The sequence below is a fragment of the Diadema antillarum genome, unplaced genomic scaffold (genome assembly GCF_040938485.1).
Source record: "Diadema antillarum isolate AM-2024a unplaced genomic scaffold, OU_Dant_1.0 scf00000063, whole genome shotgun sequence".
NCBI lineage: Eukaryota > Metazoa > Echinodermata > Echinoidea > Diadematoida > Diadematidae > Diadema > Diadema antillarum.
Window position 1 is genome coordinate 3,433,969 of NW_027270952.1, and position 126,634 is coordinate 3,560,602.

At 37.6% G+C, this 126,634-nt stretch overlaps 4 protein-coding genes across 4 annotated transcripts; 3 read left to right on the forward strand and 1 right to left on the reverse strand.

Moving 5' to 3' along the window:
* Positions 1 to 12,283: 12,283 nt before the first annotated feature.
* LOC139716267 (uncharacterized) lies at positions 12,284 to 58,315 on the forward strand. The gene is made up of 15 exons (XM_071627835.1): positions 12,284 to 12,574; positions 17,712 to 17,810; positions 19,100 to 19,170; positions 19,803 to 19,916; positions 42,264 to 42,377; positions 43,345 to 43,467; positions 43,974 to 44,231; positions 44,833 to 44,939; positions 46,492 to 46,732; positions 48,340 to 48,453; positions 54,403 to 54,524; positions 54,984 to 55,139; positions 56,204 to 56,389; positions 56,993 to 57,347; positions 58,272 to 58,315. The coding sequence occupies exons 1-15, from the start codon at positions 12,456 to 12,458 to the stop codon at positions 58,313 to 58,315; spliced, it is 2,223 nt and encodes a 740-aa protein (XP_071483936.1). The 5' UTR covers positions 12,284 to 12,455.
* Positions 56,787 to 65,232, forward strand: LOC139716219 (adhesion G-protein coupled receptor G2-like). The gene is made up of 6 exons (XM_071627781.1): positions 56,787 to 57,400; positions 58,272 to 58,412; positions 60,031 to 60,155; positions 60,691 to 60,965; positions 63,701 to 63,767; positions 64,110 to 65,232. The coding sequence occupies exons 2-6, from the start codon at positions 58,410 to 58,412 to the stop codon at positions 64,678 to 64,680; spliced, it is 1,041 nt and encodes a 346-aa protein (XP_071483882.1). The 5' UTR covers positions 56,787 to 57,400; positions 58,272 to 58,409; the 3' UTR covers positions 64,681 to 65,232.
* A 241-nt stretch (positions 65,233 to 65,473) lies between these two features.
* LOC139716269 (protein SpAN-like) lies at positions 65,474 to 85,463 on the forward strand. The gene is made up of 6 exons (XM_071627836.1): positions 65,474 to 65,697; positions 72,467 to 72,641; positions 79,888 to 80,038; positions 82,741 to 82,940; positions 83,844 to 84,065; positions 85,215 to 85,463. Exons 1-6 carry the CDS (start codon positions 65,474 to 65,476, stop codon positions 85,461 to 85,463), a joined length of 1,221 nt encoding a protein of 406 aa, XP_071483937.1.
* Positions 85,464 to 91,269: 5,806 nt separating this feature from the next.
* LOC139716270 (uncharacterized) lies at positions 91,270 to 107,915 on the reverse strand. Its single transcript, XM_071627837.1, has 3 exons — positions 107,411 to 107,915; positions 92,807 to 92,952; positions 91,270 to 91,749 (listed from the first exon to the last, which is right to left on the reverse strand). The coding sequence occupies exons 1-3, from the start codon at positions 107,913 to 107,915 to the stop codon at positions 91,270 to 91,272; spliced, it is 1,131 nt and encodes a 376-aa protein (XP_071483938.1).
* Between the last annotated feature and the right edge of the window lie 18,719 nt (positions 107,916 to 126,634).

A 126,634-nucleotide genomic window follows, 5' to 3' on the forward strand; every position in this document is an offset into this window, starting at 1 on the left:
GTGTACAACCTATCAAACATCACATTGCGTAACATTGCAGCGACTCTTTTTGCCATTCCGATGTTCTGAGTACACTGCGCACATCCTGCTTATATTCAAAATGCCAACCAGGAATCACGCTGAATCACAATCTTTTGTCGTCTCCGGGCTTTTTGAACAATGTTTCACTATAATACCTCTTTAATTATATGGTTAAAAGAAATCTAAGAAAAATATCTTTTTTCTTGATCATCCTTTCATGTCGATTTCAAAAGCAGTTTACTAACCCTTGAATTACCATTTTGGTAGTTTTTTTTTTGTTTTGTTTTTTTTTTTTACCAGCGGATGGGGGGGGGGGGGGGGGGCACGTGCCCCCCATGCCCCCCGTAGTTACGCCACTGACGCAGGTTGGACATGCCCTATACCCGAACTTCGATTTCGAAACGCATGGACCTGCATGGACCTAGTTTTTGTAAACTTGAAAGCGTGCACATCCAATTACAGCTGCTGGCCCGCAACGAGGCCTTTGTGAGTGTGTGTGTGTGTGTGTGTGTTTTTTTTCTTCTTTTTTAATCGATGCTTGCCAAGAGGAAGGTAAGTGGATAGGTGAGTCGGGCTTAACATGCTTAAAGTCAGTATTATCCATTGTGAAGTGTTCAAGGTGACTTAGAAGAGGCGTTGACGTCATCACTTCACAACTCTCCCATTGGTTTATACACATTATTATTACAAAAATCATATGATCTTTGAAGGAAGAAGTTTGCATGGTGGTTTACATAACATATACTCTGGCTCACTTTCTCGCTTCTTCCTCTCCTATCATCTCATTTCCCCATTCATTCCAACAGTCCTTTTCAGGACTCACACATGATGAACCGCAAACCCAGTATATGTTACAAAAATAATGTTGGTGCAACCCCTTTTTCCCGTAAAAGTCATTGTTGCAGGTTATTTCACGGCTGCAATAGTATGATGCGAAGGATACAACGTAATCTTGTTTGCTTTCATGTCAAAAAGAAAGAAAATCTAAGGAAGATTCTTGTATACTATACTATGATATACAGCCATTCTGTAAGTCTGATATCACTTTTAAAAAATAAGGTATATCGTTGAAAGGACTCGAGAGGACATCACGTTAGCAAATCACTGGACCATGTTCTATTCGAAACCGTAACCTCCAAAGCTCCCATCACCTTTCTTTTCCCTTAGGTAGCAAAAAAAGGATGTCATGTAATTTTTCCAGGCTCTATTCAAAATATCCGAAGATAACATTAGATGACAGACTATGGTGTGAAAATGAAAGTTTCAACCGACGGTTGTAAGATGACGACGAGAATAGGGAAAGTTGAAATTCTCGACTTTCATGCGACGCCATTTACTCAAGACGTCGCCTGGCAACCACGAGATTAACATGATTGAGGGGTTTGCTCACGTGGTGTGTATGTTACATGATGGGCGGTGTTATGTACTCAAGAGGTATTGACAATAGCTCCCCTATGACTCCATTGCCGTATTGTGTGAGACTCTGACGCTATTGGCAAATCAGAGCAAACATACCTCTTGAAGTCAAATAAATTCTGTTTTGCAGTTTAAAAAGATAACAATAGTAATATGAAATATTTATATAGCGCTTTATACAACATGTTTCGAAGCGCTTTACAATTCTGTCAAAACAAACAAACAAACAAACATATAAATCAGCTTCGAATTCAAATAATCAATTATGCATAATCATCAGTTCTGTTCTAGAGATAAATGAGTTTTGAGTTTTTTTGAAAATGTCAATGGAGGTGGAGGACTGAATATGAGTAGGGAGATATCAAATATTAAAAGATAACAAAATGTATGGTATGGAATTGTGTAGCTATATACCTTAATGATTTATACATTGAAATTTGTACTACTAGTATATTGGATGACCTTAACACTAGGTAATCAAGTTAAGAGGAAAAAACCTTGGAATTTGTAACTGAGACAAGTACTCTCTTATAGTGACTTTTTTCTTTTCGGTCTTATTTATAATGACTGTATTATGTTCCATCCTATACATGCGGAATGAGCCTGAAGAAGCAGAACATTGACAAAACGGTATAAGCAGTGGCATCCCGTATAGCGGGTTGTAGCCTGTGACTCAACATTTCTCATCTTTCGATTTTCTATGCCCAAAACTGCGGTACATGAATGAGACGAGTTTCACTTCTCACATATTATCATTATATATTATTATTATTATTATTATTATTATTATTATTATTATCATTATTATTATTATTATTATTATTATTATTATTATTATTATTATCAATGATTCAGGGGATTCATTGTGTAAAGTACCCAAGCTAATTTTAATGGATTGTACAAAATGTTGTGGACTTCCTGTATGGTGTGAAATATGTTCCATGTAGGAAGTGCCGTTTGAAACCTTATCCAGCATATAATGACCAAGTACCGAGCATTGTTTCAAAGAGGAAGAAGAGAGTCGTTAAAATGGATTTTGCATGGACTGGATGTAATATCCTTTGACAAAGCCTCACATCAAAGTTGCTATCTGTTCTCCATGATAAAAATGCAAAGAAGTGTCAAAGAATTATTCGATGAAAATGAAGTCCGTGCATAGGAGTTTTTGTACCTTCATCACTTTTCTTTACAGACTTCATGGCACCATGGCATACATCATTGGATCGTAATATTGATATCATAACACATCCATGGAAGCCCATCAAAACTATTGTCTACATTCCTAGACACAGATTTTTCTTCTTTTTTCAGTTTCTTAACTCGTCTTTAGCATTAAAGTGGAGTACATGAACCCATTAAAAAGGTTTTGCGAACTTTGGTTAAAACCGTTACTCGATGAGAAATTTGGCACGGACATTCTCAATTGTCACGACCTTTCAGAAACTATAAGAAACTAGAAATGTCGCCATGCCGACTGATGCCTCCGCCATAATGCATGATTCTCCCAATAGGTGTACAGTATAATGTCTTCACAATGTGAGATAACAGTTTCACATAACTGGCAAAATATTGAAATGACAGGTTTGTCAGAAATATCTTGAATGTTCACTTTCCTTGAACTACGTTTGCTATAATTGTCTATTAAAGAGTGCAGGTACATGTATTTGGGGAATTGAGGATTTTTACTTGACTTCTGACTGACCCTTTTATAAGTTTATGCATTGAGTAATTTTCAAGGTATAAAGAAAGAGTGTCATTACAGTATAAAATAGATTTTATTTTGCATTTAAACCTGGCCTTGACCCTTAACCTTTGACCTTTGACCTTCTGGCAGGAAATTTTCAAGAGAATCTCCATTAGGTAATACGTGAATATTAAGCATTGCATATACTAGTATATGAGGGAAATAGTAAAATTTTGAGTTGACCTTGACCTTTGACCCATGACCCCTAAAATTCCCTAGATAATCCCTGTCAGCCAGTACATGCGTATGTACCAAGTTCCATGAAGATACATTGAACCATTTGTGAGAGAAGTGAAATTGTAACATTTTCACCTAGTCTTTGACCTTTTTACCTCTGACCTTATGACATGGAACTCTCTCTGGAGAATCTTTATGCAGTAGTACATGTCTACACTAAGTTTCAAGAAAATATCTTTGGGCATTGCATGAATATGGGGAAATAGCAACATTTTTAGCATTTGACCTTGACCTTTTGACCTTTGACCTCTCGCCAATGTCACTAAAATCTACCCAACTAATTGCCGTATCATACATCATCCTTGGACCAAGTTTGGTGATAGCTGCTTCATCCAGTTTTGAGTTATCACATAAAAAGATAAATTCTAGGATTTGACCTTGATCTTTGACCTTTGACATCTGTCTGATTTCACTCAAAAATTAATCAAGTAATTGTCCCACCATGCATTATCCTTGGACAAAGTTTGGTGAAATTTGCTTGATCCAGTCTTGAGTTATCGCGTAAACAGATACAATTTCATGATTTGACCTTGACCTTTGACATTTGACCTTCAGCCGATTTCACCCAAAATGTAATCAAGTAATTGTCCTATCATACTTTATACTTGGACCAAGTTTGGTAAAATTCCAGTCAATATTACTCAAGTAATCGCGTAAACGAATGCGGACGGACGTACGTACGAACGGACGGACAACCCGAAAACATAATGCCTCCGGCACCACTTCGTGGCGGAGGCATAAAAATGTTGCAAGGAATGTTTTATGAGCTAAATGCAGGCTCCATTCGAAGATGTGTGCGCGGGCTGTAATTTGTACAGATCAATAAAGATTTCCAGGTAAATAGCAAAGTTGGAGTGTATGCTTGCATTGCTTCTATTTTTATTTGGGGGGGGGGGGGCGTTTTGTATTTAGGTCCTCCTTTGTACCTTTTTGTGTGTGCGTGCAGTTTGTGATATCATATTTGACGATTACCAAAAATCCCAGTATTGGTACACGTGTATTACCACTAGCCTCTCCCCAAACACTTTATTTAGCTCTTGCCCAAATTGCGCCCACAAAACACACACACACACACACACGCAAACACACACTTACAGTAAGGTTACATAGATCCAAACATAGAGAGGGAGAGAGAGCGACACACACACACACACACACACACGCGCGCGCGCGCGCACACACACACACACACAGACTTCCGACTGGTGCGATATTCATCATTCTAGGCCATTTTGCATTTTTAATATTCATAGTTTCGTCGTGACCTCGGAAGAAATCACTTCCGCCAGGAAAGTTTTCACCAAACAGGCCAATCGCACGCCACCAAACATAGCAACGCCCCAAGTACTCAAGTTGCTCAGGTTGACCTGTACCTCGGGGTAAGAATGTCTGCGACATGATCACAATGTTCAACGCAAATCAAAGCAGTAGGCCATATGTCAACTCCAAACGTGCAATGATATGCGTTCCTGTACTGCGACTAGAGATACATAGTTTTACATTTACACCATACTTGCGAATGAGAACAGGTCGTCGGATTGTTTTTCGGTTTCGTGAATTGGAATGTCCAACAACTGGGGTTCGTTTCATATTAGTATTCATGCTGAAGTTTACGCAGAATTTGATACTTTGATCATCGAATATTTATAGATCGGGTTGCTGATTGTTTGATGAACACTGTCCGCTTCCATTCGTAGCGGACCATTCATTCATGTAAGAAATTACTACGACTTTGGAGGATACGGCACGCTTCGAACTCATCACCGAAGGCATTGTTCATAAGATAGACATTATAAACAATATGGATTGTTGCATATAATTCCGAGATTGCGTGGAACCCCTGCGTGCAATGAGAGCGTTCCATTTGCAACAAAGAAATCACAGCGCTGAAAGGTCCACATCGAGGTTTAATGAACTCTCATTGCTTCGACTACGACAATCTATCGTTCAATAGTAAGTATTCTAGAGTTATCACTTGTGTTTGTGCTTTGCATTTACGTAAAAGGGTGGAATATACATAAGAACTAGAATGTGTACGTTCAAGCAGCTTCAACATGACAAGTTCATACTTATATAGTCCGAAAGAGTTCGCATGTTATGATTCGCTGACGAGTACCCATCCCTGAGAGACAAAAGTGGTTCGTGAAGCGGTGACGGGGTTCAAATACCTAGCAAATCTCACGCCTCGGGTGTCTTTCTCCGCGTTCATACGCCGGAGAAGCTTTTTCTCACGGCTCACCCCCCCCCCCCCCCTCCCCCTTCACTAATGCGACTTCGATTCCAATACTTCCTGGTTATAGCAGTCATTTCTACAACAGTTATTGTTTGTTGTAACATTTACAAACATAACTTACACTGGAGAAAAAAAAATCTCACCAAGTCCTAGTCACTAACTCAGTGGATATGAATATTGCAGAAGTCACTCCGAAATCACCATCAGCAGACTTTCATCATTATTCCATCGTGATGTTGCCATAGCAACTGTCCTATCAGGTATCACCGTATAATGAAAAACATAAATCTACATTTAACAGTAAATTTGGAACTTTGTTGTCTAAGTAATTTGTGTTATGTTTTGACACAGATATAATTTTATGTATTCTATTTGTTTCCTTTAAAAGTCATTTCTACAAAGTCATTGCCATAGCAACCACCATGTCATAGAGAAAATATGACCTGTGACCAAGATTTTGAGGGCAAACAAAGTTGTTTTTTTTTACTGGAAATAAAAATACTCACGCACAAATGGTATATGTTTTTGCATTGATTCATCATAAATGATATGTCAGTTTCGGGAAGCTCAAATGTTACTATGACATCGGCCATTTTGAGCATTCCCATGACCCAGGATGACTAGAATTTAGATTGCAATTGAACAGGTAACTAAAGTTTTCATTACATTTTGATACTGCATCATATACTGTATGACTGATAAATGTGTTATTTTTACGAAAATAATTCGTTACTGTGGCAAAAACATCTCTAGATTGTGCAACAAGTAGATTCGCGTTCCATCTCAAAATTATAACTGTTTAGCACCGTAAATCAGATTCTTTAAAAAATCTTTAAAAGTCACTTGAAAGTCATGACGAAGAGCCGTGTACTCTGTAGTCTCCTCCTCTGTGGAAGGGTGGGGTGTGTTCACAAACCACCTATATACAGGTGTAACACCCATCCCGCGGTGTCAAAAGGGGGGGGGTATATTGCTTAATCTGTAGGCAGAGAAAGATAAAACGTCCAGTCAAGATGGATGCAGGGACGAAAGTGTCTTTATTTTCAGTATAAATCATACTGACTTCTGGTGATCAGATCAATCACAATCATAGTTATCAAACACATATATCTTAAAGGAGTGCTTCATCAACACAATGTAATCGACACATATAAATTGCTGATATGACACCTCCTCATTCTTCTTCAATATTCTTGATAAGCTATCTTGTTCAGTGTCATACTTGATTTACACCTCAAATAATCTAATAACATATAGCATCAAAGATAAATTATAGCACTTGCTAATCACAATCAGTCTTAGCATTTTACTTGCAATAATTTCTCATAATTGTGATAATCAACCATCAAATTATTCTTTAGTAAAAGTCTTATAGCTTAACTTTGACAAATCAGGTAATTACAAATGATATAATAAGTCGATTAAAACACAGCTACATTATATTCGATTAATCTTAGAATATATCCTAATAATACTGATCAATCAAATGGACTTTGATACATTATCCAACATGAATGTGACAAGCATTTCCGTCTTTCATAAATACTTAAAAACAAACTTAAAACTGAATATCCTAATATGCTGCAAAACAACTTTAACTCCTTTAGTTTTACTTTATCTCTCAAAATGTCAGCTTTTCTCTCTCTTTCCTGCTTGGTTCTGTATTTTATTCCTCTTTTATCAGACAAAACATGTCTGTACAATTTTTTGCGATACACTGTACAAACTTTTACAACATGGGAGATGATCCCTGCCGTCAGGCAAAAGCGAAAGTATTTCAAGAATTTCACGACAGTTGCTCTGAAGACTGAACTTTGGGGACGATCCCTGAATAATTTCTCTTTAGTTTCTTTATCAAAAAGTGAGAAACTGGCCAAAAGTGAGGAAACTGCGGGCTGGGAAAGTGAGAGGGGTACTAACTGACCACGACTATAAACACACCGTCCAGAGAGCTGATAGTCAGCGCTCTGGCCGATAAGGTATGTGGAGGTTGCGGTGAGTCATCCAAATTGCGTTCACATTGGACCTCCATCTTTCAACTTTTCAACTTTCAACTTTATTTTCACCTCCATCAAAATGAACAAAGAAATTTATGTACATTGCTTATACACGGGATATTTGTGATACAGAACAAAACTTGAAAGGTACATAAGAAAATTATGAAAATGAAAAGTAGATGTGATTACATCTTTGTTAAAGCGTATAATACAAGTCAACTAAGGATGAGGATGGAAGTGGAGGGTCCCACTAAGAAGCAAAGCTTGTACGATATGGGACCCTCAGAAAAATACACAAAACATCAATATAAAACACAATAAACGAACCGATGTCAACTGACATCAAAATGATTGGGAAAAGGAAAAAGAGAGAAAAGGAAAGGAAAAAGAAGAGGAAAAAAAGAGAGGAAAAAAAGGGAGAAAAAAGAGGGAACTACAGCATGTGCCATCGTGGACGCAAGCAATCTGGATTTCATAATGTAAAATAAGTGATAAAATACAAGCTGGATTGAATGTAATACAAAACATTTATTATACGTAGTTATGTTGGTAAGAATGCAGGAGAAAAAAAAACACATCATTATATTTAGAACACAGAGAGGGACATAGTTTAATAGGAGGACTTATGTAAAAAAGAATGATGACTTGACTGAGATGATAAAGGGAAACTAACTCTGTTGGATGTTGTAAAATTTCAATAAAAATGATTTTAATTTATTCTTAAAGGAATTCAGAGATTGAGCAGTAGTAATGTTACTGGGAAGTGAATTCCAGTACTTTGGCCCGTCGTAAATAAATGTGTTTTGAGCCAACAAAGTTCTCATCTCTACATCTGCACTCTAAATATGTACACTAAATTACTTCTCACTGTTTCTATCTTGTACCATGCTACAATGCAACTCTGTTAACATTATCCACAGTATCCATACATTCACAAACTGCATGCTTGTTCAGGCGTCTGGGTTTTCATTCAGAAAAGCATAATATCAGCTACCTTCCAATCGATCCCAAGAGAGCAGTATCAATAATAAGGTCAGTGGACTCTGGTGGACGCACCGTCTAGGAGAGTGTTTACACTGACCGTTCCACTCTGCTTCCTACATGAGATAGCACAGCCTATGGCTTGTTCACACTCATGCAAGTAGCCCTTAATCCGGAATTAAAGCAGCTTAAGTCGTAATTTCAACTCTTTTTGTAATTTAAACTGCTTAATCAATACACAAATATAATGATAACATAACTGGTAGTATCCATAATCAACAACATATCATAATCACGCCGTCATATCCAGTATCGAATGATAACAAAGGAATATTCGACAGCTTCGCAGAAAACATCGTTTGTAATCTAAATTCCTCTTTTCCTGAAGGAGGAAACATACAATTCAAGTACAGAACACGAAATATCATAAAATTCACTAAATAAACCAGTTAACAATAATGACTTTAAATGATTTAATGGGGGTAGAAGTTAGATTTCTTACCTGTAGGCAGAGAAAGATAAAACGTCCAGTCAAGATGGATGCAGGGATGAAAGTGTGCTCAAAACCACATCCATCTGAATGATGTCATCTTTCTCTGAATTGAGGCAGCTTGGTTAGCTCCACTCAGATTTTTAGGGGTGGATTGGTCAAATTTGTGAGGGGCTTGTTCTCTAATTTATATCCATGCATATACAATGTATGAAGAAACTATCAAAAAAAAGTAGGGGGTCTATTTTCTTGGGGCCTTTACGCCGGTGTATGTGTAAATTTGGAGTATGAAACGCCTACTCTATCGACAGTCACTCGATATAATAGCTCGATCCCTTGTTACGGTCTGCCAAATAACATTTTAACTGTTCAAGGCAATTTTACTTGTACAAACATGATGCAAAGAGTATGTAGGAGACAATTGCTATAACATAGGCTACTGTCATCATTACAAAAAACAACAAGTAATATACAGGTATTGTCATATATAATTCTATTCTGCTCTATGGCAGACTGATCAACGAAGGTGTGTTACAAGAGTAGGCGTCTTAATGTCCGATCCTCGACATACACCTCACAACGTGGAACATAGCTGCCCTACGCTGATGATCACTGTAAATATTGTTCTTTTTTTAATCCACCTATTGTGTTAATTGCAAAATGTTCATTTTTCTTCATATCGTGTCCATATGGTCATGCTGTAGCAATGTAAAATTCAGATCTAATAATGTGATATAGAAGTTCCTACCAGTAGGCTGTTATTAGTGACAATGCTCGGAAGTGCTTGATCACAAACTCATTGCTCTCTCTCCCTCTCCATCTCCTAACTTCTCTTGTGATCAGATCCCGTCGTAACTACAACTTTTATCAAGCAACCTGGAAAATTCCATACGAATTATCGTTTTATTGTGTTGAAATTGTGATTTCCTGAATGTACATCCAACGCATTGTCTAGAAGGAATCTAGCAGCAACTTTGGTTAACATTTCCCACACTGTCTCGGTGTTTGGCTCCTGTCAGTGCCACGTAGTAATGTGTAACATCGTTTGTCTTTGAACAACCACTCTTAAAATACGTTGGTGAGGACACTTTGGACCTTCAAACAGATATCGAGGGTTCGAGTCCTGCAGAGTGATAAGGTCCGTTAGATAGAGATGGTTTTAACAATCCTGTCCTCTCGACACCACAGGTGGACAAAGAGATAGGTATAGGCTACCTTGCAAAGACTAACAACGATGGGGCTATACTAAAATAAGAAAACAATGTTATTGTTATTGGTATTGCATTCAACATCATTGCTGTCATAAATCTTGAGTATTTAGCATAGAAAATAAAACCGACATTGACCGAAGTCAGCACACTGTGATATCGGTCAGTCCACCACTGACAATAGACAACAGATGTTAGCATTGATTGGATCATTAAATTTTTGGGTAAAGGCCTTGCGTAGCACGACAGCATTGTGCAATGCGGTTTGGGGAAAACCCCGCGCTCCACTATAGCATGTGACCAACGTTTCAATGTTTGTTGAGCGCTTAATAGTGCCACGCTGTTCATTGACACGGTCCCGTCGACCTTCTTACCGATAAAGCAACCAATGAGTGAAAGTTCCCGTTATCTGCCCATGGCATCGTTTCACTTCGTGTTCATCCTTTTGTGGAATGTGCTCATAATCCAAACGTCAGCATGTATACATGTACATTTTCCCCCATTGGAATTAGAGCAGCACTAGAAGAATCGTTTGAATAAAATGTTTGTTCATTAAATAACACTGGTCCGTCGAACCTCACATGCCGCTAATTTCCACCCCGTGAAAGTCGACTTTATCCCAACATCATTTGATCTCATGTCCATTCGCTCATGGAGAGTATTGGTAATCCAAACGTAAACACGGTATTTTTTCAAAGGAATCAAAACAGTAACGGACAATCTGATCGACGTATACCCTTCATGGGATTTTTTTTAATTTTTTTATAAGGGCGGTTGTTTTTTAACATGGGCTACAAAACCTTAGAGGGGTGCATCTTCCTATCCAATCCCTTCCCGACGCACACATTGGCAAACTAAACGAACAAAAATAGCTCTAAAGAATACATCTAAAATTGAACATAAATCACGAAAACCGCTACAATCCAGGTTTTTGCAATGGTTCTTGCCTCCCATAGATTTTCTTCATCAAAAAGCGAGTTGTCCATAACATGGGCTCCACAAGGAGTAGTAGGAATAGAACATACTATAGAACCCTAACTCTTGTACTGGTCTGCACCATACTCCTATTTTTTTTTTTTTTTAAGTCAGACCGACCCCCGACCCCTATCTCATGCGTTTTGTGCCGTCTCTTTTCATCTCGGATTTGATCTAGTATTTTCTCTTGCATTGATACTTTCAAGAAAAAAAAAAAATTACTGAAAAAATAAGCATCTTAACAGCACAAAATAAACCCTCTTTCCTGTTTGAGGTGATTTAATAGGGAGAATTTCTTGTTCTGTCATTGGCCAACGAAAGATGAAAACGAGATATTTCCAAACAAGAAATTGGTCACGTGTGTCCCTCATACTTAGGAAATTTACATAACTTGGGGTCCGTTGGGGCCGTGTGATGATTAGTCTTTTAACGAGGCTTCGAGTCTGAGCATAAATAGACGACTTGAACAACAACAACAAAACTCACAAAAAATATCAGCTGAGACCAACAGTATCTGCCACTGAACTCCGCTTATATAACCTTACACCTCCTCCTTCTTCTTCTTCTTCTTATTGTTATTATTATTGTAATTATTGTTATTATTATTATTATTATTATTATTATTATCATCATCATTATTATTATCATCATCATCATCATCATCATCATCATTATTATCATCATTATTTCGAAACTGTCGGCCTGGATTGGCAAAACTCTCATATAATGATCCTTGACATAATTTCGAGAATTTGGAGGCTCGTTGGGGGACAGATCTATAGCGGAGATAATTTCTTACTACGTGTATTCACAACCATGCACCTTTCAGTTTCAGTTTCAGTAGATTTGATTGTTTGATTCTACACCTCACAGCATCGTTCATATGAACAGCTCCTGGGCTTCCCCTTCTGTTTCCAATCCTCGTTCTCCTCATCCTCAATTCAATTCAGTTCGAATTTTATTTCCCTTCTTCGACAAAACATAGCGAAACATCCTCATCATCCTGAAAATAACTTCAACCATCACCTGTGTATACTTATTACCGCTACCGATGCCCCGACGTCTACCCGCACCACCACCACCATCCAAACTATCGCCTATTTTGCTAGTTCTGTCATAGAGACCATTGATTGGGCCACCCAACCATCACATCATGACGCATTCGACCCTGGCACTCGGGCTGGCAGTCGGAGCCGTCATCCTCGCGACAATTTTCTCGGTGACGGCCGCGCAGTCCACTCCAGTTCCAGAGAACTGCACCCAAGGTGCACTGTGAGTAATCGAAAGCACTTTCATTTTCAGAATGTACCCGTCTAGCAATACATGCAAATGCTATATCAATGTCTTTCAAAGAAAACTCTTGCCCTGATAAAACTCCCTTCAATTGGAGCTGTAGTCCAGCGGATATAGAGCACATATAGGGTGAATCATGCACATTATGGTAAAAGCACCATACTTGGTACACATGCACATGATGCCAATACAAGTCATTTCTGATATGGAAGCCACTCTGATTCTGCCTGTTGCGGCCGTGGCGGCCATTTTTCAAAATGGCGGCCATGTGACATAGCAATGATGTGTATTTTGGAAACTTCAAGTCCGATTGTCATAATTCTTGTACCAATGTATAGGTTTTGAGGGTCAAGGATTCCAATAAAATAATTTTTGAGAGGATAAAACCATGGTAACCTACTTATTAGCGGCCATTTTGAAAAAAGGCATGGCTGCTGCTCTACATTCTATTCATATATCTTTAAAACCAATGGATGCATCTTCATGATTCTGGTACAAAAATATGTTTTTGAGGTTCAATTATTTATATGGATACATCTTTTCGTGTATACAACCATCACATCCTATATGTTTTGGCTGCCATTTTAAAACATGGCCACCGCAATACTATACTGTACGTCTTTGAAACTAATTGGGTCAATGATTTTAAACAAGCATTTGCTGATGAATAGAACTAACACATCTCGTTTTCAGGTCCATTTTGATAAATATGACTGCCGCACTACATAGAGTATACACACACACACACACACACACACACACACACGCACACACACATTATATACAGTGTGGCATAGAATTAATGGAAACGCGAGTTTTCGCAAATAATTTGCACATTTGCATTACTTTATGCAAAAATGAATGAAATAAAGTTATAGAGAATTTATCTAGAAGAAGAATAACACCAAAATCATCCGATTTGGTTGAGTAGTTTTTATTCTACAGATGTTTTTGTAAAGACGGGTAGAGCGTAAATTTCTTAGCTCAATTCAACAAATTTCAGCATCGAACAAAAACCACTGCCTTGGGAGACTAACAAAGAATTGAGGCCGCACATCACAATGTGGAATGCTTGAATAGGATTATTGTCGAAAATTCACCTTCAATTGTTGGGTAGTCTCCGTTGCTGAGCTTTGATCAAATAAAGTAAAAAATTAATGATCAACAAAAACATGTCTAGAAAGAAAAGAACTCAACCAAATTGGACAATTTCGTTTTTGTTTCGAAAAAAATATTCCTTTCCGTTTTCTGAGGGGCCACCATATATAATCATTATATATATATATATATATATATATATATATACACCCTCACTTGCCATATGTATTGTCCCATTGACAAGAATCGTTCACCTTTTATTGGTAAATGAACCCCCTTTGTTGTTGCGGCGTTTAGTTCGTTATTGTTCGTTGATTGTTGTTGATTGATCATACCTCTATCACATTCACTATTCAAGTATAGGTATTGAACATCACATAAGTACAATTGTTGCATACCTGGAATACTATAAAGATAATTATGTTGAATATAAGTTAGGTAGAGTAAATGGTGAGAATGGAATAGAAGACTTTCCCCCCAATTTTGGATGCATAGACAGGAGAGCACAATAAGTGTAATGTCATAGTTTCCAGCCACAAAAACATGATTATTGCAGTCTTATAAGACCTATTGCTTTCTAAAGTTCTCAGTTCTTTTCATTATTTCATAGTATGACCTTGTCAAAACTGTTACACAAAATTATAAGGAATCATATAAAGGAATCGAATGAGCTCTGACAATCCAAAACAATTATTGTTCCTGATCATCCATTGATGAGCAGTGATGAACGTTAATGCATAATTATGTAGATGCAGGTGCGCTTTAGAGAATGTCTTCAGTATTTCTACTGGTGCTGATGGTAAGTAGAAAGATCGATATACTGAATATTTCATTCTGCAGTCTTATCTTCCAATAATTATGAACCCCAAAATTTGTATTTTTTTGAGGTTTTCCTTAAATTCATAAATTAGCATAATTTTTCTTGTAGTTTATATTTTGGATGGGCAGTGTTACGTTAATTGCGTTGAAACGCCCACTTTCCATTTACCTGTAGAAGTTGCTTTTGAATTATGAAACCTTAATCCTTATTCCATATGAGAATGGCAAATGCATGAAATATATATTTGTATAGTTTCTTTGAGGTTAGGGTAGGGTGAAATTCAGTTCAAGAGGCTAAAATCATTGATAAAAATTAATGCATATAGATCAACTATAACAAGTAATGTATTCAGAGTAGAACTACTCACAGAAACAGATGATTTGATTTTTCCTTGTTCTTGTTTTTTACAAATTACTGTACATCAAAAGGTAAAATTCACATCCACAAATCCATTTAACGAAAATGTTTGTCACATTTCTAGAAAAAATGTACACATATTCTTTTTTGCTTTACCTCTGTGAAGCACATTTATATAAAATGTTATCTTTTTAAGTAATTGGTAATTGGGTTTATTTGTAGGATAACATGGCTTCAAAAGCAAAGCTCATTTCAACCGAGACAAACCAGCTCCCAGGAAAGAAACAGATTGGACCAAGTACATCATATTCAAATGTCAAGATGATGACACACACACACACACAAAACCCTATCATGTCCAGCTTTGTCTAAAAGAAATGATGTTGGTATAGGATACAAAACTTTGGCAGAAGATCTGATTTGTTTTCATGAGGCTGATTCTTTACCCACTACGCTGCAAATTACAATTAGATGTAAACCTATAATGATGTATTGTATACTACCTATTGTATTTACTTTATGGTTTGATGTATAAGATTCAGTGTAGTTGTAAGTATCAGAACAGCCTGGTCAATCATGAATTTTACAGGCATACATAATTGTAGTGTGTTTACATTTTATGTAAGTGACCCAATAAGCTTTAGAAGTTTTCTCACACTTAGTGTCATATTTCCAAAGGAAACAGATGTACTATATTGGTTGGAAACTATGATTTTCATTCTATGGTCCAGGGACCAGAGAAAGCGAGAGTCTATATGTCTAGAAACTGTATAATCGTGAGAAATATGTACTTCAGACATGAAATTGTGAAGATCATGTTTTTCACATACACTGTACACACATAAATCCTATAAAGGAAGTTGAGCATATTTTCCAAAATGCTTCCAAAGTTAACTATGCCCAGACGTTCCACATTAGAATACTAAAAATGAGTGAACAAGTAATTGTTGAACTCAAAAACAAACGTTTACACCAGAATCAATCCACAATGGGCATCCCGCTTTCATAACACTTGTACGCTATATAACTGGAGGGAGGCCATATTTATCAAATGGCCGCCAAAACAAAGGATGTGATGAACCTATTCACTTTGCTAAAACGTCATTAAATTGGAAACCTTCACCCCAAAACTATACTTTTACACTTGAATCGTGATTATATATCTTTTGAGTTCGAAGGTATACAATATTCATTTTCTGTTGTATGGCAGCCATATGCATTAAAATGGCCGCCAAAACGTAGGATGAAGCGATTCATATTCACTTACAGTTGAATTTATGGGAGTCCTTGACCACAAAAATATATAAGTTGGTACCAGAGTCATGACCCTTTGTCCATACGTTTTAATGATATGTTTTTATCTAACATGGTGGCCATATTTTTTTCAAAATGGCCGCCAATAAGTAGGTTGCCATGGTTTTATCCTCTCAAAAATTATTTCATTGTAATCCTTGACCCTCAAAACCTATACTTTGGTACAAGAATCACGACAATCGGACTTATAGTTTCCAAAATACACACCATTGCTATATCACATGGCGGCCATTTTGAAAAATGGCCGCCACGGCCGCCAAAGGGAGAATCAGAGTGGCTTCCATATCAGAAATGACTTATATTGGCATCATGTACATGTGTACCAAGTATGGTGCTTTTACCATAAAGTGCATGATTTTTCTATATCCGCTGGACTACTGGAGCATCCCAAAATATATCCGGAGTGTTGAAATGTATTTCGTACTTGCAGTGAACTGGAAGCCCAGTTACTATATATTGCTAGTCAAGGAAAATATTCATAAATCCAAATGCATTAATGAATCAATCTATTTTTGAAAAGTGTCAGATAGCGGAAGGAATGGTAGTAAATGGTGATTATACCTTTTCCATTTAGCACAACACCACCTTCCAAAGATTATATCAGACCTACACAGATGAACGACCTTAAAAGTTTCTCTTCTTTCCTTTCCTTTCTGCGCCTTGAGCACATTAGTCATGTGAAATTGGCGCATTATAGGTACCCTGTGCTATCATTATTATTATTATTGTTATTATTATTATTATTATTATTATTATTGTTATTGTTATTGTTATTATTTACTACTTGATTATGTTAACAAATTACATGAAAATAAAGACAACAGGACAAAACGTGAAACAAAAATCATTTTCTTTGCACGCCTATATTCAGTACAGCTGTGATTTCATCATTGAAATTCATGTTCCTGGCAGTCTGGATTCACTTCCAAAGTTTGCTCATAATTTACAATACAAAATTTAAAAAGTATAATTAGAAAAAGGAATATCTGTAATACAGCAAAACTTGGAAGTACAATACAGATATGCCGTTGTGAATTAGTGTATCAAACATGAATCACACATGTTTCTCATTGTGAAGCGAAGCAAAGAACGAACTGCGAAAATGGGGTCAATGCTTGTAGTGTGTGGGTTCAACTTGTGGAAGAAAATATTTCGTGCTACTGTTGTAGCAAACAAAATAAAGAATTGTGCATGGAATTCAAACGATGTCGCTATACCAAGAAGAGAGAGAGAAAAAAAAAACCCGAAAGAAAAGAGTCACAGAAACGCTTCCTTTGTAGGCAGTGGTACACTTATGACCATTTCACAATTTGTCAAAGTCGGAATTATGTGCTATGATTTACTCGATAGTCTGTTCATCTTTAAAAAGTGAATTAACTAATGCTAGCTCTCAATCCCTCCTTTGCAAATGAAATGATTTCAAAATTCAAAGACAACATAAGTCCGTAATTCAAGGAATTTGTTTCACTCAAAAATACTTACTATTTCAACAATACATCACTGTAAGTTTTCCTTTTCATCTTTCAGGTATTATAGAGCGAACAGAACACGCAGGACAACCGCTATGCAGACATACAGGGGCTCATGTTTCACGGGACTTTTCAGAACAGTATGTAATAAATCAAGGTATGATGACAGTTCTCTGAACAGTGTTTGTCAATATCATGTACTGAGGTCGATATGATGTGTAGTTTCTACAAGGTTTGATTTGATTTTATTTGATTGAGTTTGTTATCACCATGTACAAAAATAAGACATTGAAATAATGTGCAGGAACAGAAATAGCTCTTAACTCAACTCACTGGTACAGCAAAAACAAATTAATGATAAAGGCTAGAATTTACTCCTCTTTCCACGCCTATTGTACTATAAGTAGCTGCTGAAATTGACTGGATAATGCTTATCAAGAAACCTGCCCATCGCCAATGTCTGTGAAATCAAAACATTTATTCATTGTTTTCATTGTCCAAGTAAATCAAAGCATATACAAGAATCGAAATATGATGTTTTGAAATAACCATGGAAAATGTGCTTTCATGTGCCATTTTTTTAAATAGAAGAACCAATGTCTGATAAAGCTGTATAACTGCACATGAATCCAGCACCACTAAGTGTAAACCAGGGCAACTTTAGTTCACATTTACACTTCCACTACCATCTTGCTCAATCAATAAAAATATGATTGATTTTTTTTTTGATAATGATTTCAAATCACCCATTTTGGAATGTTTGGGAATTTGGGGATCAAACATCTATATCATAAACTATATACAACCTGAATACATGCAAGTGTACGGAGAGAAAACATCTCTTAATGTCAAACCTGTCTTTCGACCAGAAAGCCGTCATCATGAAAATGAATAAATGAAATGAAATGAAATGAAGTAATTTAAAAAAGTACAAGTAAACTGAATGACTAATAAACAAGAAAGATAATTATTTACATCGAGTATTCATTTCATTTTTTCATTCATTTCATTTTTATTTCATTTGCGGCCAAAGCATATAATATGACAATTTCATATAAACAAATTAAGTACAATGTAACTTTTACATTTCCAAATGAAATTTAGATACACGTCATTTGTTTACATGAATCAATAAACATACTAGTTGAAGAAATACATGGGCACAATGTGACTGAATCATAAGAAAGAAAAGGTCGGAAATGGAGGGGACTGCTAAAAAGCCAAGCTTGTAGAATGCAGTCCCCTCGTGAGTCGTGAAAATTATAATGCAACAAGACAATTTGACATAGTCCTCGCTGACGTAGATTTTTTAAAGAAAGCGCAGAACTTATTATGACTTTACAATTGGCTTGAAAATGTAAGAAGATCACAGAGGAAACACAAGACCTTCTTTAGTCATTGCTTTATGTGACATGTTAATCATTGTTTCTCTTTTTAACTACTTAGGACCATATATCGACAGACATATGCCGTCATGCGTGTATGCTGTCCTGGTTTTGACGGCTCTCCATGTGAAGGTAATAGTTGACACATTATGAAACGTTTACCTACGCAAAAGCACATACGTGTGCACGCACAAAGATACATAAATGCACAAATCTAAACTTATATCATTGCACAAGCTCTGTCCACGAACTATCTAGTGCTGCATCCTTCAGTCTTTTATTTTTGTGGGGATCTTTTAACTTCTCAGCTTGCTACCTACACGTTTGTTTATAAATATTTGTGGAGCGTATGTTACAGCTAACACCAACGAAGTGAGTGGAATGCACATCACTTACGTAAAAATACTTGCATATATACATATCATATATATAATATATATATATATATATATGTATGTATATATATAAACATGTATATGCACGTATGTATAGTATATAACATATATACTTAACATCAATTCATAAATTGTAGATTCCTTATATTTCACATGATAAATTGTCTTGAATGCTGTACTTGACAATTCATCCATGCTTTTGTATTGTTATGTTTATGGTTTATTTATTTGTCGAAATGTGGAATATAGAACAATAAAAAACAAACAAACTATCAAACAAAAAACAAAATAAAGATCTTATATCTATCTATCTATCTATCTATCTACCTATCTATCTATCTCTATACATTTTTTCTTTGTTACGAACAGAAATTGATGAATGTGCTTCAAGCCCATGTCTACACAATGGGACATGTATTGACCAGATAAACGGATTCTCGTGCAACTGCTCTGCGGGCTGGACAGGGAAAAACTGTGGAATAGGTATTATTAGCTGATGTATGCACACACTCACATACACATACAAATATATATATATATATATATATATATATATATATATATATATATATATAATTCGAGTCGAATAAACTCATTCTTTATTGGCCAAAAATGCATTACCAATTTGCTTCTTTGTCAATACATATATACATTTCTACATGTACATTATCTACATGTACTTATCATGCCTCTTGATCATGTTGATGAACCATATCGCTGTTGAGGCATCATAATGTATATAAGTATATCATATCTATATACATATATTCTTTTGCTAAAACTAAAGTACCTGTTGCCTACTTTATCTACATAATGTAGTCATAACTTCATAAATTCAAGTCTCATTCCTTCTTTTATAGTCCTACCTTAGATATACATCTTTTACTTTTAATGCAATGCTTGCACTTTCGACCGTGGTCGTATTCGTTCGAGCCATCTTCGATTGGCACAGGGGAAACGCTGTTAATTTTCTTCGAAATTATGTGCAAAGCGGCTAGTCTCCGAGCTCTCATTTTCAGTGAAAGAATGTTTCATTTGATTCCATCAGTAATCTTCGTAGGTATATTTTATCTTCTCTAACTTCGTCATAGATAGATCGCGCGTATAATGTCTGTGTTACTGTGCACGGAATGCTGTCAAATATTGACAATGTTCGTATTTTATGGCGTATAACATTAAACGATGCAAGAGTAATGATACAGGCTTATCTTAACTGAAGGTAACATCATCTGGTAACTGCTTGAGACACACGCAATCTCTCTACTGAAAGACGGACACACATCACCATGCCTCCAAGGTTTCCCCACATCAAATCGGAATGCACTTTATACAATTTCCCCTTCAGGACATAGAAAATACGAGTAAACTGCTAAAACACGTAAATAATACATGACAAATTGTAAACAAAGTAACATGGCATTTAGCTATTAAAATATGATCAATTAATACTTCATGATTCGGTTTCACGCGCGATTAGTTTTCGCCAAGATTATGCCGACGTATTTCGACGTAGGAGCTTGTGAAGCTGTTCATTGTTTGCCCGTCGACATGTGCCATTCGCAGAGCGTTCGTTCAGTCAACTTGTGAAAGTAAGATCATACTGGACGGACTCAATCACTACATGCTCGTTGCTATGTACCAGGAGAGGGTAGTGAGATGAGTTGACCTCACGAAGCATCGCAAGCAACTTCATTTTGTAGAGTGATCTTCATCGCAAAGTCTTCAAAATGCTGCAATTAACCAAGTCTGCGTATCAAATGTGTGGCCCAACGCTCAGACTACAGTGCAAACTTTTCATCGATACAATAACTAACAAAGTCTTCAGCGAACATGGAATTTGTATTGGGGTAAATATGGATGAACGCATTTCCATTTATGTAGCGGGGGTGGGGGACTTCCCCTGCACTCTATAAAACTGGAAAATGTCGTCCATAAGTGGCACGAAAACTTGTAAGACATATTTTGTTATAGTTCTGAATGGCTACTTTATAAATGTCGCTATGGTCAGGGACCTGTGCCACTCTGTTACACTAGTTTCAGTTTGCAAATACATTTTACGCACTTATTTTATTTAAATATATTACCGATCGATGTCAGGGATACTGCTCGGTTTCTCCGGCGCTATGCTATGCGTGTGTTCGTACATAGAGTGGGGAAGGTGGTAGTGCAAAAGCAGAGAAAATGCCCAACGCCGCACGTACGGAGATAGCAAGCCAGCAATCAAAATGACCGAAAATGTGTGTGTGAGTGTGTGTGTATGCGTGTGTATGCGTGTGTGTGTGTGCGTGTGTGTGTGTGGGTTTTTTTTTTTAGGGAACTAGCACCCATTGACATGAAATCACCATAGATCTGCATTCATCAAGGTCAAAATCTATCACGTTAGCTGTCAGGATAGAAACAGAAAACAACAACAGCAACAAGCGGCAGCATGCAGGAGCAGTGGCGGCGGCAACGACAACAACAACAACCCCAAACTTGGTCTGACCAGTGTAAAGTACGTTTAACTCTGCAAACGCCTGATTAATATAATTCTTGATTCCCATGTGATGATTTGATGTAACTGGTCTGGTATTAGCAGCCATACCATCCATCGCACAGCCAGAATGTGAACATTTCTTCTCAGATATAGACGAATGTACGAGTTCAGCCAACAACTGCTCGCAAGTTTGCAGCAACTCGCCTGGGAGCTACAATTGCTCTTGTCAAGATGGCTTCTCGCTTGGTCCGGACGGAGAGACCTGTGAAGGTATTTATAATACCTTATTATTAATAATTTGTCTTAAAAATATCATAATGCAATTTCCATGAACTTTTTTTTTCGGAAAGGAGTTTCTTATGCTCAACGTTCTATGTTCTGATACCATGATATCCGTTAGTTGCGTAAGATATCAGATATGTGTCCATGTGCTTCTATTGGCGTGTCGTGTCAGGGAAAAGGTGACGAACGTCATTTATGTCACATGATTTGCGCAATTGTGGAGGGAATCCTGAATAATTACAACAGTAGGCCTTTAGTAACATAACTCCGTTTTTTTTTTCTGGAAGTGGTCATAATTCCATGTATATGTTATACCATTACTCTATCACCTGGTGGATCGAGAGGGGAAAAAAAAATAAACAGTTCATATAGAAATCAAATGAAAGTTTGAAGTCAAGACGATTCAATTCGGTTCGTTAATTGCGAATGAATCAAAATGTAGAAATTTTGAAAGAATCAGAAATTTTAAAGACAAAAACATTTTGATCACATAACATCCAAGTAGATGCTAAATTTGGGAAATTGGGCTTTTCAGCACTGCAGAATATCTATCAAGAACTCGACGGTTCTCACAGCGACTAGTATCTTATTCTGCCTTTATCAGAATAATTTCTGTTATATTCTGAATGTTAGTACCACATTGATTTTCACAATAAAAAAACGTGAAAACTCATTGTCGAAACGAAAAATAAATGAGGCTCCGAGAATGAAAGCGGTTAGTGGTGCAAGACTAGTGTCAGAGTTCTGGGAAAGGTGTTACACACTGGCTTTACTGCCAATAGGTCCTGCTATGTCTTATTTTACTTCGGTATGTATGCTTTTCAAATCCATGTGAGCATGGCGGGAGCTGCAACGACCACCTGAACGCCATCTCGTGTGACTGCCTACCGAGATGGCGTGGAAAAAAAAACTGCGGAACATACTGATATGAATAAAGTCATACTTTCCGCGGATTAGACTCTGGGCTCGTAGAATAAAAATCCTGGGCGAGAAGACAATTCGATATCAACATGTTAACCTAGTTCTTCCCCCGTACAATGCAGAGAAGATATGATTTTCCCAAAGTGACTCTTTTCATGATACAAAATGTATTCGTTATCGACACAAGAGCAATGTTACACGAAGTAATGCTTTCTGTCTCGTTTCTCTGCAGAAATTAATGAATGTGCCTCGAATCCGTGTCTGAACGGCGCAACGTGTAATGACCAACTGAATAGATTCTCCTGCAACTGCTCGGCAGGATGGACAGGGCAGAACTGTGGAGAAAGTAATACAAACACCATCATCATCATCATCATCACAGTTTCGAAGGATAGTGATCAAAAGAAAAGAAAAGTTGCAGTCACAGCAAGTTTTTCTTTCGTGCCTGTGTAAAGTCAATGGAGCACCGACTTAAGAAATATTTTTTTTTAATTTTAATTTACAGGTTTATGCCAAATTCATTGCTGTAAAAACTATGGATACACTTTTGGGTTGGAATTGAATTTTCTTTCGTATAATGTCACCAAGGGCCATTGTGGAAACCGACAGACAGACGTTTAACTAGATTTTCAATTGCTTGATTTATTTTGAATAGTGAACTTTGAATTTTGCATATAGAATTAATTGGGTGCGTTTGTATGCGTCATACACTAGTGGCGCAATCACTAAAATATTCCTTTCATTCTTTCTTTTGACACACAACACAATAGGCCCAGTGTCTGTCTAATTAATGCGTACATTCGACCGAGTTATGCAATTTTCTGTTGCTTTTTCTCTTTGTATTGAAAAAATGGACGAATGTTAGTCAAACCCATGCTTAATACAATGCTATCCGTATTGGTCTCCTAAACGGGTATCTCAGTCACTGATGGATGGAGCTAACTGAGAACAGAAATATTGTCTTGCTGTTAATTCGTTTTGAGGCGTCTCGTACCGTGTGTGTGTCGTGCCGTAGAAATCGATAATCGATAATCACAAATATTTCAAACATTCATGATCTATTGTGATTACAAGGCCAATCCGCCTTAATGTTTCGTGATTGAAACTAAGAAAGTGCTGATATAATATAAAAACATTATTTGCATGAAAACATCTGTAAATACATAAAGCAAAATCTGAAACGGTTCTGGAAATATTGTAAGTCAAAGAAGACTGAAAAAAAACCCCCGAAGACAAGTTCATCTTTGGAAGTTAATACATCTCATGCAACTGAAGACAAATCGAGTGCACACATTTTGAATGCGTCGTTTTAGTCTCGTACTCTTGCCTGAATTATTCTTTGGATGATGATTGTTATCCCGAAGGTTACTTAATCCTAAAATGTAACAAGGTTTGATATTATGAAGGTTTGATAGTCAGAAAATCATATAAATTTCGTGAGTAAAGGACGGTGAGTTAGCTCAGTCGGTAGCACGTTTGCCTCACAATCCAAAGGAAGGACCCGGGTTCCGACTGAGCAATGTTGTGTGTGATCATACCGTCCCCACTAGCAAGAGGCAAAACACTCTGTTCCTCGGAAAGAACATAAAATGGAGGTCCCGTGTGTGAGAGAGTCACAACTCTTGCATGTAAAAATCTCTCCTTATTTATTAATCGTAAAGAGCAGGGGTGCTTAAAGTGGTTGAAGTGGTCCCGCCTAACATCCAACTGCAGTGGCGGATCCCGAGGGGGCGTAGCCGGTGCACGCCCCCTTTAATTTTTGTTACAAACAAAAGAAATAAAAAGAAAAACAATTAAATGAAACCCGGAAGTGGCACTAGAAATATTAGTCACGCCCCCCCCCCCCCTCCTCTTTACCACATTCCTGGATCCGCCCCTGAACTGGACATATAATCGATAAAAAGTTAAGTTTCCTTACATTCCATTTGGAAAAATTTCCAGCATTAATATGATAGCAGCCATGACGACTGTTATTCTGATATTACAGGGGGGCGTTTCATCAACGAGTTCGTCGGAGGTTTTCACCGACATATTTGCTATCAGCCAATCAGACGCAAGGATTTCAGTAGTTTTTAACAGTTGTCAGTGTAAATCACTGACAAAAAGTTTCATGGAACGGTCCCCTGAAAGATAATTGATCAAATTCGATAAGATCTATTTCTTACTTTTTGTAAGAACGATGTTCAAGCTTTAAGATGATACCAGACATAACGACTATTATTGTCATATTACAGTAATATTAGAGATCATAATCGAGTTTCCAAACTTATTATGATGAGAATGGCAGTATATAGGCACATAGATACCTATGGTACGTAGTACTAACAATTCCTTCCTGTCTATGTATACTCTGTTGAACAACAAACGTACGTGTTTACCGCGATGTTGATTGGTGCATCGCTGCGATGAGCCACTGTTGAGACAATTTACCTACTTATAGGTCCACTGTGATAACTATACCATATACCAAGAAAAGTAATTTCCAGATGATTCGTATATCAGGAAAAGAAAATGACATGGATGTCATTATATCCAGCAGGGGTCGCATGAAAATCATTCAAGACAGGCACACTGACACATGACATACGTATCACTTCTGATATTTTTACCTTTGACATTTTTACTTCTGACATTTTTACACCGAATCGTTCAGAGGGGCTGTTTTGGATATCAGAATATCCCATCTGCTTCCCGAAGGGGGGGGGGGGATATCCGATGACAGCTTGAGACCTGTGAATTATCCGACCAATGAGAAATTGGGCCGTCAAACTAAAGGATATGAAATACTTCAAAGTTTCTTTTTTTTAAAGCCTGAGGTATTGCCAACAAGGAAGGAAATTAGCCCTCTCACATGTATTTTTTTTTCTTCTTTTTTTTTTCTGTCATAGTGTATGCGTATAGAGTGAAAGTGCATTCAGGCGCCACGTAAAGTATCGCCCACACGAGAGTCGTCTCGACGGGTTCTGATGACTGATGTCTGTCAGTAGCGTAGACAAACGCCGAGAGTCCAAGTCTTACAAACGGAAAGTGGCGGGTTACCCACTTTTGTATTCAATTTAATGATTGATCTATAGGGAAGGCAGAGAAGATTCTCCTGGCACTGATCATGCTGATATATAAAGAGGTCAAATGATTAGCCCCCACCCAGTTTCTTTTGGGATTTTTCATGTTAACTACAAGCACATAGATCATGCTGTCCCGCGGGTTGATAGTCTTTGCATGCTTCCAGTTGATAACTCATTATCATGTCGCAGGAAACCTGCAGCAGGTCTCTCATGAAGGGACAAGATTCAGATATATGCTGTCGGCCCTACCGATCTCGTTTTCGTGCTCGACTCGTCTTCAAGCATCGGAGCGGTGTACTACGCAAGACTCGTCTACTTCGTCAAGGCGACCTCCCAGATTTTACCAGTCTCACCAGACAAGACAAGGATTGCTATTGTTTCGTTCTCATCGTGTACTAAGATTCACAAATTCATCGATTACATTACTCAGCCAGAGGGCAAGAATAAGTGCACCCTTAACCAAGACATCTACTCAACCGTACGGCATGATGAAGGTGGCAGATGCATCAACCATGCTTTACAGAGAGCAGGAGATGTATACTTGCCCGTGGACGTCGTATTAACAGGTATTTATTTATTCATTCACCCTTTCTTTAAAAATGTAGGGGAAGTCTCGTTCTAGCCAGAGGCCTGCTTTTCAAGAGAGCCCTGTACTTGCACAGATACATTTTGCATATCATGATAACAATGAAATAGAAGATAATACAACAAATGACAATTCAAAATACAAAAGATTAAAGAAATAGACATAGTCAAAACCTTACATATACACACACAAGCACATCATGCGCGCATGCACATCATACACACACGCAGACACACAGACACGCAGACGCACACATGCATACGGACACAGACACATCTGTCTGCAGAAGATCCATAATGATAAATAATGCGTTTCATTAACATGTTACAATATACACTACTGCCAAATAAACTTATTAAAACATTAATCTAATCTGCGTTTTGAATATTGACAGTGATGGACACGTTTGAACAGTACTTGGTAGATTGTTGTATAAAGAGCATGCTATGTACGAAAAGGAGCGTTTCTTAAAGGCAGCCGATCGCCATCCCTAATGGTACGTAAACTCCGAACTACCGAAGTTTGTGCATGCAATTGCGCAATGCCAGACTCGGTGCTATATCCATAAACGTGTGGGACAATGCCACCACTGAGACAAGTGTGTGTGTGGGCGTGTGTGTGTACGCATCATACACAACCATTGTCACCGCGAGCTGCGGTGATTGGAGGAGAGAGGCCAGAAGACGCGTGGCTCTTCTGGCCTCTCTTCATGCGCATGCGCACTGAGAGTGTGCGTCCATTCGGAAGCTCTCGTGGCTCGCTGGGACAACCATTTTGGGTTAGGAGATTAGCACAGGGAGCTCTCTTGTAGCCTAGCGTTTTGTTCGCTGACCCATTGAACCTTAAAGGACAAGTTCACCTTCATAAACATAAGGATTGAGAAAATGCAACAATATTAGTAGAACACATCAGTGAAAGTTTGAGGAAAATTGGACAATCGATGCAAAAGTTATGAATTTTTTTAATTTTTGTGTTGGAACCGCTGGATGAGGAGACTACTACAGCTTGTGAGTCATATGCGTACAACAGTATAAAGAAAATATAAAAGAAAATTCAACATATTTTAACTTTTTTCGCATAATAAAAGAGCAATTGACTTGCCTCTTTCTAAGGGCAGGGGGAATAATATTACCCATAACATGTATCGGTAACGAGTCAGGGGAATGTGTACTTTTTTTCAAAAGATGGAATTTTGTGAAATTCTCTTTATATTTTCCTTATATTGTTGTACGCATGTGACATCTAAGTTATTCATACACTGCAGTAGTCTTCTCATCCAGCGGGTACTGCACAAAAACTTCAAAAAATCATAACTTTTGAACGGATTGTCTGATTTTCCTCAAACTTTCAATGATGTGTTCTACTAATATTGCTACATTCTCTCAATCCTTATGTTTATGAAGGTGAAATTGTCCTTTAAGTACGCGGGTGCGGTATGAATAGTGGACTATTGAGGGCGTGTGTGGTATAATATAACACAGGGCGTCTTTAAAGGGTTTAAGTACGGAGGGGCTAAATCGTTCAAGATTTTAAAAACTGTAACACAATACTGGTATTTTATTCTCCGATCTACAGACTGCCATTTCAATGAGTTTAGTAAAACAGCTTTTGGAGTAGTATAATCGGTCTTCAGAATTAGTCTTGCGTATTTGTTTTGAAGCCTTTGTAACTTTGATATATTACCTTTTGTGTAATTCCCCCATACCACTGAACAGTAATCTATGTGAGATAAGATCAGAGTTGATATAACTGTATCAACATATATTTCGGTGAGAAATTTCGAATCCTCCTTATATAGCTCGAGAAATTTTGCTTATGATTTGGGAAATATGTCGTGACCAGTTAAGGTTTTCGTCAAAATATACACCTAAGTATCATAGACCAGACACGCGCTCTAAATATTGACCTTGGTAACAAATACTAAGTTGACATTTATTAATGTGTTTCTTTGATCAGTACAGAAAAGCGAAACTGCTTAGATATGGGGACGGGAGTCTTAGCAGTAATAAAGCTACGCACCGTTTTCTCCTTCCTTTCTCATATCCCACATATATATGTAGGCCCTATATATATAAATAAATATGTATATATATATATATAGATATATATATATATATATATATATATATAACCTGCCACTCCCGACCCAGCTCACCGCCCTGGGCTGATGGGGCTACCAGCGGCAGGGGATGGGCTGGTAGACTATTCAATAACTCCTATTTCCTTCCAAGTATTCTGAAACTTTTTATTTAAAAGACATTATACACACACACACATATATATATATATATATATATATATATATATATATATATGTGTGTGTGTGTGTGTGTGTATGTGTGTGTGTGTGTGTGTGTGTGTGTGTACATAATACAGCTGTGAAGCCAGAGTTAAATGGTAATGTGGTTCTTAATGTACAGCAGAAGTTTCAGTATGTAGAACACGCTTTTATTTTTGGACACACACACATACACCATAATACTAGGTGTTACAAAAAACTTCCAATATTGATCCCTAATAGTTCGAAAACCAAACATCAGATAACGCTGTCATTGATGTGATGAATAGCTGCATAGTGTACAACTTATTTGAAAGTGATTTGAATATGAGAGCATGAATCAGTTTCGTTAAATTAATCCATGATTAATTTCAAAGTTAAGTTCAAGATTTTTGTCAAATTTGAACCCTGTGTACAAAAATTGAACTTTACACAAATATATATATAGGTTTGAGTCGTGTGTCTTTATATATATATATATATATATATATATATATATATATATATATATATAGGTTTGAGTCGTGTGTCTTCAGCTAATGATGAACCCCTGGGTCGTCGCATCTTTTTGGAGTGTGTATGTAAACGAGAGTAAAGAGGCGGTAGACGTTGCTTAATCCTCACAAGTGAGTTTACCCAAGCTTTCGGGCTTCCTGCCCTTTGTCAAGACTGGGGACAAGATACAAAACATGGATATCATATAAACAAATAGAAAATAATAATGATGATCAAAACAATAGCGGAACTGATAACTACAGTGAAGGAGGCAGAGACGCAGGGAATAATTACACAGGTGGGGGTGAATATGTGCATCAATCTTGCATAATATAACATGCAGATATACAATCACAAACAAGTATACAAAATATAAACATTTACAAATACAGTGTACGGATGACTAAACATCTGCACACACACAATGGATACGGATGTGTGCGCACAATCACACATGTGAAACTCCTCGCGCATGTCAAAGCAGGCAACCATAATATAAACAATAACGGCAATTAATGAAATCATAATAGTAATTAAATCAAGGAGTGTATGTATGAATAAGCGGAACATAGGTACACACAGAAAAAGCACACAAGTAGCGTTCTTAACCGGGAATGAGTGTATAATAATGTGACGGCAGGGAATAATTGCACAGGTGGGAGTGTATATGCATCAATCTTGCATAATATAACTTGCAGATATACAATCACAAACAAGCGTACAGAATATAAGCATTTACAAATACAGTGTACGTATGACTAAACATCTGCACACACACAATGGATACGGATGTGTGCGCACAAACACACATGTGAAACTCCTCGCGCATGTCAAAGCAGGCAACCATATAAACAATAACGGCAATTAATGAAATCATAAGAGTAATTAGATCAAGGAGTGTATGTATGAATAAGCGGAACATAGGTACACACAAAAAGAGCACATAAGTAGCGTTCTTAACCGGGAATGAGTGTATAATAATGTGTTTAACAGCATTCAGGGTTACAGGATCTATAAATACGTACGGTGTGAGGTGCACACTTCACATTTGGCCCGGTTACCATGCCAGCAGTCAATTTGCAGCCGGTTGTGGGGAACCGGAACATTCTGGTGGTATTGGAGAAAAACATAAAGCGGGGATGGGCTAGTGGACAACTAAACAAAGTGACAACACTGAATGTTCAGAACATTATAATGGGTTGTTGGAATACGTATATATTAAATATATATATATATATATATATATATATATATATATAAGATCAAAAACAAAACTGGAACAAAGTTCATGCTGTATTCACCAACGGTTTATCTCTGCACACAAATTTTCGAGCGATACGCTCTTTCTCAAGTGTGGACACTTGACAATGGTTGAGAAAGAGCAAATCGCTCGAAAATTTGTGTGTAGAAACAAACTGTTGATGAATACAGCATGAACTTTGTTCCAGTTTTGTTGTTTTTTTCTTATTATCACGGCAACACGTGGACTACCTAATATGTATATATATATATATATATATATATATATATATATATAACATATTATGCGTATCATTCCTAATATGATATTTTGAATATAATATTTTTCATTTACTGGTTCTGCAACCTGCGCTAATGAATAAGATTCCCCTTTTCGGTGTTAATGTTGAGAGTTTAGTGGTAATGACTTACATTATAGTGTCCACCACATTATGATGTTAGTAAAAACGATGATTTTGAAATATGCTGTAACCTCTTCTTCAATTTCCTTTATTTTTCATTTGAGACGATGACCATTGTTTATCAGGCAATGATTAAATAATGGAATATACACTAATGAGATTCTCACGTGACTGCCCAAAATATCTAACTGGGGATAAGTGTGAAATAGGTATCTTCCACAAGTTTGTTCATTAAATACATTTCTTTCCGTCTATATTATACATCTTTGTATCTATGAGATAGCGCTTTCCGATATAGACATGCCATGTCCGCAAGGCTGTTCTTATGTTTATGATTAATGTCTGTTTGCAAAATAACCATATAAAACGTTTTGAACGGTTTTAAATGAAATTTGCAGGAAAATGATTATGACACAAGGAACATATTATTAATCAAATTTCGCCAGTGATCCGGATCACCGTCTGGTAAAGGACTAAATAATACAGGGCGGTAATCACAATATGGGTGGACACGAGCTGCTTGATAGAGGCTGGGCTCTCCAAGATTTTTTCTGGCTGATAATAGGCAAAGTTTTAGAAAATGTTGTCTTAAACTTTGAATGTCATTGCAAGGAAGAGTAAATATCCTTTTTACAATTGAAAACGTCGTTCATATGAGTTAGGCAGTAAATTTCTTTTGTATTTAGATTGACGACTTCTCACTATGTTTCTTTTTGGAAATTCTCTTGTGTTAACTTCCTCTAATGGCAGACTTTTAAGTCCAGGCCATCTAGCACATTGTCACATTTTATGTTACATTTTATGATTTTAATCTCAATTTCGCGAAAAATCACAATTGGACATCGGAAAATCGAAGTTTAATGCATCATCCTGTGACAATAGTCTGATACAAACTCGTTACTCCAAACTCTCACTGCAGAAGTTGACGAATGTGCCTCAAACCCGTGACGGAATGGTGGTTGGTGTAATGACCTAATAAACGGGTTTTCATGCCACTGTTCAGCAGGGTGGATTGGGGAGGACTGTGGAATAGGTAATGTGAATAAATGTCTTCATCGGTTTCGAGTATCGTTATCTAATGTTACGTTGTTCTGCTTATGCTTTATTGCAGTGACGAGATCTCTAACTTCGTTCATACAATATCACGCATCAAAGAATTTTAGTCTAATGTGTGCATGAATACCAATGACTATAGTACCGGTATGGTATCACCGGACAGCATGGTAATTCCCGACGCGCCCATTTTCTGCATACTTATGACATTCAATACGCGCGGTACTTCTTGGACTAGCCTCATAGAGCGTTGTATGGACCGAAATCGTGAAAAATGCGACACAAAAATGTAATAAACGCTAGTTAAAGGGACATTCCGGACGATTTTCATAATTTCACATCATGTAGTACATAAATCAACTGCTCCATGTATAGATTCTTGGAATTGTTCTGGTCCTTGAGCAGAGAAACCAATAAATTGAAAATCTCAAACAAATTATACTGAACAGTGTTGATGACATCAGAGCCTCATATATTTCAGAAATGCAGCAGTGCAATTCCATTACAATACCACTTGCTTAACAAGTTCACCTGTGAAGAATCTATGCATGCCTTTTTCTTTTGTTCTGCTTCCGTGAGCCCCAACTCATGCATTCTTATGGTGAGGCTGCCATGTCATCATCCTTGCTCATTGCAATTTGTTATAGATTTTGAAAACATTCTCATTCCTCATCCCAATCACTATAAATTCTGAAACTCTGTACTCAGTTTAGCCGATTTATAGTTGTTCAGATGTAAAAGTCTGAAAATCATCCTGAGGTCCCCTAAGAAGAAGATGTCGATTTATCATTAGATTTTTTTTTTTCATGCTAGACATTTTCCAGTAAAATACGAAATCTAAGCCTCATTTGCCTATATTTTTTTCTTTGTCGTCCGATCGATAGGAATGTGTACGGTGAATTGTTGGTATGAATTGTGATTCTGGTGCAAGGACAAGATGCGAAAGACGTCAATTATTCCATGTCGAAAATCGTGTCCGGAATTATAATGCGATTTTACACAGCACTAAAAGACAACTTTTTGGAGAGGGGTCTATTTGAAGTCTAGTTTCCCAAAATCGGGGTAAATAATTTTCATAATCTGCAGGACGTTGGGAATAACTGGTGCTATTTTTGGCCGAAATATCATCCTCTGAGTACGGAATTCAGAGCCACGAATAAAAGTGTCCGGTGATACGATCCACTCTCCTACTCAAAAGAGTTGGCAAGAAATTAAGAATTTGACATTTAAAACATTGTAGAAATTTTAGTAACTTTGCTTTTGTCATGAAAAATGAGACACAATCTGATCAAAATCTAAATCCGTATGTTTTATTTTTATCTCTCTCTCTCTCTCCTCAGACCTGAATGAATGTCTCTAGAACCCTTGTCTGAATGGTGGTACCTGTAATGAACTAATAAACGGATTTTCATGCAACTGCTCAGCAGGGTGGACAGGGGAGTACTGTGGAATAGGTGATGTAAATTGGTGTCGTCTAAGTGATGATTAATTACCTCACAAATTTCTCATTCATCTGTACATAAATCTTCACTGAATTTTCTTTTTTGAGGTGAAATTCGTATCAAATTATCATAATATTGTAATTACCTTTCAACAATGACTTCGAGGCCATAAGGATGAACAATTGCTATGTGGTAAAGCAAACATGAAAACGCTAGAACTTTTTGAGTCAAAATCAGTTGAACAGTTTGAGGTGAAGACATCGTTATTCTAATATTTGAGTCAGTCGTTACGACCAATATTTCAATCCGGTGAAAACATTTGAACTCCAAAATCCATGACTTTGTGAATAGAAATCCCCAATTTTGATAAAACTTAAATTATACCCTCGTGTTCGCTTGGTGGTACTAAAACGTATGTAACCATAGAATTACACATAAACAACAAAATCTATATTTTCTTGATGAACAGCTAAATTGTATTCTTGTATGTGGGAGTTAACGTTATTGATTTTGACTATTTCCATTAAGTCCAGATTCGATATTTCAGTACCGATATCATTAAGAATAGATATGAATTCTAAATTGTAAAAGTATATGTAGCGTTGTAAGAACTTGATAATGAGTAGAAAACTATTTAATACCTTTACATTTGATATTGCATGTAAACGGGTTTTGCTTCATTGTATAGGACATCTCTCGTTCTTACCAAACATCAAATGTAATTCATATGAACTGAGCATAAAATTTGGTTTGTATTAAGATCCACGACTACTCACTGTTCATTTTGAATTTTTTTTTGTAAGTGTGCTTGTTCTAACCACACATCAACCAGCGTTCCTCTGTCAGGTAAAAGTCCAGGCCATCGTAGCTTTTACGTTAGAATTTGTACTTTCCAATCTGAATTTCAAGACACATCACAACTGGACATCGGAAAATCGTAGTTCAATGCATCATCCTGTGACAATAGTCTGATACAATCTCGTTACTCCAAACTCTTACCGCAGAAGTTGACGAATGTGTCTCGAACCCGTGTCTGAATGGTGGTACCTGTAATGAACTAATAAACGGATTTTCATGCGACTGCTCAGCAGGGTGGACAGGGGAGAACTGTGGAACAGGTAATGTGAATTGATATCTTCATCAAGTATCAGTCAAGTATTCGCTGTCCAAAAATGTTATCGATGATATCTTAATGATTTCTTGATTTAACAGACATTAGGAAAATTTGCAATTTTCATGCATGTATCATGTTCAGTCCTTGCGCAGATGAACCCAACTGCCCCATTCTTATTTATAAATTAACTTTAAACTATTTCCAAATCATTTTCTATTTGAATGTTATAATATAAGTCAAATGAGATGTACGAGACCAAGAAAGAATGATAGAAATCGAACCTAAAAACAGAAAGTTACAGAATACATGGATTATAATAGTTCACTCTACAATCCTAAATCTCGCACTAACTCAACCATCAACCACAATGGAGGAAGTCTTGATGTTATTACCTCACAAATATCTATTCGATCTGTGCACATATCTTCAATGAATTTTCTTTTTTTTAATGCGAAATTCGTATAAATTATTATAGTCTTGTAAGTACCTTGCAACAATAACCTCGAGGACTGAAGGGTTCGCAATTGCTATGTGGTAGATCAAACACGTAAATGCTGAAACGTTTTGTGTAAAAATCAATTGAATAGTTTGAAGCAAATGAAGACATCGCCTTTTCTGGTGATATTTGAATCAGTCGTTGCGACCAGTATTCCAATGCGGTGCCAAAAATAATAACATTACAATCATGCACGCATGCAGCCAGATTTTGTTTGATTTTAGGATATCTCTAATTTTTTCCAAACATCAACGCACACATCCCTGTAATCCATGCAAAAAAAAAAAAAAAAAAACTAAGGCCGAGGTAGTGTGTCAATAAAACCACGATTAAATCGATATTCTTTAAATCGTACTTTCGTGAATATGTACCATTTACTCATCGGAAAGCAACGTTGACCCCCCCCCCCATTTTGAGCTTTCATAGTTTTCATATAATACTCGCCAATGAATGTACATCGTGACAGCTGTCAGTGTTATTACTAATGACCGAGATTTCCTTTTTCCCCTAAAGATATCTACGGATGTTTCTCCAAGCCATGTTTGAATGCGGGTATATGTCGGGACCTTCTCGATGGCTTTGAGTGCGAATGTCCCTCGGGATATGAAGGAAAACTGTGTTAAAGAGGTAACTCTTCCTGTGTAAAACGTCTGAAGATTTGTCAAGATTCATGAATCAGGAATGGTTTCAAGCTTAAAAAATGAATTTTATTTTAAGGCACTTTCTCTCTTGCCCCCTCCTTTTCCCATTTCCATTCGTTCCTGCAAGACTGTAGTACTATTCGTAATTTTTTTTTTCTGGCATTTATTAACATCATTTATCTTTTGTGCTGTTTTTTTTTTCATGACCTCGTTCTGTATATTCAGATTTTTTTAATGGAATCATGTTGTATCTCCATTCAGCATCATTGATTTTTCTCACAAAGGTGTACTTTTGGTGCGTAAACCAAGTAAAGAGCTCCTTGTCAAAATGTTAATACTCTGCTAAATTTGTGTTGGTATCAAAAGTTAATGTGAACTATTTTTCTTTCTTTTCGGAACATGCTGTTTTACTTGAAACATCCGACATTCATGAATGCGTTACTTTCGTGCATGATTTAAATCTGAATTTCTCCATTTTGAATGATATATCTGTTGAAGTCTACGCATGTCCTTAATGATTTTTTCACTTGTTTCGTTCCGACAACTGCGGCACTAAAATTTCTCCGCAGCTACGTGTAAACAAATAACCAAAGAGGCTACAGGAAAAAGTTCGACACAAACCTTCCTGTAGTATTTTGGTAATTTAGGGTGAAACAGTGAACTTTTTTGTCACTGAGGAGCTGAATATGTACACTTTGCCGTGTACGATATTCATTCGCGAACGATCATGTGATGAATGTTATCCAATCCGAATCGAGGATTATTGTTTCCGAGTCAAAATGGCCGCCCCCTGTGAGCCTGTCGACGCGTCTACGTCGTCTGCTCTGCCGAAACTTTTAAGATGCGTTATTATGCATGTAACATCGATGAAGTTTGAAAATTTCACGGCTATGACAAACCTAAGATAGACGAAACCTATTTTGTGTGCCAAAGAGTGGATCAAATTGAGTGGAAGAGACCGTGAAATCGCAGACCAGAACGAAGTGATTCAGCTGCTCAGGGGGACAGACTGCAACCTACATAGGATAATTTACAGGTTAGTTTACGTGCGTACAGTCGTAGCAGTCGACACTGCAGTGCAGTCTCTCTCTAATAGTCATATGCGTAATGTTAATTACCATGATGTCTTAGATATCTTGAATTTCACCTTGGCATGGCATAGCGCCGTTATAATGTAGCCTAGATGTAATTTTACATGTTGTTCTATGTACAGCCCAGGTTAGGTTGATGTAGCTATCAGTGATATTGTTTTGTAAAAATCTTGACACACAGGACTGGAGCTGGATTGAAAAAGGTCTAAACTGCATGTAAATTTATATTTTCATAATCATGGCCATGGAGTATTAATATTAAAAATCCATCTTGTCTCTCTCACCCCGAAATTGGCGAATCCCCCCTCAAAACACACATTTAGCATCTCATTAAATTAACTTATTAATATTTGATATAAATAGGTCTAAAAAAACAACAACAATGACAATGACATAATTTCAACAATTAAACTCCCTAAAGACCCGGTACCATTATGTTGCGCCAAATTATAAAGCAGTGGGTAGTGGTGATAGTGAAAGGACAAGGATTACTAGTATTAATGATGATAAGGCAGTTGTATTCATAATTATGATACTAGTCGAAATTGATATTGTGATCAGGTGCTGAAAGCTGAAGATGTAATTTAAAATCAGTAATTGCACTGCAACTACAAGTTGAAGTAGTTGATGATGACAATGATCATGAGTTGTTCATGATTAATTTGCTATGGTAAATCTGATACCTGGCGTAGTACTAGGGCCTATTGGTAATTACAAGATTCAAATATTGGCAGTCAATAGTCTACCGTACATTTATTGAGTATAATGTTCAACCCCTTCCCCTAGCGTTTAGCCTTTTTTCCCCTCTAACAAAATCCAACGGCTAATCATTGCTATTCATTTCTCCATTGTATTAAATAGGATTCCATGAAACGTGCTACAAGAGATAGATAGCAAACGCCTGAATCTTGCTATGAAACGAAAGCTGAAGGAGGAGCCTGGTCCGTCAGCAGGAGCATCTGTTTCCTCCCCTAAGACGCTCTCATCAAGATCAAGATTTTCTTCTGGAAGCTCTTCAGGTTCTGCTGTGTTGCCTGTAAAATGCATCATTTGCAACAGAGTCAACCTGCTTATTACTTGCCAAGGGAAATAGGTCAATATGATTAATATTGAAGCATGAAAACATTGTCATGTTACTATAAGTTGTCCATGATAACATGGAGCAATATATATACACCACTGAAACATTCACACACATACACAAAGAACTTCAGTGCAAAGTTCAGAAACAACAGAATGTACTGTATATGCACCAATGTTTTGGTCAATGTGATTAATATTCAAGAGTTGACATCTTACCAAAGTTGTGCATGATAAAATGTCTTTGTAATACAGATTGTTTCCTGTATTTTGAATGCCAATGTTTATGCAACATGTTTTGACTCCTTGCCTCAGTATGTGATTGTTCGCCCTGTAGCAAACATTTCTGCCCACTATTATGATTTGATTAGGGTTGAATTATTCTAAGAACAAAGATGTTTTCCTAAGTGTGTTTTTTTTTTCATAAAACTGAATGACTACAATTAAAATTTGTTTCTCCCACACTGGAAAAAAAAAATGTAACTATTATTAATACTGAAACAGAATGTTCATGTAGAAAGGTCAGTACAATGTAGGTGTGAGTACAAAATCAGTTTGCTAAAACTAATACAAGCCAAATGAAAATTGTGCATAAGTTGAGTCAGGTTTGCACAGATCCTCTGATATTGGAAGTTAATTGCAATGTTATCATAATTTTTGATGCCAAACCTGTTTTATTCTCTCCAAGATTTTCAGGTACACATTGCCTCCAATACAGAATCCAACAGTTTTCACTCATGAATGGGTAAACTATAATTTTACCTTTATTTTATATATTGGCATTTTTCAAAACTTTTACACCCTTTCAAGGATATTTGGACCATGGAATGTTCCAGGAAATTTATTAAAACTAGAAAATTTGACTGATTATCATTTTGAGCTATCTTACATGAAAAGAGGTAGTGTCCCACCATGTTGTAACCTAATGATAGCAATGAAAACTTCAGGAAATTTTATGAAGATTAAATTTTCTAAAGTACTGTATAATATTTCATGAACAACATGATTGCTATGTGATCTAAATATATTAAAGCTTCTTAAGAAGAAGAAGAAAAGAAAAACATGTTTACTGATAAACAATATGATCTGTTTGATAATAATGTCTCATGTGTGTAAATGAGTTTTTATGTGTGGGTGTGAGTGTATGTAATACAAACATGTCAGTGTTTTTATGCACCTGTGTATGTGTAATGCACTGATCAATACATGTATTATATCATTGTGTGTGTTAATGTTTATGATAATCTTTTTTATGATGCTGATGTGATAAATGGCCAAGGCATGTAGAACAATATTTTAATACACTTGGGTATATTGAATCTTCATAACTATGTGTGTGCGTATGTGTGTGTGCATGTGAGTGCGTGTACGTGTGTGTGTGTGTGTGTGTGTGTGTGTGTATAATACAATAAGATTCTCCCACATGCACGCGGACACTCACACAAACAAACGCACTGATTTTTTGTCCTTTTTTTTGCCTTGAATGATTAGTCATTTGATTAATAACATGTCTTTGAACAGAATATAAGGCATTTGCCTTGACCTCTGACAGTCAGTCAGTGCTCGCTCTCATGGTCTCGAACCACTTTGCTCTTGTCCTCCTTTACATAGGCAGCATCAGGAAAAGCTGAAACATAAAATATAATGCAACTATTAAACCAAAACTTCACTTTTTTCTAGGTATATGGCTAAAAGCAGTGCTTTCCAAATGTGTATATGTATTTCAGCTTAGAAACACTATGGGAACTAACTGCGGCTAGCAGCCCCATACGCATACATGTACTGGTAACTGCGGCCAGCAGCCCCATATGCATAGCGTCATGGGGCTGTGAACTGTAGCATAAAGGATCGTGACGAAGTAATATCGCGGACAAATATCAACTTAAAATCGGTGAAAATTCTTCAATTTGAAGACTTAATAATAAATTTGAAGTATTGATAACAGAGTTCGTGCAAGGTTTGCTTCTGCAAATAGTTCCTTTCTGTCCAAATTGATGACTAAATGTGACTCGGTCGAGAGGAAACTGGGAGAGCTACACTGAATTGACGGCCAGCGCATGCGCACACAGACCATCTTATCCAGTCAATGAATTCGAAATTTGTGCGCAGTGATGTGTGCGCCTGCGCTGACCGTCAATTTAGCGTAGCTCTCCCAGATTCCTCTCGACCTAGTCATATTAAAGGACAAGTTCACCTTCATAAACATAAGGACTGAGAGAATGTAGCAATATTAGTAGAACACATCATTGAAAGTTTGAGGAAAATCAGACAATCCGTTCAAAAGTTATGAATTTTTGAAGTTTTTGTGCAGTCACCGCTGGATGAGAAGACTACTGCAGTGTATGATGTGACATGCGTACAACAATATAAGGAAAATATAAAGAGAATTTCACAAAATTTCATCTTTTGAAAAAAGTACACATTCCCTTGACTCGTTACTGACATATGTAATGGGTAATATTATTCCCCTGGCCTTTAGAAAGAGGCAAATCAATTGCTTTTTTATTATGCGAAAAAAGTGAAAATACGTCGAATTTTCTTTATATTTTCTTTATACTGTTGTACGCACATGACATTACAAGCTGTAGTAATCTCCTCATCCAGCGGTTCCAACACAAAAATTTGAAAAATTCATAACTTTTGCATCGATTGTCCAATTTTCCTCAAACTTTCACTGATGTGTTCTTCTAATATTGCTGCATTCCCTCAATCCTTATGTCTATGAAGGTGAACTTGTCCTTTAAGTCATCAATTCGAACAGAAAATGACTATTTGTAGAACCAAACCTTGCACGAACCCTGTTGTCAATACTTCAACCTTATTTGTAAGTCTTCAAATTGAAGAATTTTCTTTTGATTAAAGGTTGACATTTGTTCGCAATACTACCCTGTCATGATCCTAAATGCTACAATCCGCAGCCCCATTACGATATGTGTATTGGGCTGCTGGTCGCAGTTTATAAAATATGGATTTTTGCAAAAACTACAGGATATTTCGAGGAGAACTTTTTACAGTATATTTAGGATGTACAAAACATCACATTTCCGCATTCAAAAAGTAGTGCCAGTGTTGCTGGAACGAAACCCATTTTCTAAGCCTCTTTTTTAGCTTCACCCCGTGGCCTACAGCGAGAGATAACATTAATGAGGCGGTTTTTTTTTTCTCGCGATGATTACAAACCATGCCCTATTTTGTTATTGCGGGGGTTTTTTTTCTAAGAAGAAGACACATCAATATGCGCATGGAAGTATAGTGAATGGGATCATTGTTGCAGTGTATAGACAGAAAACACTCTGTTTGTGGGCTCTGATCCATAATTTTCCTAATATTTATGGAAATATGCCTTTTTATGCCTCCGCTACGAAGTGTCACCAGAGGCATTATGTTTTCGGTTTGTCCGTCCTTCCGTCCTTCCCTCCGTCCGTCCGTAATCAAGTTTGTGGACAGCGCAACTTAAAAACCGCTTGAGATATCCTAATGAAACTTGGCATGTATATGCTTGAGTGGACGAAATCGTGCCTATCAACTTTTGGGTGCACATGCTTAAGGCAAAACGTCAAAGGTCAAGGTCAAATGCTCAAAATGTCACTATCTATGGGATACCTGAAGGTATTCACTTGAAACGTAGTGTAGGACCTTTACATGTAATACCAATACAAATGAAGATTCTCTCTAGACAGAGATTTGGGTCATGAGGTCAAAGTTCAAAGGTCAAAGGTCAAGTGAAAACGTTAGAATTTCTCTTTTTCCTCCATATCTCGGAAATGGTTCAGGATATCTTCATTGAACTTAATATATATGTATGTACTGACTGGCAGTGATTATCTAGGGAATTTTTTGGTCTTGGGGTCAAAGGCCAAGGTTAACTCTTCCAAATTTCACTTTTCCCTCATACTTACGCCATGAATTTAAGGCAGATCACAGACTAGTTCTGAAATATTTTTCACGCTCTAGCTATAATACGCGAATATCTTAATGAAGTTATTTAGTGTTTTTGCATAGTATGTGGAAATTTCATACATATTGCTATTTACATATGCTATATACCATATTAACATATTCAAAGCGAAGTTAATGTTGCGGAATCAACAGGTAAAGCTGATATTATTATGTAGAAAAAAATTCTTTCCATTTTAATTGTTATTTCAGACATTGATGAATGCATGTCGGAACTCTGTCTCAACGGTGGGAGCTGTGAGAATCTCCACGACAATTTCTCCTGCAACTGTTCTCGGGGCTGGTCCGGAGAACGATGCCAAACAGGTATTACAGCTTGAATGAAAACACTTGGGGGGGGGGGGGGGGGAAATCCGCAATGAGTAAAGAACAAGAACTCGATTATCGCACAGAAGGCAAACGATCCTCACTTGTGCTGATTTATATTTTGACCATCCTTTCATGTACTATAATAATGCAAAGAAAATTAAATTCTTTTCTGAGTAGCCTTGTTTGAACATTGATGCCTTTAATATCAAATTGTCACACAAATCTGACAAGAATGTGACCTAAGAAGGGATCAACTTTATATTCGAAGTAATGTATCGATGTCATACACTTGAATTAATTGTCTGCAGGTTTCTGTTATCAATAGTCGGTAAGTAAAGATTGCACTCATGCTGTGGATAAAGAAGTAAGCTAAATGAATCAATATTCAGATAGATATGCAGACGAAAATGGCGGGGCGTTTTTTATGCTTGTGTTCTTAAAGCGTCAACAAAGTAACACTTAAGTTATCACCTATTCTTCCTTTGTTCCTGGCGAAAAAAAAAAAATCTGTTGTGGCTTAGTGAATGGAACTTCACGAGATCTGAATAGAACTTTCCGAGATCTTAATCGTGACTTTCCCGATTAGAGTACACTCGCAGCGGCACAATTAAAGGTCCTTAGAAAGGGCATGTCATCCTCATTGCCCACTCCTTCGGAGGGGATTTGAATCCGTCAGTATATTAGTTGCGTATTTCAAAGAATTCACTCTCTTGCCTTGTATCCACGTGAAATAGATCCAGACTCAAACTTGATCACTAGTCGTTCTTAAGTCGTTCGTAACTTTAAGAACAGCTTTATGAAACACCCCAGATGCGGTTCAGTAGCTTATAACAGTTTGTCAGAAAAATATCTGAAAAAGGCTTCATGAAATGCCCCCAGTTCTTTAAAAGGAAATATACCAGCTAGCCACTGAGTTGCACCCGTCTTATATGTAGTTGCACATCGTCTTTGTCTCCCACTTCAGTGACTGGATTCTGCGCCTCCAACCCTTGCGCGAATGGTGCCACCTGCCTGCCATCCACCGACGAATGTATTTGCACCGGGTTGTTTGCTGGTGGAACGTGCACCATTCCGGTGGCCCGAGATGGTAAATCCCGGCCATATACTACATCATAATATTATATCAATGATGGTCTAGTCATACCGAGGTAGCCTCTTCAGTGCACCACTGTGTTTGCAGAAGTTCTTGTCCGTATCATGTACCACAGCATTGATAGGTATCCATTTATACACCAGGGCCCAAGAGGAGAATTTGAGTAAAATAGTCTTGCTCGAAGATGGGCTGAGAAAGTTCTTTACATGTTCCGATCGTTCTTTAGTTTTAAAGCTGAGATGGAGCAATCTACACATTGCTCTTCTGTGTCCTTGTTGTGAGGATTAGCTAGTCATTATCAAGATATTTTGTAAACATATTTATAATACATATTCAATTCACAGTGCAGCTCTTCCCATCATCCTGCCCTGAAGAGAGAGAAGAGAGACATTTAAGCGTAATGACTTCAAAACCTTTACAACAGCATAGAATAGATACGTTCATTAGCTACCTTGAACAGATCTCGATATGATATTCCATCAAATCTGGTTGCATTACAGGAATCCCAAAGGTCACACAGCATCCTATTTCCAGTCCGGTCGACGACGTACATGTGCGAGTTGAGCTTCAGTGTTCTTTCGAAGGCGTTGTCCGCTTCCACTGGCAGAAGGGCTCGCTGGAGCTTCCAGATACAGCCGACAGAGAGTCGTTAGTGATTGAGCACGTAGCGCCGCAAGACCAGGGTTACTATCGATGCGTTGGCACAACTGCAGACGGGCAACGAGTCAAATCTGACCAAGCCCTTGTCAGGATAACTGGTAAAGAAAGAAACCATCATTTTAATGCAATGTCATCATTGTATCGACAGTCCCTACTTCCAACTATGAATGAAGAACAAATATTGAAACAGAGAAAAAGGATGAACCCTCACAACTTCCGTATCATCCGATGTAATAGAAAAACAAATATAAATCTAAACGCGTGAACCAAATAACTACCAAGTCTGGTGTTTGTGGGTTTTTGGTCTTATCGTGTGATTTTAGTAGCACTTTTAAATTAAATGACGTGATGATGATGATGATGATCCACCATAGCATTTGTATAGCGCCATGTATCTCTTGTAGAAACATTCAAAGACGCAAACTCCTCGAAGAGAGTTAGCAGTTGAATGCCTGGTGAAAAATGCGAGTCTTGAGTGAGGCTTTGAAGTGCTTCAGTTTATTGAGATGATAATATTTCTTGCATTCTAAGCGTTGAAATTGTTGAAATGATCGGTCATTGTATGAACGATTCAGAACTCGTAGCTATCATATCATAGAGTCTGCTTGTAACAAGCACACTGGCTTCCTTCATTACATATTTCAATACCTGCATGGTATCATATCCTTGATTCATTTCACATTTTTATCATCTTCACAGGCTTGATGACGTTTCCCATCACAATGAAACTCCTACGTATGTTTACGCCATCTCTCGTTGACCCGGAATCGGAAGATTATAAAAACATTGTTAGGAATCTCACGAGCGTAAGTGCAAATCACTTGATTTGACTTTGGAGATAACAGCCATTTTTACCACCTTCCTAAATTGACGAACCCATCAAACTTTTCTGACTTGAAGTACACCGTAGCTCGGTTGTCGTCGAGGACATAGGCATTATAATGATAACATTATGAGTAATGATGACGGTAACGATAGTAGTATTAAAAACAGTGATGATTTTAGTAGTAGTAATTATATGTAAAAGGGATGGTATAGTATTGGTTGAGATGACGATTGAGCTTGTAACTTTTTGTGAGATACCAGGAAACCACTTATGAAATGTTACAGAACATACAATTCTAACAGGAATTTAAGGGAAAGTTTATTTGATGAAAACCGGTTTTGAAATGACTGAGATATCCAAAACAGAGCATAACAAAGCGATCCTAATAAAAGGTGGGACAGGATCACTTTCTTTTGAAAATCTCAGCCATTTCAAAACCAATTTTCATCAAATAAACTTTGAATCCCTCATAGAATTGTATGCTCTTTCATATTTGATAAGAGGTTTCTCATTATCTCACGAAAAATTTGGAAAAGTAAAGCCCCATCTGAACCAAAACTATACCATTCCTTTGAAAGTTAATGATAGGTGAGACTTGTGCTTTGTTTAATCAAATGTTTTTACAAAGATATAACATTTTAGATCCTTAATTTGAGATCCCAATTGTAGTTTCCAAAGTTGAGATAAATGTTTGTAGGTTGTCCATTCCTGAAATGTGGTCCAGCATATCATAATATATAAAGTATTGATTCCACCAAGAGTGGTACTTTCCATGGGAACAATAAGCCAATTGGTATTTGATGAACTAGGATTTTCATGAACACAGTACAATTAAACATATTGTGAAGTGATGTCATTATTTCAATTTCACGTCCTTGGTTTTCAAAAATATCACTATTCAGTAAAAACACGTGAAACATCAAAATTCCATACATATTTTCAAATTTGAGATGAAAATTCAGCAACTCTGAACATTTAAGCCAAGGTGATAATGGAGTATGATCACACTGCAATAACTTTTTTTTTTATTCATTTTATTATGTCCATGAATATATATCATGTGATATTATATCAATGACACATTATCAAGTAGGCCTACATTTTCATGTGCTTTGAGTTGATCCATAGAGAAAATGAAAAATATCATTAACAGAACAAAATTCCATGAGTATGACGCAAATAATGTCAAAGCCACGTCATCAAGACGTCTCTCTATCTCTCACTATCTTTCTCTCTTTCTTTCTTTCTTCCTTTTCACGCCCGAAGAGCAATATTCGTATTGACATACCGACGTTCAATACATTATGTATTGTCATGACATTCTCGAGATTCGTGCGACAGTCGAACGCTGCGCTAATCTGTTGGCTAGCTTTCCTTGCATTTGCAAAATGTGTATTGTGTATGCTAACTGTTGTATTGATGCGGTCTGTGTCGGGTTCGTCAAGCAATGACCGATCGGGAAAGAATATATCTCACTGAAACGGATATAAACATGTTGATGATTATGTTTTGACTGCTATATATCCCCATAGGATTCCGTAAAGAGTGAACTGGAGCGAAAATTGGACATTGGGAGCACAGTTTTTCTCCATGTCAATAGACTGCACCGGCATAGTCATAGCGTCACTGCCGTGAATATGACCGTCTACATTGGAAACAGCTCCCTCTTGCTGCCGGCCAACGTCAGTAAGGCAGTGCATAACTGGCTGAGAGAAATGGCAAACTACACTTTGCTGGAGATAAATGTGACGTCGATCAACGTAAGAAGCACCGGTGAGTACCGTCACTACCGTGGTAGACAAGATGCAGTAAGGCCATGATAGGTATCCATAGAAGAATCCTCAGTGAATTCTAGAACGTTCCAGATAAGTTGACGTTAGGAATTCTGTCTCTATGTCAGTTTCCTCAGGTCAAATCGCTTCCTACATTTAAATTATGAATGCCCCTCTTCTTTACCATTTTCCTTATCTCTGGAATATACAGATAATGTCATCATCATTCTAAGGTTTCATGGTTGTAGCTTCTATTTGTAGAAAGTATATACCAATCAGCCATGTAATCAGAGTTTGAACTACTCTGGCTATTTCATTTATTCATGTATTTTATGTATAATTTTAACTCATTTTCACATTTTTTTTCTTTTCCTTGAGAATGCAGTGTCAAATGTTTACCAAACTTCGAAGTTATCATGCAGAGGGTGATGGAATTACAGTCGTACAAATGAGTACTGTGATACCCTGGAGCACCCCTATAGGCAATCTCTAAAAAGATGGTGAGGGAACAAATTTTAGGGCAAAATCTTATAAAGCTGTTATGTATTCATCTTCATCTTGAAATTACGTCTTTTTACCAGAATCCACAAATGGTATTGCTATAGGGAGATGGAATTAATGTGTGTACAAAAGGCCATCACGAACCCCTTGGATACCCCTCCCTATACCACCCCAAAGCCCTACTGTTATTGACAAACCTTTAAAAACATCTTCTCTAGGTATCTTACCCGAGCCAAGTGGCTCAATTAGTGCACGAGGTACTGCGTTCACTCACAGTTCGGTGTCCAGCATGCGTTGTCCGTCGTTCGTGAAAATTGTCACCTTTTATCTTCTACTTTAAAAGAGGGTGACTGGACTTTGTCCAAACTTAGCTGGAATCAAAAGTAGGGAGGAGTTATATTTTGTACCAATTATGATGGTGTTTCCAGGGGCCCCTATAGACAGTCCCCAATGAAAATTAGAAGGATGTTGCCCAAGAGGCCCAGCAGCAATCCCCGAATCTCAGAATTTTTGAAATACAGTGTATGTAGTTTGCCTCAGGCAAAGTGCTGATGCTCAGGCATGTGTCAGGTGAGCGCTGGACCCGCGCGGCTCTTGTTTCATAATTTTTCCATTTGTTTTAAACACAGACATGTGAAATGAAACTATGAATATGTTAGTTATGCAGGGTCGTTGTGATTATTAAACAAAACTCTAACATGACTAATTCCAGCTGTTATCACAACGACGCATAAACATGACTATCAGCGCAACATATTTAAAGTGATTTCGTGTTCCTTGAAGTTGATTTGATTTGCTTCGAAGTGTCCCATATATATGTAACTCTCCTTTAAACCGCAAAATTGTCATGACTTATCCTTTATCGTGACTGATAGTCACATGATAGTGATATTAGATACTATAAGAATAATAATGACAACTGGAAGAAGGATGGCACAAAAGATTGATTAATAACAAGTAAGACAGGGTGTGTACGGAGGAATTCGAGTCAACATCTTAGCCTCGAGAAATCAACGAAAGTGGAGACCAAAGGCGTAAAAAAGTAAAAATTGACCGATATAGTGATCAGCATATTGTAAAGTTGAAATATTATGTGTCCTTCAACAGAGGTTTGCTTACAGACATCCTGGCGCTCCGCGTATGGCACTGTAGTGTTTCCAGCCGGACCTATTCACTCATGGACCAGCTCGTCCGGAAAATGTCCCTGGTACACCATCAACGGTCAGTCAGGTCTTGAGATTTTTTGCATTGCTCTAGATTAATTTTCATTACATAGGTTACTTTTTTCTATTTTTGGTCAGGTATATAGCAAAGAATCTAACGAGACAGCAACTGCACAATATGACCGTTTTTTATCATAATTGCATGACTCGATGTTCATAGTTTTTAATAGTACTATCTTTAAAGGCATTATTATCATTATTATTATTCATGATCATTATCATATTTACTTCAATATGGAATGTTGTGCTGCTCATTTGTTTCACTGTGTAATATAAATACAAGCAGTCACTGTATATTGATACGATTCTGAAAGGATACTTTCCTTGAATACTACAAAATCATGGCAAATTGTCACAAATAACACGTAATACATAGCAACCATGTCTTCATGGACTGCCAGGGAAGTGCTCTTTCCTCCTCCCTGGGAATATCACTATTATTTATCGTGTGTTGCTGTAAATTTAGTTCTGCTTAATTGCTGAATCGTAGGATTAGCTTCATGATCTTTAAATTTAGAACGAACGTTAGCCTCTTTCCATTTTTCTTACAAGCAGAAAAGGAAAGTATATGATTTTACATTCTACTTACACTTGAACGACAAGTGAGACTTTTTTCGTTTATCTTGCACGGCAATAAAAATGCTAATGATATGTTCCTATTTACCAGAGGTGGGCTCTTCAAGGCAAGCGATGACATCCCACGGACGGGCGCTGTCACCAATACTCCAGTATACAAATAATGACTGCTATGAGGGGCACAGTTAAAATTATGGGCCCAAGGTGATGTGAAAACCGTAACCATGCCATGCCCGGTCACAGTAACTAAAAAATAGGGCACAGCTATTTTCATGACTCCCCTTTTAACCAATCAGATGAGAGGATTCTAGAAATGAGGTATATGATAATACCTATTATTACAAACGCGAAACTATCGGCTCTTAAAAATATCAGGCACATGTATATAGATAAACTCCATATCAAAACTGCCCATGAACTTCCACCAATTAGATTTTCTTAATGAAATCCTTGACAGATTTTCAACAAAATTGGCAGGTAGCACGATTATGGCAATGGGATCTCAATTTGTTTATATTAGCCCCCCCCCCCCCCCCCCTGAAAAAGGGGAGGGGGCCTCAAAGTCCCAGAAATACGGTATTATCGAAATTCTTCTTGTATTACATAACCAAATAAGAATGAGCTAGGTTGGTTCTTTAAAGACATTGATGACAGGAGTTTACGTTTAATGGCAGATCCAGGGATGCAGGGCACGGCGCCATAAGTGGGGAGGGGGCCTCAAAGTCCCAGAACTACGGTATCATCGAAATTCTTCTTGTATTATATAACCAAATAAGAATGAGCTAGGTTGGGTTCTTTAAAGACATTGATGATAGGAGTTCACGTTTAATGGCAGATCCAGGGATGCAGGGCACGGCGCCATAGGTGGGGAGGAGTCTTCAAATTGAAGCCTCAGAGTCCCTAACTAGTGTTATGAAGACATTAATGACTGAAATTGCATGTTTGATTATGACAGATTCAGGGGTGCCCGGATCGCGGGGGGGGGGGGGGGGGGTGAGGGGAGGAGAGGGATTTTCTTCTTGAAAAGTCTACGACAGATTTTCACTAAACTTGTTAGATAGCCTCATTACGGTGATATGATCTTTATAAATTGAAATAAGCCCCCGATCCTCCCCCCGCCCAGGCCGAAAGGGGGTGGGGGGGGGGGAGTTGAAGCCTCAGAGTCCCTAAACTCTGGATATTTTTATCTGTTTCTGTCGAACAAAAAAGATAGAGCTAAGTTAGTGCCTTGAAGACATTACTGACTGAAATTTCATGTTTGATTATGGCGGATCCAGGGGCGCCCTGATTGGGGGGGGGGGGGGGGGGGTGATGGAGAGGCGGGGGATTGTCCACATTTACTGCATCTTCTTGATAAATCTCAAGAAGGATTTTTACCAATCTTGGCAGATACCATTCTTACGGTGATATGGTCTTATATGGTAAAATGAGCCCCACCCCCTCCCACCGCCAAGGGGGGGGGGGGGGGGGGGAGGAGGAGTTGAAGCTTCAGGTCCCTAAACTCTGGAATTTCTTCTACTGTTGAACCGAAGAATATAGAACTACGTTATATGAAGACACTAGTTACTAAAATATCTGATTTGATTATGACGGGTCCAGGAGTGCCCTGATAAGGGATGTGAGGGGGAGGAGGGGGATTTTCCACATTTTCTGCATAGTCTTGTAAAATCTATGACGGATTTTCACAAAACTTGGCAGATAGTAGATTTATGGTTGAACCCTAAGAGTCCCTATTCTCTTGATTTTTTTTTTTTTTACTTCTGTCGAACCGAAAAAGTTAATGCTATAAAGACATTAATGACCGAAATCTCATGTTTGATTATGGCAGGTCTAGGGGTGCTCTGATCGGGGTAGGTGAGGGTGAGGGGGGAGGAGGGGGATTTTCAAAATGTTCTCCATCTTCATGAAAAATCTATGACGAATTTTCACCAAACTTGGCAGATAGCATCTTTATGGTGATAGTACTGTAAGTACAGTTAATGCATGATGTAGGTGAAAGTTTACTATGACAGATGAAGGAGTGCCCAAAAAGGGCAGGGGTAGGAAGGAAGCTTAATTTTCACATTTTTGTCTTTTTCCTGAAACCTCAGGACGCATCCTTCGGGTAATAAAATTACATATCAGCTTTTAAAAAAAGCCTTGTATACAAAAATGATGGAGCTAATAGAGTGCTTGTGCTTGTTATAGTAAGTTGATTCATGAATTTATGTTAAATGCGGCGGAGTCGGATTTGTCACATATTCAGCTTCTTCTTGAAACCCTTATATAATAGATATTTGCCAAGCTTGACATGTAGCGTAGCGTATTTATCTGGTGATATGACCTCAATTTGTCTAAATGAGCACTGCCCCAACCCCTAAGGTGGGAGGAGATGGAGCCCCCCCCCCCCTCCCATCTCCGCCCCTTGAACTTGAAAGGGACCAAGACGAGGGGATGGAGTCGTTCGGGTGGAATTCAGAATTTTATTGAAGAAACTATGCATATGAAAAACGGAATACATACTTTTTAAAGACATTTTCTATACAGCCAAGAGTAATAGAACACAATTTAATCGCATTTTTAGAAGGTAGACCTATACTTTGATGAAATTTCACGTCTGCTTATGACGTGGGGGCTACCCTGGTCTTATCCCTAGCTTTGGGGAAGGAGAACAAATTGGACTTGTTGCCCTTTCGAACAAAGTGGGATTCTATTACCCTAGAAATGCTACCTCCCACGTTCGATGAAAATCCGTCAAAAATTTCTCAAGAGGATGCAGAATATGTATAAATCCCCCTCCTCCCCCTCACCCCTCCCCCCCTCCCCCCCATATCAAGGACACCCCTCGATCCGCCACAATCAAACGTGAAATAAAATTTCATTAACTAAGCTCTATCTTTTCCGGTTTGACAGAAGAAGATAAAAATTTCAGAGTTTCGGGACTCCGAGGCTTCAACACCCCCCCCCCCCCCTTCGGCGGTGTGTGTGTGTGTGTGTGTGTGTGTGTATGGGGGGGGGGGCTCATTTTAACAAATTAAGTGCATATCACCGTAAAGAGGCAATCTGCCAATTTTGGTGAAAATCCGTCGTAGATTTTTCTAGAAGATGCTGAAAATGTGGAAAATTCCTCTCCTTGCCCTCACCCCCCCCCCCTCGATCTGGAGACCCCTTGATCCGCCATAACCAAACTTCTATCTTTATCGGTTTGACAGAGAAAGACTAACAAAATTCCAGAGTTTAGGGACGCTGAAGCTTCAACTCCCCGCAGCCCCACAACCCCCCCCCCCCCTTCGGCGGTGGGCGAAGGGGGGGGGGGCTCATTTGAACAAATTAAGATCATAATTATTACCATAATCTTGCTATCTGTCATGTTTGGTGAAAATCCCTCATAGATATTTCAAGAAGATGCTAAAAATGTGGAATATTCCCCTCCTCCTATCACCCCTCCCCCCCCCCCCGATCTGGGCACCCCTTGATCCGCCATAATCAAACATGAAATTTCATTCATTAATCACGTTAATGTTTTCATATAGCACTAACTTAGCTCTATCTTTTTTGGTTTGACCGAAGAAGATTAAAAAAAAAAATCAAGATTAAAAAAAAAGACAGAAGAAGATTTAAAAAAAAAAAGACAGAAGAAGATTTTTTGGATGTTGAGGCTTTAACCCCCCCCCCCCTCCCTCGGCGATGGGGGGGGGGGGGCGCATTTTAACGAATCAAGATTATATTACCATAAATATGACTGTATCTCACAAGTTGGGTGAAAATTCGTCCTAGATTTTTCGAGAATATGCAGAGGTAGTGGAAAATCCTCCTCCTCCCCCTCACCCGACCCCCGATCAGGGCACCCCTGGGTCCGCCATAATCAAACATGAAATTTTAGTCATTAATGTCTTCAAAGCCCTAACTTAGATCTTTCTTTTTCGGTTCGACAGATGAAGAAAAAAAAAATCAAGCGTTTAGGGACTCTGAGGCTTCAATCCCCCCCCCCCCTCCTTAGGACTGGTTTTTTGTTGTTTGTTTGTTTGTTTGTTTGTTTGTTTGTTTGTTTGGTTTTTTTTTTGGGGGGGTGGGCTCATTTTAACAAATTATATCACCATTAAGATGTTATCTGCCAAATCTGGTGAAAATTCGTTGTAGGGTTTGCAAGAAAATGCTGAAAAAAAAGACAGATGGTCGCTAAGACAGGTGGTAAGAATGGTTTGCACATTTCCCGGCGGCTTTTGCACATTTCCCGGCAAAACTGAACATTTGCACATTTCCCGGCGTCACGTTTGCACATTTCCCGTTGATGAAATTTAGAGATTTGCACATTTCCCGGCAAGACGTTTGCACATTTCCCGGCGTTTGCACATTTCCCGGCGAGACGTTTGCACATTTCCAGGCGTTTGCACATTTCCCAGCTCCACAGGGGTATCATGGTAGGGACTTTTTGTAAAAACAGAGTCTAAAAGTCGCGTTTACAGAACATTTTAATTCAAATTTATAGGGAATTAAACATAGTAAAACAAACATCACTGCGAAGGACTATCATCATAACTTATGAAAACTGTTAATTTTACTATATATATGTACGGGCAGAGCGAGCGAGCCGCTTTCACTTCGCCATTCGTCTGAAATGTATTCATTAAAATCTTAAACGTGATTGCATTGTTCGAGCAAGAAAAATTATTCTTATATTGCTAAAAAGCATAGAAGAAAGGAAAAATGTAAGGTTTACTAAAGGTATGTTTCAGGGGACACACTCGAGGACACGAGGCTACCAAATATACACTAAATTTACTCATAAGTAAATATTAGTGTATATATATCATACTGTATATCAAGGAATTATGATTTTCTTTCAGCTATGAAATTGACAACTTTTAGAAAGAAAAGTCCCTTTATTGTTCATTTTGGTCTTTAAATAATTGCTTTAATTATTTGTTACAGGGGGCACTTTGGGGGAAACTCGTTTTGCCCCCCCCCCCCCAAAAAAAAAAAAAAAAATTTTTTTTTTTTTTTTTTGGGGGGGGGGGTGGGGTGGGGCAAGTGCCACCCCTGCCCCCCCCCCCCCCCCGCGCCCTTGTCGGTGGGAATAGACTTGGTGGGTGTCAGTCTCATAATTTATAATTTATATTACATATATTCAGATATTTTATTGTGTTGAGCATTTCAGAAATTATAGAGTAAATCAGCAAAATTAAAGCATGGACCTTCTTGCAATGTTGGTATATTCTTATAAAGTCATCTTTAATCTGTCATGCAGTGCATTAGCCTACAAAGATGAGACAATGCAAAATGAGAATGTGGAACCGTATCCACGACACCACATTGATCCCTTAATCAGCAACCCCGTCGGTTTTAAACTGTCTACACTAATTGATTTTCTCAAACAATGATTGTCCTACAGCGGAACAACCTATTGCTCGTGCTCTGTGCCATGGCGACTACATATCTGCCTGCCTGTGGCAACCGGAGGACTACTGCGGGAAAAACATTACAGCAGACGAACAGATCAAGTACTTAGAACAGGTATGTATTTCATGAGGAAGAGGATGTGTGTTTGTATTTTCTTGACGACTCGTCAGCAATTACATCATATCTGATCGACACCCATTTTCCCCCGAACTAAGAGATACATTCTTTCAGTAAATGGAAACATTTGATTTGATTTGGTTTGATTTATTCACACTATGAATATACATACTGTACATTATACACAAATATGTAAAGAGTTTCTACATAGAATATGTCATACATCTTTGCGTGGATCGTCATATAATAAGCTATTTAAACCTTGACTGGGACGCCCAGTAGATATGTCTTATACAATATGTACAGAGATATTATACACGAAGTATATTTCTTTCCGTTGCCTAAAATGTTGTCATAAAATGACATTTCAGGTAGAAATATACATGATATTATGTATGTATGTGTGTATGTATGTGTTTGTCGATCGTATCTCAACGTGTAAACTTTCCTACCCAGTCGCTTGAGGATCACTCGCTGGAAGAAAACCCCCAGGCTGTGCTGTCACAGGTTGCATCGATCACCGAGGAGTCTGCCGAGATCTCGTCGGCCGGTGTGCAGGCCGTCAGCGGCATTCTGAAGGAAGCTGCCAATCTGGAGACAACGTCTACGCAGGTGCGCTCTGGCTCTTCCCACTGTATTCTGTAATGTATACTCAAAGTCTGACCTTATCACCAGTTCAAGCTTTATCGTACTTATTTTTCTCCTCCTCCCACTACTGCTGCTCATACAACCACCATTGCTAGTAGCAGTAGTAGCGAAAGCGTTGCAGATACAGGTAGTAGCAGCCATTTTTCTTTATCATCTCAGAACTATCATTCTTACTATTTTAAGTACAGCTGTATTACTGATGATGATGATGATGATGATGATGATGATGACGATTATGATGATGATGATAACTATGATAATGATAATGATAATTATAATGATGATTATCATTGCCATTTTCACTATTTTCATCACTGTCATTACCATTATAAAGAACACCATTATCAATATAATAGTTCATGTGACTGACATACTATAAAAGCAGGGCGTACACCGCTTTTACCCATCCCCAAGAAATTGCGTTGTAGTGTAAGACATCCATCTACTCACGTAGTATGCAGTTGCAATGCACACAGAAATGTTGTTACAGACCGCTATATAAGCACATAAGTGTAAAACACACCGTCATACATCTCCATGTGGTCATGATTTTTTTTTAATTCGCACTCATTGTTTGTTGCACATTGTGGAAATTCAAACGCGTACCAATTACCCAATCATTTGAAATTTTGTTGTAAACAAGCGTTACGAACGTAAGATATCATTCCTGTTGTGGTAATATGACTTTACCCCAAACAAAATTTCCGAAGAACAGACAAGTTTTATCTCACATCAAAAGGTGATACCCCACTTACAGGATTCTTGGATGTGCATAATCTCCTCCCTTCGAAATATTCCGAACACGTTTTTTTTTTTTCATTACATTCCTTTCTGATACGTTTTTTTTTCTGTGGAAAAATAAGACTTATGAATTGCGAATACCTATGATATATTAAAGTTTCTTTCAAAGCTCTGCTAAGACAATCCATAGCAAACAAGAAATGTATCTGACAGATTGACAGTATTCTCTCCTGTATTTTGAATAAACTCTTGAATTGGCCCTGATGTCATTGACTTGTACCATCCAGAGTGCCGGAGAAGTTGTGTCCATACTTAACAATCTAGCAGACGTCGATGACGATGCGCTTGAAGAAGCTCAAGAGTCTGATAACGCCCCCAACGTTGCAACTCAATCGCTGGAGTCAGTGCTTTTAAACTTGAATGTGTCAGCCAATGAAACTTTTCAAAACGTTGAGCCCAACATTGCTGTCCAGGCAAGTATTAAAAGACAAACACCACAAAATTCACTTTTGTAGTGTCGACGGGTCACCAATCAAGCTTTTTTCTCTCTCTCCAAAGCTTCCCTTCTTCATAACATTCTTCTGTTTTTATTCACCTTTTGCTAATTCTGCTTCTTTCTCTCTTTTCTTTACATTTCCCCTCGGTCCTTTCTTCCCTTTCTCTTTTGTTTCCTTATGCATTTTGCTATCCTCAGGTCAAGGATAAAACCACCTTTTTTCATATGGTAGTACCAATCCTGTGCGCTTTGTTTTGGAGCAATTGTTAGCAAATTTTGCTTGTCCCTTTCACATTTCTTCTTTGTGTCAATTGGAGTCCTGTAGAAACATGTCACTCAAGTTCTGTCACTGATTTTGTAAAGCTCATCACAAACATATTTTATTAGTCTCGCTTTTCTTAAATCGAGCTTGCTCTCTGACTTCTGCTTCACAAAATGATTCTAGAGAAAAGGCAAAAATAAGAGAACCCCTTCCCCTTAAAAAAAAATAGAAGCTAGCACATGCAGCAGGGATGCAAACACCGTGTAATCCGGCTTTTTCCAGCATTGATTAAACTCAAAATGATGTCCTCTATTGCAGGTACTAAGCCTCTCTTCACCAAAAGCGAAGACTGGTTTGGTCTTCGCTTCATTCGGGGACGTCACTGCCGCACTCACTGAGAGCACCGTGAAGCAGCTCGCCATCGATGAATTCGAGGAGGCACCGGTGGACGTAGTACAACAAGTAGCCGCCATCGTCATCCCACCCGAGGTCCTCAGTCACGGCAAGGATGGGAACATCGCCCTCACCGTCTTTCAGGACGATTCCCTTTTCGTACAGCGCGAGAACACATCAGAACAGTTCGTCGTCCCCTCCGATAGGGGCGACACGGGGCAAAATTTTTTCCGTCAGATCAACACCAACGTCATTGCTGCCAGCTTCGGGGAACAGGCGGGTACATCACGCAGCTTGGATACTCCTGTGACAATAGTCCTGTCTCACAAGAAGGTACATCGCAAGTTATCATGGGACGTGCACGTAGGAAGACGGGTCGTGCAAATTGTGGAATTCCGTCATTCTAGAGGGGAAAACTTACGAGTCTATAACAAGTTACAGAAAACATTCGCATGTCATGATAGTTGTTTCTATAGTGTAAGCCTGTGTAAATGTGATATCTAAACTTGTCGGCCTAATTAGTATTCGGTGGCATAAAGTGCAGTTCCACTGCATATTAAAGTAACATAAGAACACTGTGTGACTGCACAGGCTTCACATGTGAATGATAGAGCCTACTAGTAGTAACCACATGTCATGCAAATGGCTCAGTGGCGGCTCCAGGGTAGCCCATATTCGGCTGCAATGGCTGATTTCCATGGGGCCCAGTTGGATGTTGGGCGGGATCACTTCACCTGGTTACACACCTTGTTCGGGACCTCCATTTTATGTCCTATAGGGACAGCGTGTTTTGCCTCAGCTTACTAGAGGGGACGGTGTGATTACATACAACATTGCTCAGTGGGACTCGGGAATCGAACCCGGATCTTTTGGATCGTGAGGCAGACGCGTTGCCCACTGAGCTAACTCACCGCCACCGCGTTGCAATTTAAGAATACAGTAAGAACAGGAAATCATGACACTACACAATGTTTCCATCCTGACCTATCCGATACGGATGTTTAACTAATGATCAAATCAAGATGGCACTATTTGAAATGTGAAATGCTTAATGCTGCACAGCACTCAAATACCCAGTAATTCACCTATTCGTTTTTTTTATTATATTAAATATATTATTAATTATATAAAAGTACAGATGAATGTGCCAACGACCATTCCGTGTGTTTTTGTTTTATTTTGTTTTGTTTTGTTTTGATTATAGAATGCAAGCAACCCTCGCTGTGTCTTCTGGAACTACACGGATAATTCCTGGTCCACTGCCGGCTGTACCCTGAAAAACACCAGTTCGGAAGCACGCTCTGAATGCGAGTGCAACCATCTGACAAATTTCGCAGTCCTAATGGTAAGCTCACTGCACAATTGGAGTCACACGAACAAAATTATAGAGGTCTCACCAAATCGAAAGTTAGGTAAAGTTGGTATCTCGTTTGCTTGGAGACTAGGAGGCGACATGGTGGCGACTCGAATCTAGCTCATCGCGGAGTGGTCGCGGAGACGTCTTCGCGACGTCTCCTCGAGGCTAGTTTGGTCTTCGGGGGTTGAGAGAGAATCGAATATGTTCGAGACTTTTTCCAGTCTCCAACTGGTCTCAGAGACGTCTCCTCGACGTCTCCGAGATCACTCCTTAGTTGCGGCCAAGTTGCGGAGACTAATTTTGTCCGTGACGTCTCCGAGACGTCTCCCTGACCTTGCGGAGATCCATTGGCGACCTACCGGAGACGTCGCGGAGACATCTCCACGACTGAGAAGACGTCTCGGATACGTCCCGGCGACATCTCCGCGACTTCCAGGCGATTTAGCTGTCACCTTGTTTGGAGATGTCATGTTTTGGTCTTTAGAGGCGCACGTGTTCCGGTGGTTGCGGCGAAGTCTCCTTCTGTGAGATAGTCCCTTAAGAGTCCTTGAATTGTAATGGATCACCTTTTTTGAAGGAGAGATTGACATCAATGGCAACCTTATGTCCAGATTAGATGAAGCGACAATGTCACGGCCTCACAAGTCTCTAATTGACCTACACACAATCTTTACTTCCTTCCTAACTTTGACGTGAAATCAAACAGAACAAATTATATCCTGCTCATCATTTTTTTTTTGTGTGTCCTTTTTATCGTATTGTTATGAAGTGACAATGAGGCCATATAGTGGCTGAAATATAAAAAAAAAATGATTTTATATATTTTTGTGTACAAACCTACGGAAGAGTGGTGAGTTAATGACATCATTACCTCAGCTGATTATAATGATGTGACTGCGATCAATATAATTATTCAGTGGAAATCCTTGCGTTCCAATAGTTCCTCGGTTCAAGTTCGATTTTGATAAGAAAAATCTACCATTCTACGGATCTGACCTTCTACTCACTGTGTAAAAGTCACTATGAAATGGAGTGGAATCGTGAGTCAGAGAGTCATCGTACGTTGTTATCTTAAAGACAAAGTCAGCGACTCCCTTTGATCTCCTGGTTTTTATAAAGGGCAATGCTTAACCCATAGATACTGAGATTTCGCTCCTTAAGGAGGTGAGCAGCGGTCACAGTGCGAAAACAAACCTCATGCAGTTTGGTTCTTTTTTTAAAAATGTTCCCCAAGTTTTCTTCCAATTGCATAGATGTAGGCGTTTGAGTTTTGAACTACAGATGCTTATAACCATGGAAGACATTTTATTTCTTGGGGTTTTTGAAGGCAGTTGTGAAGTAGGAATAGATCCTTTGCCGCTGCTTGGGTAGCAGAGGCTTGTTGCCTCAACTACCAAGTCCCAAGGCCTTGCTTTGATAGCAGTCGTGGCAGTGGCTTATTCATTCAAACCTTGAAAGAGACATGTTGTATGTTTCAGGTTCCGTTGGTTTGTTTGTCTTCAAATCTTGACATATGCATGTCCCCAAATAAATTTACTTAGACGCACATACACGATGAGCATACAACTATTTCTACATTAATTTCGTCAAAATTACACTGCCTTAGGATATACATGCCGGAAGGTGGGTTGGCACGTCAGTGGACAAAGTGTATGAGATCCTGACCTACGTCGGCTGCGCTTTCTCCATCTTTGGTCTTATGGTCACCTTGGCGACATATCTAAGCAACAGGTAAATGTCAACTTTCGTCAGTATGATTTTCTGTGTCGTCTATTCTCAGTCATGCATAAGCAGAATTACATTATGTTGCCAACAGGTTGCTATTCCCAACGATATCGACCGATTGATCATGATTTCTTGTGAACTTCAAATCACCATCGTGTTTTTAAGCAAAATGTACCAGCTGACACTGGCATCTCAACAGTGATGATATCACACTTAACAATATTAAGAGATGCTATATGTGTACACCAAAATGTGAGTAACCTATATCTCGTAGACTAGAATCAGCTGAACACATTGCATCGGCCACTTGGTCGACTAACTTGCGCACACTCTTTCTGGCAAGGTTACCACACTGATTCTGCGGAATGTTCTTTATGTTGACCTGGGAATGCTGTTTTTTTTTGTGTGTGTTTCCTGGTTACGAGTCTTATTTTCCCTTGTTTTATGAAAGCAGAATGAAATACAAAATCGCTTTCCCTGTCCATCACAGAAGTGATGATCAGTTTGTCATGCATGAAGTTTTGTGCGTTCCATTCTCCAGGAAGCTCCGACAATCACAGCCTAATCGCATCCTCATGTGTCTTTGTGGGACTCTGCTGAGTCTCTACGTTTTGTTCATCATCATGAGCCTGGTGGACGGACATCTGAAGACGACGGCGGGTGTCTGCGGCTTGATAGCGGGCCTGGTGCACTTTTCCATGCTGTCCGCTGTCGCGTGGATGGGCGTAGAGGGGGTCAACATGTTTTATCTGCTCGTCCGTGTTGTGAACTCGTACATCCCGCGTTTCATGCTCAAGGCAGGAGTCGTCGCATGGGGTGAGCATTTTATGAGACAATGTTCGATTACTCACAACAATAGTATTAGACAATACTGTTATACTCAAACTTTGTGAAACTGGAATTACTATTGTCATGAAAAAAAAATGCATGAATAACGTCTGGTTTTACAGGGGGTTACACTTACCTAATTATGTCATACGAAATAACTGATAAGCTTCCCGCTAATAATGATAATAAAAAAGTTGCTTCACATTACCCTAGCATCACGTCATAGGATAAATGGGGTTTTTCCTGAATTTTTTCTTGTCGTCGTGATGCAGACCGTGTTCGAAATAATACAATACATTGTACTATAACGGAAGGTATCGCGAGTTGACACTCTTGTCGCTCCAGTGTTTATTTGTGGTTTTCACTATCAATTGCCATGAAGAAAAAAACTCTTCACTAGCAAGTTGCTCATGTGAACTCTTCCTTTTCGTCGATCAGTGGGCATCTTAAAAAACACAACAACAAAGATATCATAATGACGTCAGATTTCATCTAATTATTATTTTCATAAAGAGACAAAATCTGTCCTCTGATATCTTAAAGAATGCACATACCACTGTGACTGCCACATTAACCTCAGTTTGAAGACCAACAAGCATCTGTCCCTAATAACACGTAATACACTTATGTGTGTCATGCTATTTAATTACCCACGCCGATGAAAATCGGCAGGGGGTTATGTAAAGGGTTCCGTATGTTTGTTTGTTTGTTTGTTTGTTTGTTTGTTTGTTTGTTTGTTTGTGTACAAGATAACAAGAGAACGGGTAAACGGATTTGCACGAAATGTTCAGGGAATGTTTGGATAATGACAGGAAAGAATCGATTAGATTTTGGTGATAATCGGTTGACCCTTGCAAATTCTGTGTGACCTTGAAGTTTTGACCCCATGGTATAGTGACCATTCCGAAAATTTCCCGTTTCTCACTTTGCGATTTTCCGCTACCATACGAACACATAAACTCCCCAACGATCCGACTTCGCTGCTCAAATGTTCGTAAGAATTCCGAAATTTACGTTTAGGCCTATTTGAGGGACTATGTCCTTCTAGATTTATGAAAGTTCGTTCTCCGTCATCACAAACTGGCCCGTATTTTGATGATTTTTCAAATTAACATTGATTGTTTTTTTCGTTGGAGGAGCATTTTGCTCGGTCGCAGTCACACTGCACGATATGCGTGCTCAATGTCAATGCGTGTGCAAGGCCGCTGAAAATGCATCGCGCTCTACACTGTTGGTGCAAAATTTCACCGGGGACGTTGCGGCGCTCGTTGGTGGCCGAATACTGGTGCAGTAGACATTTGCATTCAACCCTTGCATTGAATAATTCCCGTAGACACTAATCATAGGGGTAATTGCCTAGGGGGTACGTAAATTTTGTTTTTCTTTTTTGCTTTTGTGGATACCATCAAAGATCGTACACTCATACGACCTTTGATATTTGATGATTTTTCAAATTAACATTGATTGTTTTTTTCGTTGGAGGAGCATTTTGCTCGGTCGCAGTCACACTGCACGATATGCGTGCTCAATGTCAATGCGTGTGCAAGGCCGCTGAAAATGCATCGCGCTCTACACTGTTGGTGCAAAATTGCACCGGGGACGTTGCGGCGCTCGTTGGTGGCCGAATACTGGTGCAGTAGACATTTGCATTCAACCCTTGCATTGAATAATTCCCGTAGACACTAATCATAGGGGTAATTGCCTAGTGGGTACGTAAATTTTGTTTTTCTTTTTTGCTTTTGTGGCTACCATCAAAGATCGTACACTCATACGACCTTTGATATCATCACACTCCCGGCTGCGTTTTTTTTTAAGACGGCACAGATTGGGGCATGGCGCGTGTTAAACCTATGGGAAAAACGTTGGGTTAGGGTTTTTGGTTATGGTTATGGTTAGGGTTAGGGTTAGGGTTGGGGTTAGGGTTAGGGTTAGGGTTAGGGTTAGGGTTTGATGGTTAGGGTTAGGATTAGGATTAGGGCCAGGTTTAGGGATAGGGTCCCCGATAGATTTTTAGTTTCCCCAATCTGTGCCGTCTAAAAAAAACACGCCTCCCGGCTTGCTATAATCAAAATATCCCGCAAGAAAACGGCGTATTTCTCGATTTTTAGCGCTTTTTCCGCGACCCGTCGCGTAGACAATACTCTTAAAACTGGACTTAATTCGCGCGCGCTTGGAAAAGTTCCGATTCTGCACTTTTGACGGTGGAATTTGGGATTTTCGATGGATTTTTGGAGGAGACTTAAGGACTTTCCTGTACGTGAATGAGTGTTAATACCGTATGTGTAATGATGTGATTTGCGTGTGATGTGACTGTAGAACCAAAGATCGTACACTTCAGTGTACGATCTTTGGTAGAACTCACTGGCTGGTGATAAAGCACACTGGCAATTAAGTGGCCGAATTCTGGTAGATGACCGAATGCACATTATGTTTACCCCGACTTTGTACTTAGGCGTGGGTCTGCCGCCTTTGACGGCCCCTCTCTAGTTCATATCTTTGTTCTTCCGTTTACACTGTTTTCCTTTTCTCGCGTGAAAATGTACATCAAACAGAATTGCAGACCGAGCAAAGGATTCGCAAAATAAACACCAGTGAAAGCATGTTCATTGCTAGGTGACCAACGATTTATAGAGCCCAAAGAATGGAAATCTCACAATAATATGCCATGATCAAAAGGAAGAACGTAAATTCTCATTTGTGATATTATTTCTTTCTTATGACAGGTGTTCCGGCGCTCATCGTAATTCTCACAGGAGCTATCGCTAAAAAGAACTACATCTCGAAGCATTTGTAAGTATATCTCACCCTCAATGTGTGCCTCCTTTTCACTTGTTTAGTCAGTATACATGTGAAGATGCTCGCATCTTGTATGCTTGTTGAAACTGAGTATTTCCCTTTAAGTGTGGAAAATGTGCTCCTGTTTTTTAGTTATTGATGCTTATATCAATGAAAGTATATAAAACTTCCACAGAAACAAAACATAACTTTCAGACTTTTCATTACGGTGTGATCAGAGCAAAGGATTGCCATTGAGTTTTACTTCGTTGTAAAACCTTCAGGCTTTGGGCAAAATTTTACTCTACAGAGGAGAAAGTTCTACAAGTTGTAACGAACTATCAAATTTTGTGTCAGCTGTTTCCTGGGCAGATGGTCGATGGTGAGCGGTCTCATGGTCCCTATGGGGATCATCCTCCTCGTCAACATGGTAATCTTTGTCATGGTCATCTACCGACTGACTCGGACGAACATCGCAACGCGAGCGTGCTCCCGCGGCAAGGAAGACGGTTATCGCGACGTCTTACGCCGCTGCCAAAACGCTGTCAGCATTTTCCTCCTCCTCGGACTCACCTGGGTCTTGGGTTATTTCACCCTCATCAGGGACGACAACCTCGTGATCCACGTCCTCTTCGTCATCCTCAACTCTCTGCAGGGGTTCTTCATCTTCGTTCTCTACTGTCTGCGACAGCAGCACTTTCGCGATCGTATGGGACAGTATCGCGAATCGCTGCGACGGCGATTCCCGCGTCTGGTTCGTCGAGTGAACCTCTCCGTACCATGCCTCTCTTCCTCCCGAAAGTCTGACGACGTGGTCTCTACCCATTCCCAGTCCGCTGTCAACACGCAGTCCACCATCCCGTCGGGGACATACGACTCAAAAGAGCAATACGCGATGGCGGAAAAGGGAAATACGTACTGTATTTGAGACGACACAAACATGCAGCAGTACTCCAGAAACCTGCCTAGTAGGTCTTGTTGGACTCGAAGTTTAAACTGAAGTTCGTTCAAACAGAGGGATATTGAGGCATTGAAAGACTACTTGAAATGCTTTATATCAAAAGTTAAGAATCTTTGATCTTTCTAATCTATCATAAAGATGGTAAAGTTGTTTGAACGCTGTAATTCATCGCCAGGCCATGATGCCGCGGTCTTCGCAGCCTTCATAAGCGGTTCATGCAATGATGATTGTGTGCACAAACCTTTCAATCAAATTTTGTTATCTTAAAATGTGAAAGAAACGCATTGAACGCTTTCGTAGCTTGAAATGTTTTAGAAAAGAAGAGTGATAATTATCTTGCAGATCGACTTATTCGAGTCTTGCGTGGACTGGTAGCTAATGACCTTTAGCACATAGAAATTGATTCGCTGCATTTAGAGGGCAGTCACAACTGACAAAAGATTTCGTTTGAAATCACACTTAGCGTTACAGAGCTAGTGTTCAGGAGCTGAAATGACATTTCAATCAATGACATTTCATTTACAATCAAACACGTACTCTTGATACACTTTCTTGAAGAAACTTTTCGTCTGAATTCAAGTAGTATGCAGGTATGGTACTATGTGATGTAAATTTGTATGTATAATGCTTGCAGAAGCAGAGGGAAATCAGTACTATGCTCGATTACAACTTTAGAATCGTCGGGATAGAGGAGGCTGCAAGAGATGAGCGCGAAGACTGCGTCGACATTGTCTAGAAATTCATCAAGCAGCATTTTAAGATGGATATCAAGGTAGAGCGAGCTCATCGAGACGGAAAGAGAGGAGAGAAGCCAAGGCACATTTTGGTGAAAGTGTTGTCCTACAGAGAGAAGGTGGACATCATGAAAAATGCGCGAAAAAAGCTTGACAAAGAGAACTTCTACATCACGGACGACCTCACCAGGGCTGACCTAGATGAGAAAAGAAGGTGGTCGAAACAAGTCCAGCATCTCTACGCCCAAGGGTACAAAACTCCGTTTCTTTGCAGGAAAATGGCGTAATTCTGGTGGTCTTCCGCATGTATTCTGATTTGTTTATTGCACCTTTAAGGACGCCATTTTGCTTCATTCGTCAGTGCAGTCTACAATGTCTACATTGACCACGTTCTTATTCTTTTGTTTGTGCATCCATGGAGGGAGCTGTCCGTTACATAACACGTTCTCTTAACAATGATAATGAAGAGTTGCAAGTGCACACTATTCGTAAGTGACAGATTGACATACTCTGAATTGTGCCATTCTTCTCTCACATGTTCTTCCTTCTCCCCATCTCACTATTATTCTTTCTTTCCCTCCCCATCTCTCTCTATCTGTCTCTCCCTGTAAATATGAACTAATGTAATGCTGATCGGAGGGGATCGGCTTATTGTACTCTCTGTTTATGTTCACTGTTTTTGTATTCGTAGTAATCGTAGTTCGTAAGTTTCCCCATGATGCTCGTCCCCTCTCTTTCCTCTGCTTCCATGCCATTTGTCTCGCCAATCATGCCAATCGCTCAGCCTTGTGTATCTCACGCTGCATCATGTTTGGATATTGTACCAATAACTTTGAATGAATTTTGAAGAAGAAACTGATATATCATATGTAATAAACTGTAAATATTTTTTGCCCGAAGAAAACACCCGTATGTACACTGCTTCACAGTGCCAACATGCCCAATCTAACTCCGTTTTAAGTTTTCTACATATCAACGCTCGCAGCTTGCCCAAAAATTATGATAATGTAACCAACTTGTTGTCATCTCTCAACTTTGATTTCTCATTTATTGGTGTAAGTGAAACTTGGTTGAATGACAAATCTCCACCGATATTTGATGTTGATGGTTACACTTTGATTCGCTCTGATAGAGCAAACCGTCGTGGAGACGGCTTAGCACTGTACGCTGCAAATAATTACTCATTTACTGTACGGCATAATTTATCCCATGTAAAGTCTAATGCTGAGATTTTATCTGTAGAAATTGAAAAACCAAATGGAAAGAATATAATTGTTGTAGTTATTTACCGACCGCCAGATGCAAGTGTTGACTCATTTCTTGATGATTTTGAAATCATATTATCTAAAATCAATACCAGTAATAAGAAAGCATGTGTAATGTGTGATTTTAATATTGATTTATTATCTGAAAATAGCAACTCACAAAGACTTTGCACAATACTTCAGTCTAATTTTTTTTCATTGTGCTATCGATAAACCGACAAGGATTAGTGCGCAATCATTATCTTTAATTGATAATATATTTATAAATACAAATGTAGCGCAAAGTCAATCCGGTATTCTTTATAGTGAGATCTCGGATCATCTCCCCATTTTTTGTATCTTATTTGATGTACAAGATATTCCAAGAAAACAAATAAGGGAAAATTACGTAGGGTTACAACGCAAAATATTAAACGCCTGAATGATGCTTTATCTTCAGAAAACTGGGATGACCGTACTTGCTTGTGATGATGTGGATAAAGCATATGAATTATTTTGGAATAAATTTTATTATCATTTTGATAAGAATATCCCATTGCGAAATAAACAAACAGGAAATTAAAAAATAAGAAATGCATGGATTACAAGAGGTATTTTGCAATCGATATCAAAGAGAAATGAATTATATAAGTTGCAATTAAATGATCACTCTGATGAAAATGTATATGAATATAAACGGTATAGAAATAAACTGACAACAATAATACGAACGTCGCGTAGATTGTATTATAAAAATCAATTTGCGAATGCACAAGGAAAAATGTCTACCACATGGAAAATTGTGAAAGAAATATTAGGGAATAATAAGCAGAAAATTATTCCTAAAATATTCAATCTTAATGATCATTGTGTTAAATCTCCACAAAATATAGTTAATGCTTTTAATGAGTTTTTTGTAAAAATTGGTCCCAATCAGGCCAAGAAAGTTGATAGCCATGGAACCAATATTCATCAATATCTTCATAATGCGTGTAATCATTCACTTTTTTTAAAGCCTACTGATTATATAGAAATTATCGGCATATAACATCATCTTTGAAATCAACACATTCTACTGGTTGTGATGAAATCAGCAGTGTTTTGCTGAAACAGATCATCGGATCGATTATTATCCCCCCCCCCCTCGTATCTTCAATCTTTCTTTATTAACTGGAGTATTTCCTACTCCTTTCAAGATAGCCAAAGTTATTCCTGTGTATAAAAAAGATGATTCTTCGAATATTAGTAATTACCGACCCATTTCTTTATTACCTATACCTTTTCTAAAATACTTGAAAGAATTATATATAATAGATTAGACAGTTTTTTTAACCAAATACAATATTTTGAATCCTGATCAGTATGGGTTCAGGAAATCACATTCAACTGACCTGGCGCTTGCACAATTGTATGATCGAGTATCAGATGCCTTAGCTGACCGAAAGCATGTTATTGGTGTCTTCATGGACTTAGGCAAGGCATTTGATGCTCTTGACCATTCTATTTTGCAATCAAAGCTTCATTTTTATGGTATAAGAGGAACTGCTCTGAAACTGATCGCAAGTTATTTAAATGATCGAAAGCAATTTACATGTTTTGATTTCTGTAATTCGGATACATTGTTGATCAAATGCGGTGTACCACAAGGGTCCATTCTTGGGCCATTATTGTTTTTGTTATATGTTAATGATTTACATAATGCATCAAGTTTATTACAGTACGTTATTTTTGCTGATGATGCCAATGTATTTCTCTCAAATTCAGATTTTCAATGTCTTATTAGATCTTTAAATAATGAATTACCAAAATTGTCTCAGTGGTTCAAAAGTAATATCTTATCTTTGAGTCTACAGAAAACAAATTATATGCACTTCAAACATCCAAGGAAACTGACTTGTAGTGACACTGAATGTATTCTAAAAATAGATGGCATTCCTCTTGAGAGGAGAACATCCACTAAATTTCTTGGAATTATAATCAATGAAACTCTTACTTGGAATGATCATGTGAAATATATTTCATCTTCTATTGCTCGTAATGTTGGAATATTATGTAAACTCAGACGTTGCTTATCTTTTGATATTTTGATTATGCTTTATAATGCACTCATCCTACCATACATTTCTTATTGTAATATGATATGGGCAAACTCGGTGTCTGCTAACAATACTATATCAAAATTGCAAAAGAAAGTTATTCGTATATGTGCGAATGCTGGTTATAATGATCACACAGATCCCCTTTTCTTCTGCTTTAAGATCTTAAAGGTGAACGACATCCACACTTTACAAAATATGCACTTTTGATGTTCCGCTTTAATACTGACTTATTACCCTCTTCATTTATCGATATGTTCCAGCTGAACTCAGAAATCCATTCTTATCCTACAAGGCAAGCAATGGATGTACACTTGAGTAACCCCAAAACACTCCTAGCACACAAATCCGTAAGACATACTGGCCCAGATATTTGGAATAGACTTCCACTTGAATTACATTAAGTCTATTCATTCATTAAAAAAAGTAGTAAAGAAAAATTTGATTTCACAGTACCGGTGATACTTTCTGTAGAAACACTTGATGACTCATTCTTTGTTCATTGTTGTATCTATTATGTTTCTTTCTCTCTGAGTCTCTGCACGTGCGGATGCACCTGCAGTACACTGTGCTCCTCTGATCCACTGGGATTCATTCCTTCTCTGTTGTTCATTATTCATGTTATGTCGGGCGAATCATGGTTCACTATAACGTCATGCCCTGAAAGGGCACGTAGAAATTTATGCTGTGTATACAGATTATTGCTTTTTGTCTTCTTCTTCTCTTTTTTTTCTCTTTCTCATTCAATATAACTTTTACATGACAAAAGCAACACTTATCATGTGAATACATCACTGTAATTTATTAGTATAAATACAGTATGTGCATGTATGTATGTGTCTAGGTATAGAGGTACGTCGAGTTGATCTGGCGAGACTAGTATCCGGAGGTTTTTATCATCTCCTCCCCTTCCATTCTTCTCTCTCTCTCCTCTCTCTCTCTCTCTCTCTCTCTCCCTAACCCTTATTCCACGAGCATCATGTTGGACCCTCTTGTTTTTCTTCATTGTAATGTTATTTGTTATCGGTTGCCAAACAGTCAAGCGTTGTGCTTATTATTGGCAATCGTTCTGTATGCAAATTATTAACATGTTACTCATGTAATTATACTACAGATGTATTGTATAATTGATGAAAATGATGAAATTTGTATAAAGTATACTACTGGTATTTTGTACTTTGTTAATGAAATTGCAGAAAGTTGATGTATTGAAAAAAATGGCATACAGAGAATAAATAAATCAAATCAAATAAATAATCAAATTAAACATTGCACATTTTATTCAGGTTGACATGTGTATATCAACCATACTTTGCCAGGGCCACGGAAGGAGGAGGGACACTGTGGCCATTCAAGTATGCGTGACATTGAGCCATTCATGTGTGTTTGTTTTTTTTTAGATCGAACTAGATATGAAAAGATGTGAATAAATCATACTATCAATAGTAACTACGAGAGGTGATATGTTTACAAATGATATATACGGTAGATTGATATAAGCGTAAAGATAAAAAAGTTGAATGTTTCATGAAATTACCAAAGCCTCAAGACAAGAGTTGTATTTGAAAAGTCTGTCAAGAATGCTCATGTGTAATGTATGAAAAATAACTGAATGTACGAAAAATATATATACTAATCTCCACCTCAATTTGATTCATTAAAAGCTGTGCATTCCTCTTACCAGTTCAGGGGTTTATGTCGTGGGCACTGACGCATTATCTTTTTGTCAATATCGCTTTGGTCTTGCCATGCCTTCTCTCTCTCTCCCTCTCTGTTCATCTCTCTCTCTCCTTGTGAAAATAATGTGCGTGTGTGAAAGCATATAATTTGGATAGTATGTGTCATGGTGTGTGAAATTAGGGGGGGGGGGAATCAAGCTCGAGCCTCGAATCAATGCACACACATACACTTTGACATTAGCTCAAAGTATCGTACACCTGCTCGCTATTTTGACCATACACTCAAACAAACACTGACGCACGGCCACAAAGATTAGTGTCTTTTTTTCTTTTTTCTTTTTTTTTAACACAAATCCTACCTCTCACATTTGTTAACAGGTAAATGTGTGGATTTCGTAAATCCATGTTTTTATTTCGTGATGTTTATACCTGCATGAAAATGATAGTAATATGCATGATGTTCTCAACACCTACGGATTTTTTATTACAATGTTTGGCGTTACAGTATTTAGTTCATTCAAATGTTTGCAATTTCTGCCGTGCCATTTCAGGACCTTTCGCGATAAGGACTTGCATTTGTTTTATTCATGCATTCATTCATTCATTCATTCATTCATTCATTCATTCATTCATTCATTCATTTTCCTTTTCCTTTTCCAACAGAAGCATATATATTTACAGAAGTTACACATAAACGCATAAATTAGCATTACAATGTAAAATAAATGAAATTCATAAGTTTGTAATATATTTAAAGTATACGGGAATGCTGGCAATGAGGATGAATGCTTGAAGGCAATGCTTGTAGGGTACACCCCCCCCCCCACGTGTAATACAATAAATCACAAATACAATTTATTCACCTGATCCATAATTTGTAACTATACCATATTTTTGCGTACCGACTAAAGGGAGAGCCGATAGTTAATGACATCACCACCTCCGTGGATTTGCATAATTATCATGCAATTGCAACCACTTTAACTCTTTGGTGAGGCATGTGAACCATTGAACTTCTATATAGCTTTCTTAGTTTATGTCCGATTGAGATGAAACTTCTACATTTATGTTCGTTTACAAAGTAAACATGATGTGCAATGGCATTTAAACTCATGTATGAACTCACTGTGCTTTTCTCGCTGTTTTCTTACACAACACACGGCCTGCTGGGGTTTTCCCCCTCTGATTCTTGTCCAGTAGAATGTCAAAACTACGAGTACCCTGGAGGATGTCAGGTAAAGAGTTAAAGGCAAGCGCCATGATAACCAAAAGTTTGAACAAATGTTTAAACTCCATTAAAGGACACCTTTTCATGATTATGAAATTTTCCTCCCGATTTTACGTCATTCACAGTGTATCTGTGTGATCATAGATAGACATAATCGTATATGGTGTGTAAAGGGTATTTATAAATCGTTTATAAATAACCTTCACATTACAGGGAGAAAACCCAACAACCAACATAAAACGTAGTTGCACTGTTGTGAGGGGCTCATCTTGTAATTTCATTGAAGGGCAGGAAACTCCTGGGCCCCCTCCAGCGACCAGGAAAACGCACAATGGGGGTAGCGAAGCCAAACAACACTTTATCATGACAGTTCCGAGCTAATTACGAAATTGCGTTTTCAAACCGCATGTGCCTGAGGCAGCCGCTATTACGTAAAACGAACAGCCGTGGATGCCTGCCATTTGCTGTAAATATCCCGATATGCGGGGAAAGGGAAGCTTATGATGGTCAGCCGACGACAGCTATTCGGGAGATGAATCCAATTACTTCATGACTTTTTAGTCGCTGATTTATTCATAATGCTGCGATGATCATTAAATGATGACGACGCTCGAGTGATGCCAATAAACAACTTACTAGCATGGTGCTAACAAGCATATAGCACAACCATCAGTGTGAACGAACGTTTGGACGACCAGAAGCAGAACATGCCATTACAAGTAAATTGTGTAACATTGCACTTTGCGCTGTTATTCCTCGGATTGCTTTGCAGAGAAGTACTCTCGGGACCCCTAAGGTGTGATATGATAGACAGTTATCGCCATGCTCAACCGACCAGTGGACAATCTGGGAATTCCCCTCCCATCTTGGATGGCCTCCCGTCTTCCAACGACAGTCTGCACATGAACTTCCGCATCAACCACTTCGAGGTCTTTGGAAAGGAACAGGTGAGACCAAACTCCCTCATTTGGATGAGTAAATTCTCTGAAGTGGACTAAAAGTTGTACTTCAATTTTGATTTTAGGACCTGTAGCGACGACACGATATCTTTGAACTTCAACCATTTATAGTTTGCGCATCAAAGAGCAAAACCAAATGGGGAAAATACCTTTCTGAAATAATCTTCCCCAACAAATTCAGAATATTCTCTCTGTTTAATCTGTCAAAACCCACCAGAAAGCATACATTTCTCAATGTCGATTGCGTTCTTGCACTTACCGTCCTTTAGCCGTGTGTAGGTATACCTTTGCCTTGGAACATAATTATATGAGCATCATACCAGGTGGAGATATACACGTCATAAATTCTCACTCTCATTATCTTTCTCAACCAAAAAAAAGTTATTCAATAGAAATTAATAGCCCTGATTCACTATACGAATATCTGCAGGGGCCGCAGAACGGGGTGGGGGAGGGGTGGCTGCAGCCCCCAGACCTGAAGATGCATTGACAATGGACCCAACAAACCACGATTTTCCCTCTCCCTTCCCCCTCTTCCCGGGCAGGAGAGGCTCCTCCCTCAAAACACGCGGCCCATGAATGTAAGATGGTGATGAGATGTTCATTTCATGTACGGTAGGGCCTATACTCATGCAACAGTTTTCACTATTTCTATTTCTCTTCCAAAGATATGAAATTATATTTTATCATCCCTTGTGTGTTCAACATAGCCTAAACTAAACCCTGCTGAAGTTTTAGAAGCCTCTAAAAATGATGTCTGACATGAAGAATGCTTGCGTTATCATTGAAACTTGACAGAGATATTTTAGAAGGGGGGGGGGGTAGGGAAGAATGGAAAATGAGGAGGGGAGGTGGATATCACATGATCATAATGTCATATGATGTGCTCGAAGATAACAGTGTGTCATTCAACCGTAATGCGTTGATAGGGTGTGGCATTGTGTAAGACATGATAGTGACATGTATCCATGTATCCGTATTCTACATGTCCAGCGTAGTATAGATTATGATGGCTCATCCAATATTAAATCTTGCGACTTATTTATTTCATCAGGAATGTAGGGAGGACGAGAGAAAACAAGTAAGTATTCTATGGCGATGGTTTTCTGGAATTATTCCTCTTGCACAGGGAAGTCGTGATCATTTTTGTAAGCGAGTTTAATACTTCTTTAAAATCCATCTCAGTTGCTGCATGACACCAGAGAAGTATACGTTGCATATCGACCTAATCCGCCAAGTATATATATATATATATATATATATATATATATATATACAGCAGCAAGAAACAAATAATTCCTTAGGAATGTCATAGAATAACATTCGTTAATGTTTGATGACACATCTGGTTGTCTTAACGCGAAGAACATTGAATTATTGTCTTGATGTTACATGGTACGTTTTCAACGTGGTTTTGTTTTAAATTCTTTGAAGATTTTATCGCACTATAGCTTCATAATCATTCCCAGTCTTAAAGGGGATGGCTAGTAACTGATCAGTGGGAATCAGTGGGAATGCTGAGGGATGATTGTTCCAATCCTTGTGGGATTCATTTAAGAGTACATTATATACATTAAAAGCAGTCTAAAAACTCACTTGTTTAAAGCCTCAATTTGACTACTCATTACATGTACTTGATATTTGTATGTCCTTTATCTCCTTCACTTTCTCTTCCTTCCGCGCCTAGAGCACTCTGCAGAGTGGATTTGGCGCTATATAAATCATATCAATTATTATTATTATTATATAACTACTGTTGTGTGAAAATTATTTGCTTCAGAACGGTCTCATATTCAAGTAATGTGCAGATTAATGCCCTGTCACTGACCAGGCACGCTAACCTGGAAACATTAAACTGCACATTACTTGCATATGAGACCGTTCTGAAGCAAATGATTTTCACACAACAGTAGATATGTAATGTACTCTTAAATGAAACCCACAAGGATTGGAACAATCATCCCTCAGCATTCCCACTGATTCCCACTGATCGGTTACTAGCCATCCCCTTTAACACAAATATCTGTTTGGCACACAACGCAATCATTTACAAACGGACCTTACGACTTTGCAATCAGCCCCACAATCATAATATGGTTGCATCCCTTTGCCCGATTCACATGCATATGAATGCGACCTCAGGGGAAACAGAAGGACGTTATGTTTTCTTATTCCAACCTGAGATGATATTGTTTTACCCTTTTGCATCACTGACACATCTAGAAAGGCCCGATTTCAGTTCATCGCAACCTTCTATTATCTCGACGCAACATATCTTTGCGTCAGTATTCTCCGTGAGACGGGGGGGGGGGGGGGATCACAATGGTACACTGTATTTTCCCCGTTTATGGTAAGTCTTTAATATTGATGGCATCACTCTAAAGTTCTAAAGTGTTTCATGATTTGTTTCAACGCATGGTAGTGCAAGAAAATGCAGCAGGAAACGTAAAGTTTACAACCTTTCTTATAGCTGTATGAAAGTTATTTCAACTAATTTGTTATGTAAAAACACCTCATGGATACATCGAAACCAAAGTATCTATAACCTATTCACAGTAGGAATAAAGCGTCATTGTTACTGACAACAATTTCTGTGAAACAACAGCAAATAAAAAGTGATAAACAAGAGGACATAACGTGCAAAAGTGACTTCCAGGAACTACTAGGACACACTGAGGTGTGAAAAATATGTACCTAACATGGGCATTGACGCAGTATTGAATGGCCTCATTAGTGTTTCTTTTATTCTTTATTCACCAGGATATACAACCTAGGGCAACAACAGGGGGGGGGGGGGGAGATGAACGAAATGGGTGATTTACTTTTTTTTTTTCAATCTACGGGTCAAACTATTCGTACATGACTAAAAGTCACTGAACGATTCTGTCTTTTTTTAAACGTCAGATCAGATAAAAGAATAAAATACGTATTTGTCATTAGCATACAGTAGAAATGAGGAGACGTATAGTGCATGAATATAGGCGCCATAAGTGTCAAAAACGTGGCTAACATGGCACCGTATAAATAAATGTTTCCCCTTTTAGTCGTTATCACTTAATTGATATCTCCGCCAAAATGACGCTAGACTCAGCTTTGCCTATCCTTCTACTAACGATAAAACAGATTAGATCGAGAGATAGATAGATAGATAGATAGATAGATGAATAGATAAAATGAATGAATGAATAAATAAATAATGGAATAGATAAACGAATGAATTGATGAATAGATAAGCACTATGCATAAAACTTAACTATTGCGGTAGAATAATGATTTGAAGACTACATAATGAAGTTCAGAATAACAACACTCTATCGACATGGCAACCTTGTGGAAACCTGAAGGTGGCAACCAAATAATAAGACATAAAGATTTTTAAACGGTGTATTTTAATGCTGCTCTGTCGAAAGATTGACAGAAGCATTCTACTTCATGGGTCTGCAACTGATATCAGCTACAATTTCTCTTAAATCACCATTCACTTTATTTCATTTTACTTCAACCCCATTACTATGCATCGTTGCTGTAAGTTTACAATCTTTGTTGAACAAAAAGCGAATAAAAAGTTATACATTGTATACAATTTCCACAGCACTTCCACGAATAGCGTTATAAAGTATATTCTCATAACTCTGCATATTAATGAATACTGATTTTATGATGCATATAGATATTCCCTCGAAAGGCACAATAAAGGGTCTTTAATCAGCAAGCCGTCCAGATTGCGTAGATATCGAATGCTTTCTTAAAACAAAAAGCGAATTATGCTCTGTGTGACTATCTTTACAATCAGACGTTTAAATTTTCACTGCGATGCTGGTATTTCGTGTTTACCAATGTCTATCCTATATACTGCAGTCATACTAATTTTAGTCGACTCGTAATTAGAATCATTCCCTTGCTCCGGATGAGTGTAACTGCTTCGTCAGAATCACACCATTTGAGCACCTACTACATTTTCCCTGGACCCCTCTCTGTGCCCCTATACTCTCAGTTGGACATAATTCAAGCTTATTCATCTAATTTTTTAAAGGAAAGTTGAGCAACTCTTTAAAGTTTTTCATCATTTTTCTCGTCTCGTCTCGTTTCTCGTGTGAAATTAGAATTAATTCAGATAGATAAACTTGTTTTGGTTGTTCTACATTTAAAGGGACTAAAGTCACTATTGAAGTTTCTCTCGGATCGAAGTGAATTCGAATCTCAAAGGGTGTCGAATGTGATGAACCTAATCCAGTCACATCAGAGTCACTTGAAGTTAATTCGTTTGGGAACGCACTTCGCTGCACATATCTGAGAACTCCAGGAAAATGGAGTTGAGTTACATCACCGGAATATTTTCATTTCCGGTTTACAGACTGGACAAGGGAAGAGGGGGTTGTGTGTGTGTGTGGGGGGGGGGGGGTGTAAGGTGTTGGGGGCACTGCAATCTGAAATACACAGGAAGTAATCATTAACCAAATGTAGTTTTGCTAGTGTGAGAGGGACGAGATACAGAAGAAAAGGCTGTCAAATTAATTGATTACAACTTTCAGACTACAGAGTTCTGTTGGAGTGTAGTAGCCAATATGTATCGGAAATTCGCGGATCTATATTTCTTCTTATGGGGGTTTTGCTGACAAATTCTCTCACCAATGATCGTCTATTAATATGTTTGATGTGTCTGTATGTATGATATTTTGTTTTCTTCAAAAAACAACCTAATTGTGTTTGTGCATGTGTGCGAGCGTGTGTGTGTTTGTGTGGACGTGTGTGTGTCTGTGTGTGTTTGTGTGTGTGCGTGCGTGTGTGTGTGTGTGTGTGTGTGTGTGTGTGTGAAAGGGAAGATATGTTTGAAAGGAAAGATTTAAAAAAAAAATCAAAATCTATATGAAAAAGGGATAGACAGAATACATATACATTGAAGAAAGGTCCTGTTAAGCCGGTTCAATATTTTTTAAATCTATAGGAATGATTGACAATCAATTGACATGTACCAAATGATTTCAAGAATAGAGGATAATTGTTAAATTTCAGCATATAAGATATTGAGACGTTTGATTTAGAATTGAAGAGTTTAGGGCAAAATAGACAAGAGAAAAATTCATGAAAAATGTATGATTTCTTTATTTATGATTTGCAGAAATTGTATGATTTAAAAAATAATAAAAATATTTAAAAAATGATTTAAAAATGTTCATAATGATTTTGAGTACACTAAAAAAAAAATGAAAGAAATATTTTGTTAGACCAGGATCCACAACCCTTCTCAATATACACAGAGAATTTCAATTTAAGTTTTTACATGGAATGATTTATACTAAAGAGCAACTTTTAACATTTTGTTTTGCAGCAAATTGTTTGTGTTCTTTTTGTAATCAAGAAATATAAACCTATGAAATTTTATTTCTGCAATGTTGGATAGTAAAAGATATATGGATGGAGAGAAATGACATCACAATTTTATGATCTTGTTGAAATACGTTATAGGCAATTGGCATACATTTTTGTTGGACTGTTAGATAGCTCAGTGAGGATTAAGTTTGTTAATTCTTTCCTTATCTTACTGAGATTGTAAGTCAAAAAGTACAGGCATTTTACCATCTTTCAATATAATTCAGAAGAGAATAAGGGAAAGTATTGAAGAGGAAAAGAAATTGGCAATTAGGGGGGGAAAATTAGCTTTGCATTTAATGAAGTGGGAATGTGTTGATTAACTGAATTGCGTGAACAAATTAGTAAGTGATGTTATTTCATTTTGATTTTTAGAGTGCGGATAGGGTCTGTATATAAGTAGATAGATTAGTTTTATAGGGTTCAAACTTCTGTACTTTCTTTTCTCTGGGGCTTACTGTTAACGCCTACTTTTTTTTTCTTTCTCTCTCTTTTTCTTTCTGCTACTTTCTCTTATGGCTAATGCCTGTGATTTGGGACAATATTATGTTATGATAGGATATGAATGTATTGCGGAATTTGATTGATTAAAAATATTCTATTGAAGTGCAGAGATTGAGATGCGAGCGGGGATCCTAGTACTGCATGGGGGGGGGGGGGGGCAGGTAAGAGGACAGGTGGGGGTATTTTGTTTTTCGTATTTGGGTAGCTACGTGTAAGTTTATGTGTTGAATGTAGGCTGTATTTCGGGTCACGCACCAATTGATTTTTTCAATTTCTCCTTTTACTTGATTAAACATTGTTGATTGTATATCGTGCTTATACATTCAAGATGAATGTTTTTGTCATGTGAAATTATAGAAATCAAAGATTATGGAAACACCAAAAAACAAAAAACAAACAAACAAATAAACAAACTGTGCGTGTGCACATTTATCTTTTTGCATCCCGTGATTCCACAATGGGCAATATCAGCCTTTTAGATTAATCGCACATAACTTTGTAACTGCCATCTTTGTCCAAAGTTCACATTATGCTCGTCATGATAGCAAGCACCTTGAAACACGAATCGTCGCTGTATGCCTTAAATCCGAAGATACCAATGGAGACATGATTGAACTTACTAAAATTGGGAACATCACAAAAAAAATCCTAATTGATCACTTCCATGTAAAACAGTCCCTGGGTCAAATACGGGGAAACCCCTGATGTGCATGTATGTTTGCACGTGCATTTAGGCTTTATTGTACATACACGATGTGTGTGTGTGTGGGGGGGGGGGGGGGGGTGGGGATGAGAGGGAGAGAGATGTAAGTGGAAGTTCTCATGAGGTCTCCTGTTTGAAACCATGTCCTTATTGAGGAGTCAGGTTTTTTTTTTCGCATTAGAGTTGTTTCACAGCACCATTCATTGGTCACTCCAATCCTTGCGTTCCTAGTTTGCTATTTGAGGAATCTATACGTGGGCATACCTTCAAAGACTACCATATTCACCGACTGCTTTCAGGTGCAATGCACTAAATTGACTTTAATAAATTGAATTAACTCAACCAAACAGTAAGGTAGAAATTTCATTGAAAATCTCATAGCAAATGAAAAGTTATGGACTTTTATACTTTTTGTACATGTTTTCATGGGACAACTAATTTCACCGTCCTTTAGTCACTATTCTTTTGCACGTCGTAATCAGAATTATCAGTAATGCGTATTGCAAAGTAAGAACAGCGCACTATGTTCTGTGTATAACCACTGAATACACTAATGAGCATGCAGTATTACAGTAGACAATTCTTAGTCTTATTGACTATGAAAAATCTGATCGAACAGTAATTGCTTACTATCGGGTGCTGTATTTTGTATTACAGGACATGGACTTCAGTCTACCTTATGAAGGCGCTGGCCTTTACCACAGCTCTTTCCGCATAAAGTCTGGAAGGAGAAAGAGGAAAGCAATCAATCCACGTTATTTCTGGCCTCAGGGTATCATTCCTTTCGAAACGACAAACACGTACGATGGTAAGGTTATCTACATAATTCTCTCCCTCCCTTCCCTTCTCTCTTTCTTTGATTTGAACGATTCTTGGAAGGAATGTCAATATTGATTTTTCAATTGTGTTTTTATTTCCATAACTTGTGTAACAAGTTCAGTGGACCTTCCCTGTACTTTTATTACTCGGTCAAAATGCACGTGCTCCCTTGTGTTGTTCCAAAATGATAATGATAATGATAATAATAATAATAATAATAATAATAATGATAATAATAATAATGATAATAATAATAATAATAATAATTATTATTATTATTATAATTATTATTATTATTATAACAATAATAATAGTAATAATAGTGGCTACTTTATATTCTTCGACCGTATTCTTCACGGTTGAACAAATCCGCGCTAAACCTTATCGCTCACACACACACACACACACACACACACATACATATATCCACACCCAGCAAGAAAAGTAAACACTTTTTCAAGTTTATATTTCTCATAGACCACTCGGCTAAAAGTTGATGTATTATGTACTATGTGAAAGGTAATTCAATTGGCTATCAACCTGATAGGGTAATAAAAAGGAAAACTTTACGCATGAGTGAACCCCCTTTTTTCTGCTATGGAACAAAAGTAAAAATTTCAAAAATGAACAAGTTGTCATTCATGCGTAAGTGCTCTCTCATGTGACAATAAGAACAAAAGACAAATTTAACACAATAAAAAACATACCTTAAGTTGAAAAAAAAAGACACTTTGATCTTTATGATATTTTTGAACCCCAAGAGTTTAATAAAGGCTAAAAATAATGGAGGAAAACGAAGAATCTTTGGTCAAATCTAAATTCAAAAGAAATGAGAGAAGAAGCAATATTAACAAAACAAAAAAAGGTAGGAATTTGAATTGATTTCTCAAAGTAAGAAAATTTTGAATAGTATTTGGTTCTTGAATTTGTCTCATGAATTATCAAATTGCTAAATTGAATGAATGAAAGAAAGATATCTGTTCATTTAATCTTTGTGTCCTTACTTCCTATGTCATATGGAGTTTGAGGTGACAGAAAATTATTATTTTTCCCTTTTAATTTCCCACTTTAATTTTGTTTAAGGTTATAAAGGGGTAAAGAGAATGGAAACTTATTTTTGCTATTTAATTAAAGTCTCTCATTGTGTTAAACTGGTCATTGTCACCTTGAAGGGCATTTGCAAATGAAGAAAAAAAACTCAATTTTTGCAATTTTTACTTTGTAATTTGTGCCTTTGAGGACAAAAATGAATGTGTTTACTTATGCGTAAAGTATCCCTTTATATTGTCCTACTAGATTGATAGGCAATTAAATTATCTTTAATATGGTATATACATGGAGTGTCATCAAAATCTTCTATGAAAAATATGAACTCGAATGAAAAGTGTTTACTTTCTTTTTTTTTTTGCTGAGTGTACATATTATATACAGAGAGAGAAGAGAGAGAGAGGGAGAGAGAGAGAGAGAGAGAGAGAATGAAAGAGTCTTCAACAGGTAGGTGTAGGTATATGAACGTCTGCATAGGTATTAAACAAGAGTCATGATTATTATTTTGTAAACTTCTCCCTGATATAGAGATGCTGTGGCAACACGAAAGCTCTACTGTGCACAAACAATGAATGGAACAACGCCAATCACTAGTTGCCTTCCCAAATCTTGGCAAAATGAGCAAAACCGACGACAATACCCTTGTCTCTGACTTCTGGTCAAATTCGTGCCAAATATTAGTTTAAATGTCTCCTTGTTCATGTAACAGCCACACAGCCTGCACAGTAAGAGTGATATCGTTCCGCGCTACACATTTATAGTGAATATCTGGAACCTCATGTGTCATATTGTTCTATTACAATCTACTCGACAGTTGAAATACGTAGCTGTTACGGACATTTATTCCTCTCTGAATTTAAAGGTAACATTAAACATGACACTGTCTTTGTTCATAAGTAATCAATTTTTATGTTTCCCGCGTTTTCGTTTTTTCAGTGACTAAAGAAAGAGGCCCAAGTAAGCGGTACAAACATTGACTATCTTGGTTCCAAGTGAAAATACGGGCATGTGCAGGGATCGATGCGAAACACGTCACAATAGAGAGACGTTTGACAGGGGCGGATCCAGGATTTCTGTAGAGGGGGCGCCTTTACAAAATTAAAGGGATGGTACAGTATCGGTGAAGATGATAATTGGGCTTTTAACTTTTTGCGAGATACCAAGAAACACTTATGATATAGTACAGAACATACAATTTTAAGAGGAATTCAAAGTTTATTTGATGAAAATCGGGTTTGGAATAATTGAACATCAAAAAAACAAAGTAAAACAAAGCGATCGTAATGAAGTGTGGGTCCCACACTTTATTAGAATCGCTCTTTTTTTGATATCTCAGCCATTTCAAAACCAATTTTCATCAAATAAACATTGAATTCCTTGTATGATTACATGCTTTTTCATATTTCATAAGTGGTTTCTCATTATCTCATCCCAAAATGTTAGAAACCTGAAATTAGGTCCCAACCAAAACTATACGATCCCTTTAAAGGGGGGGGGGGCGCACGCCCCCCTCCCATTTTTTCTTTGTATTTCTTTTGTTTTGACAAAAAATAAAGGGGACAGGGCGCGCCCGGTGCGCTCCCTCCTGGATCCGCCACTGTTTAAACACATTCAGTATCCATTAATTCATGTTCCCTTTTACAGAGAAAGAGTTACAAGAAATTTTTCGCGGTATGGCCGTTTGGGAGGAGGGTACGTGCATACGCTTCGTTCCGTTTAATGCGGGTCTGGCTACCCGGCTTGGCCACTCAGACCGTCTGTTTCTCGAGAAGCGCCAAGTCTGCACGTCATTTTTAGGGAGGAGGGTCAAAGGTCGTCATCTCATATCGGCCTGCCCAGAATGGGTAAATGTAATTTTCTTTTGCTTTTTGTAGTTGTTGACGTTGTTGGACGGGTGACAAAATTAACCGTTATAGTCTCGTTCCAAGAAGGAAAAAAAATCATAATTATAAAATCATGTCTTTGTTGATTATTTGGCAACTACAAACATTACCCCCAAATTCATCATTGTTCGTTTATTCCAAAACAACAAAAGCTTAATGCAAAGGATACCGTTTCCTTATTTCATGTCAAAAAGGGACATTTTGTGATTACTTTGTAGGTCCATGGGCAGATGGGAGACACGTGGGATCACGACATTGTTACCTCATCTAATTTGAATATGTTGGTACTAATGTCAAAATGTGCAAGCATGTGAATCTTGAAATATCAAACTTGCTAACTTTAAGTCCAATCGTGATCTTAAAAAAACCTACCATTCTACAAGTTCTACATGTTTTATTTCATGCTCTTCAATAAAGCAAACCCTAACATAGGGTCGAATTTCAATCCCTCATTTAGAAAGATTTATTCCTTTAGACATATTCATTCAGAAATGCAATCATGAAACAAAAGCCAGACTCTCAGAAACATTGGAAAAGTAAGAGCAATGTTAACGTTTTACTGTCATATTAATTTACAAAAGACTAGCACAACACTAGCAGCTTGCCGCTCATACGTCGACTGGGCTCTTAATCCACGAAACTGAGTAGAGACAGAATTATTGCGTTGAGTCGTTTTTATTTCAATCCGAGAATGTATGAACATGATTTTTTCTATGGCTTCTATACTAAATCACTGAATATTCGGTGCTTATACTAATATTTACGTGGATGAAAGAGAGAGAGAGAGAGATTGACCGTTAATTAGACAGATGAGGGTAGTGAGAAAATACTCTCTATTATCTGAACTCTCTATTTTCCACACAGACTTACACTCTGGTTCACGAACTCGGTCACGCCATAGGCCTACGCCACCAGCATCAGACACCGGAGCGCGACAAGTACATTACTATCCACTGGGAAAACATCGCCGATCACGTGAATCTCGTGCAATCATTCGGCGTGGTCAGGGCGCCATATCTCTACGATCAGACGTTGGCGGGAGCAGTACCTTACGACTTGGATTCTATCATGCATTATCCATCTAATGTAAGTAATATGTATATGGTGTGATGAATCGATTATTTTCGAATTTGTTTCGAAATAGGAAACGGATAGCAAAAGGAGAGTTCAAACTGAAGTCAACTGCAAATTGCCGTTATTTCTGCGAGAATGGCGGGCAAAGTTGTTTGACTTTGTGTGAGTGTTGCTAATTTCACCTCAATGTCAGGGGCTATGGTTTCTTTCTCAAGTTTTGCTATTCGTTTGATATGAAAATCATATATTCATGCTGGAGCAGTCAACTGAAAATGCACAGTTTTCAATCACAGGATGGATTACATGTGTGCAAGTTTCATTGCTGTATCCTCACTCATCCTTACATTCAAAACACACACATACACTTTTTTCAATGGTATTTTTATTCATTACCATTCAAATAATACAAAGGCAATATCATAAACTGGTACCGTACTGCTGTAACAGAGTAATTTGGGCACAGATAAAAGAATTAGGGCCTACACTGAAAAAGACACAGACACACATACAAGCAAACAGACAGATAGACAGACAGACAAACGGACGGACAAACACACACACACACACACACACACACACACGCACACCCCTGTGATATCACACATCATTAACGTGGCCATGATTCTGAAACTTCGATGTGATCAGTGAAGACTGGCTCTCTCCGAATCTATTCATATCTACCAGTGCTAAATTCATTTACTCATGAGCGAACTCGTATCAGGGAGATCTGAATGTATACGTGTTAATTGCTATGATTATTTTCATAATGGTGAGTGGAACCCCTGCCTCAGTTGTCAATGTCAAGTTCGCTAGATTGTTAAGTATCGATGAAACCCATGCAGCCATTGAATTGTTTGATATAATAGAGTCTTTATTGTATTCATGCACAACCTTCTTTACCCAGTCTCACTATCAGCTTTCCGTCGGTTTCACAGGAGTTAGAATCTTTAGCGTCATTATGATTTATCACCATGCAAGTAGGCTATAGGCATCCGTGAAACATTCTTTTACAATTACAAGGTGTACAACGTTATCCACTTTCAACATCAACCTTCCTTTGTCAAATTTGTCTTAATTCAGGGAATTAAAAGAGTTCATAAATGCTTGTCGTGTGGTGTCATTTGTCAAGCTTTTATTTGTTCGGTTTCATTAATTTTTCAGGCATTTTCAAAACATTACTCTTTACCAACCATCACCGTCAACGCTAACCCACAACGCGTGATCGAATGGAGAACGGAACCAAGTTTCTACGACTTGAAACTCGTCAATCTTATGTACAAATGCAGAGATCGATGCGCCGGCAGCAAGATCGCCTGCCAGAATGGCGGGTACCAGAATCCTTCAGACTGCAGTTCGTGTGTCTGCCCAGCTTCACACTGGGGAAAGGTCTGCGAGAGGATCAATCTCTAGCTCCGGTGGTTTTTAGATGGACAGATAATCAGGAATGGTCGATCAGAAAGTTAACCTTTCAACATGAATGCGTGTGAACTTAGCGTCAACATGCCTTTTTGGTGAACTGCCAAAATGCTTGTTACCACTTATCAGCACTCGTTTCACCCATTGTTCTACTTTCTTTACTTCTCTACCCCCCCCCCACCCCATATGGCTATACCAATAAGATAATTATATTTTCATGGCACTACAGAAGGGCACCTGGCTAACTTGAATCCATTCAGATACTGAAACATTTCTATAGTATCATACAAGCCTCAGAACACTCCCACTTGAATTATCTCTGTGTATTTCTGGCCAATTATAAATGAACGTGAAGCTGGCAGATGAAACAAATTTTTGAAGACGCAATGCATGTATGAAATTTCTTTAATCTGACATTACAGGCGTCTCTCCTGTACGTAATTCCTGTCAGACACGTGCGTTTAATCACCAAATTATATTATTACATACACGAAAAATTCATTGTCTCTCCTCTTTCAAATATATCAACTTATCCCACTTCAGTCCTGGCATTTGAAAGGGGGTGGTTGTCATCGTGGCTTAGGCTTCTTAAATGAAACAAACACCGCCCTCTGCCTGCCGCAACCACGCAATCAACACTCGCTAGTCACGTGCATCTTTCCAAACATCGAGAATCTGAACATGTTTAGGCAGACGTCTACTTTTTTGCTCTTTCTCCCCTTCCCTTTATAAAGTTCCATATGGATACACACATACACACACCTACACACAGTCATGTATGCATATGGACGAATACATGTGTACACACGCACGCACACACACACACACACACACACAGACACGCATATAAAGATGTAATCCCATACAAATGATTATATTTATTTCCAAACCGCGACACGAACAATGCAAAAACCCTTCGTTCAAGGTCCGGGTCATCACATAAAATGGTAGATAATATTAACGATTTGTTAGTCACAATCAAATCCTCCGAGCAGTACACTGACGCCAATTTTAGAGTTTTACCGTATCTATTTCGCCTAACTTAAAAGTGGGCATTTATAGTATCAATCGCAGTAAATTAAGGCATGCTGCTTTCATGTAAAACTCTAACACAATTGTTGTTCATGGGAAATTATCATAAACTTACTTCGGTATACCTTCAATGAAAAAAAAAAAGAGTGAAATTTCCTCATATTGCTGGACTCTTTGACTGATTGCGGCCATTCATTCAAACAATAATTGAAGATGCTCTTTCAATATGCCAGACAGCTAGGAACATGACCTAAGTCTAGATATGTGTAAGACGGCTGCGAGGCGCACATTGTAATTGCTGATTATCAAGCAATGTATACGAGGTATATAATATATACAGGTATATGAACATAAATAATTTAGTTATATAGATAAACCCCATATTCCGCTCCGATATGGCAATCGAAACTTGGATGTAAAGATTTATTATGGCCATGCAGAGTTTAATTTGAATCATTAATGGACACATAAACGTATTGTTGTTGGAGTGATTTGTATAGTATATGGTACTTCTGCGATCACGCCATTTGATTATACAGAGGATCCTTGCTTTGTAGCTGATGATTGATTGTTATGGTGACGAATATTCCTAGTATGGAATAAATATTAACGGACATTTGCAATGGATGAATATTGATAATGGTTTCATTCACCAGTGCAGTAGATATCTATGCTACGAAAACATAATCTAATCACGACTGTTCGTCATCAAAGGACAACTAAAAGTAGTGATTGTATTTCCTGCTGTTTGAACATCATGATATTACTTATAGAACTTTTGGAGAAAATAATTATAATGAAGATCAAGGTTTTCATCACCTTCATAAATACCGTTAGTTTTCAATGACCTGATAATGACGCAGTAAGTAATTAAAGTTTCGAAAAGATGAAATCAATATTACAGTTCACTGCATATACTTTATTTTCTACAAGACAAACGAGTAATCAGAGACGGAAAAATTTGCTTGCTAAATAAAAAAAGCCACAATAAAATGTCTCTCATTGTCATGAAATACGTGTTAAAATCATATTGTCTAACATCAACTCAACATAGAATCTAGCTCTAACGTAATATAGTCTACATAAACCAGCACTTAAGCCATACTGTCACTCAGTCTTCTCTAAGAACTCGTCGACGAGTATCAGGTCACTAAAAAAATCACATGGAGTAAACAGACTAATCGCGATATTGTATCATTTACTCCATCAACTATCACAAATGAATTAAATATGACATCAAATATTATAATCTAACAGATTGACAAACTAACAAACCCTTTGATGCAAGAGAATAATAGACACCGAAAATTTATAATCAAGTTAAGCCACGAAAATCCCAAATCACAGCTTTAAACAAAATCTTGCTTTTGAATTTACAAACTGATTTGTATATAATTGATAAGATGGTTTACTGTTCTCAAAAACTTGAATTACAGTAGTTGACAAATTGTACTGAGATCTTGAGGTGTCTCTTGCCACTTCAACGAATTCACACCACACTTCATCCAAAAATGATGCGGAACACATAAAATTGCATGGTTATAGTATGTAGTGAATTTCTGCTTTAGTTTCAAGAGTCTGCATCATTATGAAGTTATTATTTTTTTATTTTTTTATTTACTTTATATTGCAATCCTTTGTAAGAAAAAAAAAAACCTCATTTACTTTTGAGACTGCCAAAATAAGAATAAGATAAGGACCATACAATTACCGAAAGAATCTGGCAATGCGTTTGGAAAACTAGGATTAATATCAAGAACTGTTAAAAAAAGTGAGTATTTGATTAAAGCCGTGGTCTTCAATCAAATTTTTTGCTGTACACGTTATCAAAATCACATTATAAAAATAAACGTAATAGGGTTGGGCACATATTGTGCTCTCCTGTTGTCCAACAAAGCGTTGGCAAATGAAATGGCGTGAAAATGGTAGCGATCGTTTTGCCAAATGACACCAACCAAATTTATGTGCATTTCTGAATATCATAATTTCATGCAAACACTTCCCCTTTCTGCCGTTTTCTGCTTTCATCGTCGGGTATGAGGAGCAGCACTCCTGATGGGATATCATTTGTGATATTAGTGTCGACCGCAAAGAAATAGATTGCAATATGATGACAATGATTAATCATCTTCTAAAACTGCAACCAACAGCTTGTCTTGTCAATTTATCTGCGATCACACATTAATCCTCCTCTGACATCCCTGATAACATGAAACATACTTATGTAAACATAAATATGTATATATTCGTACATAATAATTACATATACTATATAATTATAATTATATATATATATATATATATATATATATATATATATATGTATATGCATAAACATGATATATGTTTATCTGTGTATGTAACAAAGCAAGATTCCTTTAATAGTGACCTCAGTGGTGTACGCTGCTATTAATTGGCATTTGTTATCTTGAATACCACTTCAACGCTGATCATATCAATCTAAATAGTTTCAGTGCGGGGCAAAACCTTATAAAAATATAAAGTAGTTTCTGCGACGAATCGAAACAGAGGATGTCACTTAACGTCTACTCAGCGAAACGGCAACACAAGCAAGCGAACATGCAAGGCCTCCATTAAGTGGTATGATGTTCATATTAATTATAGCAAATACATTACGTTTGATGATTTTGTAAAGGAATAACATGCATTGAAAGTGGCGAGTAAAAAAAATATGCAAGTACCACCGAATTCAAATGAAGCTTTCAGTTGAAGCAAATTTGACTTTAATCAAAACGTTAAGGAGCCTTAATAGCACTTGGATGCATCATTAAACACGGATACAGCTTAAATCAAACATACTGCAATGGAGTAGTAAGGGCTTCCTATAAATGTATCTTATCTAGCTACTGACTACATGACAAAGGGTAAAGTTCCTCTAAACGAAGAAAAAACTACGTACAATCATCTATCGTCTATCTATGCAATGTTTGTCACTTAAATTTGTCATAATTATAAATCTACATACAGATACATTAATTTTCAGGTAGAAACCCTTTAAACAAACATCCATTGTCAATTTATCTTCTGCATATTTGTAGAGGCCCTCTTCTTAGTATCAAGTTTTGCGCATGAGCTAATGTGATTAGCGTCTACGCTTCATAATTAATATCAGTTTCACCGTCGAAAGAAGAAAGCCCTCTCGCTCCTTCTTATGCCGCAGGTGGCTGTATGCCTTAACCGAGCATTTATGAAAGTTTGCTCTATATAGTTTACACTATAATTACAAGTTGGGATTACAATAAGACACATTCTACAACTCTCACTTCCCTACCAGCGGAGGAATATGATACCAGCACGTGAAGTATGCTGAGATGCATGAGATATCCTACACTTTTTATCCTTAGAGCTACATGAAACAAGTATTATGATACAAGAGTACATGAAATGTCCAGAAATGTGCATGATTTTATGTTATGTAAGCATACTTATCCACGAAGTACACAATCGCTGGAACCCGGCTGTATAGCTTAAGACAATGTAAGATTGGAACTACAAAGACAAAGAGAAATATAGGACAAACACAAAATCGAATCCTGTATATATACATAAGTCTGTTTCATATCATACACTATATACAAGGTTTTCAATCAAATATCTGTTTTGTTCAAACAGTCTCGACTGATATAGCTTTGCCCGGCCAAGCCTCTTAAAGTATGGAAATCCACATGATGGGTCATAACATACCCATGTTAACATTCATAAACTTGTTGCATCTTATGATAACTACATGCAAAATGAATAAAATACTTCTAAATCTAGTCTACAATGGTTGCATCTTCCGAGGTATCTGAGAACCAAGTACCTTACTTGACACAAGATGTATTGTGATTTCATTAAACCTTAAAGTTTCTAAATGTTTACTGGATTTTGATATGAAAAATCTCTGATTGGCACCGATTGGGTACTTTGCAATTTCAGAGGGTTTGCACCAGTAAATCTGCATGCCTGATAGCTTTCACAAACATTTCCCCCAACAGGAATTTCTTGCGTTCTCGAAACTCTACGTCTCAACTAAACGGTACAAGGGCACAGATAAATCGCGATTAACTCTTGGACTCCAATCTTTTCTATTTTAGCATACGGTAGTGTGCGCTGCGCTGTAGGGAAAAAAATTCGAATTTATACAGAGTGTGAAACACTCAAACGAATGAAATTTAAACAACAAAAAGGTACAGTTATCAAATTTCAGTATCTTTAAGAACCTGCACTTCTTTATTATGAAGAATATCATTGTGCTCCGATTTGAAAAGTGTTTCCACGTTTATTCCATATACATGTACATGTAGTAGGGGCCGCGAAACGTTTTTTTTTTTTACGTGCGGGGATGGGGGAGGGGCGTTTTACCTCTCTTGATGGTGGGGTGGAATTCAAGCCCGGAAAATCATGGGGTACTGTGAGCTTGTAACTTGTAAGATTCTTTTTGATAAACCAAACGTATGTGTGCAGGGGGGGGGGGGGGTTGCAGCCCATCTGCGCGGGTATCCTTGTATTCCCTGCTTCTCCACCAGAGGGACGCGAAGCTCTCGCAGGTCTTACTGGGCCTTAAAAAATATAGTAGCCAAAATGGGTCTCAAGTTTTTTAAAAAAAGGTCGAGAAGCACGGCTTATATTCACATGAGCACCAATTTATGACAAACTACAACGGAATGATTAATACTCCTCTCCGCCGCTCAGTTTCTTATAGGAAGTTTTTTTTTTCATGTTTCCATCTCTGACGTTGTGTAAGCATGCATCAAACGCGCAGGAATTATGCCTGCAGAGAAGGCGTTTTAACGTTCAGCATGTTCACAACGTCAGAGTCCGTGATTGGAATGTGAAGCGAGCTCTGCCCTATTGGCCCCGAGCTGACGGCGTCACCGGCAGTCAGCGTTCCGCACACGGCAGCTTCAACAATGTCGGTATGCGGAGTTGACGCGATGGGTGACAGGGTGGCGGTTTTACTGATTGGGGTTGGCAATGACGTGATAGGCAGCTTGGGTTTGGTGTCTGTGAGAACTTGAGAGTTGCCGGAGTGTGAAATGCTGTGGATGTGGTGATGTTGGTTGTGGGTGTGTTGTTGTTGATGGTTGTGGTTGTAATCCTTCTGCTGTTGGGAGGTTCTCTCCTCCGATTGTTGCCGATGTTGCTGTGTTTGTTGCTGCTGTGGCTGGGACTGGCTATCTTGTAGTTTCATTTTCTTTGTCATCTTTCTTTCTTTGGCGCGACGATTTTGGAACCAGATTTTCACCTGAGATAGGCAAGTAACAGTGACATCGTCATTGTGTTTGCATTGCACTGGGGCAATAGGAGCATAAGAAAAAAATATATCAAATTTGACATGAATGTAACTTGTACTGTTTACACAAGAAATGAGGAACATGCACTTTTCTGTTTCTATTCCATTATTCATGATATACTTTAAGATGATCAAAATGTTTTCCAAAGGAATGGTAGACATGAAACTTCGACATAACAGTGAATAAATAAACTTTATGAGAGACTATATTTATCCCCTACAGATACTAAATATACCCTTATTCAAAAAAAAAAAGCTTGGTTTTCCCCCCATTTCATGAAAATAATAAAAAAAGCTTAATCGAGATATGGACAACTTATACATTCATATGATTATAATTGTACATATATTTGACATAAAAATATAATGATTGCAACTGCTGCACTTAGAGAGATCATAACTATTATGTTTGTTGATGTTCTCATAACTTCATTATGTTTTTTTAAAGACTGGTGGTGTTTGTGTATAACCTCAGTTAATATTAATGAAGAATAATTGAAGGTTAAATTTCTTCTTAAAATCGTGTTTGCAACTTGATTATAAGAAAAGGGTAGTGTGCATGCATCATTATGTATTGCCATTTTATTTGTTTTGTTGTTTTTTTTTACGACCTAACGGATTTGATAGCGACATCTTGATTTCTTTCTCATAAAGTAAGCTATACATTGCTCATTACGGGATAACGATATCAAAAGAGAAATATGTGGGAAAAAATCTACCACTCGTGAACATGGAACGAGTACTCATGAATTTTTGTATAAACACTAACGGTTCAAATTCATATTTAAAACAACAGTACATTTTCATAATAATATCCGCTTCCGTTTGTGGGGGTTCGCTTTTTTCCCTTCTTAAAACCGTCTTCGCGCAGGTAGTCTTTGTTTGAACGATTATTTCAAAGTTAAGCTATGCCTACTGCAGTTGATTTTCCCATCTTAATGTTTAAATTGCCCGTCAAGTTCTTGTCACGGGGCCTGTCAAAGTATCCACATAAATTTTAAGTTCTCACCTGTCGTTCAGAGAGGCCCAATGCCAAGGCAAGTTCACTCTTTCGTCTGATTGTGATATAGCGGCTGTAATGGAACTCTTTCTCCAACTCCAGTCGCTGGTGGTCAGTGTACACGACCCGGTACTTATCCTTGGTCCGAGTTTTGCCTGCTTAGAAACATGGTCAGAAAATGCCGAAAGGTCACCTCTTTGTTTGAATTTTAAGAAAACAGAAAGTATAACAAATCTAGAACATTTTTTTTTTTGGTCTTAATGATTCCTTAGCTTTCTAGATAACGAGTAGTAACATTATTTTGCAAGAGTTTTAACAATATCATGTAAGTGAAAATTGATTTTGGACAAGCTGCCACATCTGTTGAAACTTGAAAACCCCCTCTTTCCTGGTTGTATGCTCCAGACATGTCGGCATGAGTTCATAAAAGAAGTTAACATAAGAACCATGGTTTACGCTTTAGTTATAAGTAATAGCGCTAGGCCGTAATTCCTTTTGCATGCTAGCGTCAGAATGTTTGCTTGCCGACGTTATGAGCATAAAGGCGTTCGAAATATGCATAATCCGTTGACTACAATAAACGTAATCGTGGCCATTGTGGTTGCCTTTTGATAAATCGTGAATCTGTTTTCCCTATCTTGAACCTTATATAAGGGGAAGCCACGTACAAATGACAGAGGTGAAAGTGTCAAAGATATAAAAAATATAAAGAAGTATCAGAAGTAAGAAGTCATGTTCTAAATAATGTCATGTACAGTCCTCTGTATTTTACCTCGGAATTTTAACAAAATTGCAATTGTTTTCTTAATTGTGCTGTGCCAACTTTAACTTTGACATGTTAAAGTAAACCATTACATGTATAGTGGCTATATCATCTTCTAATTAAAGCAAATTTTAGATGGAAACTTTCTCTTTGAGCAAGAGAGTGTAAATGCGAGTTGGGAGTTTGTTTTCTGTTTTAATGTGTAAGATTTTGTAGGTTTGTGTGTCTTGTGTGTGTGTTTTGGTAATATTCACATCATTTGAATATCAAGCCAATTTTGCCGAACAATAGCGCCGACAGGGCAACGTGTAGATAATGTCTCTGGTGATATATTACTCGAGAAGTTCAAAAGACGTCATCATGAAAGAGCTAAATCAAACACTCAGCTACTGCACGCACACACAAATTGAATATGAATTTGTTGAACAGAAAACGTGACATCCATGATAAGCCTTAACTATGCTGATGAAGATTCTTTCTTGAATGGTTGGTAGCATGCCAGCAGGATGGACTTCTTGTGCAATGATTTACAGATGGTCGAACAGTTTCGATTACATCTTTATTTGATGTCTCCATTGTTCCATCCCAGAATGCTACACTGACTTATACCTGAAATACTTCCAATACTTCCATTTCTAACAGCTTGTTAAACACCATTGTATGTGAGTAAAGTGGGAGAGCTAGGGACGGCTTGGAAACTCGATGAAGTGTTCAATGTCATGTGAAATTCCCCACAATATCGATATTTAAATTTGATATTATAAGATGAGTTATCCCAAACTGTGTGTGATGTGATCATTAGTGAAAGCAAAAAGATTACCAAATTTTATCAATGAATGATTGAGGAAAATCGGACAACTAATGAACTAGAAACGATCATTAAAGTTATGGTTAAAAGTCCATTTTTCGACCTCTCCATATGGGATTTTGAAAAAAAAAGAATGTTTTGTTACAATAGTGTAACGATATCCAGAAAATATACAAAGGCGCTTAAAAAGTTCCATTTGGGTTTTTGAAAACACAAACTGAAATACGATAAAACTGATATTTTCCAAGGAGCTATACGTCGAGTGCTCGGCTGCTGTATTTAAAGTTTGAAACTTTGTCAAATTATAGTATGACTATTTATAACTGTTGAGTGTTCCCCAAACTTTCAAAGATTTCTTTCATTAATCCTTTTGCATTCGCTGAATTCACGTTAATATTTGAGAAAGCTTCCCGTTTACAGTGCTTATAAAAAGTTTTTACTCTCTGATTACGAAACCAACTATTCTCAGCATTAAATTATCTCAATTTTGTTTGGTAAATATTTTTGAAATAATGAGATAAGTGAATTTTTGACGTTTACACTAAGAACAAGATTAAAAAAAAGTAAGGCGTTTTTACTTTGACCGAAGGACAGTGAAACTTAGCGGAACCTGCAATGACAAACAAAATGTTGAGCATATCTTTACCATAAATCTAGTTTACAACGCATTTACGACATTATCGATAATTTCTGTCTCTTGCCGACTATGAACTCATAACTATTATGATTTCAATAATCGAGACGTCTTGCTTATATGACAGTGGACTCCAGTGTTATGTCACGTTACTTCATGTCAAATAAAGACTTAAGCTAGCAACAATGCGTCGATTGCAGACCGGCCATCGTAATACATGTAATTATTTTGTAAATGCAAGCTAGACAACAGTGATTTAAACGTGTCATAAAAAACTTAATTTCCAAATTTGAAAGGAACAGGTACAATGGAAAGGAATTTATTATTGAAATGACGACAGCAACGGATGGTCAACAAAATAAATGCTTTTTAAAATTCTGTGTTTTTGCTGATGTACACACTACGGATGGTGCAATAATTTCCGAAAAACGTCTAGCCTATTCTTTCCGAAGCACAGTGAGATAGCAATATCAGGTAAGAACCAGAAGAGAACAAATTTTATCATGATTACCTTCAATCATGTTATGAATCTCAAACTACTGTTTACTATTTAAATTGCTATTGATTATGTTCTTTGTACTATGACAAGGTTAAATCAAATATTCTTATCACAAAAGAAAGAGGTTTAGGATTTGCACAGTACCATAACAATACCATTATCAGTCACACAAGGACCTTTTGTTAAGTCATTTGAAAATCTTTGAAGTATAGATATTCTATGATTCAATTGCTATATTCGTGTTTAGATATAATGAAATGCTTCCCCAATCATTTCTTTTCACACAATAGCAACCTGCATTTATACGTCGCACTAATAGCATGAATAAAGTAGGCCTATAGATATCTGTTTGTACGAAATCATGTTAGTCATGCATCATTCCCTGTTATGAGTGACGACTTTAAAGTCAGGATGGCATGCGATTAATGTTTCATTCCAAATTAGTTTGGAGAGTAAAATTACGATAAATTGTTCCTTCTAGACAATCGAATAACTAATCTATTATTTTCTAGACACTTTCCAAAACACCCACGCAACAGCGTTGTCAACATAGTAACGAAATTGGACTTCTCGTAAGATGTTCATAACTATGCTCGTACATTTTAGGGTAAGCAATTCTTCATCAGCTTAAAACAAACTAGTCAATACCATTGAAAATATATCAAATTACATAGTCGATCATGTAGATGTGGTAAAATAATTTTCACTGCAGAAGTATATAGTTCTTCAACGAACGAGAAAAAGAAAATGATATGTCACCGAATATATCTGAAAGTATACTAGCTTATTACACCTTTGTTCTTACGACATATTCGTTGGGATGACGCTTGGTCATGTTGGTTGGTACACTAGGGTACCTTTCGAAGCGTCACCCGAAATGGTGGCAGAACATTCAATGGGGCCTGCGCCAGAACATCCATTACGAACTGTCACATACTTGGAGGCATGGTTAATGTGATACAGCAAGTCGCGCAACTTGTGACCATTTTTTCTCAAATACTACGAACATGTGATATAAATTCATGTGTCCCGATTTTGTCATTCTCTGTCAGAAAACAGGATATACTATCTAAAAGAATAAAAGGTGTAGGATATCCCAGAAAACCTTTGAATAAGAATTTTCCCTGGTCAGTAGGCTCTATTTTACCTTATATATAGATGTGCAAACAATTAAAAAAGGGTCATACAGGTGCTAAGAACGGGTGCGCGTCACGAGCTCGACACCCACGAGTTATACAGCTCACGAGTTATACAGCTCACGAGTTATACAGCTCACGAGTAATACAGCTCACGAGTAATACAGCACACGAGCTGGACACTATTAAGTGAACAAGACCCACGAGCTAGACACTTGGCCAATAAGGCCCATGAGATCGACACTATACAGGCTAACAAGACCCACAAGCTCGACGAAAGACAAAAAGGCCCATGAGCTCCACAGGACATCACGGGTCGAGCTCGTGGATTTTTTTTTCCAGGTGTCAAATTCATGGACCTTATTTGTGTAGTGACGAGGGCATAGGCCTTGTTTGCCTAGTTTCTAGCTCATGGGCCTGTTCTACGTAGTGTCTAGATGCTTGTTCTGTTTTACATGTTGGTGTCGAGCCCGTGTGCAGTATGACTCGTGAATGCATGATTGATTGACCTTTTTTCAATGTCTAGCTCGTGGGCCTGTTTTAGTTGATGTCGAGCTCGTAGGCCGCTCGTGGGATGACCCCGTTGAGAACAAGGCCAGCGAATCACTGCACACAAAAAGATGTTGACCCTAATTCCGAAGATTCGTAGAATACGAATATAACGTATTCAGTGTATACATCATCTTACGTGTTTCTATTTCTCCCTCTTGCGAAATGCTGTCTGCTTTGGTTTTCTGAGAGAAGCAGTGCAGTAATGATTGCACTCGATCTATATTAATGCTTTCCAGGAACTCGCATGGAATTTAAAGAAATAAAAGGGTTTAAGAACCTCAAATTTCTACCTGAAATGCATCACGTTCCTTAATGAAAAATATCTATGCCGTACATACACCAAATAAAAGGACACCATAGTGCATAACTGGCAGTTTGACGATCAGAAGTATTCCTCTATATTTGCCAAGATATAAACTGATTTGTTGCATACATCTTATTTCGAAAAAAAAAGTCCGCTTTAAAGCACTACCACATGTTTGTCACATGACAACGTGGATTAATGATTAATCATCAAAGGTGCATGGCAAATGTTCTTTGCGACGTCTGTATAGGGGAGACTTTTCTCGCAAAAGAGAAGACACACCAATTATCCGAGACACGAAATATAATTATGTGGCTTTATGATTTAGAAAAAAAAAAACCCGCAACGATATTTAGATAGTTTACTTATAGCAAAACGAGGGAAATCAAGGGAAATGAATAGAGGGGAAAAATCGTTGCCTGGGTGATAGGTCGCGTGGATTGTATGAACATACGGGTTCGTATGCGGGCGAAAAAAAAAAAACAGAAGAAGAAGAAACATCCTGGTAGGCCCGGTTCTTTCCACAGTTTAGCAGACTTCCTTGTTGAGCATAAGCGACTGGCTTGATTTGAATTGAGAGTGGACGAGTGATGCTGGAAATGAAAACTGTAATTTTTGTTCCAAGGTGCTCAACAAGAAGTTAATTCATGGTCTTACGCCTTGCCCCCTTTCAATGGTTTAGTTTTATGGCACCCCGCTCTTGCGTATCGGGCAAAGAAGGGCTAAGATTTATTGGCCTCTCGTCAATACTGGCTTAATGTTTAACCAAGTTGGGGATAATAAATCATCGAAGTTCATGCCTGTGTCAGCGAAAGAAGAGGGCCTATAGTTACATGAAGACGTGTTACAGTCACACTGATTAACCAGAAATCATATTTGTTAGTCCCAAGCACTGGCATTTCTGTAGGAGACTTTTGTTGACAGACGTCGACTGAGCTTATGCCATTATCCATGAGTTGTGCACAAAGAGGGCCATATGAACATTTCGTATTATTCATTTTGAAGGTACTAATGGCTGATTATATTTGATTTATCTTTATACACTAAAATGACAGCACCATTGTTTTGGTCTGTGCATAATTGTCTCAACTTTTTTCAGGGGAATGCTACAAACTTATTATTTTACTCCAGACTTTAGCAGAGAGTACATATAAAATATTGCGTGTCATTTATCTTTCTGTACCACAACGAATGCTACGAAAACTAAGGAGGGAGAGAGAGGAGCAACGGATAGGATCAACATGAAGAAAATAAATGATTTTAATCCACCCCTCTTAATGACAACAAGAAATTTTCCTCGTTAAAGTGCATAAGCAAAAAAAAAAAAATCTAAACTACCACACAAAGGAACTTAGATTGTTCCTGTGGTCAATGCGTATTTTCTTGTTCTTATAAGTCAAAGAGCTTTGTCTATATTCTAATTTTCCATAAAGATAAATGATATCACTTTGAACTGCAAATTCGTTTCTTTACATTTTACTCTCATTACGGTTTCGATTTCCTCTGCTTCAAAGTAGAAGGCATCAAAATTCGCAACATCTTTGATTAACCCCATAGAAGCTCATGCAAACTCACATTGTTGTCAGTATCAAATAACAATGAATGCAGTTAACGAAACATCAAAAATCATCTGATGCCTCTGCCCAGGTGATAATTCCTGCATGAGTATTTCACACTGTTTTTACACCTCTTTGTCATATTTGCTAAAATTCTATTTAAATGAAAGTAAGATAACGTATCATTATTTAATAAAAGCAACTGACATCACATTCATTATTTCAGGTTTAATTGTAGTCGCTAAGCTGTTACACAAATGAAGTTCGCAATCCAAAATTGCATTCTTTAAAACGAGAAGACTCTATATCCGTCTATCAAAGTTATCGAATCCTTCTAGGAATGAGATTCAACAACTTACAGTCATGGTCAAACTTGAGTCCCCGAAGTCATAGGGGTGGTAAAGACGGGGACCGACAAACAGATAGGAACAGATAACAGGAATGCGAAGAGAATGCCAATTATTTGGCGTCCTCAAACAGACATGTTTAATGATTTGACCGTTAACCACGCTAACGAGATTTTCATGTTACCTCTTGTTTGCACGAGGATTTTCATCGACACCGCTGACAATCTAACTGTTTTTGCGGCGATAAGTAAAAGAAATCAGTCGATGCATTGTTTCTTGTCCACCGCGCAATGGTGATATTATGAAGGGCTCGACATTAGCGGCGGACAGGTGGCCCGGGGCCACTAAAAAATGTCGGGCAACTAAACTTCCAAAAAGGTTATCTTTGGGTGGCCGGATCGGGTTACTACGATTCAACATGTCTTGTTTACTTATTTCCCTTAATATCGGGCTGATACACAATTATGTTTGTTTGGTTTTTTTTTTCGTTTTTTTTTTTCGGGCCACCAAACTTTGAAATTTAAAGAAATTATGACACATTTATACATTCATAATCTTCTTGTTTATCTCATGTCAGTATTTAATCTTTCTCTACCTTCTAATTTTCTTTCATTTTTATCGAATTATTTTTTTTTTACGTTAAATGTTTTTGGCGATTGATCTTATGCGGGAACCCTTTACTTTATTCTTTTCTACTTTTTCTCAAGGAATGAGCTAATTTCAGAGAGAGAGTTTAGACCACAAACGAATGCAAGTTGACCAAAAAGATTTCAGTAAGAATTCGCGATGACTTTAAATGGCAGAAAATCATATAAAGTTCATGTTCATTTTAGCTATATAGTTAAATCTAAAGGGAATAATCACTGATGGTAGGGGTGTCATTGAAATCGGATGTCTCCTAAGCTGTAGGGTCTGAAAGCTCAGAAAACAGTAATATTGGTATCTACTGCATGTGAAATAGTGTTAATGTCCTCGTCTCCCAATCGTAACACTGACCTGCCTATACACATTCCATTACGAGTTTCTTTCCTGAAAATGAAATTGTATTTAAAAAAGAAAGTTTGTATACGTCGCTTAAACTTATTCTTGCGTTGTATCTCCTCTATTATGTACAACAAACACGACTTTCAGGTGGGGCGTGGTATAGTTGATAAGAAATAGATAGCAAAAGCAGGATTTTTCTACCGTTTTGCGTACAGTAAGTGTTACACTTGTAATATGACGTCAACATCCCCTCCGAAAAGTTAGCGCGCACGAGTGATTTCGGCACAATATCACTCTTTTGTGAACAATTTGACTCTCCACGTCTGAGATATTTTGAATTTTGTCATGTTTGTCTAACATTTACCACTTTTGTATTTCTATTTTCAGTTTGTCAGAAATAAGTTTACTTATTCTTATCTGGTACATCAGTTGTCTGGAGCAAGTTTTGGAACGTACTTAAACATTTTTGCTGGCAACAGTGTTTGATCTAGCTATGTTCCCAACTTTAACATTACTTGACACTACCTTAACCTACTTCTTTATTTCTTATTTCTCTATTTATTTCTTTATATATTTATTTATTTATTCAATTATTCATTTATCTATTCATCTATTTACTTATCTATCTATCTATCTATCTGCCATTGGTATTTTCCCAAGCTTACGAAAAACATTATACCCCCATATACAACATGAAAACAAATTCTTCCAAGCTACACAAGTTAATAAATATCTTACTTGAAGTTGCTCTGCGTTGAAACGATATGAAACGTTTAACTGGATCAACAATCTATGTACACCATGCTTGACCTAAAGGGTGATTTCAGGGATGACGTTAGCTGATTAACCTGGCATTCAAATTTTCACGACGCAGCAGCATTTGCTTGAATTTCGATGGGATTTGAAGCAAATTGTTGCCTTATTTTCACTGTCTCTGACTCTTGAAAGATGTCCTCTTTCCTTGCAGATAAGGTGTACCTCACCATTGATTATAATACATTTTTGTACCCTATAATCTTATATAGGCCTACTAAGTAGTTAGTCATACCGTTGTATTACTAGTATTCAGAAGGAACAATAGGACTACTTGATAAGAACGTATAGCTCACAAACAGGACGAAATCATGCATCAGCATCTGCAGAAGCATAATCAGACATCAATAACTGAAACTTGAACAAGAATGCATTTACAAGGCCAAACTTCAGTGGAATAATAATATTGTTATGTACATAATGCTGCATTGAAATTTAGTTTTTTTTCGGATTAATGCACTTAGAAACGTCAGCATTATGCGCTATATAACTGTTATCTATCATTATTATTATCATCATTATTTACCCAAACTGTCATGATATATAAAATGAACATATAAAATGCATATATTTTGTTTATTAATGTGTGTGTGTGTGTGTGTGTGTGTCTATGGTTTTGGGAACGAAGTTGATCAAAAAATGTATCCAGCGTCAATAAATTATTAGTTTCACTTCAATCTGAGCAAACAGAGGCTTATCTTTTTAATTTGCATTGATGCCATGCTCTTTTACATATACACTATGTATAAGTACTACAAAAAATAAGATAAATGATATAAGAATACTACTAGTATGAAAAATAAAACTGAGGTAAAATGTCGTAGGTGCACGCTTATGCTAAGACCCGTGAAAATCAGCCTAAAATTCATTTCAAAACTATGGTGTACCGGACACTTCGAACTCTTATACTGACTCAAATGCAGTAAGCTTCCATGGACTATGATGATGCCTGATATATTGAGACGTTAATTTTAGATTTCATAGGATGCTATCCATTTTTCAATATGTAATCTTAAATTAATTTGTGTTTGCCATCACACATCAATATCATTATATCCATTTTCCCTAGTTGGCTGTTTTGACAAGACTATCAGTAATTAAAGGGATGGTATAGTACTGGTGGAGAGATGAGGATTGGGCTTTTAACGTTGTGCGAGATACCAAGAAACCACTTATGAAATAATACAGAGCATACCATTCTAAGAGGAATTCAAAGTTTATTAGATAAAAATCGGTTTTGGAATGGCTGAGACATCCGAAAACAAAGTAAAACAAAGCGATCCTGATAAAAGGTGGGTTCCCCCTTTTATTAGGATTGCTCTGTTTTGGATATCATCTTAGCCACTTCAAAATCAATTTTCATCAACAGAACTTTGAATACCTCTTGGAATCACCTACTCTTTCATATTCCATAAGAGGTTTCTCATTTTCTCACCAAAAAAATGTTAGAAACATAAAGTTAGGTCTCAACCAAAACTATACTCCCCTTTAAGAGTCGATGCATATTGCAAGCCCGGATGTTAACAAATGTGAAAATAAATACACACATGACACTGAGGTGTAATAAAGCACATTTATAGTCATTGACTCCCAAACATTGTTCTTTGAAATTGTCTTCAGTCAATCGAAGGATGCTGACACAAAACAAATTAAACGATACTTGTAATCTCAAGTCCCATTGTAACATCATATAGTAGCAATTGCGAATTACAGCAAATAGGTCGAATTGCCAATTGTTATATCATAAAACTCTTTTCAGGTGTAGTTACGTTGAAGGGTCTCGTACATACTTACTATTAGCGAGCTTGCATGGAAATTGCTTTACAACCGCTCTCCTGTGGATTTATAATGTCTAAATAGCGTTCTGAGAGTTCTCGCCGTGACGTCTCATAAAGTGTACAACCACAAGAAAAAAAAAAAACCCTGCCTCAATACGCACAAGATATATGGTTGTATGTCAAGTGCTGATGCACATCTTATTTTCATAAAGAAATCATATCGAATAAAGTCTTCTAAAATCTTCTACGTATAAATATACAAACTACGCAGTTACTTTTGGTTTCATCACTTTGAGCACACAATAAAAGTATGCCAGTATTTCCATAATGAAGGAAGTTAAGCTAGTTAGTTTGCGGTGCCATCCACCAAGGTAATATAATCGTTGTACTTTCTGTAACATTATACTATAGGGCAAAAAAAAGGATAAAAAAGCTCGATCCTTCTACCATTGTGGTTAATTTTGCTCTTTTCCTTTCTGAATATTGCGACTTCAAAAAGAAAGAAAGAATAGAGGTCAGTTTCTCTCCCCTCCCCTCCCCCCTCCCTCAGTGTCTCAGTTAAAGTTTATGAAAAAGTTATCTTAAGATCAGTGATGATTGCTGCGGAGTAAAGGGGAGCAGGGAGAGAAGACTATTGTTTTTAGTGTAAACGGCTTTCACAATCACTTTGATTAATCATGGAACATTATTTTACTCTAGTTGCGGGGAGGGGCGGAGAGGGTGGCGGGGCAAAAACACAAAAATATGGCACCTGTGTAAATATTTATGTGAAACCACGCTCCGTCTTATCACCTGAAACATAGATTGATCGCTTTTTCTCATAAAACACTGTAAAAGGCGAAATTAACGAAATCAACGAAAGTAAAAGGCATCCATTGTAAAATGGTTATAATTTCACCGAAAACAGTCGCTGTCTCTTATCGATTTCTAACGTTGAACCAACTCCTATTCTCTTTAATCACATTATCTGCGCACACTCAGTCAGTCTGTCGATCATCTCTTTTATTTTGAATAATTTTCGCCGGTTATGCTTTAATACACTTATATCTGCCTTACCCCTTTAAATATGCATCCTTATAATTACACAAACACTCATTCTTTTGATTATGGGGTGCTACTTCGGAAGAAAAGTTGAACTATTTAATACAGTTCCATCAGTTTGCTCAAGCTTTGTTCACAAAGCTGTAAAGTGAAATTCCTTTTGGTTTTGATCTCCCTGTTTTATTCCCTTCTTGTACGTTTATTTTGAATATAGTATTATCATCTCACGATAACGTCCTATAGTTACTTTTGCAATAGCAAATGTTCAAAGATTATTCACGTTGCGCATGGTCATATATAAATTTAATTGTCTCTACAATTTTGATATGCATTTCCTTGACTTCAAAAAGGGAATAATACTCCAAGCAACTGTAGTATTTATTACGTCTCTCAAAGAAATTAAACTACAATAGGGCACTGACGATTAGTCAAAAAATAAAGAAGAAAAGAAACAATCCAGGAATGTTTACCAGTAAGTGAATGAAAGAAAGAATTCTGTTGAAAGAACAAAGGCTAGAGGCAGAAGGAGAAGTAAAGAGTGTCAGATCGTGAGATCAAAATATTGTGGTCTCTATATAAAGTAATCTACAACTACATTAACTGAGTGATTTCTCTGTAATGTGATCCACTGCAATTATATACTGCAATCTGTACAATTGCGCAAGTGACACTGAAAGTCTTGGAACATGGTGTCGGAGTAAAACCCAATCGTTCATATTTTATTGCAATTATCTATTTCATTCACTGATGATGGAAGCTTGGCAAAAGTGTTAAAAGATGTCAGTATCAAAAGTATCGAATACAAATGATGCGAGAGTTTATTCATCATATCTTTTTAATGGTATTCGACATAGAGAAACGTCTTGTCCTTTCTTCCGAAGTATCAAGTGACGAAATTTATCGATGATATCCATATTTTCCTTGAAGAGAATGTACAATAACGCACTCATCGTGTGTATGAATACAACTGTGCGCGTCATTCTCTGACGAAAAGAAAGTTTTCTATGTTTTCTCCTGCATCAAAAAGTATTGATGCATGCATTAACTCCTATATCAACACACTGCGATTATATTTACATTTGTCTTTTTTTTTGTAACTGACCTCGAAAAAAGTGGAAGAAATCTTTGTCTCTATATCTTGCACATTTAGGAAACAGAAAACGTAGTTTTAAGGTTTGTTCCTTTTTATCGCTGTAAGCTATCACCTTTAATCGAGTTGGGTGGCTGGCATGATAGCTTTATGTTATTATAAATGGGATTTTAGATCTTCACTTGAATGTTTGCTAAGCGTTCGATAGCATTCGGCTGTAAATGCTAACTCCGAGAAAAGACATTTTACAAGGTGAAGAAGTATAAGTAATAGCTTTCTTCAGCACGTAAAGACCAGCACGTAGAATAATTGAGACTGAATGTAAAGTAGCTCTGAAGTAATAAAACGTGTATTAGTCAAAATACCTAGTGGAAATTGTACAATAAAAGAGCCTTTCAGCGCACAGTATGGATTATAAAACTGTTATTGGCAGCCATATATCCGTTGCTTTTATGGGAGCGCCAAGAATGGCGAGTGTGTGTGTGTGTGACACAGAGATGCCAGCGGCGCGAACCCCGTCAACAAAACTGGTATCAACCGCTCTCATCTTCTCAGTTTGTAGAACGGCGATCAAAATGGGCATCGCATCCAATTCATTTCAATATTTTGATTCTTCGTTAGTGTATTTAACTTATCAACTAAGCAAAAATTGAATTTCACATGTGGAATATCAACTGGCAGGAAGAAAATGATTGCTGTGCCTCAAAATGAGATGTGTCTCAAAATGAGTAACGTGGTACGCTATGTCACCCCGGACCCGGATAAAATCATTTGATACCAAGAAGAAAATGGCAATGGGATTCACTCATCTTTACATTTACCATAAAAGGTAAGGCAACCTTTTCGAGTGCAGTTATTTCTTTTGCCATGACAGCTAAATGTAATTTTTGTGCAATTGTAACTGACTCTTGTGAATTGCTTGTTTGTTTTTGTTAAGATTAAGTTACCGTAGTCATTATTCTTTCCCCATATTTTGTGTTCATCGTCGATGTTAATAGCCTGAGAATCAATCTAATTTTCAGTCCAATTTAATTCGTATCTTGGGAAAAAAACATTTTACGAAATGGGAAATTGACTTTTTGGAAAAGAAAATCTAATCATACTTGTAAGTTTCATCTGCGCACTTAAATAGAAAATCTTGAGGAAAACTTTAAAATGTCATCTCAGGAGTGTTAGATTTCTTGCTTGGTTGGTGATCATTTCGTTGATTTTTGTTGATTCTAGGTATATATATTTGTATTTATGTGCTCGGTGTATATAATATAAGAATATATATCAATCTATGATTGCATTTTAGAATTTGAATGCAATGCACCCTAAGTATTTTAGTCCTTTAATATACGAGTTTCTTTTCAAAAGTGGATTTCTCTTTAAGAACATCAGCATGATATGCTACATTTGTGCTGGTGAATTTTGTGCACACTTTTGCAAAACAATAATAATAATAATAATAATTTTGTTTTTCATCTTAATTCCTCAGCTGGTGCGTTTGTCGTTGTCACTCCCATGCGTCACTCGAACCTTTTCCAGTCTGCTCACAATCATATTCGTTTGCCTTAGATTTATATGTAGGCCAATAATCTCTGCTTGAAGAAATAATAGCTTTGGTGTCTATATGTCGATAAAGAAACTGAAATCACGAAAAAGTGGAAAATTCCCATGATTACTATTCCCCATCAAGTCATTTAAAGTGAATTAAAACAGAGGAAGAACTTCTTCAGAAAGTGTTTTTGTTTGTTTTTAAATTGCGTTTGTTCTCAAGAAGGTACAATACATTGTAACTATGATTATCTATCCCCGTATTATGTAAACTTTCCACAAAAAACCTAAACTTTCCACAAAAAAATATAAACTTTTGAGATGAGATATAGATATCTCCGAAAAAAAAGTGCACTCAGTATTCAAGTCGGAAATTTTCTTGATATGATCTAGTCGTTCGTTTGTTTAGCAAAATCGTACATAATCATGCATGGATATCGCATGTGATATAAATTTGTTATCCTCAATAGTGTTCATACATCTTTAGAACATCTCTTACTAACCTTGAAATATGGACAAGAAATAGGAACGTTATAATTACCTCATTTGTCTCGAAGAAATTTAGCAGTAGCTAGCATTGTGTGAGCATCTTTTCCGTGGTATTTTATGTTTTATTCCAGTATAGCGTAAAAACAACCATTGCTTTTTTTTAGAGTCGATTGAAATCAAGAACGCGTAAGTGGATGACCTTTTGTGTGAGGTCTGCATGTGAACCGTGATCTATTTTGTGGGATGTTTTTGAGTCTGCATCAAGAATAAACAGAATTACCTGTTTGTGGATTGAAGCGATATGTAGAACTTTTCATCCAGTCGTACGTTCTCAAAGGCCGATGAAGAGCTTGGGCAACAGACTGGATGCCACCGGAACTGGTATATGTTTGTGATTGACCAGGCCCGTTCGAGAAATCATCTACATTTCCGGAATATACAGTAGTTGGCCCTCCCGATACGCTTGTCGAGTTCGTTGACGGATGATGGAAGTACGGCCAATCTCCAGACGTCGTCGTGCCGACTGAGGTTGCCGAGATTGCCCCGGGTAGACTGGTGCTCCAGCCCGCTCCCGAATTGTGCTGGAGTTGAGACGAGGCGGTCGCCGTCTGGCCGCTCTCCCCTCCAGTCACCCCATGGAAAGGCAGGGGCTGCCAGTACTCGGCCGAGGAAAATTGATGATGCGGAGCAGGATGATGGCCCTGCTGCGGGAAGGTTCCCGGGGCGGTTGGGTGGAGGTACATACTCTCCGCCTGCTGTGGGTGCAGATACTCGAGCGTCATCATAAAATATGGTTTTATAGTTCTGCAACGAGGCAACCGATATTATATGACCCCTCAACCAATAGGCGTGTTGATGCCGGCGGCGTTCTACCAACGATTACAGATTTTATGTCCAAACTACTATGAAAACAAAACCCGCCCTTTTCGTAAACTTCGTACTCGAAAGTTCATGCACGACTGATTTTGATATAATGTCTATGATGAACTAGCTCGGGAATTTGAAATCGTTGAAAGAAAGGTAACTATAACTTGTCCAATGCTGCGATTACCGCAAACGACGAGTAAAATATTCGGTGACGTGTTTACCTTTGTCAAACTTTTCCATCCAATATGCAACTCTCATATCGCTCGCAACACCGACTAAAACGAACGCTCTGCGAAAGAGATATCTGTCGATCATGTGACGTCTAGGCCAGGTCTTACTGGCTCAGCTTTTGAAAGGATTACAATAAACGTCATATGCTGCCGTGGAGCTTGTCAAGTCACACAACTGGAAGCTGCTCGAGCGGCAAGTCCTTGTACAGCGAGTTGAGCTTCAGTGGAGGATGCAGATCCGTCTCAATTTATGATGGCAAACTTACACAGCGAAATCTTCGAGGAAATTAGTGCCTTGGAGAGCACGACTCGAGAAATGGTAGCCCATAGCTTTTATGACAGTTTCTCAAGCACAGGTGTCGATTGGCTCAGGTGTGTCGAGTCCGCGGTTATTACCTGTTCAAGTTTTTAGCAAACAGAAGTTCAAAACAGACCCTTTGCTGCTGGGCGTCTAAGTTCAAATGATGAAAATACCATGAGGATACTGTCCCTTATATCTTCACAGAGACTCACTTTGTTCCTTTGCTTAATTTGTCCAAGTTGAGCAGCTATCAAAGGTACTTCATTTGGAAACATCAAAAGCGCCGATACATGTCCATCGTACAAAGATGTGGTGACGGCATAACATCTAGAAAGGCGCTAATGAGATTTTTAATGGGCGTGTGGCTTGCGCGCTAATTTGCATACTCGTAGAAAACCGTGATGACGAAACGGAACTAAAGCCTCGTCGCACAATGGCCCGACACCCGATGATCATTATTTTGTACATTTGGTTAATGCACAGAGCTTTTATGAGAGCTGTAATGCTTGATATAGTTTTTCTTTCAGCAATAACACTGGATTATTGAATGCGATGCAATTCAATCGTTTCAATATTGTAAATAGTTTTATTCGACAAGATGTTGTATCGACAAAATCCAGCGAAAGCGACTTTATTCCCCATGGTAAGAGAAAAATCAGCATTGATAAGCTTTAATTTTCACTAACAATAATTTTCTCAGGAGCACATATTTTGCTCTTGGAGGCATCTCATCACGCAAATTTTCAGATATTTTTTCTAACAAACTGCTTTAAGCTACTGAAATCCTTGCATCTGACTGGCTGAGAGCAAATTTGTCGGAAAAAAATCTGACAAGACGCTTGATGAACTTGATGAAATGCCCCCTTCCCCCGATACCGGTGTGTCCCATCTATCCAGCGTTATTATGCATAACCATTGAGGATATAAATGTTGATTCTTTCCCGCCAAATACGTGATATCAACTAGGCGTATTCTGTCCATGGCATTAAAAGCTCATTCAAACTGTAAAAAACCAACAACAAAAACCAATGTTGACGAAGTAGGTCTCACTCGCCACCACGATATGGCACAGTAGATAATGACTGTCGGACCTAAATATTTTGTTCCACAAGTAAACATGTACATCTTCCGAAAATCCCCCCCCCCCGATTTTAGAATATATGCCTTCTTGTGGGACAAAATAACATCCAGTTTAAGACATTGACTACCAAAAATAAAATGCGCCAAGAAGTTACCTTACAAGACAGAAGTGCACTACAGAAAAGGAAATTTATTGTGCTCGCAAAACCTGTATTTGAATCATAGTGTTCATCATCATTCGTTTCACTTTATAAACACTAGTTGTTGTTGTTTTTTTTAGATTTATCATATTCATAATACACAAATCATTCAAGTACATGTCATATCATACTATATAAATTCCATTTGGGAAGAAGGAAAGAAAATACATTATATCATATACAAATTGTAATGCATATACCAATAATACAAAGCGGATGGGTCTACTTGGAAGCTCAGCTTGTGAAATAGACCCCCAGACGATTAGAAAATTTAATATATACATTATTATGATTAAACCAAGCAAATCAGCAAATTTCATAAAATAAAGAATTAGAGACAAACATTGTAATTTTATGTTTATGTACACTATAAATAAACATACAAATGTTCTGACTATTTTAGTCAACAGTAGTTACTGAAGTCCATGGATGCTGCAACATGATAGATCGCAATCATTCTAGCACAATGTTTCACGGTTTGTTATTGTTTCAACAATGTCACCATAGCTACGATGCTGCCGACTTTACTCGAAGATGCTATTGCAAGCTCGAAAATTTGTTAGATGACCAATGAAGTGAACATGATATGGTCAGCCCCCGTGTCCTAAACACCCTAAAGGTGGGCGAAACTGTAGCAAATTCCTTGAAAGGTGCCAAGTCTGCACAAAGATGGCGGCCATAAATAAGGGTTGTAAAGTCATTCAGACGCCCATATACCCATTATCACAAGAGGCTCAATGAACACTCACTTACTGTAGTAGCATTACAGTCACTTCTCACTGTTCCACGTATGGATGCAGAGACTGTTCATCTAATTGGCACTATATTTTTTTACGGTTTACTAGCTCTCAAGTTACATACTATATAAACAATGCAATGACACACGGAGCAAAACATAGAATACGATTTGCCACATTAATGCCGTACTGTTTGTTTAAAGACTCTGAAATAATTTTAGTGTAGAAGTGGGGAAAACGAGGTAATGCAACTTTACAACAAACCAGCAGCTATTGAAGAGTTTTCATATACTTTTAGACATGCCTTAGTTAGTCCAAAATGTTTGAACAAACCTTCAGATGATACTGAATAACCTCTTGTGAACGTGACAACAGTTTTCAAGTAGCCAGTTACTTTTCTTGATGATTTAGGAAAAGTACCTTTTAGCCTCGAACAATACTGTAATATACGACAGAGCAAATATGCCGTTGGTGTGATAGATGTAAACTTGACATGATCTCTTTGCGTAGAGGTGAAACATTCATTTATACCACGAACGCTATTTCTTGTATATGGCGAACTTTCCAGTGGTTACTTCAGTAATTGCTTTGTAATATTAATTCTCTTGTTTTACTAGCTACAGCCATTTCCACAAGAAAACAAGACATGAATATACGTACAAAATCAATCCACCCTATGATCAAGTTATTCAAGTTGCATTATAAATACATCATACTTTGTCAGTGAGCGTTCTATATATTCATTTCGATTGTTTGGTAAAAGATTTAAACATATCATCATATGAACTATACAATACAGTCCTATACTAGTAACCAATATACATTATATTTTAGACAAAAGATAACTACAACAGAATTATAAGATCAGATGGAAATCTAGAGTACAGTCATTATTAAAGATAATGAGCAGGCAAACAGGTGTTCACATGGTCCCATACTTGACCCTTTCTTTGCCATGAATGGGTGTGGTCTACAAAATTTACCTCATTACTTGAAAAACCAAAGGCTTTACAGAAATTACATTACAATTCTCATATCGAAGCACACAAGAAAGCGGAAATACTCCCAACATTAACAGATGAAGAAGGTATCATTACACACAGCTTGCACGTACACGCCAATAAAGTGACGCGATACCGCTAACAACGCAAACAATGCACCGTTGCTGCAAATTGTTTAGGAAGAGTCGTAAAATTCATTGGACTTAATGAGCGCCCGGTATTCACCCCTCTGTTTGGATTGATGGCATAGACCGGTACTTCAACCAAACCAAAATCCAATTGAGTCCCTTGGTGGCGTTGCCACATCAAACGTGCCCGGGGTGACCTATGACACTTTCAACTTGAACGTCGGAGTACTGTCCCGTTCCTTAAAATAGGCGGAGATGCGATCAAAGTCAACGAACAGTAATTGTGTGTCTCCAGATAGCCGCTGTATGAGAGGTTTGCCGCCAATTAAACACCATAACGGTACCTTTTGAGAGGTCGGCCCATAGACGGTCGAGTAGGAAACGCGCCACTGGAGTAACAAAGACAAAATCAATAAAGCCGACAAAAGAATTACTCATGACTTATCAGGGTCCTGTCACAACATGGAGACACTTTTTTCCCTCAAAAAGAACAAAAATGCACTAACATAGTATTACATGAATTACACAAGCAAAGAAAAAAAAAACCACACCTGAAACACATAACATCACACGGACTTGTACTTCAGTGTTCACATTTCACATTACACGAAGTGGAGTGTTTCTCGAATTAATGGAATTAAATCACTTCCTTTTTTAACACACTGAAATGGGGAAAATATTGTGTTTATTCCATTCTTCATTATCACAAAAGTACACAATTAAATATCGGATTATAAACAACAAAATATTGGCACTAAAAGAACAAAGAAGATGTATACTCGCTTGCATACTATTCAGCCCCTGCTTAGACACACAAACAAACACACGAAACTGGGAAATGTGGCAATAATACACAGAGGTCAATGATACAAATTCAATATTTCATCAACTCTTTAAGAATGATACATTGTGAATGAACAACAATGTTTACCACGTTGATAATTTATTACATGTACAAGCAAACGCTTTTAAAATACTTTACAGTAGTAATCAAAAGAAACGCTCTGTTGTTAAAAAAAAAAAAAACAAACAAGCCACACAAAAAAACCCACAAAAAACTGCATGTCAAGACACTGTGGATGTAACTGATAACTAGTACATTATATTGTTGATTGGGATTTGCACAAACCATTGTGATGGACTCTTTCTATGCCATTTGAATTATTTGCTATACGATATACTTATAACAAAAGTTCGGTGATGTGAATGGTAAAAAGTAGCATTACTGATTTTTTTTTCATTTTATTGATGTTTGCAGGGCCAGCTATGATTTCTTTCGTTCCTTAGCAGACAATGAACGTGTTTCATTGTATGTAATACATTCCTACCCTTTGAAAAACGGGCTCGCTTCTCCTCATCGATCAGCCTTGTAATATTTATCAACATGCAGATTAAATGAACATTTTTTTTTTTTTTTTAATTCAAGTTCCATTTTCCACATTCCATATTCAGGTTTCATATTCCATTTGATTTCGGAGTAAAATATGTATACCACAACATTCAATTTTAGACATAATTTCACAAATGTATATAAAGGACATGTAATAAAATGATGTGTAAATATGAGGAACCTACTAAAAAACAATGCTTGTAGGATGTAGGTTCCAAAGAAATGATATAAGCGTTTAGTACAACATGCTAATTACGAAAGATGACGAAACACAAGCGAAAATCGGTATGTGTAGGGATGTTATAGTTATGTTATAGTTAGATGTTATAGGGATGGATAAATTCAATCTTGTGTGTACTGTGTATGTGTGTGTGTGTGTGTGTGTGTGTGTGTGTGTGTGTGTGTGTGTGTGTATTGGTATGTATGTTAGTTTAGGTTCATAAAGCGAAGTGCATGTTAGCATTACAGGCACTGGACGGACTCAATCCTGCAATAAATTGGTATGAATTCATAATCTATTATAGTCGTACCCACATTCGTTCAACCGTTTTATTTTCCATGCATGCCATGATTGCTTCAAGCGAAGGTCGGACTCTGGATGCGATATGTTACAAATTGTTGTTGTTGTTGTTGTTGTTGTTGCTGTTGTTGTTGTTGTTTGTTTGTTTTTTTTTGTTTTTTTTTTTGGGGGGGGGGGTTATCATAATTCTAAAAAGAAGAAGAAGAAGAAGAAATGTTGTTAGCTGCACTGATGAGGACAGGTTCTTCACGGCCTGGCACAAGTTGATCACAGAACCGTTCGCAAACTGTAAAAGAAAAAACAACTATCATGCCTGTCTCAAATAACCCAAACGATCAGCGTTAACAGCATGATGGAGCTGTCTTGACAGAGGTGTAGATTACCAATCAGTCAGTGTAAAAAGTTATCGTATTGTACAATACCTTTGAGAAGGTTTCTACGTTAAAGACATTGAGAAAATCAATACAGTCAAAATGTTGCATAGGGCACATTCACGTGTACCGAATTACAGTTTTGAAAAAATATTATAGCTTTCGGGGATCTCCTAATCTTTAAAAATATAATTATTGTGTGTATATGTGTAATATTTGGGAAGCTATTCCATAATCCTGGGGCAGAAAGCCCGAAGCTGCGTTAAATGCATAGGCCCGTACTACAGGGTGCACGTCACGAGACCGACGACACTCACGAGTCATACAGCCCACAAGTTATACAGCTCACAAGTCATACAGCCCACGAGTCATACAGCTCACAAGTCATACAGCCCACCAGTTATACAGCCCACGAGTTCGACACTGAGTAAATAAAGCCCACGAGTTCTACATCAAGTAAAATAAGCCCAGGAGTTATACGGCTCACTGAGACCGACACTACGCACAAAAGGCTCATGAGACCGACAGTAAGCAAACAAAGCCCACGAGACCGACACTACACTTAAAAGGTCCACGAGACCGACGCTACGCATACAAGGCTCACGAGACCGACATTACGCAAAAGAGGTTCACGAGACCGACCCTAAAGCAAAGAAGGCCCACGGGACCGACACAGTGAACCGACAGGATGAACAGCGCCACCTATCGACCAATAAATTGTATAGGATGTCCTGATACCTGTAATAGCATAGGAAGATATGAGAGATGGAACAAGAAGAGTTGCCATCTCCGGCAGGGTGTTAGCCCATCAGTTGCCCCTCCCCCCCCCCCCCCCCCCCCCCCCCCCCCAAAAAAAAAAAAAAAAAAATGATCAGGATCTTTAATTGTGTTTGCATGGGTGTGTGTTTGTGAAAAAAAAAAATGAACAAAGTACAGTAAAAGTGTGTAACAGATCTTTCTACAATAAACCTGCGAGGGTGTTGATTTAGTATTAATTAAAAATAAAAGATAACGTAATCGTCTATTAAGGTAGCGTTAGGGATTCGGAAAAAACCAGATGCATCCATGAACAGCTAATGTATTTCACGATAAAATGTACTGTTCGGAAGAGAATAACACAAGCACAAAATTGAGGTGAATCCCTGCGACATACATCATAGTTACAGAGAAAATTACAAATAGATCTTACTGCAAAACGTCAAAGCAGGAGGGTAGAATATCTAAAATAGAATAAGTAACTAGTGAATCGGGAAAGAGAAGAGGTAAAATTTATATCCTGTCCATTTTCTAGCTAAAAAACTGGTAAAGCCTATTAAAAATAGCACGATGGCATTACCAATGCTCTAAATTAATCCATACATCGTTATTGTCCTCTTTTAAATTCATTTGTGTTTTTGTCTCTTTTTTTTGGGGGGGGGGGGAGCGGGGGCATGAAGAATACAATTCAATTTGTCTACTTGATAACAATGTCGCTCCCTGACACACTTGCCCCCCCCCCCCCTCCCCAGAAGTATGTAGAAATACATATTTGATGACCTTCATAATTATGTAGATGGTCACCATCTTTCAATTGATAGCGTTACGAAATTACACCCGCCAATATGTTATTTTTCCGTTCATGGAACACCCTGTACAGGTGATTGACATGTAGATGGCGCTGTTTATCCTGTCGATCTCGTGGGCCTTCTTTGCCTACTGTCGGTCTCGTGGGCTTTTCTTTGCTTAGTGTCGGTCTCGTGAGCCTTTTTAGCTTATTGTCGGTCTCGTGGGCCTTTTTTGCCTACTGTCGGTCTCGTGGGCTTTCTTTGCTTATATAGTGTCGGTCTCCTGAGCCTTTATTACTTAGTGTCGGTCTCGTGGGCTATGTTTGCTTAGTGTCGGTCTCATGAGCCTTTTGTGCGTAGTGTCGAACTCATGGGCTGTATGACTCCGGAGTCGTATAACTCGTGGGCTGTATGACTCATGACCTATTATTGATGTCGGTCTCGTGGACCGTATGACTCGTGGGTGTCGGTCTCGTGGGATGCCCCCGTACTACATACAAGTCCATCTGTGATGATCCTAATTTGGATCTGCATAGGGCACATTCACGTGTACTGAATTACAGTTTTGAAAAATTTTTATAGCTTTCGGAGATCTCCTAATCTTTTTTTTAAATATAATCATTGTGTATATATGTATAATATTTGGGAAGCTATTCCATAATCCAGGGGCAGAATGTCCGAAGCTGCATTAAAATAATGTATGAGAAATTTAAGGTACTACATACAAGTCCATCTGTGATGATCCTAATTTTCTCATTGGCTCGTATTTCCCAAGGATCTCTGAGAGATACGGCGGAGCAAATCCATGTGAACATTATAGTCATGATAGTAGGGTATACGCATACAGATCTTAAATGCACAGGTGATAAATGCACAGGTAGTCCAGTCAAAATAGGGTTTCACCCACCACTAATTGCAACAGTATGAATTCCACTGCAGTGCAACTTGTTATGGGCTCCTAAACACCATACTAAAAGTCCCAAGAAATCCAATGGGGTAAAGTGGCTAAATTTGCATAATATGCAAATTAGCTCCATAATGATAAAAATACAGTGTTTCCATGAAAACTATGCTTCTAGGTTTCAGATTGGAAAACCGAAAGTATTTTAACATATGTTTACAATGTCAGCTAGTGCGATGCAAACATTTCCATGGACATGATCTGGGCCTCATTTGCATAATATGCAAATTAGCTCCCATAATGATAAAAATACAGTGTTTCCATGAAAACTATGCTTCTAGGTTTCAGATTGAAACACCGAAAGTGTTGAAACTTATGTTTTTCAATGTCAGTTAGTGCGATGCAAACATGTCTATGTACATATTCTGGGCCTCATTTGCATAATATGCAAATTAGCTCCAATAATGATAAAAATACAGTGTTTCCATGAAAACTATGCTTCTAGGTTTCAGATTGGAACACCCAAAGTGTTGAAACATATGTTTGCAATGTAAGTTAGTGCGATGCAAACATTTCCATGTACATATTCTGGGCCTTATTTGCATAATATGCAAATTAGCTCCAATAATGATTAAAACAAAGTGTTTCCATGAAAACTATGCCTCTAGGTTTCAGATTGGAACACCGAAAGTGTTGAAACATATGTTTGCAATGTCACTTAGTGCGATGCAAACAATTCCATGTACATAATCTGGGCCTCATTTGCATAATATGCAAAGGGTACCGAGCCAACGGAATATTCAAATGCACCAAAGTGCCCGATATGAGCATATCAAGAGTGTTCAAATGTGACATTTCAGTTTCTCTTCACCAAAACAAACTTTTCAGCATTAGAAACCTAGCATGAATAATTTTAAGCGAATAATAGTTTGTTATCAGAAAGATAATGATAGCTTATCCATTAATTACGTAGAATCAAATAATATAAACAACTGTCAACATCTATAACTTGTCCAATTTTGTAATTAATGAACTCTATTTGGAGAGGTGCTTATTCGAATCTGGATGATTCAGCTCTTGCACCCTTGAGGGTTTTGAGATATTGAAGATAGCACAGTCAAAGGAAACTCTGTGGGTAGTGACCAAAGTTACCCCTATCGATCATATCCCCACGGCCATTTGCAAAACATGCATCAACCAACGCGATTTCCGTTGTTCTAAGCGTACAAGATTTTTTTTTAAAGTCGTTTGGCCGTCTAGCAAAGACTATTTCTATGAAAGTATATCTTTAAAAAGTGGTGCACATGAGTCAAAGCGACTCGGAGGGAGGTACCCGAATTTATCCCTATACCCTCACAGCCCGGTACAAAACACAGTATATACACGTGAATACACCCTCTATAACCCTCTATAACGTCCTTTTCGTTTCATTTCCATTAAATTTCAGTGGAAGTTGTAGAAGAATTATTGTTCTACAATATCTATAAGATAAAAAGGTGAAATCCTAAAGGCAATGAAAAACATGCAGTATATACAACAGCGAAAAAAATGTTCCATGGGTACATGCCTCTGAAAAGTTCTTCCGCCTGTCTAGCACATACTCTTTTATTTTCGTAAAATGCAATTCAGGTAATACAGGAGACGTTGCTTTACAATATCTATATTGTCAAAAAGTTGGACATTCAAACGCAAGCCCTTGGGAAGTGCCCAAATCACCCATACCTTGACCTTCGTGGTCCCAAAACAGGTTAACAAAACATGCATTATATGCCAAAGCAAATTCAGTTGTACATGCACGTAGAAAGTCGTTTTGCCGGGTTGTAAATTAAAACACTTTACTTTTCATGATTTTTAAATGGTAGAGACACTGCTTTACAATATTCATATAGTCAAAGGGGTGCACACTCAAAGGCCACCGAGTGGGATGTGTTCAAATCATCCAACCCCCAGGGCAATATAGGAAACATGCACTATCATTTAGCACGAATATGTTCCAATTTTCCAACGGTTGTACAGCAAGTGCCCTATTGTTTTCAAGAAATGCAATATAATTAAAAGAAGAAAAAATTGCTCTACCTTAACTTTATTGTCAAAAGGGTGAACATTTCAAAGCAATCCCTTGGGAAGTGTCCAAAATTACACCTCCTCTCAAGCCCCGTAATTACAACACACGGATACTATGAACGCAAATACTGACGTTCTTTGGTACATGGTTTTAGAAGTAGTTCCGGCAATACAGCTACACACTTTTATATCGATGAATGTCGTGGAAATGATAGAAGAAGCATTGCTTCACAATATCTATTCAGTGAGAGGATGCACATTAAATTCCAATCCTGTGGGATGTGCCCCAAAGTACCCCACCCTCACGGCAATATAGAAAACATTGAATATCATTAACGCGAATATACTATATGTTCCAAACGTACATGTTTCAAACTTCGATCATGCCATGCAGCATGGGCACTTTTGTTTTCAAAAATACATTGTAGTTAATAGAGGAGACATCCCTTAACGATATCCATATTCTCTAAAGGGTGAACATTAAAGGACAATCCCTTGGGAATGGTCCAAAATTACACCTACGCTCACGCACCCTTAAGACAAAACACAGATATTAGCAACGCAAACACCGTTGTTCTAGCGTGGATGGTTTTAAAAGTAGTCCCGGCAATACAGCGAATACACTATTTATCAATGAAAAGTTATGGAAATGATAGAAGAGGCTTAACCTTACCAGATCTATACAGTGAAGAGGATGCACATTAAATGGTAACCCTGTGGGATGTGCCAAAAATATTCAACCCTCACGGCAACTTAGAAAACATATAATATCATACAACGCGAATATTTATATGTTCCAAACGTACATGTTTTCAAAATTCCATCGTGCTGAATAGCAAAGGCACCTTTGTTTCCAAGAAATGCAACTAATTAATAGAGGAGACATTGCTCTACAATAACTATATTGTCAAAAGGGTGAACATTCAAAAGTAATCCCTTGGGAAGTGTCCAAATTCACATCTACGCTCACGCCCCCTTATTACAAAACACAGATATTAGCAACGCAAATACCGTTGTTCTAGCATGAATGGTTGTAAAAGTAGTTCCGGCAATACATCAAATACAATTTTCATCGATGACAAGTTATGAAAATGATAGAAGAAACTTAACTTTACAAGATCTATACACTTAAGAGGGTGCGCATCAAACGGCAACCCTGTGGGATGTGCCAAAAATACTCCACCCTCACGGCAATAATAGAAAACATATAATATCATATAACGCGAATATATATATGTTCCAAACGTACATGTTTTCGAAATTCCATCGTGCCGTATAGCAAAGGCACTTTTGTTTCCCCAAAAAATGCAACTAATTAGTAGAGGAAACATTGCTCTACAATAACTACATTGTCAAAAAGGTGGACATCCAAAGGTAATCCCTGGGGAGGTGTCTGAATTTACACCTACGCTCACGCCCTTTATGACAAGATACGGATATTAGCAACGCAAATGCAGTTGTTCTAGTGTGAATGGTTTTAAATGTAGGTCCAGCAATACAGCAAATACACTCTTATATCAATGAAAAGTCATGAATATGATAGAAGAAGATTTGCTTTACAAGATCTACACAATAAAAAGGGTGCTTATTGAAGGGCGACCCTGTGGCGTGTGCCCCCGAAATGCCCTTTATCCTCTTGGCAATATAGAAAACATATAATATCATATAACGCGAATATATTTGTTCCAAAAGTACATACTGTCAAAATTCGATCGTGCCTTACAGCAAGGGTATTTTTGTTTTCAAGAAATGCAATGTAATCAATACAGGAGACATTGCTTTACAATACTTACATAGTTAAAAGTGATGCACATTTAAAGCGGCCCCTTGGGAGGCGCCCAAAGTTACCCCCTCAACCCCGCGTCCCCATATGCAAAACGTGCATTGTGCCAACGTGAGTACTGTTGTTATGAATGTACTCTTACAGTTACCGCTAATTTGCATTTTATGTAAATTATTTTTGTACGACCAATTCGAAAAGGCATCTATCGTGTTCATTGACCTACAAAATATAAGTTTATACATTTAAATCTTTAAAATTGGATAACGGGAAGCTGAGATCTGTCAATTTCCTCTCATTTCAGGTGCTAATTTGCATATTATGCAAATTTTACTAAATTGCCCCGCTGGATTTTTTGGGACTTTTAGTATGGTGTTCAGGAGGCCTCAACGACTTGCTCTGCAGTAAAATTCCTACTGTTGCAATTAGAGGTGGGTTACCCCCTAAAAATCGCTAGATTGACTGGACTAAGGTGATAGAACCAACGCAAGGCTGTTAAAACGGGTGCCATTCATTTATGTTTTTAGTCATTGCCACAAGCCTTGAAACCGAGTTTTGAATAGCCTGAGTTTTCTGGAGTTGGATAGCTGGTAAGACATTAAGAGATAATTACAATAATTGATAACACTAACACACACACACACACACACACACACACACACACACACACACACACACAATGTTTATACAAACTTTTCAGTGGTTTCTTTATCAATGCAAGATTATGTATGACTGGCGCTGCACAGTCCGCTGCGTGAGGCGCCTGGTTTTAGAAGACACTATAGGTTCCACTCTTCTAAATACACATGAACTTCCTATTTCCGCAAATCAATCTACACCTGATTTAAGATAGAAAGTAGTAAGACAGGTTAATCATATTTAAAGTACAGTAAAATAAGACGACAATACTGCGACAGATAAAATAAGAGAGAGTGGATAAGAATAATGAAAGCATTTCCTGGTGACAATTCATCAAGTTAAATGTGACAAGGTAAATTATCTCACCTAAGACACTCTATGCTGTGTGTTCGGTTTTGTGTTTTACTCTTAACCTGTTCGTTCTGAGATTGATATGATAACATCAAATGCATCATTTGATTTGTGATATCACACCCGGTCTATAGTGCCTTAAAACCTGGTTGCTGCTCAGATATACATTTCATTATCAAAATATGAAAACACATCTTCATTACAAACTGAAATTGCTTACAACATGTAACAACAGTATAGGTAACATTTCAATACATCAGTTAAGAAGTTCAGTCCTTGCGTAAATATTCAAAATTTATTTTGTTTTTGTCTATTTCTTCTACTTTTCGAACAATAAATTCTTGGTAATGAGAGTGTAATGAATATTCACAATGAGTGTAGACAGTGACAGAGCAAATCAAACGGTGACGTTACTACAAGGTTGGTTTTAACCGTTCATTCATGCACCAAAGTTAACCTAAATCTAACATTACTCTGCAATGTTTGTTTTCATATCCTTAACCCTAAAAAGGCCGGGGGGGGGGGGGTTGAATCAACCCCCCTCGACATTTTTCGCGACTATTCCGCCGCGTAAAATTTTTGGACCGCGCCGTTCGCTGACTTTTTAAAGGACAAGTTCACCTTCATAAACATAAGGATTGAGAGAATGTAGCAATATTAGTAGAACACATCATTGAAAGTTTGAGGAAAATCGGACAATCCGTTCAAAAGTTATGAATTTTTGAAGTTTTTGTGCAGTAACCGCTGGATGAGAAGACTACTGCAGTGTGTGAAAAACTTAGATGTCACATGCGTACAACAATATAAGGAAAATATAAAGAGAATTTCACAAAATTTCATCTTATGAAAAAAGTACACATTCCCCCGATTCGTTACCGACTGGATGTTATGGGTAATATTATTCCCCCTGCCTGTAGAAAGAGGCAAGTCAAGTGCTCTTTTATTATGCGAAAAAAGTGAAAATATGTTGAATTTTCTTTATATTTTCTTTATACTGTTGTACGCATATGACTCACAAGCTGTAGTAGTCTCCTCAGCCAGCGGTTCCAACACAAAAATTTTAAAAATTCATAACTTTTGCATCGATTGTCCAATTTTCCTCAAACTTTCACTGATGTGTTCTACTAATTTTGTTGCATTCTCTCAATCCTTATGTTTATGAAGGTGAACTTGTCCTTTAATTTCAAGTCTCGCACGTCTTTGACACCATTTTCGCGAAAATCGCGCATACTGTTACGACGCTGCATGACCTTTTATACATGCCTGTCAGACCGAAAATGGCTCAAAAACGTGATTTTGTGTATAAAGTCTATGCAAATGGAGTTTTCTCACCTTATTCATAAAGATGTGATTATTTTCACTTTCATAGGCTGAAATCAATTAATTTTAGCATAATTATGCTTGAAAAAGGTTCCGTCATAAATTTTGCGGAAAAAATGATAAAACAAAATGTCGAAAAACAAAGAAATACATAAGAAATTCATAAAACAATAAAATACATAAGAAATTAAGTTTGATACCAGATTTTTTTTTCAAGTACATTGTTAGGAATGCTGCAAAGGATGTTATCACCAAAAAATTGGATTCTAGGAGCTTTACTTTTTGATTTAGAGCAAAATGTATGATTTTATGCATTAGCATAATCAATTAATATAATGAAAATTTCCATTTCTTTTTGTATAGTGTGGTAGATTACGCCACAGGTAATGCATGTGCCAATTTTCATGGTGATTGTGCTATCGACGGCCGAGATTTCGGGGGGGGGGGGGGTTGAATCAACTCCCCCTTGGCTATAATGTACAGAACACCCCAAAAAGCCCGGCCTGGTTAGGGTTGATATGCCATAGACAATGAACTAATCAATGTAATTTATCGTTACTATACCTTTACCTTTTAAAGGACAAGTTCACCTTCATGTACATGTGGATTGAGTGAATGCAACAATATTAGTAGAACACATCAGTGAAAGTTTGAGAAAAATCTGACAATCCGTTCAAAAGTTATGAATTTTTAAAGTAATTACTGCTGGATGAGACTACTACAGTGTGTGATGTCACATGCGTTCAACGATATAATGAAAATAAAAAGAGAATTTCACAAAATTTTACTTTTTAAATAAAGTGCATATTTCTTGGACTTTTTACTGCTGATGTATGTTAAGGATAATATTATTCCCCTTGCCTTCTGAAAGAGAGAAGTCGAGTGTTCTTTTGTTATGCAAGAAAAGTGAAAATAAGGTGAATTTTCTTTATACTTTCTTTATACCGTTGTACTCATGTGACATCACAAGCTATAGTAGTCTTCTCATCCAGCCATGACTGAGCAGAAACTTTAAAAATTCATAACTTTGTCGGATTTTCCTCAAACTATGCTCACTGATGCATGTTCTACTAATATTGCTGCATTCACTCAACCCACGTCATGTCTATGAAGGTGAACTTGTCCTTTAAGTGTTAGCTTTGGCACCAAAGAAAACCAAAATGTAACGTTATTATAGCCTATATATCATGTTTGTCTTTCAGCTTACAAAACATGGAATTCTTGTCTTTTTTGCTTATTAAATCTTACAATTCTAATCAAGATATAGTGACGGCCTTATAGATAACGATTCATACCAACAAACTGAGGACTTGAAAAATACTCTAAATTTGTATGCGCGAGTAATGAGTCTTTTACCCTACTACCCCAAGTTAATCTAAATGTAAGGTTACTGCAAAGTTAGAGTTTGGTTAGCTCTGACACTGTCTGGTGCGTAATTTCATGACTGAAAGACCAATTCACATTCGTAACGTTATATTTCAGACAACTTTGGAACTTCAACGTCGTATATCAAAGTTAGAGTTGTCTGAAATATAACGTTACGAATGTGAATTGGTCTTTCAGTCATGAACTTACGCACCAGACAGTGTCAGAGCTAACCAAACTCTAACTTTGATATACGACGTTGGTCTTTTACCCGTTCATTTAAGGGCTAAAGTTAACCTACATGTTGCGTTACTGCAATGTTTGCCTTTTAACTATAACCAGAGAACAAAAGCTAACCAGTATAGCCTACTGCTTGACTATATAAAGCATTGGTGCTATAAAACTATTAAAAAAAACTATCAAAATATAACATACATACAACGTTGGTTTTGTAAACAATAGGCAGTGCAGAGCTTACGAAACTGTAACGTTGCTGCAACGCTAACCAAACTGTACCCTACTACCCCAAGTTAACCTAAATGTAAGGTTACTGCAACGGCACATTTGGACTGCATCATTCGCAAGCACCAATTCTAAGCTTACCATCATTCATGTGTATGTTACTATAACGTTAGTGTTTTGATTTTTACCAGAAGCTCTAAAGTTAACCAAAATATAACATTTCTACGATGCTGGTCTTTTAACCAGACAGTTCCAGAGCTATCCAAATTTTAACGCTCCTCCAACGTTGGTCCTTTACCCGTTTTTAAAGCACCAAAATCAAACTAAAATTAGTATACGTTACTGCAACCTCTACCCTTCGACTAATAATTATACGTTAGTTTCGCAGCTAACCAGAAGATAACATTACAAGAACGTTGTGAGATCAACGGTAACCCAAACAACCATTTCAAACGTTGGAATAACGTGTACCTGCTATGTGGGAAGAACGTCACTCTAATGTGGGAGAGGTGCGGTGACGGCGAGGCGGGGCGGCGGCAATCAATGACTTTTTTTAACGTATTGATTATGTACAACTAATCCTTTGTCTCTACCCTAAAACTCTACTAACTAAACAGCTTGCTAAAAATCACTTATTATAATCGTGATTGTTGTTAGTAATCTGCTAACATGCATTTCTGAACTTGGCTCAGTGATTGACGCAGTTTGTTGTGATGCTCTATACTCAGTACCCTTTTTGCCTCTTCTGCAGACTGAAAAATCTGTCTTTAGAGGGCGCTATTAAATGTGAATCTTGGCCTCACGCTCCTTTTCCGGGCTCCTATAGAAACCTGTGTTAAATGCAGCATATTCCATAAATCATAAAAAATCGATCGAATCATAGAATTTTAAAAAATTGAAGCAGATGAAGGGAAATTTTCTCTGCTTTCAAGCAAACAACATATTCTGGGATGTTTTTCAGCTCTAAAAAAAGTTGAGAGCCTCCATACGAGACTAGTCATCCAGTCACTCTCAAAAACGATAAAAATAGCAAATTACCTCATATATCAATAAAAATTCATGAAAATACAAAAACCCTGATTTATTCAACTTCTTCATAGCCTGCAGAAGCTCCTGTCCGCAAGCGATGTCAAACACTGCCAAAGATGGCAATTTTCCACTTGACTGATTTTTAATGATTTTTTGGTAAAAAATAACATCAAGTAGGCAATGCGCGAGTTGAATTAGGAGCGTGAGGCCTTTTATGCACACGATGCATCTTACTATCATTTATTTTTCTTCAAGATTTTCAAGAACACCTTTTTTTAATTCGTATCTTTTTATTACTACTTCCAAGGGGCAATAGGGAATTTTCATTTCATAAACAAGTAACTTAAGATTAATTTAATTCATTGTTCAATGCACTTCGTTTCTCTTGTTTCGCGATCTTTTTTTTTTTTCTTCAGAGGTATAAGCTTCTCACTAAATTGAATCGGTCATGATTAGTGTGCCACCTCGCGTCAAGACTTACAACTGCAATAAAGTATTTAAATTCTCTCTATGAGTGACATTTTATGCAATTCAAATTTGAAGTTGAAGTGGAATTTCGTACCATGAGACAGATAGATGAAAAAGAATCGCCAAAGTTTCATGACACTCTGACATAAATTAAGAAGCTTGTGGAGGTTTTAGGTTCACTGCGATATCAAGAAACAGGGACAGGGGTACTATAGCAACCACAAAATAATAATAAATTCATGATTATGTTGAAATAATCCCACAATAATAACTTTAAGGGAGATGGTTTAATGCAGTCGCTAAAACAGATATAATGTTCATGACATTTTTGCGGGCCAGTTTATGGAGCAGCTATGGGTTTATAACAACATTAGCTAACTTGCCTTTGTAGGTGATTGTAACTTTTAGTATACTCAGGTATACTCAGTATCTGTAAAATATATGTACAACATTGAAATGCTCTCATTTTACTATCTTTATTCCGATTTCAATGAAATTTCGATAGTCTGTTTATTTCATATAAAACCTATTGATCTTGTCACTAATATTATGTCAATGTCATCTTGAACGCTAGGGGCCATTACATTTCATGCATATTTTGATATGAGAGATTAGATAAAACATTTTCCTTTATTAAGCATCACACACCACTGGATATGTTTATAAAACTTTAAAATGCATTGTTATAATTCTGGTGTTCAATTCATTGTTTTGTCCCTTGAGTGCGAATTAAAACTGAAAAGCGAACAAAAGCCA

Coding starts and splice junctions, on each gene's coding strand:
- LOC139716267 (XM_071627835.1), top strand. CDS start 12,456: ATGACGCATTCGACCCTGGCACTCGGGCTGGCAGTCGGAGCCGTCATC. Junction 43,468..43,973: donor CATTCCGGTGGCCCGAGATG/GTAAATCCCGGC, acceptor GTTGCATTACAG/GAATCCCAAAGGTCACACAG. Junction 44,232..44,832: donor AGCCCTTGTCAGGATAACTG/GTAAAGAAAGAA, acceptor TCATCTTCACAG/GCTTGATGACGTTTCCCATC.
- LOC139716219 (XM_071627781.1), top strand. Junction 60,156..60,690: donor GCGACATATCTAAGCAACAG/GTAAATGTCAAC, acceptor TCCATTCTCCAG/GAAGCTCCGACAATCACAGC. Junction 60,966..63,700: donor GGCAGGAGTCGTCGCATGGG/GTGAGCATTTTA, acceptor TTCTTATGACAG/GTGTTCCGGCGCTCATCGTA.
- LOC139716269 (XM_071627836.1), top strand. CDS start 65,474: ATGGATATCAAGGTAGAGCGAGCTCATCGAGACGGAAAGAGAGGAGAG. Junction 65,698..72,466: donor CAGCATCTCTACGCCCAAGG/GTACAAAACTCC, acceptor ATTGCTTTGCAG/AGAAGTACTCTCGGGACCCC. Junction 84,066..85,214: donor TCATGCATTATCCATCTAAT/GTAAGTAATATG, acceptor TTAATTTTTCAG/GCATTTTCAAAACATTACTC.
- LOC139716270 (XM_071627837.1), bottom strand. CDS start 107,915: ATGATGACGCTCGAGTATCTGCACCCACAGCAGGCGGAGAGTATGTAC. Junction 92,953..107,410: donor TCGCTTCAATCCACAAACAG/GTAATTCTGTTT, acceptor GTTTCTAAGCAG/GCAAAACTCGGACCAAGGAT. Junction 91,750..92,806: donor TGGGCCTCTCTGAACGACAG/GTGAGAACTTAA, acceptor TGCCTATCTCAG/GTGAAAATCTGGTTCCAAAA.